Source organism: Nilaparvata lugens, chromosome 10, assembly GCF_014356525.2.
Source record: "Nilaparvata lugens isolate BPH chromosome 10, ASM1435652v1, whole genome shotgun sequence".
NCBI lineage: Eukaryota > Metazoa > Arthropoda > Insecta > Hemiptera > Delphacidae > Nilaparvata > Nilaparvata lugens.
The window spans coordinates 10,732,459-10,853,244 of record NC_052513.1 but is presented as its reverse complement, the minus strand read 5'-3'; the positions used below and the strand labels follow the sequence as shown (position 1 = coordinate 10,853,244).

General features: G+C 35.4%; 1 protein-coding gene and 1 long non-coding RNA gene across 2 annotated transcripts in view; both read left to right on the top strand.

The window, feature by feature from the left end:
- The first annotated feature begins 232 nt into the window (after positions 1–232).
- On the top strand, positions 233–103,326 carry LOC111055059 (nuclear hormone receptor E75). Its single transcript, XM_039436271.1, has 7 exons — positions 233–814; positions 60,869–60,957; positions 81,391–81,535; positions 95,429–95,670; positions 99,014–99,205; positions 99,653–99,854; positions 100,087–103,326. Exons 1-7 carry the CDS (start codon positions 703–705, stop codon positions 101,487–101,489), a joined length of 2,385 nt encoding a protein of 794 aa, XP_039292205.1. The 5' UTR covers positions 233–702; the 3' UTR covers positions 101,490–103,326.
- Positions 103,327–118,943: 15,617 nt separating this feature from the next.
- Positions 118,944–120,786, top strand: part of LOC120353266 — a 15,235-nt gene continuing 13,392 nt past the window's right edge. Inside the window, exon 1 of the long non-coding RNA XR_005572256.1 lies at positions 118,944–119,212. This is a non-coding gene — a long non-coding RNA (uncharacterized LOC120353266). The remainder of the gene's footprint in view (positions 119,213–120,786) is intronic.

Sequence of the window (120,786 nt, the reverse complement as noted above, 5' to 3'; positions counted from 1 at the left end):
TTATGTAGTCATTATTAAAATTTCAATTTATTTTAAAAATAATCGATGCTTTGTGACTTAGTTTGTTTAATTTCCAACTGTGAAAGGTGAACATCAAATTTGTTCTGTCGTTAGAACAAACCGCTTCGGGAAGGTCTGTTGGCGTTGCGAAGGTGGGGACTGAGCGCTCCAAGCGGCTGCTTTCCAAACTGCTAATCCCAATGCTACTTGTTCCCTGCCCGTCGCACTCTATAGTTACCCATACTTTTAGGTTACCAAATTTTATCGAAATCTGTGGTTTTGTTACCGGAAATCGGGCAAAAAGTCGATAATTCGCTCCCGGTTTACCTTGTAATCGATATTTGTTCAAGTGAACATCTCCAATTGATCTCCGACGACTGTGCTAGGGTTAACAACAACAGTGCTCAAAGTTTTGAGGTTATGTTGACTCGCTCGATAACTGGACTTTCGGCCTACCGTATCGGCTTGTGTTACCAAAATTGAACTCTCGATTTGAACTCTTATAACCTGTGCAAAATACAAAGACTATAGAATGTGTTTGTGAATAGTTGTTGTGTAGTTTCAACTAGAAATAAATTAGTTCTAATTTAGTCACTTGAAAGGCTTGAACTCTTCTCTTATCATGATAGTTTTATGAAGCTAGGGTGTTTAGAACATTAAATTATTCTTGTCATTGTAAACTACGTGCCACAAATCACCAAAATGACGGTCATGAACCTGAAACCTGAGTCCGAGGGCTGTGATAAGGGTATGGACCCTTTTGTCTCCAATCAACAGCAGGATAGTGAGAACCTTCTAGGCAGAGTTTTAGCAGGTAAACACTTCGATCCACTGATTTGAACTGATTTACTTATCATAGAATATTTTATTTTGTTCCTGTCTCAATTTCAACTGTCATATTTTCAATGGAGTTCCATGATAGTTTTGTTCTCCATCTATTTGCTAGTTATAGAAGATATCAGATGAGTCAAATTTTCATGATTCAGTCAAGTGAACAAGAGCAGAGAAAATATAATTCAACTCTACAGTTCCTTATCTAAAACTACTGTACTTTAATGTAACAATGTTTCTTTTGTTCTCTTTATAAAAACCATCAATTCACATTATTATTTTCTGTTGCCTTGATCAGATTATCTTAAGGGCTACTTTCGATCTTCATAATCTTTTCTTTTGAAATGTATCAATTTGAGTTTCTCCAAGAATACTATATTTTTTATACATTGAATCAATAACTTTATTTTTTTTTATAAAAAATGCTTCTAACGATTGAAAAGCATCTTATTCTGCATGATTAGTACTCTGTTATTCTTTTTCTTTTTATTAAAACATCTCGTTTCAATCATTCTTTTTACACTATAAAATACTATTTTCAATAGATAATCACTTCCAAAAACGGAATTTCAAATGGTTATTGTTTTCATATTTTGTTAATCGTCTTTCTTTGTTTCAATATTCACATTATGATCAAGTGGATATGTAATAATAATACTGTATGAGTACTCAGAGCATCCATTCTATTATGATAAAGATGAGGAAAAGAGGTCAACTGCTCATCTGTGTTGTATTTGAACAGCTCGTTGTTTTTTGCTCGTTGAATTAAAAGGAACCTTCCAGCCTTGAAAGCCTCACACCAGGCGCCGAAATACTGTTTTCACTTTCAGAAACACCGCATCTAGGTCAGGAGTCAATTTAGGGAGACCCGGTGCGAGGCTAGTTCATTGCACTCGACGTTCGGCCTTCTAAACTCTCCTTCTTTGTCTGGCGCTCTTCATCTCCGTTGCTCTACGAGGCTAGATTAATATAAGAGAGCGTATCTTTTGGAGGGGGACCGATGATGTCAATGGTGATAATGACAAGAGGCTAGAGCAGCGCTGTTACCATTACGTATCCAATGTGTGCAAAAGGAGGTCAGTGGGACCTTGTGCGAGGCTAGTTCGTTCACCTCTCTTGCTCGGAATATAGGGCAAGATAAAAGCTGTGAATAAACCCACTGCTCTTTACGGCCTGTGCAATACCACCTCCCAACTCCCATCCCTAGATGTTGGCTCAAGATGTGGACTGGGCTGTTGCAAATCTGCTAACAATGTTGCAAAAACCGATTTGCGAAAACGGCTTGGGATGAAGAGAAACAAAGACATAAAACTGAAGACTGAATCGATACCGAAATTATTGTTGACTCAAGTCTGTTTTCGCAAATAATTGTCAATATAACTATAAAACTTTGGTTGTCCATATTCCCTTTTTATTGTTTCAGTTTTTTATTGGAATTGGAAGGGTAAACACTTGGAGAGTACTGTAATGGAAGAATGGAAGGACCTTTCGTGGGATTCGCTACAAAGTGTCAGCATTCCTTCTACATAACATCAATGTTCCCTATTCAAATAATGCTGACAGTTTGAAGCAAATATTTCCAAAAAATTAAAGAATGGAATAGGTAGATCGATTTAATTTTTTCATAACTTTAAAGAGTGTTTTATTCAAAAGAGAACATCTCTTCCCAGTATTGTAATAGATGAAACAATGATATCACACTACCATGGTTGGAATATTACATGGCATTTTGGGATGAGATATGATGAAAATATAGGATTTTAAAATCATCAATAATAGAATTACAATGATTGTCAAAAAAAACCCGAGTAACGAACCCTCAAATTTTTCAATTGAGTATCTTGAAACTAAAGATGAATGATAATTGAAATGATTGGGCAGCGATTTGAAACTTAAGTTGAGTTGTTTCTCTCATAATGTGAAGATGAATTTTTTCATTTCTGGTGAAGTATTTCAACAGGGCTACTAGAACTGTTTAATTATTATAGAAATCACTGATACCATCTTTATACTTTTTAAAAAAAAAGATACCCTCTCTATACTTGAAAAAAAGTATAAAGAGAGTACTAATGATTTCTATAATATCATTACATTTTTCTATCACTTATTACATTTTTCATCACTTATTTGTCGCATTTATGGACGATATAATAAACATTCTATTCTGATCATCACCCATGTGTAAGTCATAAGCATCATTCTCAGCAGTGGAGAAGATCCTTGGAGAAGGAAATTGGATACGATCCAAATCACTTAAGAGTCTAAAAAGTGACAATTTTCTTGTCAGGATATGAAATGCATGGACCCAAATGTGGGTCAAACTGTAGTTGGGAGGAGTGGAGTGAAATTACGGTTCACTCTCACTTTCATCCTTCTTCCTCTCCTTTCTCTCTCTAACGCATCTTCCACTTTCTCCTCGTGTCTTTCTTTCCGTTCTCATCTCCTCCCACCTCCAGCTTCCTCGGTAACTGTTACTACTATCATCTGGTAACTGTTACTTGTATCATCTGGTAACTGTTACTAGTATCATCCGATATTCTCTCTCGTAACCGCCAGTTAACTTCACTTTCGTTTTCTTGTTTCCTCATTTTTGTTTCCTGATGGCGAGCAAGTGAGAGAGAAAGAGCACAGTAGCTTTCTCCTGAGGATAGGTTACTATCGGACAAATATGCACGGTTATAGACGGATTGGCCTACTGTGTTATACAATGCGGTGGATGAGGGTTATGAATTTGATCTACAAACACAATGCACTTCTCTCTTCCTACTAGTTATGCACTTGCATTTTTCAAATTAGCATTTTATGCAATTCAACTGATTTTTCTCCTGTCAACAGTCACTCAACCGTTTTATCAGGAGTTCGATGGTGGCAAGCATTCAAAAGACACAGCAGTCTGGTCGGGCTTACGCCAATAACTCACGTTCTGTCATAAATCTTTAAAACTCTCCATCATTATTCCTAACGCCTCTTTCAATTATTTATCAGATTTGAACAGATTATTTTAAATTGAATAATTTATTGTTGATATCATTATCGATGGTTGCTTTCTCAGTTCTACCTCCAATGTTTCATCAGCTAACAACAATTTATTGATCAATGCTATTTTTCAATAGATCATCCTCATATGGCGTTTTGAATTTACTCATTACAAGATTGATTATCAATATCAGCATATCGTTGATTCAAACTTCCCATGTTCATTGTTTCTATTATTCATCTCAATATCAAATTAACTTTATAGTTAAATTAACTTCTTTTGTTGTTGGAATATTAATGATTGATACACTCTACAAACAGAACAATTGTAGGCTACGTTGTCAAACGTTCTGATATAAAATTGCTAGAAACATCAACTAACAAAAAATAGTCGGAATGAAATTGGGCTGACAAGGAAACTGATAAAATATGTCTGATAAGAAAATGTAAATTGAGTGTCACATCACGAATAGAGAGCAAGAGAGAGGGGATGAGGCGGGACAGGACGTTTGAAATGGCAATCATTGGAAATTGGGTCCCCATGCATACAAAGGCACTGCTTATCTGTGCCTGGCTTTAACATTGTTTTTAGGTTGATTTGTACGTTGATCTAGAACTAGACGGCTGAATGGTTGAAAGTTGGTTAAGGTGATTCGGGTTCATAGACCTCTCACGTCACAAGTGGTTGCGTGTTTCGCCCTTGTGCTTTTCCATGCTTGTGTGAGAGTGTGATTACACGCACGCCAGCTCACTAACATACACGGATAAATTTACGTGTACACCAACTGATAGCAGATTTTGCAATCGTGTCCTTTCAAATGCACACATTTGATACATTTTTTAAGGATCTAGAATTCAAATACTCCGCATTTTAGATTTAGTTATTCAAGAGCTGAATTTTGACGTTTCAGTCTTTCCACGTCAATTCCTTTCGTCGTTTTCGTTAACTCAGAAAAAATGAAAATAACTGTCTCATTGTTTCTTTAATAGCTATTGATTATTCTTTGAATCATTCATTTCATTCCCCATATTTTGCATATTATTATATAGGCATTATCCTTGGGAGAAAAGCTCTTGATTTGTAAATTTTGAAACAATTTTTCTTCATAGATTATTATTAAAATTCAATACACAAAAAAAAGAATAATGGATGAAGGAATACAGTTGTTCATTACTTATAACAAGATCCAGTTACTATTACTTCAATGATTATTTGTATTCTTCCATATTTATTGTATATTTCTTCATTTTTCTATCTTCTTGTATTTCAAATTGTATAATGTGTTGAAATTATTGTATTGTGTGAAGGAGACAGAAATGGGTCTCATTCAGTTGTCTCCATTAATAAAATTATTATTATCAATTTTATTATTATTTTCAACCAAACAAAGAAAATAAACGAAAAACTGTCCCGTCTCCGAATCAATTTGAATATTTGTCAATAATATAACTGATGCTTTTCGTATTATTAACAAATTACTTCGTATTTTATATTCATAAAAGGTCAATAACAACATCCTCTGTGTGAAAAATTAGGGCTATTTCAATTCTTGTCATAACTGATTCTCATTGTACTATTTTCTTCCAGTTTTTTTTCACTAAAATAAAGACTTGCGAATTAATATGATAATTGTTGAGATAATGTCATATTCACTCACTGACTGGATTTAGAAGGTTTATTCGCCTCTGTTACATTAACATGCTTCCATTTTTGGATAGGTCTCAATAATGGCTCATTTCCTTTGCTAAAAAAAGCTTCATTGAAATTTCCAACCAGTTTTCGAGCACCTACCATCTTGTCATCTAAGTAGATTTTATTAAAACGTACGTAAACTACTGTCCAGATATTTCCATGATTGCTTGAAGCCATACTTGAGCAGATATAAAAAGCGACGATTTGATCGCCGCCTTCTACCTCTACCTAGATTGTTCTTATTTCAGTGGCCATTCTCGTCGATTACTTGGCCAACCTAGAGGAGCGAATGGGCAAGTCTGACCATGAGAGGCGCGTGTCGACGACCGAACTCATGGTCTTCCCAGTCTCTCTATAGTAATAGCAACCTATTAGTAGTCCTATCTATAGGACTACTGTCTATGTGGGCTGAGCACAGAACCCGAGGTAGGACAAGCAGTAGAACGTTGCCTCTGTACCAAGGTCTCTGGGCCCTGGAATACCTTCATCAGTCAGCTCTCCATGCTTCGCTGAACTCTGCTGACAAATTATTATTGTACAGACCTTCTTTCCCATTACCAGATCGTAACTTGGTCAGTTGCAAAATTAGATGTAGCAGCAGGAGATTATTGTTTTAGCACTCGATGTTACAAAATGTTAACGAGTGTAATCATCTTCCAACTGGGAATTTAGTCATTGAATTTGAAATTGAAAGTAGTAATTATGGTAATAAATTTGTAAAATTTTGGATATAATAGTGATAGGCAATAGGATGGAGACTCTTAAGATGAGCCTCATAAATTCTAGATGGGTTGATTCGACATCAAATCACCTCTTTTTGTTATTATTTATTTCATTCACTCACTTGAAAATTACATTAATGTTGAAACATTTTGTTAGTAAAAAATTTGAAAAATGGGTACTTGAATTTTTCATTTTTATTTCTTGATGATATTCTTGATGGTATCTATCCTCTAGAGTCTAGAGTTCAAAGCAGCTGTGCTCATCCTCAAGAGAAGTGTTCAAATTCCGAAAACAAATGAAAAATAATAGATTTTATTACTCATTTATTGGTCCAATCCGCCCAATCATTCAATAGATTTACAAATAATGACGATATTTGTAGGAGAAAAATACATAATTTTCAAGACGTTTTGATACAGTGATAACGTAATTAATAAGGATTTGCAGATTACGGATCAACCCCCAAATCAGCATATTACAGATAGAAAATAACTCAGTTACAAAATTCGTTGGACAATGTATAAAACAAACCATGTCATTGTTATTGAAATTACAGTCATTCGAATATTCTCAAGAGCCGACAGTTCATATAAGTTGAATGGAATGGATATTAGCCTCTCATCGATCAGAAATTTGAACTGATAAAACATAAATCTCTATTTATTTATTTATTTACATCAATAGAAAAATTGCAGCTCATAGAGCATTCAATTCCACCAGAAAGTACTGTTGTTCCTGAACACAATCAAACCTATATCTAAAGGTATAACAAACCAACATTTTAGACCTCATAAAAGACAATAATTATAGACCTTACAATGTTATCAATTATACTATATAAATTAAACTAAAGACCTTACACCTTACAATCCTATTACAATAAATTGACTTGTGAATATGAAATTTCAATTCCTCATAATGTTGAAAATATACATAATATACAAAACTGTCTCAGTAACAAACCTAACAATTCAACAGATTAGTTTTATTTGTAGACTCAGCAGGATGTGGGATGTACTCAATTTGTAGCCATACCACCTCCGGTATGCGAATTTGTTGCGTCACACATGTTGCACGAATACGATCTCTTGCTCACTCGCTCACTCACACACACACTCTCCTTCCCACATCGATTTTCTCTCTCGCTCTCCATCAACTCTCCAGTCCATGGCTTGCGTCACCAAACTTCGTCAACGTCATCGAAACTCTATCGTCAAGTTGAATTTGTATTGCAAATGTGTCTGATGCTTATTGCCAAAGTTTGAATGAGTTTATCGTATGAATATAACAGCCGCCATTTTGAAATTAAATGGTGAAATTTACTATGTTGGTTGGGTTATTATATTCTCAATCAAATTTATAATTGCAACGTTGACCAGATTTAACAAGGAACAAAGAAAATTATTTAGAATAACCTTGATTGATCAAAACATGAAGACGTTTTTGCAATAGGCTACTACCCACATTACCATATATCCATGAGGAATTGTTGTATGGAAGTCGAATGAATGAAAAATATAATTGAATGTTGAAAATTGAAGTGAAAGGAAAAATAGTTGTTGAAGAAGGAGCGACGAAAAAATAAATAGTGAGTGGGGAATAAGCAACGGTAAAGTTGAAAGCATAAAAGGGTAAAGAGAATATTCAGCAGGAGTCAAGTATGCAACTTGCAATACCTCCTCATTCTGGCTCTAAAATGGACGTGAACAAAAGTCAAGAAAAATTGTGAGCATAAGGTAATGCGTATGCAGAAATAAAGTATATAGCTTGCATCGACCTTCTAATGTTTGCTATCCAGATATAAAATGCAGAATAACCGATAAGATGTGATGAATATAAACAGTGAATAAAGCTAAAGAGCTATTATAATATTCATCACTATTAATGTATCAACTGCTGTGAAATTTGATTAAAGCTCTTGTTTGAAGAGTGATTAATGGGTTCCTTCATCTCGACTAGCAATCTCCTTCCCTTATAAATTGGTTGCACTCTTTAGGAGCTGAAAATTGCTTTCGTGATCTAATCTGAAGACGCAACCGACGGAACGTGTTGTGTGTGGAAGAAAGAGATGAAGAACCTGTGAGTTCAAGGTCGTGAATTTCGGCAGTTGGGGGCTCAGGGGCCCTCGGTGTGGGAAGGGGGACATGGGGAACCGACTGGCAACCTGTTGCCACCTTCCAACAAACCAATGTAATTTTATTGCTAAGCTTGCAATCTACATTGAAAAGAACTAATCTGTGATGAAATACCATGTTTTTAAGTAACAAAAATACGCAATTGTACTTATTCCCAGTTCAATGTCATTATCATTGTTCTCCCTCAAAATTATGAATACATTCTAGAAAGTCAACAGATGAATTTTACAATCATCATTATTTATTCTAATTATTTCGATACATTACATTATTAGGGTTTGCATAATATTGGTTTTCATTTACTATGAGAGTGTGATTTAATCCTGAATCATGTTTTACTGTCTTGATGTAGAATCCTAAAATCAGATTCATCAATATCTCCAATACAGATTTTTCAAAGTAGCAGTAAAATAATTGTATCCACTATTCATTTGAAATTGAAAACTTTTTATTTTTTATACTTTTCGGGCTCTTACATTTAAAAAATTATACCTCTTATATCCTAGCAAATTTGTAGATTTCAGATTTTTTAGCTGATTTTTGTAAGATTTCATATTCCAATGATCATGGATTGACCATAATATTGTGACTTGAATATATTATATTCTAGCTCTATTATTGATATTATGAAAACAATTGAAAAAAATCATTCTCCAAATTTTAACTTTGTATGTTCTGCTCATAAACTCCAGTGAGTGTCATCGTGGAAACAAAATTCTTTGTTTGAGAATAATAAATAGATAAGGATTGTGGGGTATTTAATAATTATTATTCAGATATAGTTTTGAAGCTGTTATAACCCTGGTTTAATGGAGGGCGTGCTTATCTTGGCAATGCTATTTCAGTGGTAGCAGCTGAAAGTGATTTGGCTCTTATCTTCGTTCAGAATGTGGATGGAGTTGAAAGAGTAGAACCGAGGAAGAGAGAGAGTGCCAAAGCGTGAGAAGTGAGAGTGGGAAAAATAAAGAGGGAAGTATGGTGGAAGTGTTGGAGTGACTGAGAGGGAGTGATTTGAATTTGGTGGGGATGTACTCTTATTTTCTCAATTGCAAACCTTTTGATAGCTTTAACCTCAAAAGTCTGGGCAGGAGCAATGAACTAGCCTCGCATCGGGTCCACCTGACCTCTATTCTGTTGCCATGGCAACCAGTCGGATCCCGTGTGAGGCTAGCTCGTTGGCTTGACCTCAAACTCGCGCGGTGCAATGAACTAGCCTCACACAGGGGTCTCGTGACCTCATTCGCTGCGGCGTTATCTCTCGGATTATTGTGTGCCCAGTACGAGGCTAGGCTGGCCTACTTCATGCAGCCAAGGTGAATAAACTGAAATGGGGCCGATAGCCCTATCTATCTGCCCTTCTACTACATGGACACATACACTCACACATGAACTCATTTTTACTGATTTTGCCCTTCTAAAACACCATTTCTCAATCTTGTTGAATATCAATTCTATGAAAGTGGAAAATTGTGATGAGGACAACATCACAATTTTCCACTTTCATAAAATTGAAATTCTCATCCCCTATTTATTTGAAATCACTCGCAATCACCATCTAACTACCTAACTTGCTTTTAGAAATTTAATAATAGCGTTCTCTTCTTACTATTCATTTTAATTTATCAAATGCAAACATTTACCCTTGAAGTTCTCATCAATATGGAAGGTTTGAAAAAGATAGAATTCAAACAATGTTTCAGACTTTATAAAAAGTCAGTCGTTGATAAAAATTAATGCAAGCTTTCTAGATCAGAGTTTCTCATTTAGAACTTTGAAAGTTATAGAAAATTCTGCGGAAGTGATATCTGAATACTCAAACAGAAATGTAACTAAGTATCTATCCCAATACTCATCTTCTCAATGAAGTTCCTTTTCATAATTTCTTCAAATTAATAAGTGAGTTGCCCCCTTTTCCATCCAATCAATGAATAAATAAATTTGATAGAGCTTTAGATATTTCTGTCACCATTATGTCTACAATAGATATAGTTAGATGGGAATAACATCCTTGAATTCTATAAGCCAATAATAAAAGTCAATTTCTCAGTCTTTTTCATTCAATAATAAAAGAACTGGGTAGATTCAATTATGTTTGAGATTGCAAGTGAAAATCAGGTAACAACCAAATCATTTCATAGATTATGTAACATAGTTTTCCTTCTCTAACTGTTTTATATTAATCTTGATTTCCACTTGCAATCTAATTCGCGAAATCTGGCCATCAATAACTTGTGTTTTATTCATAAGCGAGATTTGTATCGCGTGTAGACTATAAAAATCCTTTCCGGGGATAGCTCTTTCAACCTGTTGGCTTGCTGTTGTATTTTTAATAAGTTACCGACAACCTGTTAAGCATTCTATTCCAAGCCATTGTAGGTGCTCGGCACGCGAAAAACTTGGAAAATATCATCCTTCCGTTTTCCCAGAGGTCACGGCCTACAACCGCTCCGTGTTTATTTTCCGTTTTCATAGTTCAACTGGGAAATCAAAACCACGTGTTGCACTACTTCTTCCTGATTTATACTATTTCCCGTTCATACAACTAGAATTTTCACATGATGCCACCCGATACATTAGGATAGGATGGTTGTAGGCCTACTTTCAGTTCGTTACGGTCTCAGTAAGTTTTGTTCTATGTTTTGAAATAAACAGGCCACACTACAATATAATCCACCTCCCTCTCGTGCTACATAATCAAGTAGGAATAATATTCCAGTAGAATATAATATTAGTGCAGAAATAAATTGGCCAAGAATATACGTACTCAATGTTCGGACTTACAAAATAATGTTTGGGTTCAGCTACTATTGATTATTTATTAACATTTTCAAAATTGATAGTATTGATTTAAAAGGTTTTGACAACCTATTCTCTCTTGTCAACTGGTTATTTTCATAAACATTATGGATCTACTCAGGATATATGAAAATATGAAGGAATCAATTGAATCTGATGAGCTCAAAAGTTATAATTAAAATTAGATTTACTGTACTTCCAATTCAATAGCTCTACTGATCAAATCGATAACTATAAAAACATTCCCCTCTATACATGAGTCCATTATCCTCTGTCATGTTATTTTATTTTGATTGCATGATTGATGTAGCCTGCTGCAACAACAGAAGCGTAATACATGTGTGTCACAATCATATTTTCTATTTCATCAATGGGTCTACCGTTATGGAATTCAGCCGTTAATGTTATGTCGGCTGGAAATTGGTCCACGAAATGGCGAAAGATTACTTTCACTTACATCCGTTCAACGACCCTGGAACCTAATACAACTCGCTCTCCGTCTCTTTCCAACTAGTGTTCTCGCTCTAAAGAAAGCGACAATGGTCCGACTGACTTTGTTACTGGTAAAAAGGGAAAGTCGTACACGACTCTCCGGTCATAGGATGCTGTTCTAGTCGAGACTCGGTTACTTTTTCACTTTCATTGCTGAGAGGTTGTCGACCTTTCTAGAACTTTCGATTTCCTGCGATAGCGTCTACTTAACATCGCCAAATTTATCCGCTGGATATCGTTGTTGTGCATTCTACTGTTCCGTTCAGGAAATGGAATGTTTTTCCTTGATTCTGATTAGAGCTATTTGACCTGATTCCTGCAGCTTTCCCGCTGATGACTTATGTACAGTATATACAGTCTTGATTGAGAGGTTGAATAAGCGAGATTCTTTAATCAATTTAGTCATGTGTAATGTATTAATTCAGAATATTCATAATGTGTAATACATGAATTAAATCATCAAACACAGTATGGAATGATGTAGAAACCATAAGGAACTCCAAAATATATCTAAAGGAAAGCAAGAGGAAGGAGATTATGAAGACTTGTTGCATTTTCTTCGTAGATTTTTGGAAAACTGAACTTTCAATACATAAATATATAAGCCAAGAGATGAATTATGTCAATGTATGACAAGAGATATATTACAATAATACAAATAGGAGATAGTATACTAAATCTTTAGAATTATTATTTCAAGTTATAATGCTTAATGTGATGAATATAATGCAACTTATCTTCCATTAATTCAAAAACAAACTATCACAACCCATCTACCAATGTTCACGAACTAATACAGATCTGCTATGGCAGTGATCTTAGTAATTTATATTTGGTATTCTATACTATTAAAAATATAATCATATAGAATGATTGACAAATTGTTATTTTGTTTCATCTCTAGATTTAAATAAAAAATGGGGAAGTTGAACAAACATTCTTTAAACTGTATAACTTCTGCAAAGTAAGAAATATTTTTAAGATATTGCAATATTACTCAAGTGTAGAAACATAAGTACTATAGGACTGTACTCTGAGTATCTGTTAGATAAGTTACTCATTGTAGGAAATGTATTTCTTACAATCCCTGAACGTTATCCAATTCACAAAGTGTTTTCCTTGTATTCACTTTCTTCATTGATATATTGTATTGTTATGTCTTCACTTTTTCCCCAATCACTTGAAAATTAATTTTTCCTACAGTTACGTTGAAAAGTGGCCATTGCTGCACTGATTACAGAACGCAAAGAATCACTTTTCCGCTCTAGTGCGGGAAAAATTTTTCTGCACTCCAGATTTGCAACATGGCAACGCAAAGTACTTAGTAGGTTATATGTAGCAACAGTGCAGCAAAATCAAAATGAAGTTGGTAACAGTGACTGGGCTGCTATAGTGAGCAGAGGTGCAACGAAGCACAACGCGCTAATTATTAGTATTAGATATTATAACCAACGACAACGAGGACTTTAGGATTTTAGGATTAAGGTTTTTATCAATAATAAAATTACACAGAAAAACATTTGATGGATTTCAGGCAATTTTACCCATAATTACCCACTTTTCATATTCAATGGTAACTGTAGGAAAAACTTAATGTGAAATACGTGCGCAAAGTTCCTCTGCTGCACTCAAGAAACCATTCCGCCCTCGCCTACGGCTCGGGCGTAAACGTTTCTTTCGGTGTAGCAAACTGTCACTTTGCGCACTAGTTGCACAAATAACTATTTTTAAAACAGTAAGTCTATTTCACCGATTTTTACGCCTCTCAACTATTTTCCAGACCATTTTATAGCTGTGTAATTCTAAAGTTAATACTATTTTGTAATGTTATTTTATTTTTATCTCAGAGTTATATTACCAAAGAGAGAGTAACTGAGAGAAAGTTGTCAATATATTGTGACTAGCTTGGCTGACAGTTGTTGCATATTCCGCTCCCGTTGCGTTGTTCAGCATGTTATGTGGATTTCATCACTTTCACAAGTTGTGTGTGGCAGGTTGCCTGTCAACGCATATGAAGGGGCACCCTGCTAAAAGCCGTACAATAGTCAACATGTTTTCTATACTCAGTATTCTCATAATATTTCATATTTTTCAATCATATTTTTATACTCAATGATGTCACATTGTCGATCAATAATTATTACTTTCCAACTAGCATTGTTATTTGTTCTAGTTTAATTCAATTATGATAAATGATTTAAGAAATTGGAAAAAATCAGACTCGTTTTAGAAGTTTATTTTTGGAGAAAATTATAAAGTTTAATGAACTTGGTATCAAATTTGAACTTATTTAAAACAAATTTTTTTGGATATTATATTAATTCGATTACTCATAACAAGTAATGCAAGTAACACCAAGTGATTTTTCTATTAGGAGTTCTATTCAGAACCAAACTGACTAAAGTGGAATAATGTTTTTATGAAGGAAGAATTGTACCACTTTGATATCAATAGAAAACATTTAGAAACTTCACCATCTAGTGTCGAGAAATGAAAAAATGTGAAATTCATGCTCATTTTGTATTTTAAGATTTAGGAAATGAAGGAATGGGTGATTTCATTTCCTTGCTTTGTTGCAAGATTAACCTTTTTCAATTATTTATAGAATTCAGTCATTTTCAAAGGAGCTACACGAAATGGTTATCTGCTCAAAATATACATAGTCAATCCTTTTTGTACATTTCATTTTTTGAATGGAAACCATAGATTAATTGTGAACTGTTGTGGAACAAATTGATGATGAATATGCATGAGGAAGCTATTTTGCGTAGTTGCCCCTTCAATTTTCGGGGGTAACTGGAACTCAATGACCGGGAATAACCTGGCGGACATAACCTCGCAAGGTTGAACAACCCACAGCCCACGTGTGCAGGGTTGAGCCACTTTTTTGGCTTGTTGACGTTGGTGGGGGTTTTTGGAGGTAAACGTGAACACCGCTGAAGTTCAAACGGGGATTCTGGAGGGGAGACGACTCATCCCCGCGAAATAACCACTTTTTGTCATTTTCTCACCCCTGATTCCTCTCCAGGAGAGTTTGCGCAGTTGCCGGCTGTCTTGACCTAGCTGATGGTTCCTCCCCGAGCAATGACCTCTGCTGGGTTTCTAGGGCAAACTCACTCCCACGTAACCTCAAAAACCCCTCGGTACATTCAACTCGCCCCTGTAAAGCAGCGTGTGTGTGAGTGTGTACGTGTCGTTTCCATTTAAATTACACGCCCGGGTTTACATGTCTAATTTGCGGGCACAAGCATTCACATGCATGAACTGTGTTGGTTTTGTTTTGAACAACCAAGATAAAAATGAGAGATTGGATGATTCTATGTTCTCCTATCCAACTCCCTGGTGGTTTTTTGTCACATCCAGAAAGTTCGTTACATCCAACCATACAGAATATGCACTACTCTACTCCATGATTAAAGAAACTGTACTTCGATTAAGATTATAAATTGGATATAGATTATAAATTGAATAGATTGATTGATCTGATTATAATATATTGGATAGAGCCAACATTATGTTCGAATATTCTCTATAATATTCCTTGATAATGAACGATTTATATACAAATAAAGTGGATGTACAAATTCTTGGAATTATTAAATTAAGAATTCTCATTCAAAATGAGTATTCAATGAAAATAATTTTCATGATGAGACCAGTTATTCAATCAGTATAAGTTCTCTTGAATATATTATTTCCCATCCCATGAAATTTGTAATTATTGAGTCAATATTTCTTGTACTGGAATCTTCTTGAAGGAACAGTGTTCCTCAGTTATTTCTTAGATTTTCAGTCATCAATACAGATTTGAAAAACATAATTCAACAATCAACATCGTTACATCATCATATATTTTCATGTAGATTAAAATAGGATGGAATAGAGTTTTCCATATAATAATCTCTTGAATGGAGAATTATTCTCTACCTTTCGTAAACTGTGAATTCACTATTTTGAGAGAAATGTAGTATTCTCGATAAGTTGTACGATGATCAAGATATCTTTTTCAAATCAAATTATTGTCATTGTGACAAATAGTATTGTATGAAAGAGCAGTATAGAAATCGAGGTGAAGACAATGGTTTCTTGATTCATTTCAGTTTATCAACCTATTCAGATTGTCAATTTGGAATATTGAGCAACTTTTCAGTCTGATATCAATACTTATGTTTTTATGAATGATCTTGCCTGATAAATAACACAAGTCGTGAACTATGCATTGTTGAAGGTTCAACGAACGACCTACCACTACTGTTCACTCAAGTCAGCTAGTCGAGTTCGTTAATCTCAATTTTTGAACTAGCAGACCTATTCAGTATTGTCTGTTTTGATCTACTTATACTTCAACACTTCATCTTCGGCGGGTTAACGACCTCTCAAGTGCGTCATTACTTAGCACAACCAATTACGAGGTGTGTACGAAAAGTTTGTGAAGCAATTTGCACCTTTTGTTAGGGCAGTGACCTATCCCAACGCGAGGTTTTCGCCAATACATCTTTTCCGCTTTGGAATATCGTCTCGACTCGAAATCTGTATTCAAAGAGTTGTCTATTTATCGTCTGCTATTCATCTGAATGCATTTCGCGGTTCATTGACCCCCGTCTCCAGCCACACCTACGTCGATCGCTTGTTGTCAACTCACCCATTCATCACTCGTCTCTCTGTCGTGTTGTTAACCTCTGTTTTCTTCCATCAACTCTTTTGTTTTTCATTTTCTTCCTCCCCTTCCACCTCTCTGTCCCAAACTTCCATTACAGTCGTCGGTTTGTTCGCTTAATTAAATTTGCTCGCTTCATCAACTTCCGCATACTATACCACCTAATTACAATACCTCCAATTCATCAAAATATTGAACCTCCACTCCAAAGAGTGGAAATTTAATTAAGAGTTGAATGCGAAAAGTTGATCCATCCACTAGAGTACAATAGATGACTCTTGACGCGACCAGATGAGAATCGATCGTCAATTTCAATACAGGTCACTGAATATCTCTCTTATTAGAAAATTCAGGGTATTTATTCTCAACTATCCAATATCATACCAACTATCGATATTAATCATACGATGTATGGCGTATATGAGTGATATTGTCATGGTATCTTCTTTTCAAGTGAAGCGAATTAGCTCAATGTACCATTTTAAGTTATCACTCATTATGGAACAGTAGAAAGAGTTTGTAAACCTTTTTCCTCAACAATACCCTTTCTGGAATTTTAATCGAAAAATCCAAGTAATCATTCTCATTCAAATTATTTGTTCATCCAAGTAATCCATTTTTTTAGCATGTTTAGCTGTTGAACAAGGATTCTCGGAATTCCTATTTTTCCTGAAATTGAGTTTGAAATTTAAGATTCCCTCCCCTTTTATAGCAGTGATTGAACTCTAGATTTGCTAGCTCAGGGGGGTTGTGAGTGGGGGTAATTTTCCAGTGACCTATCTGTTGCATTTCTTAGCTAACCTCTAACGATTTAGGGGTGAATGTCTCCTGGACCCAGTGGTGTGGTGGGAAGATTTGCGCATGCGTATTTACACCCTTACTACTCTGGCAGAGGTTAACGACCTGACAGTAGGGTTGAAGCTTCCCTTATTTCTGGCAGTGTTGTTAAGCGAAATACGTACAAAGTTGTCAATAGAGGTTATACACCTTGCATTTATTTACATACACATCGTGATAGATTGCATTATTAGCTAACTTGATGGTTGTTGAACAGTTGCATTTGAAGTAGTGATATACAACAAACTTTAATACTCACGTAGTGGATATTGTAGATTCTAATAATAGTTCAATCATTGAAGAACATTTCAACTGGTTTCAAAAATCTCTAAATTGATAAACCAGGATTCAAGCATTTTACTCAGTGATAAATTCCACTCTCATCATATCGTCCTAATTGTGCTTCAATTATTTCATATCTCAAACTATATTATTACATTTTCTAAACGTGTATGAATTGAACATTTATCTTTTCGTGACTCAATTTTATTGACTGTTGATGTATAAAATTGTTTTAAACTGAATCGATAATTCTTCGAAACTTCGCAATATTGGTGTGTCTGTTCGTTGAACTTGAACTTGTGATCAGTATCTCCACGAGAAAAACCTGAATTTCATAGATCAAAATCGGCGATTCTCATATTCTTGAACTGATTTTTGAATCGTTGTTATGATAGACCTGGACAAATCACCTATAATAGAAGTGAAAGAAGGTGAGTTATTAAGATATCTCAGTCTGATTTCTAGTTCAATCCTCTACTATCATAATCTTGGTATTTTGTTTCCTGGAATCAAAAATCACATTCCTCTCACATTCGGAATCAGGTACTTCTCCTTCTAAGTAAAACTTACTATGCTTTTCCAAGGTCTTGGGAATAGAGTAGTCTTGTTTTTGCCCCTATTCTCACTCTTTCATGTGTTTTTCACTTCTATGATCTAATGTTAACTGTGTTTTATTATGTATTTCATTTTTGTATTTTCGTGTATATTATCCAGATAGATAATATTCTAATATTATGTATTATTAGATATTTTTTGCTTGTATCTGTTTTTCTTTGTTTGTTTTTTTGTAAAATTGGTGTCGTACCATTGGAAGTTGAATAAATAAATACTGTCTACACTTAGATCAATAATGATCTTTCGCACTCGTTACATGTTCTCATGAAACTGATAAATGCAAAGAACTGTGAAACATCATATTTAAAAAAAATAGTTTATCTCTTCCCCCATTTTCTCCCACTACTCTATCCTGATTCATGCAATAAGACGAAGTACACGACTTTTCTATAATAGATCAGTCATTAAAGTAAATAAGTGATGGGAATTCCATTTTATTTTTTCACTAAAATTCATTTTCAATTAGCACAATAGAAAGTATTCGTACATTAGGCGAGTATGCCAAGCTACTAATCAGTACCCATCGAATCAGGCTCTATATCCCTTGTAGTTTTTTTTTCTAGTCTGAACCATTTCATTGATAAAATAAGTAGATGCAGATTATAATAGAACTCATACCATTCCACGAGAAAAACATGAATCAGCAATTTGCTCGCCTGTTTTAATAGCTTCACTAAAACTGTTATTCATGCCAAAAACCTTCAATGATTCACAGCTTCATATTATCAAATACAGAAACAATGTCGTTGTGACGTCATATATTGAGAGGTTATTCAACAACTCAGTCAATGCATCCGTCTTTGTTCAATAACTTTGCAATTGTCCGCTTTCCGTGGTGTGAGAGAAAGATAGATTCGAAGAGTAAAAGTGAATTGATGATGTTGTTGATGATGATGTTCGAGTTGGACAAAACGGAGCGAATATTCGAATTTATTTACGTAACAGCAATCTTTACTGAAGAGAGACAAGGAGAATCGTAAAGGAAGAAGGCGAAGCGAGATGGAGCGATTAGTGCAAATGTTGAGAGGCCCTATGTCATGTAGTCATTGGCCTGTATTCTCCTATTTACTGTCCTCTTTCGCTGCCTTTTGTCCTTGTTGCTCGATCGTTTAAGTAACGATCACCATCTCTTTCTTTCGCTGTCCTAGATTCACTGCTCTTGGGTTGTTGAACGCTTTTTGTGTCAAGATTCTTTCTTGCCCAAGACAAGTTCATACAAAATCTAGGCTAAACCGACTAACAACTATTACATCTCTACATTAGTAACCTCTCCTCCTCATCCTCCTCCTGCTACAGCTCACATAATTCTACCATGTAACAATCATTATTAGTTGTTTTTCTGTTGTGATAATTCGTTTATTTGTCTCGCTCCTCTTGTTCTAATTACTGCGATGCCTCATGAAAAATAAATCTCTTGGATTAGGAAACAGTATATTGAAAGAACATTGAAAGATTAATGTTGATTTAATGTGTTTACATATCTGAGATGAGTTTATCGTTCTTTCTAGTAGAGAGATAATGTATGTAGTGGAATATAGTCATAATAAGAATGAATTGGAAAATCAATTTTGCTGCTACATTGTCCTCCAGTCCTGTTTCATAAATATCATTATTTTTATCATGCTTCATTCTATAAACATCTAATTTCGAAAATATGGTCTGATTAAATATTTTTGGATTTAAACATTTTGTTAAAGTGAAAACCTAAAATACCTTATGTCGGACATCTCCAATGTTATATAATTTTGATAGTACAAGTTATCCTAAATTTTTCTCTCCCAATCTGTGCTTTTTTGTGAAAAAAGGATAAATTAATCATCTCGTTAGTGTGGTATTTATTTTTGAGACATACAAAAAATTATTTCCAATTTTCTTTCTGTTTAATACTATACAAAGCACATCCTCATCCATAAGTTAGTATTAATTCTAATTAAATGAGAATAAGTACTCCAACTGAATTTTTGTACAAATCTTCTGTCCATGTAACAACATTCTAGTACTGCAATTGAAAATTACTTGATATTTGAAGGTATTTTAAGAAATTGAATAATGTAACAATAATTTTAGACTTTTCAGACAATTCAAGATATCTTTGAAGCTGATGAGGGATTATGATGAGAAATATACAAGAAACTGATTCTACGGAAGTGAACCAACTAAATCTAATAAATTATTACTTTTAGGGTTTACTAATAAATACAGTCCGTATATCAAATTTCGAAAAAAGTCTAGAAGAATCAACATCAATTATAATTTTGAATTATTTGTAAAATAGCATCATACCCTTTTTGATAACTTTTTTCTATAAACTAACAAATTAAAAAACATCATTTTCAAGTTCTAATAATTTTTTAATTCAACAAAAAAGTGTTACATAAGTTTCATTTGATATCCTTGATTAATCAATCTTAATCCACTTTCCACTTTCACCTTTCTATTATTATAACGTTAATTCGATCGATTCGTAACGTTATTACCTGTCACATGTGCTCTATATCTATGTACAGTTGTAGGTGTGACGTCACACAGCCCTGTGCCATATAGATCGAGCGCTTTGCTTTGTGTTGGTAGTAATGGTAGTAGTAGTAATTCGCCTGCTTTTGGAGGCCTAGGCGTCTGAAGGCAATGGCTGTGACCCAGTTAGCAGGCGCCGGGTCAAAGACCCCTGCTTCTCAGTATCAACTCTGTCACAGTTTCGTGCTCTGGGGTGGCTGTGTCATATTAGTTACGAGGCCAGTCCAATAGATGGCATAAGTGCTGCTCTAACCATTCGTTATAGAAGCTGCCAAATGGATCCTGTCTATAGATGGTGCAAATTTGTATTGAAAGAGGGATGAACCAGTGATTTGGATTTATATCTTACGATGTGGACAATGCACTATTTTACTTCAAATGGAATTCCTGTTATTTAACTGAACATGGAAATATATCATTTGACAGCTCCAGGAATGAAGACAGCTCCAGCTCCTTTTGAAGCATTGACCTGTTAAAGAAAGTTCAATTTGAGACTCCGATCCTATTTTATGAAAAATAAATTTGAGTATGATAGCATATTCAATTCAAGTAGAGCGATACAGTACTATTCTGTAATGGAACGAGAGCTAATATAGACAGATTCATGTATTGATTGATTGATAAGCATTGTATGAAGCCTTGATTAATTCTTCAAATTTGCTATCATTAAATTTTGTCATTCATTGTCTTATGATAGGTTTTCTCAAATTATAAGTCTCTCTCTTATTATAAGTTTCTCTCTTGCTATCCAATTGCAATTTCGCGCAGGAACCAAGAATGAAAAATCGCGAATTCTTCTTAAAAATCAGATTTATGGACGCGTTTTCCTATCAATCCCAGGTCTTTGTGATAATTATTATACAGTATTTACATTTTATGATTCAAAATGAATTTGTTGAACCAGAAGAAGAACTAATGTGAGCAATTTTATAAACTAATGATGTCTTGCTAAACAGTCAAAAAAACTATAAAAAATTGTTCTATAGTTTTGTTGTATTTTTAGCAAGAGATGTATCTTGAACTAGTTCGGTGTCCTTAAAAATCAAAAAAATTATGAAAAAATGTTCTATACTGTAGCTGTGTTGAATTTTAAGCAAGAGATCACTAGTTTTGGTGTCCCTCTCATTTTGTTCCGAAATTAGCTCCGAAATCTTCACCGTACTCAACAACGTTGTCGCCACAAATAGAATATCTTGTTCTAGTTAATCACGTGTGAGATACCTCAGCTCTCGTCCAGTTAGCAGGACATGTGATCAACGAGGAAAACAATCACATGTGATGACACTCAATCGATATTCGATGCTCGTTGAAAAAATCACGCGTGAGCTGTTGTTACAATGGATGAGCTTTTCCAATTGAGGAAAACCGTTGATTGGGAGGGATGGATGAGCTACAGGGTGGTTGTGAAGGGTACGACATGTACGCCTGACTTATCGAAATAGATCCCACGTGGGAAAACGGCTGAGTCGCCAGACCACGTGCTGAGTAGGATTGTGACGTCAGTCACGGATTTAAGAGGGTTGAGAAAAACGGGGAGGTGGCCGTCACGAGGAAACCCCTCCCCCCCGCTGTCGATCATCAACAAACCCCCTCTCACCTCACACCTTGTCATTGATCGAATAATTAATTCTCTTTTATTAGGGCTACATTGACGATTCAATACAAGAATACTTTCATTATCACGTTTTTCTCCCGTGTGATTCTTTTGAACGGTTTGTAAAGGGAGACATATCACGAGACTCATTCTTATTGATATTCATTATTATTTTCATCAGGGTTCTCTCATGTGAAGATGTAAAACGTTTCTCATTGTGATTATTTTCATCTTACTAAATGCTATTTATTTCTTCTGCGATTGGGAACCAATCCAACTTCCTTTCTATTTTGATATCTTTTTAACGTTTCCCGAAAAAATATGTAGTATTCGGAAGTTGATATGATATTTATAGAAGTACGATCCTTTTTTCCTGTATGAAATGTCTTTGCTTCTCAAAATATTAATTTTTGTTTTTATTTACAGGTAAGAAGATCAAACATTACGCGAGAATATAGCTGGTTGTTTGGTAAGCTGTGTCATAAAATTATAACATCAATCTTTTTTTAGAAATAATATTTTTAACGTTAGAAGAGCAGCCCAATAAAATGGGAATCAATCAATTTTCAACCATTCTACAAGTCAATACGTGAGACCATTTCCCAAACTTATTCACATTCTATCATTTTTCAACTCACATTTACACTACGTATTATTCTCATATACCAATAAATCAAATCAAATCGTTTTTTATTTTGACAAAAAAAACACAATTCAGTGAAATAAAGATAAAAACTTCTATACATTAGTTCCTGTCAAAATAAAAATACTACTTGCTAAATTATTTACAATTTGTATGCAAGTAGGAGGTCAGTGAAAAAAAGTTTTTAATGCTACATTCACTCACACACTCACACATCTTTCTCTTTCAAGTTGGTATGTGCAAAAAAGGTAAAAGAAGTATTATAATAGAATACAATATTATTCTTGTTGACCCTGGTCAATTATCCTTGACTTTTGGTAGGATTACTCACGTTTTATGTAGCTGCGATATTTAGGGTGAATTAAGTTACAGCACCCCTTCAAACATCACTGCTAGCACACTAGTCCTAATTTCTCTAATCTTTTACACTGTAAATAATCTTTTCAACCTTTCCCAACCCTCTCTTTTCTTTATCTACCTTCCTCTAGAGATCATCCCTCTTTCTCTCGGCTATCAGTCGTGCGGTCGGCTCCCATTGAGTTGAGTCGTGTGTTGAAACACGTGTTGTGAGTGTTCAACGTGAACAAAGCCCTCACTTTTCTGCCAAGTGATGAATGCCAACTCGTTTTCATCCCTCTCACCTCCTCACTTCCTTCTCCTCCTCACAATCATCCCTCATCCCCAACCGGTCTGACGCCCATGACAACCCTGCATCATTTCTTTATCGTTCGCTTATCAGTGAGGATAGCCTCAGTTCTGTGACTTCAACCCCCGGTTATCAGTGTTGTCTCCGACTATACTCCTACATCAATAGGATTATTCATATTATCAAAATTGTATACTAATATTAAAAAATACTGTCGGCTACACTTGTTCGGAACTAATTCTATTCAAAGCTTGAATCTCAGAAGTATAATTCCTCTTCTAGAAAAAACCTACTAAAATTTAACCTAGTTATAGTGAGTAGACGTCTAAAGTTGGAGTTAATATAATCACAATTGGATCCAGTAATGTATTCGATGATAAACTTTCGCTGGTCATTAAAGACTTGTTGATCAGGTTGAATTTATTATTCGGAGCTCGTGTGTTGTTAATTCGAATTCATCAAGTATGGCGATGCCTGGATACTATTACTTCCCCGTCTTCTTGAAGACTCATGAAGGTATTAATCAATCAATCTCTGTTTTTAATTGTTATGTAGCTCAAACTATTGTTCGCTACTGTGATCGAAATTAATTTCTGTGACTGATATTTTCAAGTGACTAATCATATTTGAAGGTTTATTCATATGCTGTATAACCACTTGTCTGTAAAGTGTTATTCTTGTAGTAATTCAAGGCAGAAGTTTTTAAAGAATTTCAAGATATACCATTATATTATTATTACACCAGTTGATGGGGATGGAATATATTCAGAGTTCACATTTATTTCAATTATTAGAAATGATTTGCAATGATCCGTTGGATTGTGAATATTTTGTTTCTTGCTAGAGTTATAATTCTATTTCATTCTTGTCTTCAATTTTTAATTGAATGCCTTCCACATTCTTTATATCTTCCTCTAAAATCATTAACTTACTGATTTTTATTAACTAATTGAATGGATAGAATAATTGCTAAACTTATTTCAAAAATAAAATCAACATATTCTATCTTTCAAATATTTTCAATATCTTCTGATAGTTGCGAATCAATAGTTTGCTTCTAGATTTACTTGTTTCTCCGTAACTTTTTCAATTTCGATCAACCTACCATATCACAAAATTCATTTTCACTCCTTTATTGCATTTGATAATTTTCAATCTCAAATCAAGATGGCTCTTTACACTCTTTTGTATTCCATTGATTGACACACCTCATTCTCATTGTTCCTCGATAGTAGTCAAGTCTTTATCGAATTCTTCAACTTCCAACTAGGAAAATTTTAACAATTCTAAAGAGGAAATACAAATAATGTGCTATGTGCAGTACCTCCAAACTTTTTGAATTGTATAACTAATATCTTTCATAACATCATAATACAATTCAATACTAATGGATCAAATTCAATCATCAATAAAATTGTACTAGGTTATCAAACTCAAGAATAAAAAGGTGGCATGCCAAATGACCGATTCCCATTTGGTCGAAATTATTATTTTGTCGCAAAAGATCGAAAATTGAAGAATCCCAAATGGTAGAATTGAAACTTATACTTTCCCAAATGATCGAAAAGTTTTGATAGTAATCTCATTTGGCCGAAAATCTCAACTGTTGCAAAAGGTCGAAGATTTGATTTTCCCATTTGACCGATTCTCAAACAGTCGAATCCCATTTGATAGAAAAATGTTGCAGTTCGTCGCAAATGGTCGAATCCTATTAGGTAGAAGAGTTTTGTAGTTTGTCGCAAATAGTCGAATCCCAAAAGGTCGAAAGTATACTTTCCCATATGGTCGAATCCCATCTAGCCGATGAGATTCGATCATTTGCGACAAACTAAAACACTTTTCTACCAAATAGGAATCGACCATTTGAGAATCGGTCAGATGGGAAAATCAAATCTTCGACCTTTTGCGACAGTTGAGATTTTCGGCCAAATGAGATTACTATCAAAACTTTTCGATCATTTGGGATTCGACCATTTGGGATTCGATCATTTGGGATTCGACCATTTGGGAAAGTCAGCTCTTTACTTTTTCAAACACTTTCAATAGCCGAATAATTTTGTGTTTGTGTGCTTGTGTGAGAGCGTGCGCCTCGTCGTGTGACGTAAGCTTGCGCGCTGTATGTATGTGTGTATTGCGCATGCGCGAGCAATGCAAAAGCGATCAAAGGTGATTGCCCTGGTTAGCGGGCATTAGCCCAGGCCTGAACCGAGAACAGGCCAAGGCCACAGACCAAAATGTGGGCAGCCTCAACTGTTTCGGTTCGCTGTCCACAGATCGCAGCACTGTTCACTCTTCAAGAATCCTCCATGAAGAAGGTGCACCAGGATGGCTAGAAGCAGTACAATTTCTCAGGAAAAATCATTTATTAGTCATTATTTTCTGAGGTGGTTCAGACTACTGGTTTTGGAAAAACTAGCATCTCTTAATAGTCCAAATAATTTTAGATTATTAATTTTAATTCAATTTTTTGGATTATTAAATTTAACTCTGGTAGTCTTGAACTACCCATATAGTCCAAGACCAAACTGAATCAGATCAGTTGATGGTTTAAACTCGAAATGTAAGACCACTGACAAGGGTTGGATCTGTGGTAAGACCTAAAGATATGCATCATCCTCAAGATGTCCAGATCAGTTTAAAATCACTTGAACAGTTCTTTAAGACCTGAGAATCATAACATTTCTCAAAAAGTGGGGGTTTTCTGCAGACTTTTGAATTTCAAAAGAGAAGAAGAATGTAAACGAAGTATGAATAGATCGAAGAAAAACATAGAAATGCTGTGGCTGTAGGCCAATGTCTCTCTAATCCAGTGAGAAATATTTGTTTTTGAAACCAAACTTGCAACATTCGTAAAAATGTAATATTTTGGCTAGAGTGCAATCGGTATTGTTATAGGTTCATTATACTAAGATGAAGGCTTCAAATGAGCACTATAAATAAAGCTGATATTGATCAACAAAACTATTGACAGACAATAATTGTTATTTCCTCATCAGTTCTTCGGATTAATTATCAATTATCATGAAAATCGTATTTTATGAATCTCATCTTATTGATTGAATTCTATTCCTTTTTCATATATTATGCCAATCGCCAACAAGTAATTTTTTATTTTTTTTTTTGTTTTCATGAATATTTTTCAAAATTACAGACGTGTGTACATGGAGTGCGTGAATAAGTTGAATATTGAAGTATCAGTTACAAGGGGAGATCGATTTCAGCCTTTTTTTCGTTCCACTTGCCAAAGGGTCAGCGTACTGCATTTAGGGCGCCCTGGCAGGTTATGCAACACGCACATTCTCGTTCAGATTTATTTCTCTTCACTGTCGACGGTCATTCGCATTCTCTCTCGCACTATATCTGTCTCTGTCTCTCTCTCCCTCTCCTAATCTCCTCCTTAAGTCATTTTTCTCATATCGTTCTTTATCATCTATTTGTATACCCACTCACAAGGAGGAATTTCTATAATCTGTCAATAAAGTCAAGTTGAAAGTAGTTCTTCGGATTGCAAATAGTCTGGTATCAATTTAGTTAAGTTTTATGAACAAAATACACTAGTTTTGAAAAATATGAAATACAATAACAAATAGAGTTACAAGAATCAATAAATGTTGAACTAATCAACACAGTTATTCGGGAATAAGTATTGAACTTTCTTCAATTCATTTGAAATATAGAGCGATTTTATTTACGATTCAAGTTAAATACTCATAGTTGAAGTTCTGAATGAAGCTAGTTCATAAGTATGAGCATAGAATAAAACAATCTCATAAGTTTTAGTTTAGTCTGAGGTCCGGTTGCACAAAAGCCGGTTAAATTTTAACCCTAATTAACTTTATAAGAACCAATCAGATAAGGCGTTTTTGTAAAGACGGCTTCTCTGATTGGCTCTCGTGGGATTGATCACGGTTAAAATTTAACTGGCTTTTGTGTAACTGACAATTAGACTCAAATTTTAAGTAGTATACGTTTTCTCTGTTATGATGTTTCACTAACCAAAATATTATATATGAGACCATTATTATTTGGAGATGACATTGTGTATAAAATCATGAAAAGTAGAAACATTGTTATCTTCAATAATAAACCATTTGGTGCTTCATTTTTATAGAAATTTAACTTTTCATGTTCAATACATTTTTTCCTTTCTAAGAAGCTACCTAAATACAGCACTTTTCCTTATCCAACTCAATTTCCTTTTGTTGTTAAATAATCCACTTTTCCTCATTCAACTTAGTCGATTTTAGGACAATTTATTCAATGTGTCTTGTAAAACTTGCAAGCAATCAGGGTCAGGTTATTGAACTGCACCTCCAAAAGAAGGTTATTGCATTACATGGCCTGCACTCACACACTCACACATGTACACGCACACACGCACACATTATAATGTTGATTGTGGATAAATGGGCCAATCTCTGTCCTTGGATATTCTTGCATCACACAACCATAAACTGAAGTCTTGTCAATATTATCTGTATTTGTCAATTCACATTCACTTTTCCTGATCTACTCTGTTTTATTAAATTTGTTGAGTCAGCTAAATAATAACCTAATATCATGAAATAGTTATTTGTGCAACTAGTGCGCAAAGTGTCAGTTTGCTGCACCGAAAGAAACGTTTACGCCCGAGCCGTAGGCGAGGGCGGAATGGTTTGTTGAGTGCAGCAGAGGAACTTTGCGCACGTATTTCACATTAAGTTTTTCCTACAGTTACCATTGAATATGAAAAGTGGGTAATTATGGGTAAAATTGCCTGAAATCCATCAAATGTTTTTCTGTGTAATTTTATTATTGATAAAAACCTTAATCCTAAAATCCTAAAGTCCTCGTTGACCTTGGTTATAATATATAATGAATAATAATTAGCGCGTTGTGCTTCGTTGCACCTCTGCTCACTATAGCAGCGTTATTCAAGATCCTTCAACTGAAGTAGTTGGCTGAATGTTCTTAGATGGACAACATACCTCTAAAATATATCGATTTATTATTATAGTGTGCAATTCAATCACAGAATTCTGGAGACATTATTATTTTTCCAATTTTCCATTGTTAATTTTATTGGAGACAATATACTTTTCGCCCCACTTGGATGTAATTAGCTGGTTTTCGTGCGTCATATGGAGGCCGAAAATGATTGTTTTCTGACCAGGCCGGTAAAAGTTTTACGGCCCTAGGGCTGTAAAATAACCTTGAAGTCAGCTGATTCTGATTTGATGTGAACGTGTTTACAAAATGGTTTATGAAAAGGAATCAGTTTATGCTTCTAGAATTGAATAAGTATTCTGCAATAAGATACTATTATTTTATTTGGATGAATAAAATACAGATAAGATATATATTATAAACTATTCAAATTCGATTTTCAGAGTAGGATAGAACTTCTAACCTGAACTTCCGAAGTCAACGACAACAATCATTGTTGACGTTGACATTCAGATTGGCCAAATTTCAAGTGTGCTAAAACAGCTGATCAAAAAACTTTTCATCATTTGTGTTTATTATTCAAGAATCAAAACATTAATAATAATATCATCTTATTGTCATTTGGAAGAATAAAAAGTATAAACTCAACCTCTTACCTAATTGAACATAATCTTTTAGGTTATTTAGACAAATCATAATAAAAAATAAAAGTACTTGGACAATTTCCTGATATTCAGATTACCTCAGATTTACTAGAGCTATGACCTTCCTGTTTTGCTTTCGGAAGTGCCCAATAAACAATTATTCTCATATTTATATTGTTTATTTTTCTGTGTGGCGAAAAATAACGTTCTCACCATGGGCAAAAATGTTTTTACGGCTCTCAATCTTTTCTAGTCCTCGACCTACGGCCTCGGACTTGAAAACCGATTTCGAGCCGGAAAAGTCTCATTTTCGGCCCTAGGTGCGAAATATACTATTAATCACAAGTATTATTGGTATTAATACTAGTATTAGTTTTATTAGTATTAGTGCAAGTATTGTTCACAAGTATTATCTATCAGTACTCCTAGTTGAATATAGTAGAATTAAAACAACCTCTCCTACCCTACTTTTCTCTGCTCCGCATATCCCTCCAAGTCGGAAGTAGTTTCAAATCGACTATATTGCTTAAAAACTTCCAATAAATGAACTACTCAATGAATTGTACAAAATATGAACTGAAGAATTATTGATGGATTTGAAAATGGAATGCAATTTGAAATACAGTACGATCAAATAAAGTATCTAGAGGCCCTTATAGGTTCGCCAAGAAATGTGTTCGGTGGATGAGGGAATTCAAATTCAAATTTATTGATTCTCAAAAAAAATATACAACACTTTCAAGACAAAAAAAAAATATATATATATAATTGTGTTGTTGGAATGTTGTGATAGCTGTTCGTTTTTTGTTCAGTGATGATAATCGGTTTGACGAATCTACGCCGCGGCAGCAGTGGCAATAGTGGAGCAGCCGTGTTTTTCGCGTGATCAATAGACCGCATCCGTGACCCCGTAGACTTGAAACCGGCGAGAAGTGGAAGAGTGGCCAGGAAAATCTTGTTTTCCTCGTGCGCCCGTCTCAAGTCACTTGCCATTTCGCGGTGAGATCCTCCCATCGACCTGCGCTGGCTGCGCGAATAGGGAAAGGACGAGTCGGAAAGTGATCGGTGTCGGAGAGAGGAGGAAGAAGTGCTTATGTTGTCTGGTGCAAGTGCAAAAGAAGAAGGACCAGTCACCTGGAACCTGTAATGACGGCATTTTTCATTCTCAGCTAGCAACGCAACAACAACTTCCTACGTTTTGTTGGAGCCGGTCACACAATTCTCAAAAACAAGTGGGGGTTTCAGAATTTTCCTGTTCGTTTGCCATCCATCGATGTGTCAGGATTGAAATTTAGGAATTATTGGAACCTAAATACAAATATTCTATGCATACTTATTGGAGTACAAATTTGAGAATTACTAAGATTATTCCCACTAATTCCTTTGACGTTTCGCATCATTTATGACATTCAAACAACGTACAATGATGAAACGTCCATACAAAAATTACATTAATTATGGAACATGTTGTGACTAAAACATTTTATAAAGGGTACTTGATTTTTTATATTTTTTGATAACGTACAATGATGTACTTATCTGATACTTATTTGTCATGTAGATAAATTTGATTTATCATTATTGATATCTTTATCGTATTAATATACTATTATATAGTACAATATCGGTATCCTCTTTTTTATAAACACTACAAAAAGCTTACAAAATAAGATAAGATAAGATATTTATTAAGCCATAAACAATACAAGAAAGTACTGGCCAAGTCAATATTTACAATAATTTAAAAAAGTCAAAAGACAATATTTACAATAAATTGTAAAACAATACACAAAATCTATAAAAATATATCACAAAAACTTAACATATATCATCAGAATAATTCAAAATAGCCTAAAGAATGTCATATGAATAAGCATGTCACAGCCAGCAATCCAACCACGTGTATTAAATACTACAGACATTATGAAATAAACAATATTTATCTATCAGTGAGGAACTCTTCCACACTATAATATGCTTTCTCCGCAAGAAAAGTATACAGATCTTTTTTAAAAGTTGCAGATGACATCGATGAATCGATCATCAGTTAGGATTTCAAGTAGGCCTACAGTGTATATCAAATTCGTTATCACAAAATCTATCAATTAATATATTATTTCAACTATGTTGATTGGGTATTCATTACAATCAACATAGTTGAAATAGTATTTTAGAAAAATAAAATCAATTTATTGATAAATTTTAGGATAACGAAGCTGTTTGATGTACACTTACGAGGTGGGCTGTACAGATCAATTTGCTGATAAGGTACTACATTGCAGTAAATAATTGGTTTAGGATTGTCGATATCACGTTTGATGCTAGAATGTTTGATCTAGGAGATAGGCTAGACAACGATAATTTACTTAGTTCGGATAGGATCTAATTTCATACATCAAACAGCGGTTGCATCCCTTTATCTTAAGCTCCCACACAGGGCCAGGATTGACACGGAAATAGATCACTAACTCATGTTGCATAATATGTTATGACATTATATTATCAAATAATTGAGGCAATTTGAAATGCTGTGACGTGGAACGTCCCATTATCAGGGAACCTATTATATGATATTCTATTCGGAATATGATTTTTCAAATTTTATCACTCTTCTAATCTGACATGAAATCGACAACACCAGATGTAACCTGTGCCCATCAGAGCTACAATCTCCTATCAACATGCTATATAGTTATGTTTTCACAGATACTACAATGTTGGTTACCTCTTTTCCAAATAGTAAGTTCTAATATTTCAGAGAGACATCATTACTGATATTGAACACATTTTTCATATTTGGAGGCTCAATGATCTTGAAATTTTCGTGTCTTAACAATAAGTTGCAGTGCTGCTTTGTTTAATGATGAAGAAAAGAGGGAATTTTTTCTTGAATACTGGAATGCGAAATCTATTGAAAAAATTGAAATTCCTTTGAAGGTAAATTTGGAGAATTTTAATTTTATTAAAATAAGGTATAATTATTGTGTAATCAGGAGACAAAAAGAAGAGAAAGAAGGAAAAGGAAAAGAAGTGAAAGAATAGTTGAGGTCGCGTTTGAAGATGTAAACAAAAACAAAACACGGTGGAGTTGGACCAGGAAACAGCGTTCACCTGTGACGTTTTATTTTGGAGGCGTAAAAAAGGAAGACAGAGAGAAATGGAGAACGAAAGAGACGGAAAAGCGGGCACGAGAGGTGAACAACGAAGAGAGTAGAATGTACCAGAAAGAGATGAGGAATGTGGAATATTGTTCTAGAAGATTATCCAGTTCGACTGGAGCCGAAGTAAACAAGAAATAAGAAGGAAAGCGTTGGAAGAGTGCAAGGCGGGTGAGGAGGAGGAGGAGGGGGAAGATGCAGGAGACGAAGGAAGGATCAGGACAGGAAAGGACATCTGAAGGAGGAACGGTCTATGAAGGTGACCTCCGATGACCAAACTACTCAACGAACTCATGAAGAAGAACATAGTAGGAAGAAGAAGATCAGGAAGAAGATGGCCTGCCAAGTCGTTGTTCGCACTGTCTACTTCAACAATGCTTCTCCTCTATTCCTTCCGCAATATATTTCTTGCTCCAGCAGCTACTACTGCTTTTATCGGTTTATCTTCACTTCTTTTATTTTATCTCATCTTCTCGGTGTTGCTAGTCGTTCATCTTCCATCTGTCTTATTTTGTTTGTGGGTATTTTTTTTCTGCACAAAAGATAAATAATATACCTGGAAGGCTCCAGAATGTGGAGATTGAACGTGGTTGAGGTGAAGAATGTCCTCAGTTTTATTGGATAAATGTTAGATAATAAAATTGTCTTGACTTAGTAGATGTCCTGATTTCAGTAGAAGAATGTCACGAATCTGTTTTTGTGCATGAGGAGCACAAAAGTTTTTTCTACATCGAAAAGGGTTAAAAATTTCTAGATTTTATGAATGCTCCCTTGTTGATTCTACAGTAGAACCTTTTTAGTTTCAGGAATACCTCCCGGTTTCAGCCGTGTATTATTCCAGTGAAGTGTTTGAGAGAATTATATAAATCATATAAGAAGGTGAGAGTGTATTGGAAAACTGTGAATTGATTCAGAAATTGTCATCATTATTCTCCCATTATTTTATAAGAATCTTGTGAACCAGACCTTTATTTTATGGTAGAAGATATATGTTACCATACTCCTGAGTCCTGAGTGAGTTGATATGATGTAACAACAAAGCTCTTCCAATGCAGAAAAGTTTTAAAAGCTGTGAAAAATCATGGGGATATTTGGGCACAAAGAAGTCTTGAGATATAATACATTATAGTTCATTTCATCTTCCAAGTGAAAGTACTGTATACTAAAAGTAGATAGTAGTCATTTCTATTTCCAGATTGAACAGGTTATGATAATCGTAATTCAGTCAAATACATAATTTTCCAATCTTGTTCAAAAGCAAATTACCTTAGTCATGTTATAATTATTCTCAAATATAGATTTCGGGGTCACTAGCCTAGTAAGCCTACCAGAGACTTTTTCAAGATTCACACAGTGTGTTCCCAACAATCACTTACGCTCATTTTTTCAGTTGCACTCTATTTTCGCTGAGTTTTTTTTCAAATATACTTGGGGCGAAAATTCTATATATTGAGCGTTCATGGTAGGTTAGATTGAGCAGAAGCGGAACGGGCCATGCGAATCGGTTAAGCGACGACAATGGTGACTAGTGACGGGTGCGGTGACCGGAAGGAAAGAGTCGTGTGCGGTGACACACCAAGAGAGAGAGAGGGTGATAAACTATCTTTGAAAAGAAGGAGAGGATGGATAGTTGAAGGGATGTATCGAAATGATGATGATCGGGATTGTGGTTGCGAGGAAGAGGGATATCGGAAGAGAATCGTGGAGAATGGTAGAAAAAGAGAATATAATAAGAGAAGAGTTGCGTTGCGAATCTCTCCTTGACCCAAGGGGGAACGTCCTGACGTGCACTCTTCCCCCTCTCCACCCCCTTCCGTCGAGGGCACTAAACCCAAAAGGGGGGAACAGCCTACCGTTATACGTTCGTTTGCCCCCTCCACACGCTTTTCTCGCTTCCTTTCGCCTACTCCACTCTTGCAAACGCTCTTCTCTCACTCGCACTGTGACCGCTGGAGCTGGAGTGTACCCCGGTACACTGACCGACGACTGGACCCCCCCACACCCTCACCCCTTGATCTGATTGCCCAATTCCCCACCAAAACACAAAGAAATAGTTTGCGCCGAGTTCAAGTTCATGCTCGAAAATTGGGCGGCTGGCCTATCTCGCTTGCTATTTAAGGATTACTGCCTGTTTCAAACCAGTTTGGTTTTCTGTTTCTAAAATAGTCGAATGCTACTGCCACTAATATTGTAGATACAGAGAGTTGTGGAGATGGAGATGGCTTTTATTTTGAGAGCACTGGTTTGAAATATACACATCAGATTAACTTTGTGGAAAGATAACGAAAAACAAACTATTTCAGACAGCATTCATTGCTAATGCAACGATCAATCATTGTTTGTGAGAAAAAGCTTTTCAGAATCTCATTCAAATTCATATCGATCAGTTCATGTGTTTTTTCTTCAGCCAATCACTAATATAAAATGCTATTCATACAAAATTCATTTCTAATGGACTTCTAATGGTGCATACATATGGAACAAACAATCCATAACATTAGTTAAGGGAACTTTTAAAACAATTGATAAAATAATGATACATACAAGTATACAACTTCTCTGACGTAGCACCTGGAATAATACAGAAAATTATTCAGCAGTATCAATATTATGTTTAATACTGATTTAATTTTAATTGAATGGAATTTGAAATGAAAGGGTTTATTACAGGATTCAAAAATAGTTGATTCAGGATTTTCTGCTCTCTCCCTTGTATTCAGAGTGTTTGATAGGGAAGATCATAGATTGATCTATAGATATATTATAAGGAATCTACAACAATTTTAAAGAATAATAATGGCATCTATAATCGTATATTTTTTCCAAATAGATGAACTCAACGCTTTATTCAAATCACTTCCAAACGATCAATTTAAGTTTAATATGGACGATTCAATTACCACTTAACATGTAAATCCCAAACTGTTGATGTTCAAAGTGGCTCATATCAGGCAAACAAGCCTACTAAACCTTTACAGAGTATTAATCTAATTAAAATGCATTCGGCTTCCGCTTTACATAGCTGCATAGCTACCATTGCATTCTAATCTAATAATGCATTTCCCGTATAACAGTATCGGATGCATGTTTGCTAGGCATGAAGTAAATACAACAAGCACATACACAGATATACAGGCTGCGTGTTATATATATTAGAGCAACCTTTTTGCCTGTCCGAACCCTTCAACTAAAGTACTAGCCTAGCATAACATAAACTGCTCTCGTCATTATAGAGCAATAAAACCGTGAACCTCGTAATTTTGCTGCATTGAATCATCGCGTTTAAAGGCAAAAACGCGACGGGACCAAACAGTAAATGTTGTAACAAGAACGGGATTATACTGCTCATTTCTTGGAAACACCTAGTGCATTTTTATGCATGCTCACTCCCCTCTTCACCCATCCAACATCACCTGTTACTCGTTACGCTACTAACCTCCCCCCTACCCCTAATGCATCCCAATGAAATTGAACCTGCATTGAAATGCATTTATTATCAACTGAAGACAATGGTGAATAGAGTAGGTCTGTGTACTTCGATAAAAAATGCATTCACACAGCAGTGGGCTTCGCATTGTATTGTTGGGTTCCCCTTCCTAACCATCACATGCTGGTAAAGTATCTACGGATGTGTTGTATCGAGCTATCAATTGTTTTACCTCTGATTTCCAAGAATAGGAGGAAACAATGTTGTTCAAACGGAAAATACTCGCTTATACGAGAATTGCCAAGTGGGACCTATTGAGAATGATTTGCTGAATTGTATGGTGACTATCAATGATAATGATCGTGATTCAACTGGTAGATTCGAGGTTGTTAACTGGGGTTAATTAATAATTATATGTCGAACGAAGACGATAATAGATGTTTGGAGTGCATTTCTTCTGAACTATGGTATTTAGTTAGTTAGATAGACAAAACTATAAAACTACAAATTTAAGATTGAATTAATCATTTAACTTGAAATGAAGAGTATCAAATTTATAGATTGTCAAAAAATGTTTGTGATTTTGAAAAAAAATGAATCAGTCCAGTTATTGATCATTTCGACGATATTTATTGCTTTCCCAAAAATGCTGAAGTGTTTGTTAGTTATTGGCTCATTTTGCTCATTCACTCCCAGCACAGTACAATTTCAAACTTCCAAAATGGTTATTACTGTGATTATAAATCCATGGAAGCAATTGGCTTGATCAGTTTTACGGGATCAAATAGTAATTTTTCAAGACGACCTCTCGTTTCCGTAGAGCTGGAGAATCGTGACCGCAAGCAGAGGGCAACAAAAGGAAGAATGTTAGGGAGACGAGAATATAATGAGAGGAGGCTGAAGTAATGATGAGAAAATATTGTGATTGATTCTTCAGGAATTCCTCCTAAAAGCCCACAGAGAATGGTCAACTTCCAATGCTATATTGATTTTCTGTACCGTACTTTATTGTCATTATAGCTGTGCTTTCTGAATCTCATCTCAAATTGGAAGAATTCTGAGAAAAATCTTTGATTATTGATTTTGGTAGGAATTTCTGCTGGGAAAGACAGAAAAAATTGAGGGGAATGACCCGCAGGCTGGCTGAAGGGAATTGCAAACATTCACCTTGTCTCATTATCAAAAATTGGTTAGCTGTTTTTCTCTTATTGAGAGGATGAAATCCATCAGGTGAATGATAGGATCTGGTTGTCCAAAAAAGTTCTTAAATGATAGTGTAATGATAGAATATTAGTTAGTACTGGACGTACTAAAAGAGTCTAAGAAATGAGTTTCAACTATACACTCCTTCATTATAGAATATTATCAGTAATATTTATATTACAGTATCAATTTATTTTACCCATACAATGGATTGACAATCACTTTTTTAATTATGGAAAAATATTAATTGAGAAAGTAGATTAATTTGCAGAATACCAAACTAATATCATCATTCTGCATCACGAAGAGGAATCCTGATTTGTGCCTAATTTCCTTTATACCCTCATGTTTCACTCTTTTAAAAAATAATTATATTTTCGGCATCCAAGTAGATTTGAGCACATAAAGCTTCTCTTATATACTTAACATTTTTATATCCCATAAAAATATGAGGATATTATTTTATTAAATAGAGTGATGATTTGAACTCGAACATTTGTCATAACTTATTCACAAAATATTAACATGATTATTATTTACAAATAATCACAAAATATTCGATAACATAATTGCAAGTGCAATTTTTAAGAGAATTCAATAGTCAATAAATGCTAAATTCACGTTGAAACATAACGTAGAAAGCATCATGTAGTGATAATTTTTATGACAAGACTTATCGAACTCTTTGATTTCCAATAAGAACTGGCAATCTGATTAGAAAAGAAACTAGCCGAGGGTTACATTTCAGCCGATCGATAAACATCCATTGCACATTGCATTCGATAACATTTCGTCACTGCAATTATTATCACAGGCGTGTGATGAGAAAGTTACAAGTGTTGTCTCACAGCTTGCATCGTTCGCCGACGAAAGTGCTAAGAAAGTAGCGGCGAGAAGGAAAGAAGAAAGTAAAAAGAAAGTAGAGAAATACTTTCTCTGGAGGCCGGTGTGGCTGGTGGACTTCTCTCTCACACACTCTCTCTTCCCCTTCAAGCTCTCTCTCTCTCAGAGTCAGTCTGCACCGCTCTGTTGCCCCAACAGACTGGGTCAACATTACAACACTGGCTGGTGATGGTAAAACTCCAACATAATAGCAATCTTGGCGGAGAGGTGTTGCTGCATCAAAACTGGTCTTTCTCTTTTTTACATCATACCAAACAACAACAATATCTACCTTGAATAATCTCGCCGATAATGTGCTGCTGCTTGCTGTTGTACAGTCAGGTTTTACAAAGTTGGTCCAAAGCGATTACTCTTCAGGTTTCACTAATCCGTGGATGAATTCGCTTACTTTCCAAGAAAGTGTTTGGGTCAAGAGATTCTCAGTCAGACAAATGAAATATTGGAGGTTTGATAAATTATAATTGTACACTTTCAAATGTTTCTTTAGAAAATTTCTGCGGGAACCAAAAAGGAAAAGAATTCTTCACTTAAATTACAAAATACCTCATCATCATTATAATCACGAAGCACGTGATTATGCAGGAGCTATGGCAAATATTTCATAAAAATAGGTAAATATTGGGAAGATTTATTTTTATGGACTACTTAGGAAAGAAAAACATCATGTTGTTTCACGTAGAAGTGATGTCAGCAATCTAAGTGTATTTTAATTTTATTTATGAAATCTCCCTCCTGTATTATCATTTCATATTTTGTAATGCAGATCTCTTCCAATGGGAATCTCTACTGAATGATTTTTAATGAATTATAAAACTAATAACAGATGAATTATTCGAAATACCCTTGAAGTCCGTTGTTTTAATAGATGCATCTTCAGTTGCATACAACTAGATGCATCTTCATTTTATAACTATATAAACATCAAGTCTTGTTTATTGTATGTTATAGAGTTTGATCTTGCTCGAAACGTTCAATCAGATGAGTCCTATAGATCCCTTCCAAGAAACTAAAACTGATTTATCGCCGGCTTTTATTGCGGGGTTTACCGCCATAACTTTTCTGAAAAGACGACTCTGAATCATCGCGATGTCTTTGATGGTGTTTTCAATCCAAATTTGGGCGTGACTAATGACATTGATGTCACGTTATGAGTCCTTTCTGTCTCTCTCTCTCTCTCTCACTCCCCCGAGAGCATCAGGAGGTTGACCTCTGTGTTCGGGTATTGAGGGTGAGGGAGAGTTCAACGCACTTCCTTTCTCTCATCCGATCAGAAGATAGAAAACTGTCGGAAAAGAGAGTTCGTGGAACTCGGTGCTGCACTGGGACAAACTTTGAGCATCCCAAGTTATTACAGATAAAAGTTTTTCAGTGGGAGGAGGGAATTATTACGGGGAAATTATGAGAACGGTTTTCCCCTGTTGGTGACCTGCACTGACGTGTACTTGCTCGGCCAACGACCTGACACTTGCAGGCTTGCAGGTCGATGACTCGCCATTCCAAGAGTAGGAGAAAGAGGGGGGCAACCCTGACTGACTGACTTTGGCGATACTTTTGCGCACTCCGCTGAGAAGCTGGTTGCTTAGCAACGCCTCCATTCTTTATAGTTGCTGGAGCCGATTAGTTGCAGACGTTCCAGTAGCTGGTTTATTAGGTGGAGGAATGCTTTCCTGTTCTCAATAAAGTGCAACTATGATGGATGTTTTATTTTCACTCAACATGACCACCTTCCTTGGTTACATCTAGTTTTACAGAAATCTCATTTTTGAAGTGACTCGATTATCTACGGGGAAGGCATGATGCATTGAGTGATTGAGATGCAACAATTATCATTGAGTGATTTGTGAGATTTTGCGAGATGAGAAATGAATAGTTTTCCCAGATTGAAGAATGCGAAAGTAATACATACATGTAGAGCATATGCATGAAAAATTGAACTTTGTATCATCTAAATGTTGTAGTTGAAAAGAAAAAATACATGAATAAATAGTTTTAATTGGAAAATTCCTCTCACATTACAATACCGGCATATATACTTGATTAACTCATTGTTTTTGTTCTTCAAATTTTGTTCAATAAATTAGGCAGGTCGTCCTCATAATATTTTATTTTTATCGGCTTTCCTTGAAATGTGTACAAATTTAATAACAAGATTTCTCTCTATTCTAGGTAAGGATACGACATGAACTCTTGAATAACTTGAAGTGGTGATGAGTGAGTTTTATAACAAAAATTATTTTTTAAATAATCATACTTACGATTAGTTTGTAATTATTTTATTGGGAGAACAAGATGAGGAATATTTTCATTCAATGTAACAAAATATTCATTTATCAGTCATAAGGGAAGTAACGAATATAAAAAAAATTAATTGAATTTCATGAATCTCAAAAAAGTCGGTCCACGACTGAAGAACGATACTCGGATTGCAAATCGATATATTTTTATGGATCCATTGTGGAACCGATCTAAATTGATGGCTCATTGTTTTCATAGTTCATTACATTTTTCAAGAGTGTCGGCAACCGTTAAATTACTTATATAATAGCTCGCTATAATTGAACCACCCAAATTTTGGATGGAGTTATTTTGCTCTGTTGCTGCGGCCTGCGGGCTGTCGAACCTAAACTGCCACTTTCAGAATCCTTGCAAATCTTCCATCAATAGCGGTTTCAGCCATAACGCCTCTGGCCAAGAAAGTGTATTAGTGATCTGTAAGATTCCGCGAGCATTGAGATAAGAAATGAACACCTTTTTAAAATGAAGAAGTTAATAACACGATTTGATAGTCACGAAACTCACGAACCAGTTGTGATCAATTCAAACCTTTTAAATTTCAAATTCTGATTAACTTATCTTGAATAACCGACTTTACTCGTTGAAAAGGTTGACTCAAGTTGAAAATTTATAAAAATACATCACGAGTTATCTAGTCTTGAGATGAATCTTTTACTTTCAGGTCGTAAAATGCATAGAATATTGTAGTTGAAAGAGTAGCTCCATGTTTTTTTCTCTTCTGATTATATTGAAATTGTCTTAGTATTTTATTTGTATAGAGATTGAGATTTAAATCAAAATTTTAATCAGATATTCGAACCAGCTTTCAACTTTATTCTGTCTTTTTGCAGCTTTATCATTTCGAAAGCATAGTTCCCGCTTACTTCTGAACAGTGATTGATTTGAACCCCTGAAGGGAATTATGTATATTACTTTGTACTTGTTCAATCCAACATATAAGCCATACATAAATCAAGCCACTATGCCCATGTGTGTGAAAAGACCTTGGATAAGGCACTACATGTTCCAGCTTTCATCCGTCCAGTATTAAGAAAACCCGTTATGGGTCTACAGTGCGTGGAGTTGAGACTACCAAAAAAATGTAAACAACACGAAAAGCATTACAAAGTAGTAAATGAAGAGGATGGAAAATAAATGGGAACAAAAAGACTTACATGATCTTGAAGGGTAGAGATAATACGGAGTGGACCGGTAAAAAGAGAAAAGGAATTATAGAAAATAATGCAGAGACACCTTTGGGCTCCAATTAATCTCCTTCGGAGGGAGACGGGTGAAGTGGGATGCTAGTAATGGACCCTTCTAATAAGAAACCGTTTATTTGTCTGCCGAAGAAAGATAAGAAAGGTTGACGGCCTTTCTTAAATGTGTCAATGTCCCACACCTCAAGAGGTACTTATGTTGTCGATGGAAGAAAAAACTTTATTGGTCGGTTTCAGATCTTGAAATTGTTGACCGTGTTGTATTGATGGGTTCATTATGATGATCGTCTAGAGTCGGGGTCAGTTGAGAGTTCGTTGATCTCCATGCAGTTAATGTAGGCCGATTACAATAAGTTCGATTGTAACTTTTGAGATCAGTATAAGCTGTCAGACTTTTACGATGTGTGTGGGTGGTGCTTCAGGTTACAGCAACACATGTAGCTTTGTTCCAACTCAAGTTTCCGACCATAAGCCCTACATTCTTGCAGCGAGATTGTAGTGCATAACGTATTCTGAAAATCAGGATCAATTTATATTTCTGATTTCATCGACCAAAGTTTTTTTCATATTTTATTTAAATTATCAAAATTTGTGAATAGTTTAGGGCCAAGCCTGTTATTCTTTCCCAATCATATTCATATGATTTGTAATTGTATCTACAAATAAATAAAATAAAATAGAATTAAAAAAAAGTTGAATTAGTATCCTCCGAGAATCTGTTTGTAATATTCCATCAATTTATCAACATTTATCGATAATTATTTCAATGCATTTAGGATTGTGAGATGTACGTTCCATTTTTGCTGGAGTAACTGTGAAAAAAGCAGTTTAGCGATGAGTAGTAACTCACAGACATCATGGGAAACCAATGTACGAGAAACCCTCGTAATTGAGAGAGTAGAAAACAATAGAGATAGAAATTTCTTGTATATACTTGCTAGGGTACAGATAGAGATGACTGATGAAGGGGTAAGGTAGGCACACCACTTTACACATACAGTGATTACATTACATATTCATATTCGGTTAGTTCTATTGAAGATCTTGAAATAACTATTGAATCCAAGTACTAAAGGTAGGAATAAATATTCCAGATTTCAGTTTATTAGTTTAGAAGTTTATTTCAGATCTTAATTTACGTATAACAATCGACCAAAATGAAATATAGTTCATGCTCTTGCTTATCCTTGATTGACAAATCATATTTCTCATGCAAATACTATTCAGCATTTTCCTATTACTTATCTTGTCGGTAAAATATTTTCTCTTTTCAAGGAAAATATGAAATTGTAAATAGATGAAAATGATTCATGATATTTTTCTAATTTTATAACAAATTATTTTCCTGTAATATTTTCAATTGTGGCTCATATGAATGCTATTAATATTGCTCAAAAATAACGAAATGGTGATAGTCACAAACAATGGTGAGTACAGAGAGCTGGATAGGGTCAATACACCCAGAAGTGTGAAGGGAATAACAAAATATAGCCCAGGTAATGAACTCAGTGACAGGCAAAGGAGAACCGATGACGTCAAAAGCGCGGGCGAGCGCGGGAGTAAGCACAAACAACACTGAATTCAAAGAGAAGGAAGCGAATGAAAGGTGCGAGTGAGAGGCAACCAAAGAGTATAGCAGGTCACCAACTGGAGGTAAAGTCAACGAACTGTTCTATTACCTTCCAGAACACATTCAAAGAAGCTCTGTGTGATAGATGCTACTCTCGTCTACTCAAATAATAATGTTTGTACGTGAAAAATAAGACAGAAAGAGAGAGAGAGAGAAGCCAGCGAAGGTGAATGTAAATCACCGTAGTATATCCCCTGGGTGCAATGACTTCAGTGTCAAAGCTTTCAAGATCAAACCCATCTACAGTCCCATTTATAAAGCTTATCTTCCAACATAAATATGATGTGAACTTGGAAATAATACCTTTTTTATCACTGTATGTCATTCAAAGTATTTCTACATCTTAAGTATTGAGTAATAGAAATAAGATGCTTTCCGAAATGCTTTTCCGAGGTTCATTGCTCTTTTAGGGTGATCGTTTCATAAGCGATTGATTCCAAATAAGAATTTGGTTGAAATCCATTGTACTGTATATAAAAGCTACTAGTACCCTAATAATATTGATAACAAATTTTTTTATCACGAATAGCTCATTGCATGAGTACAGTATATATTTTACTATTGCACTGTAGAATTTCTAGGTACAGAGTTGATTAGAAGTTAGAAGAGTTGATTGGAATTCAGTCAGTCATGTACAATTAGGTGGGAAGGCTTATGCAACAAAACTGAATTTCTAATTTACTTTTTTCTCCAAGCAGTAAATCAGCAAAAAATTATGATGTTTCTTCTCCTTGAATTGGATACTTATAACTCCACACGTTCCATAGCTACTCGATAATCATTCATTCAAAAACAAATACAGTAATGGAATATCATCAAAATTGCATTAAAGCCCCATGAATCGAAAAATTCACTCAATTATGTGTCATCGTGATATTTCCAATTGTATCCAATGTCACAAACCCACTACTATTGTCTCTGAAGAAAGTGAACCTTACTCTACGTGTTGCTTCATTCATTCATACATTGCATTATTACGTAGTTATCCTATCAAATAGAGATGTGTGGTACATAATCCGATCCCACACGTGCCAAGAATAACAATTGGGCATCAGTGATCATCCCGAATGGAAGTTGGAAGTTGTTGGGAGTCTGGTTTTCGTTTTCAATCGTCAAGCTCGTTTTCTAAAGGTGCGTTTTGGAGGTGCAGCCTGACTGCGCCTGAGACTGGTTCCTGTGAGGTGACCGAGACCCACTCCGCCGATTTTGACCGGCATTCCTCCCAGTACGAGGGTCATGTTCACCGGGGTACCGGCAATCTTCCCAGAACGACGTTCTTGTTCACCAGGGTGCGGTGCTTGCCAACTCGTTCCTACATTTTACACGCCTTCCTCTTCACTCGCCTTTCTCCTTCATTATCGCTTTTCCTCTTCTACCACAGTGTGGACACCCGATAATTATTATTGGCGGGCCAACCAAAACATGCCAAACTTCTGTCTCCTTTCCCCTTCATTTGGACGTCGGTCACTCTTGCTCGCTCCTTGTTTTGACGCTCCGCCAAATTACCAGCACTGATAATTACACACTTTTATCTAGTTGCTTCTTCATTGTAACAAGTCGTTTGTCCCTCTCCCTTACTATTCCAACTTCTCCCAAATTTTCTTGTTCTTCTCCACATTTTTCTTATCTGACCTTACGCTCCCCTATTCTCTTGTTACATTATGGTATTCTTCCTCTTGTTTCTCCTACATTTCCCTCATTTTTCTAAACTGAATCATCTGTACCTTTTTCGATATCTGTTTCGATTACTTAATTTTCCTCGCATTTTCTCCTCTTTTCCACATATTATCTCTTCTTCAATGAACACATCTCTATCATCTTTATTCCCACCTTGCTCTTTCTTCTTGATTTCACATCAAAGCTTCTCTTTTCTCCCCCTCCATCAATAGTTTTCTTTTCATTCTTAGTCCTCAGTTCCTTCTTTGCTCTCTTTCTATCTACTCTCACTTATTCTAGCACAGTATTCAATTCTAGCATTTACTCCACCACAATTGCTCATCTTTAATTGTTCTGTGTATGGGCGTTTATTATTTTGGTCAAGTTTCATGTTGCATCGCTCTTGTTACATTTTCAAAATTAGCCAAAAATTGATAAATTTATCAGCTTAAATCCAATTTATTCGGAAATTTATCAGCTCCTTCTTCATTTCCTTTTTCTGAGTAGCTAGGCTGAAAATTGAAATGTGATTATAGTCCCATTCCTCTCATCATTCTGCTATTTACATTGGAAAGAGTGTTTTTCGAAGGAAAACTACGTCGTAGTATGACAAATACAAGGGACAGTTAATACAACACGAATACAATATTGGATAATTAATATTTCTTAAAAATTGGAATTGAAATATTGGGTATTTAATATTTCTTAAAAATTGGAATTGAATACTGGCCAACCCAACCCTGTCCCTTGTATTCGTCATACTACGACGTAGTTTTCCTTCGAAAAACACTCTTTCCAGCTAAGCAAGAATAATTAACTTATTTACCTCGTAACTCTATTTCCTTGTTGCACTCCCTCTCATCATTGCATGTCTCAACTAACTTAGTTCCTTGTCCATAACTTGTCAATTATGTCCTCAACACTATTGGCACGCCATCCATGGTCGTGCTATTCACGACAGGTGTGGTTCACTCTCGCTGAAAAGCTCATGAATTATGTTAAAAAGCAAATATCCTACTTTGTTTATCATTCTACTTACCTGGCCCACATATTTATGAACCTCAGAAATACTGTAGTTGCGGTATCGGAATTTGCTAAACAATTTCTATCAGAAGCTCATAATTTTCAGTTAATTTATTTTGTTCTATCACAAATCATGAGAGATGAGAATCTCATTTTTAGTAGACTGATTCTTTGACCAGTTGTGAAGATAATTCATTCAGGAATCTATCCACTTATTTAAGGAAGGGGTAGAAGTTGAACAAATCAATTCCAGAGCGTACAAGTTTCTCTTTCGAATGTCTGTTTCTGTTCGTACGATTTCACAGTCCATTAACAAGGGTGTTGCTTTTAACCCTGTCTAATAGCATGGGGCATTCACTCTATTGAATAATAATAGGGGTTGAAATGGTACTTGCCCTCTGGCCGGGTCAACGTTCCCTTTACTGCCGAACTTTCAGGGTCGGTGTCATTGTCACTTTTGGGGCTTTGAATAAAGTGAAAGTATCGCGGAACAATGCCTCCTTTCATTACCCATTTGTGAGCACCAGATCTGGACAACAACCAACTTTGGACAGCTTCTTTGATTTCTTGAAGAGAAATAAGAATCTAGTGAGAGTGTTTTCGAGTTGCACATGTGCTTCATGACGACTTGAGAATGTTTTTCATGTATTCATTCGTTGTATTGAGCTTGAACAATTTCTCCTTCATGAAAGCTGTGGGATCGGTTCCAAGTTTCATACCATAATCCCTTTCGAAACTTAAGCTTTCAATCTCTTTTATGTTTTAGTAGATAACATCAATAAGTTGGGTTCTCCACAACTCATGATATTTCTCGATCTTCACACTTATCTACACTAGTTTCCACACAGAATATTCTGTCAAAGCACAAAGAAGATGTGTTCCCTACTTTATTATTTTCTACGATTAATCTTGGCATCCAAATACGAATAATTTTTTCAACTTATACACAAATTAATTTCTACAGAAGTGTAGAATGAATTCTTCACAATGAAGAGGCTTTGATTCTCCAGGGTCACTGAGTTGGGAGTTCATCGAACGTATTTTTTGCTCCCAGCACTGATAGCTCAGTCTCTTAAACCCCTCACAAATGCTCTACAAATTCTTTGTATTTGACAACAAACTTTTGTTTCCAATTACGCTCACTCGTGACTCTACAATGGACTGAACTGAACGAAAAAGCTAGAGCCTCTCCGAGAAAAAATTTGAAAAAGTCACCCCTCAACGATATACAAAGACAGGGTCTGAAGACCTTGAATAGTTACGCCATGGAGTCTTTGTTGATAATTCGGAAGGTAAAACAGCTAAGTTTCCATGATAAGCAAAAACTGTTAGTTTTTCACTTTCATTGTTTTTTTAGCCCAAAGTCCGTTTGTTCTTGGAAATGCACCCATACGACTTTTGAAAATGCTTCCTTGCCAAAACGGTAAACTTTTATTCTTGCCCAACAGTTACACAACCTATTCAGGGTGCTGTTTTCATTCGGGCTGAAACTTACGCCATCTAATTTGCTACGGTGCTTTGTGCTCCAAATAATGATCTGAGTGTTTGTGTTGTGTCCATCACCAATGTTTAACACAAGCTCTTTTTTCTGCTCGGAAAAAAACTGAATTATTTTTTCAAATGTGTTCGTGAAACACAAGTTCTGTTATTTTGCTCGAAAAACAAAAAAATATTCTCCCAAAAGTGTTCTTGAACATGTGTAGCAGTTGACTTTTTGTGATGGCATTTGGACTCTCAGTAGTTTTAGCACGTGTTCAGTTCCAGCTAAGCATCTATTTGCTTTTCTCTCGAGAACACTTTTATCGACTTCTACTATTTCTTAATTATATCAGTAGCTAGAATACATTCCATATTATACGAATTGAAGTTCTGCTAGATCTACTAACTACAGTATATTAATGATATAATACAGTAGACCTATTCATTTACTCATTCATTTATAAATATGTGAATCATGATTACGGTTGAGGGAGAAACCATAGGCTCGACTAAAACCGTGATACTACTCAATTTAGATAGATAGTAGTCCAAATTAACTTATCAATTCAGGGCATACTTTTATGTTCCAAAAATAAACTATTCATTAGTACGGTACTCTGTTATCATAATTTCAATCTACCAATAGTTCCATAATGCAATTGATTATGTCTATTTATTGCGATCAATAAGGCTACATTGGACATGAATTGAAACATCCTTTCACTTCTTATTGTCTACCATTCATGGTAGACAATAAGAATCAACATATCTCCAAACGTACAATTTGCAAAAGTAGGAATTATTCTATAATAAAACTTGATTTAAATTTATTGAACTGAAAGCTCTATGATACAAGTTGAGAATAAAACTATAAGCCTATAATCCAATTTGATTAAATTAATAATGAATAATTGGCGTAGCGTAGTGGTCTGGAGGGATGCAAGGTCAGGCTGCTGTCGCTTTGTGTGTTCGATTCCCATTCCGTCTGTCAATTTAGCATTCATTGCATTGATCTCCATCAATCGTTAACCATGTACCGTACAAATTGTAATCCTATGTGGCGAAAATATTCAATCTTGAAACAAAGATTCAATATACGGTCGGCAATTAGATGGCCGACATCAAAAATAAGATTGGGACGTATTCAGCAAAATCAAGAAAAAGGGTGAGGAATTATCAGTGCAACTTATTCATTATACAATGAGAAGAAATAGAATAGGCATTCCCACATTACTGAACATTCCGCAATGAAACTTGGATTAACCGAAGCTTCCAGGTCCAAAATTTATTAGACTAATAAATAATATTAATGTAACAGTTAACAAATTATCGAGTCTTGTAGTATGAGTAACATCAGATGAAGAGAATGAAATTGAAAAGTGAACAAATTTTGGGAACTACCAGTTGAAGAGATATGAATTGTGAAATCTCTACTATTTGCTTGACTGTATCGCAACATAAGTGCCAGTGTATCAAACGTTTGCAACGGAAGTGTATGTACTTGTACTTGATGACTGGTTGTATCCGGTGCTATTCTGCTGGCTTTGGCTGTACTTTGTCCATAGAAGAAGTTCAGTGCAGTCCATGGTATGCTGCATGGTGATTGGTGGGGGGGGGGGGAAATAGGGGGCAGTGACCGGACAATTTTCGGCCTAGGCTCTTGCACTACAACACCCCCCCTCGAGGCCCCCCCTGGCAAATCTCAGTCTCACAGAGGTCATTCCCAGTCACCCACCTCTGGTTTGCAGCTGGCTTACTCTGTCTCTCTCTCACGCACACACTCTCTCGCATCCCACGAAATTTATCCTCCCACCGCATCATCATTAGGTCTTTCACTGGATCATAACCAGCCAACGATGGATGAGCAATGTATTTGAAACAGGTCTCACACCTCCCCACGCCTCCACGGTGGAGACTTGTTGCTCGTATCTTTGCACACTAACTAGGGACGCAAAACGTCTTGAATTATTGGTGAGAACCCTACAACTATCTCTGCTGAACCCATAAAATGAATTTGTGAAGGAATTCCAAGTCAACAAACTAATTTATAGATGTTCCGATTTAATTGGTCTGATTTTCACATTGTCTGAAGAGATCAGTTGCTAAATAATGCTGATTGTAAGGAATTTCTGATGGGGAGTTTAAGGTAATGTTTCTGAGTGGAGCCTTTGGTAAAATCAAAAAAGTATGTCGAGAGATACTCAAGGAAATACAATAAAATTTTAGAAGATATTCAGTACCTTACAGAGAACCAAGAAATTTGTCATCCAATTTTTTTACTTATTCTTTCTACTTTCTCAAATATTCTTTAACTATATTCTTCTACTCTTCACTATGATGTCATAATAACAATAGTTTTCTTTATCACCGAACTCTCTGCCATCTGGTTACTGCACTCATGTTTGATATGGAAGTTAGATACGCGTGATAAAGGATTGACAATAACAAGAACAATCACATTTTCATTATTCATCTTCAGTGAGCTACAGAATACGCAAATTAATCAAATATATAGTCTTTGGGATTCGCCCAAATGAAAATCTTGAAATTCCACATCAAATTGTAGATTATCTCTTAACTGATTATTATTATGTGATTGGACAATGTATATAATCACTCCAGATTCAAAGACAGCTTTCTGAATATGGGAGAAAGTCTTCTTTTACAAACACGAGGTATTTTGTTGGTAAAATAGTTATTTGTGCAACTAGTGCGCAAAGTGTCAGTTTGCTGCACCGAAAGAAACGTTTAGCCCGAGCCGTAGGCGAGGGCGGAATGGTTTCTTGAGTGCAGCAGAGGAACTTTGCGCACGTATTTCACATTAAGTTTTTCCTACAGTTACCATTGAATATGAAAAGTGGGTAATTATGGGTAAAATTGCCTGAATAATGTAGTAGTTTTTGAATGGCGGGGGGCAGCTGTGTGGTGTGTGCTGTGGTGGCACTGTGCTGTCGCTTTCCTTGGTTATAATATAATATAATGAATAATTAGCGCGTTGTGCTTCGTTGCACCTCTGCTCACTATAGCAGCCACAGCAGTCACTGTTACCAACTTCATTTTGATTTTGCTGCACTGTTGCTCCATATAACCTACTAAGTATTTTGCGTTGCCATGTTGCAAATCTGGAGTGCAGAAAAATTTTTCCCGCACTAGAGCGGAAAAGTGATTCTTTGCGTTCTGTAATCAGTGCAGCAATGGCCACTTTTCAACGTAACTGTAGGAAAATGAAATAACAATGCACCAGAGACCTAGTACCCCTCTGAAAATTGAAGAATACACATTTTTGCTTCACGTTTTCTTCGGCCTTGTACCATTTCCAGCATTCAGAAATCAAATCAATACGTTGAAATTGAAAACATTTAATACGGCCTTCATTCATCCCTTGTTCTCGTTGTAAATCATAACATTATCGACCCAATACCCCTGGAAAAAGTCTACCATCATGTCCCATTTTGTACAAAGGGTCGTTCTCTTTGAAAAAGCCGCCTTCATTCTCATTTGAACACCATCACCCAAAAACAATAGACGGGCACTTTTGCTTTCTCTATATTTCTTTATCACTGTCCCAAATGTTTGGATCGTCTCCACTGTCCTCCTGTCATTCCTCAGACGAGGGTCGAACTCTCTTTGTTTCAGTTTGACATTATTTATTATTTTACAGCTCCAACCTTGAGCAGTGTTGTAGCTTTTTGACACGCAAGACCATTCTCTATAATATGAGCCCTATATAACTTTTCCTTTCCAAGGTCTTGTATAGATGGGTCAAACTTCTGAGTACTTTGGAAGGGCAGAGACAAAAGTATGTCTCCACATTGTTTATTTTGCCGACAAAGATTTTTGCCTGGACTTGAGTCTTGAAACTTTTATAATAGATGGTGCATTTCTTTGGAAACGTCACGTTCTGGCTGTATTCACATCGCTTTGTTGAAAATGGTTTTTGTTTTCACTTTTATATTCTGTTTGAAAGGCATAGCCATATCAAATTTGCTGCTGACCTAGAAGACGATTTTCTAGAAACACAGAAATTAAAAACAATCGAATCAAATCAAGTTTTATTTAATGTTTGCAGGATAGATAATATATCGTGGTGATGGTTTATACAGTACTCCATTGAGAACTAAGCTAAAATAAAGAATACATGTCGAAAACATGGAAATTAATCAATGGGGAAAACTCGTGAAAAATAAGTATACGTGTATTGTAGAACAACATAATTATTATTTCTGGTTTGACGTTGTTCATTCCCAATAGCCTGGACAACAATATAGTGATATCAAGAGATATGTAGTGATAAAGTCTAAAATTGTTCTGAATGTGTATGCCATCTCCCATTATTGTGCTTGGAAAATGATATTCTTGGTCAATTTTATGAGAATTGATACACTATACCAAAATGTTCATTCAGTATTCTAATGAAATAAGAAAATGTGTACTACTGTACTTTCTGTACTTACTAGATTATATTTCCAATTAATTTAGGTCAATCAATCTATCAATTTATAATCTACAAAAGATACATTTTTGTACCCGACTAAAACCGTTGGTGTCATTTTAAAACATTATTATTGTATAATGTACCATCAGAACTATAGTATATTACAAAAAATGAAGTAAATTCACAATTTACAAATCACATCTAAAAGTAAATTTACATCTAGCCTATTGAAAATAACTATTCCAATGTATGATGATAAAATACAATAAAATGAGAACGCCAAGGGAGCAAAAAACTGAATGAAAGTTTTTCCAATCATGTTAAGGTAGAGAACATGGCTTCATTATATCTCATGAACATTAATGCGTTTGATGATAATACAGTATTATCTTATTTAAAACGTTTTTTCTGTCAAATGTCTATGAAACTGCTATGACCTCAGTTGACTGCTGAGAGTTTGTCATGAACAATGATTGATGACAGATCGCTTTCCTTCCTCAATATGGTGTTATGCAAACCTGCATTATGTTGTGAAACTCGGCTGGAACCAATTCCAATAAATTCCGAACAACAAAGTCATTAGAGTAACTTATTTATTCCTAATATTTTGATGAATTGAATGTGGTGTTGACAACCGCATCGGTCATCAACCGACTATTTGTCTATTTAGGGAAGATTTTCAAATGAATTGGAAGAAATCCATAGGCTAATGAGTGCAATCACCTTTGTCCTTGATTTGGTAGCCTGACAACTCTCTAGGTCAGTGAGGAATGTTCTCCTGGACTCGGTGACAACCATAATGTTAATTAGAAACTTTTGAACCCAGCTGAATCATTATATTTTCCGCTTTCCTGTTATGATGGAATTTTACAATTGAACTGTATTTGCACTGTCTCACGTTTTGAAAGGTTTGAAGAAATTGCTCCTAAATGAGGAGCCTTCAGTGTATTTGATTCTATTCCAATTTATTTATTTCCCTTCATAAATATTCTTGAAGAACAAAAGCCTAATTGATAATAAATTGTAGTCGTAAGTTGATTATTCATAATGAGTAGACTTGTAATTTTTAGAACAGTAGTATATATATACCAAGATGCAGACTTGAAAAGTCTAAGTCGAGCTACCCTGTGATAGGCTACATATACCAAGATGCAGACTTGAAAAGTCTAAGTCGAGCTACCCTTTGATAGGCTACAAATTCCATAACTTGCTACCAACTCAAGTTAGATCCTTGCCGAATAAACGTTTTCTCCAAGTACTTAGATCCTGGTTGATTGTGAATCAATTTTACTCAGTAGATGAATTCATTGCTGCTGATCACAACACCCTAGTCAATTTAATATAATACTTTTTTTTTGTCTATTGATACCCAAGTACAGGCGACTAAATTATCTGATCTAATTGTAAATTTGCTTTAGCTGATCTGTTTTATTTATTATTGTGTATTGTATGTATTGTATCTGTGCAATTTATTGTATGTTTCTTTAATGTGAATTGTGACTTGGCTATATGTAACTTCTATGTTCAACTGGCCCAATAAAAACTTGAAACTTGAACATACAGTGATTGCACTCAAACTTATCAAATAAGTATCCTGGACATTCTTTGGTATGCAAGGAATCTACAAATTCCAGAAAAATATATTCAATTTTCCCATTTTCAACTTCCTCAGCACTCAATCCTCCTTTCAACGGCTACATTTTCCGAGAATTTCATTTGTTTCAAATGCTTAAATGAGACTCCAGAAAACAAATGCTTGTGATAAATCAAGCTGAAGCTCTTCTCCAATTCAAAGCCTTTCGAATGTGTTGCGAATATCGTTACAAAAACCGTAGCATGATGCCAAAAACAGAGTCGCGCTCTGATAGTTTTGTGTAACCTTTCCGTAACAAAAACAAATTTTCAAAAGATGGTCGTGAAAGAGTTTGACTGAAAGGGTGTTGTCAACTATCACTATTATTGAGCGTGGCCTTCCTTCGAACACTCTCCCGAAAAGGGGTTCGAGTTGTTTGTTCTTAGCCAACAATCGTCCTGTGACCCTTTCTTGAGTCAAGTTCATCGAACTGGGATAATAGAGCACTAGTTATTGTGCAGCAGACTACAAGGGCCATGTCACTCTGTCACAGAAAATAGTCGAAGCCCATGTGTATTGCCAAAAGGTTGCAGAACTCCTTGTAAAAGGGTGGCAGATTGTATAAGTCGAGAGAAATCGGGAGATTTATTCTCTTTTGTGAGCTTTGAGTTGTTTTCACTTCTCTCTTAAAATTTATTCTTTCAATGCACAGATTGAGTCTGTCTGTTTTCCTCATGGAAAATACAATGCATACAATACTATTATATACATAAATAGACTCACCTAACATAGTTATTCACTCAATACGTTTCAACGTTGAGTGTTTGAGGGAACTTGTGAGCTCTGACCCCGCCTATAAAGTAAACTCTTTTTTTATTTCAATATTATAGGATTCGAAAAATGAATCAATTAATTATTACTTCTGAAGACTGTAGGCTTCCTTAGGAGAATCTTCAAGACTTTTTCAAGGAAGAGGATGTTCGGCTTAACCAGAATATTGATCTCATTGGAACAAATAAAATTATCCTTAACAAATTCAGTAACTGAGTTGCTGATGTTCATCATTGAGGATTGAACAGGAAAATAAAGAAGATGTTCGCAGAGAACCAATGTGAATGAATAGAATAATGCTCCCGGATCAGTTATTAGATGAGGAAGAAGTCGAAAAATAGAAGAAGAGGAATGAACACGAGAAATCATTAGACTGAAGCATTGAGAGGAGAATAATAGAAAGCGTAAGGTGAGTGACCAATGCCGAATCACACGTTCTTGCAGTTCTTTTACCTCTAGCGATAGCAATGCCAATGGTGCACGAAAAATAACGTTAGTTTCAAAACAAAACATACAATTTTCTATCTTTGCTCCATGGAGACAATTCGGTTTATTGTGAGAAAGATGGAAAACAAGGGTCGATGTCCTTTCAACACAGGAATTCTGTTTTTTGAAAATTAATGTTAGCTCTATTTGATGGGAAAGAAATAATTCTCCTGACGTGAGTTGTAAGAAGTAATGACGGCATGTGAGTGGGAATGGAGTTTATTAGTAAAATGAGCATTGCTTTGAAGTTCGGTGTATAAGAGAACACAATAGTAATGCCAGTTTTTATTTGATTCAGTTTATTTACAGTAATTAATTGCATTATTTCCATTGTTTTTCTAGCTCTAGATTTTTTAAATTATGCAAACATTTTTCAATTAATGGTAATTCGAGTGTAACTTTTGTCTGTTTTATCCAGATTTCAACCGTCAAAATTCAAAATTTTTAGTTTTCGAGTAAAATGAACTAAATTTTAGATGAGTGAAATCATAACCCTATTTAAAATGTTATCTCAATTTGGGAGAGAAATAGTACAAGGAGCATTCTTAGTTTTTCTCTCCCATTCAGTGCTTTCTTGTGAAAATAATAAATAAATGTCTGAATATTATCTAATATATAGCTCATATTTTATTATTAATTATCATTATAAATGATTATTTAATTATTCTAAATAATTAAAATATTATAATTAATATAATGGGAATCACTTCACTGACTAGTGAAATTTGTATAGTTCAGCAACACTAATAAATTGTGACATCCTAAAAACAGTCAATGATGATGAAATAGCAGAGGAAAAATTATTGGAAACTTGATGTCGTACAAAACAATATTTCAATAAATAATAGAGTATGATGTATATTTCGATAAATTGGATAGACTTTTGTAAAATGGAATAGTTATTTGTGCAACTAGTGCACAAAGTGACAGTTTGCTGCACCGAAAGAAACGTTTACGCCCGAGCCGTAGGCGAGGGCGGAATGGTTTCTTGAGTGCAGCAGAGGAACTTTGCGCACGTATTTCACATTAAGTTTTTCCTACAGTTACCATTGAATATGAAAAGTGGGTAATTATGGGTAAAATTGCCTGAAATGCATCAAATGTTTTTCTGTGTAATTTTATTATTGATAAAAACCTTAATCCTAAAATCCTAAAGTCCTCGTTGTCCTTGGTTATAATATATAATGAATAATAATTAGCGCGTTGTGCTTGGTTGCACCTCTGCTCACTATAGCAGCCACAGCAGTCACTGTTACCAACTTCATTTTGATTTTGCTGCACTGTTGCTCCATATAACCTACTAAGTATTTTGCGTTGCCATGTTGCAAATCTGGAGTGCAGAAAAATTTTTCCCGCACTAGAGCGGAAAAGTGATTCTTTGCGTTCTGTAATCAGTGCAGCAATGGCCACTTTTCAACGTAACTGTAGGAAAACACATGAATACCCCATTAGAATCCAGGTAGGATTCACTGACATAGAAACCCTTACAGGAACTCAACCCGTTATAATGTCATAATATTTTGGAGTTTTACATACCGAATAAAGAAGCATTATTCATAAGTGATTTCGTTTTTGCAATAATTCTGTTAGTACACTTTGTGAACATGATTCGGAGTGTTGCTTTCAGTTCAGTGAACTTATTGGTGTGAAAACGTTTCCTTTGTATTCAAATCGATTTTTGAAAGACCTTGACTAAAACAAGGCTAGAACAGCGCGATCCATTAAAATGGCAATAATCACTTGAAAGCTTATTCTGATAAAACACTCTTAACAGCTTTCAAGCCAAATATTGGTTGACATTTGACAAAGTGATTTCATGTGTACTTGTCTGATCAAGAATAACTTTATTGAATTTTCATTATTTTTGAGCTTCTCGTTGTTGTATACAGAGATCTACACTGTATATTCTTCAATGTTCCCTACTTGTTATCTTTCTCATATTTTGTTCTCCTTCATATATAATCTAATAAAACTTATTGGATAAATGAAGGAATTCTCTGTTACTCTGGGAGGTTTCCCACAAGTTTTCAAAAAAATGTCACACATTTTCAAGCCTAAAATCGTCCTCTCTCTTAATTCTTCCTTTGCTTTCATAAGGAAAATATTATAAATATAATTATGTTCTTCATGAAATTCTATTTTTCACACATTCATAATCGCCACACTTCAACGCGCTTGCACAATAGTGCCACTTCTATAATCGTACTTCGAACTTTTGAAAGAAGTATGTTAATATTTCTGATAAGAAAACTAAAGTAAGGTCATAAGAAGCCAACGAACTCTCTATTGTTGAAGGCTTTTACTTGAAAATAACTGAATAGATAGATTGCCGCCGCAAGGTCATAATCGGTAAACAAAGATATTTCTTTTCAACTTCATTTTATTACAAGTAGAACAAATTATTCAAATGTCTTTCATCATATTTCCACACGATAATATTGTCACAGCCCGCTTGAAACGACGATAAATTTTTATTTATTTTCTCTCCCGTTACAATTTTATTTAGCTGATATGTTTTTTTTTATTGAATTGAACAATTTTTATTGCAAGACGTGAAAGTTTGTTGGGAGGAAAAAGATAATTTTTTGTACAGTAAAAAACAGAGTAAAAAACAGGAATTCGTGGAGCTTTTCCAAAAAGATATGATTTATCACTTTCACTTGTTTTTTCGACATTATTCATCTCGTGATGTCTCAACTTTCCGCTAACTAAAAATCTACTGTGATAATATTCAATTCATGCGATGAACTTTTCAGTTGAGGGAAATAAAAAAAGGGGAACTCCGAAAAGCGAAGGATAATATTGATGGAGGATTGATAAAATTAATGTGAAAATTTACAGTGTGATGGAAGTTGATCTATAATAAGAGAATATTTATTACATTTTGATATTCAAATGGAATGAAATAATGAAAATATCAAAGTATCCACTATTAATTTGTTCCCGTTTGAATTCCAGGTATTATTTTGATATGTGGAATCAACATTACTGAAAATTTATGAGATTTTCTCCAGTTAGAATTCCACTGCATTTTCAGTGTTGCAAATTCTGAATTCTTCCAATTGATCACTGATAAACTCCCGTTTTTCTTCCGTGATCGAATGAGAATAGAATTAATTTCCAAAAATTCTACTCATAAGCAAAATGCATTCATTTGAAATACAGCAATCACAGCAGGAAATTGAGTTGCATTTTGTTGCACTCGTACAAGCTGCTCTGATAAACAACACAACAATATCTGTGTCAACTTCCTTTGTATGAAAACTTTTGAAATATTTAGAAAGAACTGGCAAATTTGAAGCAATTTGGGAATTATAGTGTCTATGATAAGAACAAATGGAAACATTTTCCTCCTACACAATAGAAAGCATCAATGCGCTCATAAAGTGTCAGTGACTTTTTTCAAGAGGTCAATACTTCTTTGATGGTTATTTATTATTGACTCCACTCGCGGTTTTTACAGATGAATGATACTGAATGAGTTTTTTCTTGAGTTTGGAATTTGTTTGAAAATATGTGGGATTAATAACTTTTCTTGGAAAATCATTCTCCAATATCCCAACTGAATTACTTTTTCCTACTTAGAAAGAAACTTCCATATTAAATTAACAACATTATTTCAACTTTTCATATATTTCAGTAAAATCCTCCAGTTCAACCAAAGTCCATTTACTTTGATAAATCACTTCATTGACGAATTCACTTTATTGGCGTCAAGAATATGATTATGTTAGTGACGAATCAATCTGATTAATAACTTTGGCGAGTTGATGTTTATCATAGACCCACGCCGAGAACGAATCATAAATTGATGAAATGGAAAATAACAATCGAGAAGAGAAACGTGAAAATAACTTTTACTGGCAGAGTGTTTGGGAGGCTGTACGTTGCTGGAGTGAGATGGGTGATTGGGAAGAGAGAAGAAGAGTGTTTTGTTGTAGTCGTCGTCGGCAGCGGCGAAAAGAATTTTGACTATTTTCGGCAGGGTGGTGGGTGGTTGGAAGGTTGGTGTGCGTGCGTGTAACAGGTAGGCGAGAGTGTAGACGTTTGTCCTTGACCGCCCGCCTAGTCTGGGTATATCGTTCAAGGGCATTGAACCTCCTTGCAGCGAGCAGGGCGCATGCGCGAGCCGAGCCAATGGCAGCGCGAGCTGGTCGTTTGGGATTGGTCGGCCGGCGATGTGACCTTCTCGATTCGAAACGAAAAAAGCGTTCTTCCCCGCGGCCTGCGGCCTGGCTTGGCGCTTGGCGCTGTTCCCCCACCATTCAACAGTAGTTGCGTTGCGCTGCCCCCACCGGGCTCTGTTCTGCTCAGCGTTGTTAGTACAGGTGCCCGTGAAACCTTATCGTATCATTGAACTTGATGTCAGCCTCCACGCTCGGTGGACTTTCAGTTTCACTCTGTTGGAAGACTCAGCCGCGCCCGGTTACATTAGATCACCTCTCGTTGTATCTGCTTGCCAAAAGTGTAGTGCTTCGTCCTGGCCCGTTCCAGAGGCCACCCTCACTCTCACCATGATCCCTCAGACCAGTCCGCTGGGATACCAGTATCACGTCGAGGAGGACGACTGTCACATTATCTGCGACGCCGACATGTCGCCCAGGGAGCCCGATCTCAAAATAGGTGTGTGTTGGTGATAGTGTTCTGTGCATACATGTTTCTGTGCCAAAATTGTTGGATACCTTCTCCAGTGATGTTTTTGTTGATAGCAGGTTATATTTGTTGATGTTTATGTTGTGTTTGGGGAATTGTAAGTTCTCATAGGGCTGTCAACAGCCTTGAATTTTCAAGACCATATCAAGACTACAATGTTCTTGTACAGGACTGTCAGTGGCATTGAAGCTCCAAGACCGCAAGACAATAATTATTATTGATATTGAGTACTGGCATTATGTTTGGACATGTGTAATCTTTATTGGGTTGTCAACAGCCCCAATTTGCTGAAATTTATTGTTCATTCTCAAGTTCTGGGTACTCCTTAAATCTGAATTCAATCTAGATTCACTGACAACAATCAATAACTTTAACTCTAACCAAATAACAACTTTTTTGTCTGGATATCAAGTGGCTATTTTATAAAATAGGTTTTTGGGAATAATGAATTGGGGAATATACCGAGAAATCTTTTGCTTACACATTGAGAACATGTCATGCATGTGATTTTGCAAACTCATTGATATCTATTAAAAAAACGTTCAAAAGTCTCCTGCATTATGTCAGCAAATAATGATAATCTTATTTCATTTAAATATTATATTTGATTGTATTTTGATTGACAGTAGAACCGTGTTGATAAACCTGACCTTGACTCCATGAACTCTCTGAGCTTCTCATACATCCCTTTTCATGAGTCTTGATAGATTGCTAATAAGAGAACAATTATTATAAACAAACTATAATTTTTATCATAATTGGGTTTTGAAATTCCTTTTAGAAAATGTGTTGGTATTTATTAATTCCCCAACTTAACAAGCTCCCCTGCTCGAATATTTATCATCTATCAGATATATCGACTATGATCTTACCTCCTTATCTATTTTCTCATAGGAATATCGTAATATTTTGTAGAAAAGTTTTGAAAATATGAATCGTATTGGATTTGTCCGACATTTATTTCACCAGTGGGTAAACCAGTGATTTGTAAATTGATGAATAAGAGTTAAATTAATTTCACAGACTCATTATTGCTGAGAAAAGCTATTACATTTAAATCCCAGTTCTCTCAGTGATTTTATTACAAGTCTCCAAGATCAACAATTAAACTTCATTATAAAATGTAAAGTACAAAAAGCCTCCAGTATCACAAGTTTAGGCTTTAATTTTTGGCAAAGTGATGTCTAATTTCTAATAGAACTCGTGTGTTTTTTGTATTTAATAGATACTCTCAAATCCTCACAATTCCATTGTTATATCAGTTTCTTTTGAATGAAACTAGAATATAATCAATTAAATTTCTCATGTTCAACCCAATTGATAGCAATTTGATTCTCGTATCGAACAGTTATTGATATGCGGTCGTGACTTTTCCATATTAAATAGCAGAGGTCATTGCACTCTGGTATTATCTCCCATTGTTACCCGAATGAGAAATCAATTATGTTAGGGAATTGCTCGATTTTACAACAAGTAAATATTGACAATCATGAAAACTAAGCACCAACAGATGGGAGTTCTTGCTTTACTAGTACAGTACAGTACTTGAAAGTTCAATGATGTTAACCTAGGTCAGTTACATGCGCTGTGGAGAAGGGCGGAGCTATGAATTCAGTTGACAGGACATTAACCCCTAACCCTTTGGTTGCCATGGTAACTTGATATCGTTTATACTTCCGCGCATATCAAGCGAGCATCTTTGGAAGTTCGAAAGCACCTCAAACCCCTCCCACTAATAACATTCATTCATACTGAGGAACATGGTCATGGGACTTCATGGTTAGTTCAATCCACTTAATCTTCATCTCATTGAATCAAGTATAGTGTTGATTAAGACATGCTAACATTGTATGGTGATTGATAGTTGAACATCACTTGATATGAATCTAATGATAATTTTATCTTTTTTGCAGAATTTGATGGGACAACAGTATTATGTCGAGTATGTGGAGACAAGGCGTCTGGATTCCATTACGGTGTTCATTCCTGTGAAGGATGCAAGGTAAGAAATCTTTCATTTTCTACAAATCATTTCAGCATTTGTTTTGGGAAAAGTAAAATTCAGCTGCTTCTCAGCTCTTTAGTCTTGCATGTCAATAAATCAACCATTGAATTGTTCACAATATTAGAATGTGTGTACCATTAAAAACTTTACTGTAAGTAGTCTTTATTAAATGCGATAGAAGAGTAAAGGAGAAAGCTACATAGCTCCTCTGATTCAGTAAAAAAATTATAAATAGTATAATCAGTTATAAGTTGGTATGAAGATTGTGTATCGTAGATTTGAAAATGCATATAACTCTTCAGTGGAATATAAATGTGTGAAAGTTATAAGTATGAAGATTGTGTAGGCTACCGTAGATTTGAAAATGCATATAACTCTTCAGTGGAATATAAATGTGTGAAAGTTATAAGTATGAAGATTGTGTAGGCTACCGTAGATTTGAAAATGCATATAACTCTTCAGTAGGATATAAATGTGTGGAGAATAATTTTATATAGATTTCTATGGTAAATTCCTCCAGGAATCTCGCCCTTATAATAGATTCTCTTAATAATGTTTAATACATTTTGATGTTCGATTAATCTTATTATTAGCCTAATTATCCTTGATAATGTTCATATTGATCTATTCTCAATTCTAACATAACTTGTTAATGAATTAGCTATGAAGAAGTACTATATATAGAAGCTTCTCACGAAGTAAACCGTATTTTTGGTTCATATCAAAATATCGTATCTTCAATTAATAATCTATGTTCATCGTCCTCTCTATCTGAACAAAACTTGTCATCCTCTTTTCAATTCATGAATGCTGTGATAACGATAACAAGTGTTAGATGATCGTTTAGGTGTATGTTATTGGTGATGTAGTAGTTGGCGGCGTTACGTTGGGCAGTTATGTCAGGTCATGGTAAGCGGCGTGACGTCAGGAGAAGCGAGTTGCTGGCTGCTTCTTTCACTTTACTTTCTTTCACGGCAGCGTCACTGGAGAAAGTCCCCCCTCTCCGTCAGATCCCCTCTCGTCCAGCCGGAGAAAGGACTTTCTTCTTTCTCCAGCAGGCGTCTCACGTTTAGTTCCAGCTCCAGTGGACCGGCTCCTCTTCTTCTTATTCATCTTTTTCTCCAGCTATGGAATCACTCCAAGCGAATCATAATAGTTAGGCTAACCTTGCATAACCTGTTTTCTTTCTGTCATAATTTCTTCGGCTCTTTCTCTCGTCATCGGTAGTTGAAAAATATTTATAGATAACCAGATTGCCGCCGTTTCTCCTCTTGACTTCAGCGTTTATGTGTCTTAACTAAAAACAAGACAACTCAATTGGTTTTTTCAAATTTCAATTTATTTTTGAACCTTTGAAATTGTTTTTCGATATCGATGAAATTAGAGGACTAAGAAGTTCCACTAAACCCGATTTTGACAGAATATACCTTTTTTCGTTACCCTATTCATAAAAAAATCATATTATTTCCACCTTCAGTGATTGAAATGAACTGTATCATTCTACATTTACTAATTTACTTCTCAACTGTAACAATATTCCATAATGGGTCTAGTTCCAAATATATGTGTGTTTTTATTTCATTATTCCAAATAATTTTCAAATCAAATTCAATGTCGCTTCATCAATAATCATTTACATAGGCCTACTATGCTCTCAATTCATTTCAATACAATTTATAGTGGATAATAATATTTTCATTTCGTTTTGATTGAAAAATGTAGTACGCATTTTGTGTGGTTGATTTCATTGCTTCTCTGTTCCACATTTGATTCTCATTATCATTATTCTCAAGAAATAAAATTTGTGTTGTTGGTTGTTGCGTAGTTACATTCCATTAATTCGATATCAAAACCTACATTTTGAGACGAGTAATGACTTTTAGTAGGTATTTAAAGATGACGCTGACACACCAGCCTTGGCTGAATAGAGGCGACGACGCAGATGTGAGTTTATTTTCATGTGAGTAGTCAAGTTGTGCTTCTTTGTTAGAGCACTAGCTCCGAACTCAGTGAAGGGTTCAAGGTTAGCCGTGGGGCCACTGCCCCTACTTCAAGGTCGTTCAAGTGCTGGGCCAACAACCCGTTTCTCTCCACCCTCTCACTCACTCTCTCGCACTCTGCCATTCGTTCTCTCCTACTTCTCTCAACTATGTTAGATCACCACACAAAGACACAAAAACAGTTTAACCTCCAAAATTTATTTCTTACTTTATTTTTCTCCACTCTCTCACCCACTTATTTACTTCTTTTTCCTACTCACACTCATCGAACTTATCTCAAGAGTGATGTTCATCTTTCTCACTCTCCTCCGCTATTCAATTCTTTATCTTTTTTCAAGCCAACTCCAACCTCATCACGGGCTAGTTATGACTTTTTCTTTTTTCGCAAATCGTTTTTGCTAAATTATTGAGCCCGCCTTTTTCTGTTTATTTATTACTGACGTGTTCTATGCCCGTGCTTCGCTTCCAAAACCGGTCTCACTTGCAATAATAATTCCTCCTCTTGGTTATTTTTCACTTTGTACTTGCGTTTTTTTAGGGCGTTGTTTGTCATGATTTGCGCACTATTATTATTTATTGTTTCGATTTTCGCTGTATCCAGCCAGCAAGGTCAAAGTAATTGTTCGAAATGGACCCGGATAATTATAGGAGCAAAACTTCTGCTAACAATTCTCATCAGTCATTTTTCGTTGTTGAATGAAGTGATTCACTAATCAATTTCTCAATGTGCTTGATACTTTCAACAATATTTTGAAAATTACTCCACTTCTGAAACTTCCATTCTCTTGAAATTTTCCACTGAGTTCGACTTGACACTCAAGTAAGATCAGCATCTGCAATCTCAGATTTTACTTATATAATGTAGCCTATAAAATAAATATGAACGCATCATTTTACTGAACATTTATGGCCTTATAAACATTATCTCAAGTTCACAGTAATCATTTACTAGAACGCTGGGCTTTTTTCTTTGTTTTTTGTTGTATGCGAACTTTATTTAATCGGCTATGAGGAATTCAAGTCATTCGCTTAGATCAGGGCTACCTTTGAACTTGAGATTAGAGCAGTGAGAGCTGTTGAAGTGTGATGAACCCAGGAGGCCCACCTAGGCTTCAAATATTGCCAGTGCGCCTTTCACAAGCTTCTCTAATCTTTTAGAGAGTTTTCACAGGCCAATTAACAGTTTATTCACCTTGCCGTCACTTCGCTCTTGTCTGATAACCTTCAGGATATATTCACCCAACTGTTACCTCTCACTATTTATTTTTAGACTTGAGGTGACTTTAAATTGATGATAAACTTTTCAAGTTCATTTCTTGTTAGATGATGAAGTCTTCTTAGTACCCATCAACTTTTCTGATGATAAGTGAACTATTGTTCCTCTGTTGGCATTTAAATGTTCCTTGGAGTTTTATCACTAAAAAATAGCCTGAATTGAATAACAGAGCTACATATAAATTCAAAATGGGGTTCCAAATGAATTTATTACTCCTCTCTCACATTCTATAAGAGAGAGCTACAACATGAAGTAGGATATTTATAGATGAAACTTTTCATTCCATCAGGTATTATGTTTTGTGAATTTTACTCATTACGCTGTTTATTTCACCAGGGTAATGAAAAGATTTGAAGCACGGAGCAACCTTTCTATACATTTATTGATTTATTGGCGCTAAACCCCGTCTTTCACAATTATATTTTTGTAGTACATAGGCTACTTCTTGGTGATCCAAATCTCGCTGTAGACCTCACATGGTGTCTTTTAATTATCTGCTTTAGGTCTTCACAAAAGTACCGTTGTTTGTTGCAATACATTCATTATCGTCATAAATCAGTTACCCATTAATAACTGTTAAAATTTATTTTAATCAACCAACCTTAATTACGTCGGCAAAAATTTACTTCTATTCCAATATTACTTTGGAATGTAATTATTTTTAGATTAGCTCGTGAAATACCTCTAGTTGCCTTTTATATGATCTGTAGTTGAATATCAATCGAAAGTACTAAAACTTCATTTTTGTAATCTACCATATACAGTTCCAGTTTGATGTCTCATGTCTGAGAAACAATGCTAAGGCCTTTCTATAATGTTCTAAAATAGGTTACAATCATAGAATTCTCTGGAAAACAGCTATTTCTGTTGAAAGTGTCGTTGATTATTGTGATAAGCCGAGAAAATCAGGGGCACCTGATGTCATTGACGCCGCGAGCCATCTGGCGGGAGAATTGTGAACTAAATGCCGAAGCTGGGCATTGACCCTACTTGGCTAGTTCGTTGTTCGAGCCTCTCTACCATCACTTTCTCACTCGCTCACATGCTTGTTTCATAACTCTCTCTCCCCCTTTCTCGTGATTCCTCCCTTCAATTTCCTACTCGCTTTCTCCCTATTATTCATTGATATATTGATTGATAATTTGTACATTGTCACAATTAGCAAAATGAATGGGTATTTTTCCATACGATTTCTATATTATTTATCATGTGTCACATAAAAATAAATCACCTAGAGAATTACATGGGGTGACCTGATTAACAGTAGTTTTAGAAACGTTGACTGAAAATGGGAATAGTAAGAATGTATGGATAAATCACAAAATTAGGACAATTGATTCTTTTAATATACCAGTTTTTCACTGTCTTTTGTAATTTGAACAGTTATTTATTTATTTATTTATTGTATAAAAAAATTGTATAATTATTATTCATTTGATGACGAGAATACGTAATGGAAGATGAAACAGGCATAGCACCTACTATGTCTAACACAATAATTTCGATGTAAGTTATTAAATAATAATAAAAAACAATATATATTTTTCTTCAATGTTGATAGGTTTTTCAATTTACATTAATTCTCAATTTTGTTTCGATGTGAGTTTAAATTTTTAATTTCTCTACTGATCTTGTTTCCATAATATCATGGTATTCCAATGCTTATTATGAAAACCATATATTCGTATTTTATTTATTTACTCATTCAGAATTACACACTTACAGAAAAGTACCACAGGCTTATAAGCCTAAAACGGTTCCAATTCTAATTTATACAACAGTCCAAATGTAGTTATGTGTCACTTAACATTCATCAATTACACACTCAATTTACAATTCAAAACACACAAAAATCATTTTTAAATTAAAAAATACTTCTAAATTAAATTAAATCAATCACAATTAATAGAAAATTCCAAACTTTGAAAAAACTATAAAATTTTGAGACCGAAAAGACAAATATTTTCACACTATTCCCTCACAGAACATCTCCATTCTTGCAAAAGCAAGAAAGTAAAATATAAACATGATCGAAGTTGGCCAAAACTGGAGTTTAAAAACTAAAACTAGAAACTAATGATCAAAATGCTAAAATTCTGAAGTTTAGTGGAGTCTTGCTAAGTTGTGAGTCCCTGCCTCTCAATATAGTACGAGATTCATCGTTGGTTTCACAAGCTCTTAACAAGAGTTTAGAGCAATCAATCTCTTATGATTAACCACACCCAAGGGGTTAGATATTTGTAGTATGGGATTAATGGATTTGGAAAATGAGGTCTATGAAGTGGGAAAGAGCTGAGCTGTAAGATAACGAGAATGACTAAGTTATTGAGTAAGAGAGCGGATTTTTAGGTTAGAGTACTTAGTCGGGTGGCCAGGGTTGATAGACTGACGGAGCAGGGTGATTGACTCATTTTCAGGTCAGGAGCTACGGCCTTTCCCGCCTCCCGCTGACGTCATAGCTCTGTATGGCGGGTAGCATCTCGCTTTTCTGAAGGGGCTAACTGGTCTCTCTCCAGCTCCCCATGCGTCATACCAATTACTATTACAGTACGTTTTTTCCTATTCGACTCATCGTATTCCAATATTACTCCCATGATCTCATTTCCTCCTTTTTCTGCTCCTGGGAACCTGGGCTAAAATTCGAAATTACATGTTGATCCCACAAATCAATTTCTCAGTATTTTATTTTTTATTGATTCCTTTTTCTTATACTTCGTCATTTGAAGCTCATAACACTTTGGTTAGAACATTCATTATTTCCATTCTGTTCACAAGTCTCAAGTTATACTGAAGCATCAAATTTCTATATATTAATATTGTACCTCGTTTTGGAGTTTCTTATTATGATTAAAAAATGAATTATCTTATAACAAGGTCGAGGTCAAACTGTCCTCTTGTGGAAAGAGGGCACAATGTGGAGGCATAGAGAACAACGTATTGGAAGATGAAGGAAAACATAATCCGAAAAGGGGAAAATGTGGAGGACACAACCACGGACTATTGAGAAGGAGCGAACGATGCAGCTGGTTGTGATTAATGTAACAAATTTAAATGAAAACGTTGAAAATTGAGGTGAATAATAAGTGGATGATGTGTCACAGAAGAAGGAAAAGTAAAAGGCAGGAATTCTCATTAGTTGTCACGATAATGAAATATGAATCCAAAGAAGTTTCCAGTTATAAAATCTGTCCAGTTTCCATTAAATCTGAATTCATTTTTTAATCATAATAAGAAACTCCAAAACGAGGTACAATATTAATATATTTAATGGAAACTGGACAGATTTTATAACTGGAAACTTCTTTGGATTCATATTTCATTATCGTGACAACTAATGAGAATTCTTGCCTTGTACTTTTCCTTCTTCTGTGACACATCATCCACTTATTATTCACCTCAATTTTCAACGTTTTCATTTTAATTTGTTACATTAATCACAACCAGCTGCATCGTTCGCTCCTTCTCTTTAGTCCGTGGTTGTGTCCTCCACATTTTCCCCTTTTCGGATTATGTTTCCTTCATCTTCCAATACGTTGTTCTCTATGCCTCCACATTATGCCCTCTTTCCACAAGAGAACAGTTTGACCTCGACCTTGTTAATAGATGATTCTCCTTTATTAGAAACTGCCGTTGAGATCAGAAACGAAGAATACGGTGGAGATAATGCTCGCGATGATCATGACTCCACTGGCGATATAAACAACAAAAGATTCGCCGTCAATATACGGCTGGTCTGATATAAAATAATAGCAAGACCCCCTGAGAGGTTATTTGGTGGGGGGGGGGGGGGTTCCAGGGTGTCAGTCAACTTATCTAGTAGCTTCTTCTGATTAGTAACGGGGCTTATTGTCTGGATAAACCATCTCAGCCTCTTCATGTACCATCATGTATGTGTATATACATGCTCCACTAGTTATAGCCTATATATTATCTAGTGCTACGTTATAATCATGCCGTTTCTTCCGCATTGCAAGGAATAATAGGCAGCAAAATTACGCTGTAGCCACCTATGCTATTCGATGTTATTGTGTGTCAAACTGTCGGATGTTTTGTAAAGTGATATTATCCTGAAAAATTGCGGTTACCAGTGTAATAGGTGACATAGTTGATGATGACATAGAGGCGTCGAATATATAATTTTTGAATATAGGCTACTATTTTACCGTTAATGATTTCAACTTGTAACCTTCTCAACTAGTACCTCAATCAGGACTATCATAAGTTTCAATTTTAGTACAGGAAACATGGAAGCATGTAATTAAAAGTAACTAATTCAAGTGAGTATGCATATTTCCTCTTGAAATCTCCTGACATCCAAAGTGAGTCTACAAAATAATGCGCGACTAATTACCCAATGTAGATGATAACCACACGGCATTCATTAATTGATTGAGATTTTGACAGCTTCAATATTTCTGACATTAATATGCCATCTGCTAGTATCTCTGAGAGGTTCCTGAAGATGAGATATGGTACCTACTCTTTCATATATATACATGTATGTTGTGTGTCCACCACGGAATACCTCTTATTTTTTCTATCCCTTGTCGAATCAGGATGACTGTGATAAAGTTCGAGCTTTTAAAAAATCATTGTATAGTTTCTATGAGCGGCTAAATGTGAGGTTTTTCTGTTCATGAGTAATAGAGGGATTATAACGGGTGTCAGTTGTAAATGCTAGTTATTACAATCACAACAGTTACAGTCACTAATCTCTCTAAGGTTTACAACCTAGTTCCAGGTGTGATATTTGAAGTCTTCCTATATTGTTGGTGATTGTAATCCTATTTTCCGTTTTCTCTGTTTTATTCATATATTTTTTAGATCTAGAATAGGTTTTGGAATATCATACAGTTTTGTAAATCTTTCCTTCGAATATTGTGTTCTGTTGAGCAAGTTATTTATTCAATTGTGTTTCATTCTCATCTATCAATATTTTCAAAAATATTTCCAATGTTTGCATCCTGATTCTAGTAACTTTCCATTATTTTTTATATAATCTTGAAGGATCTTGAAGACTTCCTTATCGATGTAAGCTTGTCGTTGTGGACGAATTCTAATCAGTGTTCCAGTAAATTATAGCAATTTGTGACTAAAGTGGGTAAATGAAATCTACTCTAACGGTCCATAATGGAAATAGTACATCCCGAAATAACTGTGAGATTTGGAGATAAGTAACTGGGTTCAACTACAAATTAGAGGAGTAGTTTTGCCATTATGTTTGTTGATCTTGTAATGGCGTTATGCGTTTTATATCTAGCACCTTCTTTGTGGAGCATGTTTTTAAAAGGCTATTAAATGGTCGCTGGACGTCAGAACTGGGATCACGTTTTTCAAAAGGCGTAGTTTCGGTTCATTGCTCCCTTGTTTTTATTTTATTCATTCCATTTAATGTGTTTCTCATTTTTTAGGTTATATTTTAAATAAATATCATGTTTTTGAACAGAGTGTATTGCCTGTCAATCTTCTTATCAGCTATTCAAATTTGATGAATGAAGAATAAAGATTCCTGAAATTTATAATCTTTTTAACAAAAGACAAAACACATTCCTGAAAAGATTTTGAAATTATACAGCTCTTTGTTCCACGTTGTTTACAAGAGAATTCCCATAAACAGAATACGTCATAGAACACCAGGTTGGTGCACTGGGGTTCAATGACCTCTGGCTTTCTTGGCTTAGGCCTACTAGAAACAGTACAGCGCTCACCCAGGTGACTACGTCGTATATATGGATGCATGCAAGCATGAATACTGCATGCATTACATACATATGGGCATACACGTGACTACATGCGCGTGCGCAGGTCGGTAGTTAGGTCCATGACACACACACCAGTTTCAACGTATTTTTACATAGTTGCTGATTGAGTGGGGTTTCCTGATGAAATGGTGGGAGGGAACTTACCAGAAATACAATTCATTATGTAAAATTGTACGTTTATTTTTGTTGTCTCATCCTCCACACACGCACACTAGCACACACCCACACACACACAATGTAAATACCTACTAACGGTATGCCATTCTTTCATCGATTAGACAATAGCTTTTGATTTGTATGTTTTTTCCTCTACCGCTGCCTGACTAACAACATACAGTTATGTAGACACAATAGTATTAGTGTCTTCTTTTATTTGGTTTGCACTTTTTTCTATCAGTTCATCACTCCCTCCTTGCTCGTGATAAGCAAATAATTTAATAATTCGAAGTTCGTTGACTCGGGCCGCAAATTGCTGTTTACTAAACAATGTTGTCTGGTCTCGCACGATGACTGCGCCATCTTGTTATCTCTTATTATTTGTTGGCGAAAAATTGTTGTCACTGTGTTGTAGCGGTGTGAAAATTTACAGTTCTATGTTGGTAATCGTTGTCGCCTCCGCCTCCGCTGCACGCTGCCCAAATTGTGTCATTTAGTGAATTGCTCACTGTGAATGAAAATTATTAATGGCAACAGAATTGATGTAAATTATTTTCAAGCCACTTCAATCTTTGCTGTGTTTGTTCGACTGACAACAGTATGAATAGGATAACTGTTGAAACTCAATGTAAAAATTAGTGATGAAAAATCATTCATCGAAGAATATTAATTTTCCAAGCAATAATACATCATTAATTAGATTTTTCTTTTGATGCCAAAATTTTCAATTTCGTTGATACTGTATAGTGAGATTAAGTATTAGAGATTTGTTAGTTTTTTGGTTGGTGAATAGATTAAAGTGATCCCTTCAAACTTGCTAATAATTATTTAAGTTGAGCGTTTGGAGACATGAATTGGAAAATGGAAATCTATTTTCAATATATGCATGAGGTGTTTCAAATACATTTTTTCTGGAGTTGAAACTTCAAATTAATAATGTTAAATAAGAGAAGTCAATCAAATAGATTATTATAACTGGAGATCAAATTCATAACGTTTAATTTGATTAAAAACTTCGTAAATCCTCTCTATTTAATCAAAACATGATTCATATCCACTCTACTAACCTCTCTATTTATTTATATTTTTCATATTTTCCTTCTACTCATTTTCTTGTGAATCTCTCTTCTATATCCATCATGGGTAACCTTCCTTTTCCATTTTTCTCACTTCCTTATGTTCTTGAAAATGTGGAGACCAAAATTAGAATCCTATTACCAAAATGGTCGGTAATAGTCCCCCAGTATTAGTCATAGCCATACCTCCCCAGTTTCCTGGGATAAGGACCTCTCACTAGAAAGGCATTTAGAAGGTGCATTACTAACGAAGATAAAGACCAAGGAATAAATCAGAGAGGATGAAAACACCGGATAACGAAAAACGTGAAGAGCATTATTTGGGCCTCTCTCGTATTCTGGGAAGTCGAGTTCATTGGCCCTTACGTCATCATCAACATCATCTCTACCACTACTATCACATAGTTGTGAGTTGGAGTTGGAGTGGTTGAGGTTATGAATCAACAACTCTCTTCAGAAAGCTGTTTGTTATTTAACCCAATTACGGCGCCCGGCGCTGGGTGAGTGACTGACTCAGGAAGGAAGTAGTCCTACTTTGACGCTACAGTCAAACTGTCAGCATTCCTTTTCAACACTATCAATTGCTTCCCGTTCAAACAATGCTGACAGTCCACAGTGAATCCACCAGTCATCAACCGTTTGCAGCACGCTCCGCTTTGCTTTGATAATACGATTCGTCACCAAATATTCGTTTCCGTGAACTGTGGTTCAATAATATCTGCGTATATTGGTCGCAACCAACCTATAAACCGGACTAAACATAATTAAAACTACACGGAACAATCGTAATTAATGCTGCAGAACTGTTATCAGCCCCAAGAGATCTGGAAATCAGAGTTTCTTGCAAAATCAACAGGATGGTCTTTGATATTATCGTAAATGAAAATGGAAATGAGAAAATCATCAATTATTGAAAAGTGATTTTGAAGAATACTACTCTTTCTTATAGAAAAATTTTCAATTAATTAGCAATTCCATTCATACTTTGAAGCATTATTATTAGCATTATTTTACTGATGAATTTCCGTGATTTATTGTTCTATTTCTGTCTTTAACTAACTTCAATTGATTGAGACTGGAATAAAATATTTAAAAAAAAGTAAAAAGATAAATATTTGAAAATAATGTGAGAAATCCTTTTTATTTAAAAAAGAGAAATCAGAGTTTCTTGGGAATTCAACAGGATGGTCTTTGATATTATCGTAAATGAAAATGAAGATAAGAAAAATCATTAATCATTGAAAAGTTATTTTGAAGAATACTACTCTTCCTTATAGAACAATTTTCAATTAATTAGCAATTCCATTCATACTTTGAAGCATTATTATTAGCATTATTTTACTGATGAATTTCCGTGATTTATTGTTTTATTTCTGTCTTTAACTAACTTCAATTGATTGAGACTGGAATAAAATATTTAAAAAAAAGTAAAAAAGAGAAATATTTGAAATTAAGTGAGAAATCCTTTTTATTTAAAAAAGAGAAATCAGAGTTTCTTGGAAAATCAACAGGATTGTCTTTGATATTATCGTAAATGAAAATGGAGATAAGAAAAATCATTAATCATTGAAAAGTTATTTTGAATAATACTACTCTTTCTTATAGAACAATTTTCAATTAATTAGCAATTCCATTCATACTTTGGAGCTCCTTTATTAGCATTATTTTACTGATGATTTTTTGTTTTATTTCTGTCTTCGACTAACTCAATTGATTGAGATGGAAATAAAATATTATTAACAATGTAAAATATTTCAATTCCCGTAATAATAATTCCTATACTGACAATCTTCCCTTGTTCTTCAACTCGTGTTATTTCTGCCATATCAGTAAGATAGTGTTCCTTTTTTCCTTGAATTTCAAAACATCAGCTTCTCTTATCGTTTGATCTAGCTCCAGTCCCACCAAATTCATATTATCTTCCAATATTAGCATATATTGAACATTTTTCACATTATTGCCTGTCTGTGTTATATGACTCGTGACGTGTGTCGAGTTGACGTGCCTTGAATCACGTTAGACATCTCGAGTTTGTTGTTGACAGAATTTGGGAAAATCAACAACTTACCGATTAACCTAAAAACTTCTAACAGAAAGCTTGAAACATCTGGATTGTTCTGATTTAGTTTGTTTACCAGAAACCACTTAATAGGTGATCAATCCCAAGTCAATAACAATAAAAGATGATGGATGGGTCCTAAATCTATCCAGAATTTGAAACAAAGAACAAAAATATTATCTAGTGACTAGGGAAGATAAAAGTTAGGAAATAATGGAATATTTTTTCAACATCCAGTATTTCAGAGCGTCAGTTCTGGGTTTTATTATTTTGACAAGAATCTCCGTAGCTGAATATTATTCCCATATAAATTTATTGTTCTATTTCTATTCTTCGTTCTCATTGATGGGAGGGAGTTTATTTATCCATGGCAGGACAAGATGTAGTTTTTCACGTTTCTGCTACCTTTTTACGTTTTTTACCTTTCTCATCATCTATACTCGTATTCTCTATCTCATTCTTCTTCTTTTTCTTCTCTTTCCACATGCACATCTACATTAGCACGTGCTTCTACATAATGCAGTCTATCGTTTAAGCAGAGCACAGACTCCATTGTAGTGATTAATTGGAAAACGATGCACCAATAATATGAGTTCAATAGGTACAGTTATCTAGCCATTAGAGCACCTGGATTGAATAGAAGTTCAACTATCAACTTGCAGTTTGACAATCAGGATTGTTCCAAAAATCGATTGACTGACTTTTGAGATTGGTAGAGAACAGTGTCAGAAGGCCACTGTACTTTGAGAGAGACTATTTTTACGAGTCGGGCTATTACGCTCGGAGCACGGGGCGAGTTCCACTTAACTTGTGATTGTTTTGCTGTGTATAGATCATCCCGAAATAGTTTCTGGCTTCGATAAAAATTTAAGTTTAGATCAAGGCAGCTTAGAGACTACACTAATGAGGATCGCCTCTCCCACCGAAAAATAAAAATAATCCACTTGTTTTAGGATTGGTAGTAAATCAAAGGGATCGATTCTTTAATGTTTCAGATCCATTACTAATAGGTTTCTGTAATATTCTCACCCTTCTGAGTGTATCATTCAAGTTTCGTGGTAAATATATTGTCTGCTCGGTTTGAAATCTTTGAGACAACTGGACAAATAGAAAATTTTATTTCCTAATCTTCCTCTATGAGAATCTCTTTCAAATTATATCGTCTTTGTCTTAGACTTAGATTTGTCCAAGTCTTAGTGTTTACTAGCCTTAAACCATGTTGAAATCAGTCCCAAGTTCTCCCTTATTGATATTTTAGTTAAAATTTCATAAACCAACAAAAGATTCCATATTTGCAATCTCTGCATGGAAGTCAATCACTAAAATAAATTTTGTATCATAATAAAAACGTTTTATACTGTCAATTTAAATGACACATATATTTCCGTCATTTTCTATTACACAATACTATTTTTATTGTGTTTATATAATACAGTATTGATATCCTCTGAATGTGTTACGACACAGGATTATCTCCACATATGAAAATACTCAACACAATCTAGTCAATAAAAATAATTATGTGCACTTTTATCCAGGCTCTTCATGCGTATTCAGTTGCGCAGGCTGCGTCTCTTCCCAATTATAGGCGACTCTATTGCCTCAATTACCAATTATCAGTATCTGTATATTGCGTATTTAAATATAGATGGATTGATATGGTGGTGGTTCGCAAATGGCAGCTGATATTGGGATTTCAGTGCGCGCACGCGTATGTGTGCGTGTGTGCGCGCGTTCAAGGAATTGTTCATTGCAAGAGTTCATCGTCCAGGTGACCCCAATCTCTTCTCGATCAATAGCTGCCCCCTCTCTCTCACTCCAAGATCCCCCACCCCACCGCCACAGCTGTCACAAGTAGTTGGCCTCACCAGCCTTTCTCTCACTCTCTCTCAGCCCGATCTCGTCACTGCTTCTCACTCTGGAATCATTTCCACACCAGGGCATGGACAGCAGCGGTCGTTAGCCCCGTTGCACTAGTTTGACATTGCTCTCCCTCGGCTCTGTTTACCAACTATTGTAAAACTTCACAAATCTGCCTTCCAGTTGAGAATCCAGTTGGAAAACTAGGAAAAATAATTCTTGGGGATGTACAAATAACATTTCTTGCTCCTCAACTCTATCATCTGATACTGATAGTAAAACTAATTATCGATGATTTAAATACATAATACTCTCCTCTCCTACCCCAAACTATTATCATTCCACTTTTTTAACTAAACTTTTTATTGAGATTTCATTGAAAGCTCTTCATTTTCACTCTTTATTCAAAAGTTTCCCATTATATCTCCTTCAATAATATTAAAATTGTAAGATTTCTCATGATTTTTTTATAAGTATTATGAAAAACAAAATTTAAAAATCAAGTAATCAGTGTTACTTTATAAAATTCTCGTAGAATACTCTTTCAAATTAGAACGGCAAGTTATCAATAATAGATTTACAAATAATAAATCCCTTAATCATTTTTCACCCATTCATATAATTCCACTTCCATTTCATTGCTACTTTGAGTGTAGTAGGTAGCCTATTGCTATTTTTAAAAACAATTTTCTTAATTAGCATTCGTATTGGAGTCTACGTGCCTGATTCGCTGAATGTTGTTACAGCACAGATCATTCACCCCTTCTTATAAATTATGCAGTTTGTTGAAGACAATCCATTGACAGACGTTTGGTTGAACGAAGGGGTGTGGGGGTGTCCTGTGACTGTGACGACAACCCTGATTGGCTGGCTTCCTTCACTTATACAAAGCTGGGAAATTTATTTTCAAAGGAAATATTTATGCAGAATACTAGTGCTCTGGGAGCGTTGACCCTTTATGATTATAAAAACACATCAGTCGTAGAGATAGTTCGTTGTCAAGATTGAGATCTGTGGCTCACGTGTTATTGACTTGTCACCATTTTTTGTGTCCAATTGTTAATTTAAAATGACTTGGTTGCGTAAACACTGAGAAGCCAATTTGTTGTTGACTATTTATGAGGTTACACGCTTACAAATTATTTCAAATACAAAATGGGAACACTTGTTTAGAGGCAATAAATTCATATAATTTAATTCACATACAATAGTGGTAATTCTCCAACTTTATTATAGATATTTGTATTTTCATCTCTTTGTGAAGCTAAATTGTTTTCGACTGAATATCACTAGATTCATTGTAAGCATCAATATGTTCAATCAATAATTTTGTAATTAGATCACGATTGTAAATTTAATAACGAATAAATTTAAATTAGATCACGAATTATTAAAATTTAATAACGAAACATGACAATCATAGTGTCATGATCAGTTGAAATATAGACTATTCCACTATGATCGATTATTTCTCCTATCAAATTATAAAACCAACTAGGTGAATTAATGGACTTGATACTCAGTTATTTCGAATTGAATGTCATTAAATCCACTCTCAATTACTCCACAGACAGCTCCTATCAAACATTGTGTCTAAATTATTGAAATAAACATGATCTGTAGGACTAATTATAATAATAACAACGAAATGAAATAGAAAGGGGAGAGAATTTATGAAATAGATAAGGGGAGAGAATACTTTAGAAAGGGGAGAGAATTTGTTCTGTAATTGAAGACGAACGCAATGAGATCTTGAAATTGAAAGCTGCAGTATTGCATTCCAGACTGCAACCAGCTTGCATTGCGTGGCCTAATTAGTGAAAAATTCTCCAGTGAATCGAACTTGTGCCCAATTTTGCCTCTTCCCACACAGTCGGGGTCTATGAACTGTATGGTTTCCCAACCACTGCTGAATGCTGAAGAGTGAGCCCAGACAACCAGCATCTGGTTGCTATATCTCTCTCGTTTCCATAGTTTCTCTCTCATTCTGATTCTCACCTTGTGCTCTTTGCTTGTTTTACCTAACCGTCAGGCCATGTGTAGTAACCGCGCTGCAATACGCCGCGTTTACTTTCACTGAGGCTGACTGCTTTGCCGCGGGTCAAACTAGACGCTTTGCCAACTGCTCGACAAACTTTGCAGTTTCGCTTCCAAATACCCTCAGGATATTCCAGTTCATTTATTTATCCTTAAACAATAATTATTACAATGTATTTGCTGTGTATAGATCGTTTATCTCATTCTCAATACAGCCACCACTGGAATAATGGCCCATTCAATATCGGTTGTATAATATCTGGAAGTCTATTGTCGATAGCAACAATGTAGTAAATGTTGCTGATCGATTTTGTTGTCTCAATGAATCAATATATTTTTCCGGATTTCAAATAGTTGTTATTTATTTTTTGTAATTAAAGGAAATTGAGGTAGCCCAGAGAATATCAATAGGATAATGTAGAAAACTATGATAATCTTGGCTACCCTAGCTAAGAGATTCGCTGGGAAAGGATATGAAAGCTAATAAAATCATTAGCCTACTGAGTTGCATTGATTTAAAATTATTTTCATTTGGAAAATGTTAGATTCTGTTTCTGAAAAATTAGGTTCAGTTTGAAGTAGAGCCGAGACTCTTGTTACTGTATTTGGTTCCAAATACACTGTACTACTTTGAATCTGGACTATGGCATTACGGCTTATTAATAAGAAGTTTAATAGTGGCAACCACAAATTCCGCATTATACTTTAAAATGTGCTAACTGTTCGTTTCCGAATGAATTCAATCATGACATCGAATTTAAAACCGATCAAATCTAGTCTATATTAATCACCGTATTTTCATAGGCGATTAACGTATGACAAAGAAACAACTTATGATTATGCAAAACGTCTATCGTCATGTTTTTCGTAGTGTGTATTTCAGAGGCCTATTTGTTGTATCTGTTGATTCGACATTATTTTAAGCGTTTAAGTCAACGACACTAAATTGGGTCAAAACGCTTTTTTACAAAATCCGAAACGCGAGATAAGGACAAATGTATAAAAACACGCCGCCTAATCTCGCCACCATTACTCTAATAAAATTTTCCTAATCTTCAACTGATATAGCATAATAATTACTGTTGGTTTTGATTAGTTCAATATTGTGACTCTGTCCCACTTGATAGCAGATAACTATAGGCGCTTTTTCATAACACTTCCACTGATAATAATTGTATCACATTTGAGGCCTAACGCTAAATTTTATCATCATGTCTGAAAAAACTTTGATGAGTGTTGTAATGTATTTTGTCATGATTTAGCAATCCCATCTATGTTTATACACTCCAATGTTCAATACATTGTTCAAGTATATTTCTCTCCATTTTATTCTTAATTCCAAAAATCAATTTCTATGAATAGCAATCTCAATCCACCGGCTAAGATTTACAGAATTTGTAGAATAATATACTTTGTCTTGTTCAAGTAATGTTTACTTTGTCACTTCATCAACATATAATGTAGTATATAGTAAAAAATGTATATTCAATTGAATGCAACTTGAAATGAGAATATTTATTTTTCTATCGATCACTCAATCGACTTCTTCCTTTTCCTTTCAATTATTTATGGATTTGTAGTCTCTGTGAGCAAGAGTTTTGTGGAAGAGTGTAAATCAAGTATATTTGAAATTTGTGATTATGAATGCATTCTTCATGAAACTCAATAAAGACAAGCAGTCAGTCTCTCATTGATATTTTTTTCTTAATAAAATAAGGCTAATAAATAAATGAATATAGAGAAAAAAATCCTCAGATCAGTCTCATATTTTCTGAGGGGTTGTGATGAAATTCATTGATGACTGAAGCCAAGGCATGATAGTTCGGCGTGAGGGACATTTTGAAAGTGCACTTCTAGCCGAAATAGGGACAGAGTTCATTGAACTCTGGGGCTGACCTGAATTCGGAGCGCCTCTGACTGTTACGGTGTCCATAGGTTTTTCCATTAGCTACTATTTCCATAAGCTGGCTAGTACTAACTTGGGCCGATATAAATATACAAACCCAGTTATTGGAGGCCATTGAACTGGTTTTGTGGCGTGTACGTATGGCAATATCACGTGGTTTCATTCACTCAATTACATTTATGATTCATAATTAATCATGCTCCTTGCAAATGTGATAGTTACACACACATTTCATGAGAATATCGTACTTTCAATATTGTATGACAAGTTGATTGACTCATGTCAATTTTGTGATATTTAGGAAATACTTTTGTAACATGAAGGGGAATATTCCGGAGTATCTGGAAAAACACTTGATCGAAAAACTTTACTCATGCTCGCGAACAGACGAAAGTCTTGCGAGCTACACATTCTTTTGTACACTTTATTTATTTTGTATTTTTGTGTATTTAAACTATGTAAAATGTGCAAAGAATGAATAAATTGAAATTGAAAAAAATGTAATAAAAAATAAAATTGGATCATAATTAATAAAATGCGATTTTGCGTTTTGTGTATCCCACTTCCTACTGGAATGCGAATTCGATAAATAATTGGTTTCGGCTATTCCCTTATTCCGTAATGCTAGTTGCATTACGCATAACTATACAAGTCTACTTCTAGACAGTTCATTATTCTCAAAAAAATGCTGGATTCACAGTTTTCCCCCGGAATGAGGCGAAAGGCAATTGACTGGTTCCATTTGAACACAAAAACAATAATTGCATGTAGTTCTGAATGGATTCACAATTATTATTATTATGATGTATCTACGAAATATCAGTTAGCTTTAAAGTGGCACTACTGGAAATGATCAAGGGAACTTAATACCTCTAGATGTGTGCCCATTTAAATATTTCATATACAGGAGTTATATTGATTAATATATACCTCGAGATATGTGGTCATTGAAATATTTCATAAATACAGAAGTTATATTAATCAGATAATCACATATATTAAGCTATCAATGGTTAACATAATTAAAAACTGAGAAATAATTCACGACCTAGATCTAGGGTGATTCCTCAGTAGCTATTTGCATTCATTGCTTTACTCCGCTTAATGCCTGTTGATCGTATTAATCACTACTGTATTAATATTGAAATTCGAAAGTAGTTCTCCTACACCTATTCGAAATTCTTCGAAACTTGAAGGAAAGTCGGGTCAATGTACCACACCACATCACATTTTCAAAATCATTAATATTAAATCTGTTTTGCAATTACTTTACTACCAGAAAGTAAATTTTTAGTGGACTTGTTGTTGAGCAAGCCTAGGCGCCTGCCTTCACTATTCAAGTACATGCAGTACTAGTCTGGCTACCAGCCATATTAGTAAGGTTATTTCACTTTATTATAATCACCAAGAGAAAAGTTCGTTCAACTCAGTGGTCTGTTTTTCTTTTCTTTCTATCATCGGTCGGTCTGTAATCATAGTAGCTGGCGTAACGATTTAGTGAGTGTGTGTGTGTGTGTGCGTTATATCTGGACTTATTCGCTGTCGTTGATCTATCCGGTGGTGGGATATTTAGGTGGCAGCGACCCGGATTGCGGGGTACGGGTGTGGGGGAGGCTTTTCGTTTGTTGAACTGTCGGTCGGTTTAGGCAAGAATTGTTGGAAGGGGTTGAGGGGCGCGAGGGAGAGGGGGTACTCTCGCTTTCGGGTCGAGCGAGAGGGTCTTCGACCTGAAATGAGGTCAGCAGCGGCGCGGCCTCACTGTGCAGCCCAGGCCCAGGTCTCACATCACTCCAGTCTTGAACTCGGTCCCAGATAGTTCTGTGCGTCTCCTACAAACCAAACGCTTTGTATCTCCATTTAATGTCTTCAACTTACAAGTTTGTGGAACTACTGCTCAAGGGTAGTGAGTGATTATCTCTGCTCCAAGACATTTGGATATTAACTCATTGTTTGTGTGATTGTTCTCGGGAAAAATTATCGTTGTTATCATAGTGTCGTTCTACTGAGCCCCAAACAATTTCAGTTGAGTTGTGGGCTATGGGATGTGTTTCGACAGCGAATAGCTCGGAAACCGACTGCAGTATGGCTCCGACTTGCCTGACCAACTCGGCTGCGGCCAATGTGGTCATCAGCGAGGCCCTTCTCAAAGTACACAACGACAAAGACTCCATCATAGAATCTTGTTTGCACTCAGACGATGAGAGCTATGTTAGTGGTGATGAAAACTCTGAAAACGTTGAGATGTGTGAAGGTGGTGGATTGGACTCGTGCACCAATGGTGTTTCGTCTTGTTGCCAGGGCTTCTTCAGACGCAGCATCCAGCAGAAGATCCAGTACCGACCGTGCACCAAGAACCAGCAGTGCTCCATCCTGAGGATCAACCGCAACCGGTGCCAGTACTGTAGGCTCAAGAAGTGCATCGCTGTCGGCATGAGTCGAGATGGTGAGTCACCAACTATTTAACCACTTTTCCAATATCAATTCACAACCACTTTCAGGAAGCCCTACCACAGTATTGTTTATTTTTCTAATTTTAGCAAATAATTTTATTAAAAAAGGTTTCTCTCAGATTCCAGAATAAAAAAAATCTATTGAAAACTCCAGACTAATAAATTTTATCTCCAGGTGTGTATTTAATATCTCCATATAACAGTGAACTTGAAGAATTATTCCAGATATTCTAAATTCTACTTAATGATCTTAATAAATTTTATCTCCAGGTGTGTATTTAATATCTCAATAGAAATTAATCAGTAGCAATTTCTCAAAAAAATTTGGCTATACGCTATTAATTCTTTAGAAGGTTTCACGATTCTATTCTTTTGTGTTGAGTCTTTTGTTGTAGTAGTGTCGAGCATAGTTTCTATAGCGATCTAATTTCCATTAGTTAAACTGTGTGTTGGTGACATACTTCTAGGATATATTTCTCAACCAGTGTCCCTTGAACATACCGTGGGCGAGTACGCGTATGAGAGAGAGAGCGACAAAGTCGATACGAGAAGAGAGAGAGACAAAATTAAGTTACTTGAAAGTTACCGAATTGCACTACGTAAGGTTACCTCTGTGTTACGAGATCTCTGTGTTGTACAGTTGGTTTAGTGCAGTTTTCGCTAGGGAGGGGGTTGGTGGGGTAATGTTATGGAGAATCTCGGTCAATGAACTCTGGCTGGGTCGCTCTCTCGGGGATCCCCCTCCATCTACTCCAAACTGCATAACTCGGTCTCCTTTCCACTACGTCACTCATCTAACGTCATTATGCAACTCAACCAGTCCTGTTTCGAGTAACTTCGTCACAATTTTTCTTTCAACTCCATTTTTATCTCTCTCTTCATATTATTTTTCCAAAATAGGCACACAATTAGTATTGGGAAAACTGAATAAATCCAATTTCTCAAACAAGATATAAGCATAGCGATAGATAACAGATTATAAGCATAGAGAAAAGATCGAATATTATGCTATCTTTTATCTATGATATCAGTTGGTAACCTTTTCCATTGGTATCTCTTCTATTGACAGGTTTTCCCGGTGTAATTCCCCGTTTAGTTAAAACAGTTTTTATTCATTAAAAAATATAATTTGTATCTTCGTTTGTACTTTACCAACTGCTCGGTAAAAGCTAATTGTGACAGAGCATAAATCTATGGTAATCCTCCGAGATTTGCAGTCGAATAAGAATACTTCATAAATATTTCTTCAATTTATTACCATTAGTACATAATGATTACGTAATATCTGAGCTCCAGCACTCTTACAAATCTTTAAGCTGCTTAAAGTATAATGTATTCAAATTATACTGAATATTCCATCCCTTGAAACTCCACTGCTCCAGTCCCATCCCATATCTTGATCTCAGTCAACAATGAACAAAGTATTCCTAATTTGAATTTGAAATTAGTCCCAATACCATGTTGGTTTTATTTGCATTGCAAATTGCTTAAATGATTATACCATTGGTGTTTACCATTAGAATGATGATGGAACAGTATTCAAGTGATGACATTCATACATTTAAAACCCCAAGTTGATTGAGGAAAATTTATTTTGAGCTATTGATAGATTCTTGAGCTCCCTCCTAAGTATCGTCTCAATAGTATATTTGAAATACCATCAACACTTCTATTAATCAAGAAAGTTTCTAAAATAAAATCCCGACAAGTTCATAGTTGTGAACATAATTTTAAGCTCCAATAGAATTCATTCAATCAATTCCCTTCCCAAATAGAACTATTCCATTTTCCTTTGTGTTGTGTTCACTTGTTCAGTAGCTCAGCCCAGCGTTGCAACGCGAAGCAACGCAAGGACGTTTTGTATCAAACGATTGCTCTCCGACGAGAGCTGCCATCTAGCGACAGAGTGTGGAACTACAACGGCGGGAAAAATATGGCGCGCTGTAGTAGTTCCTGGCTCTGCCGCTAGGTGTCGCAGGCTGTTATATTTCTCAGTGAAGCTTGGTTCAATGAACTTTCCTGGGTCGGTCATTCACCCTTTCTATTCTCGCTGGCTGTTGTGAAGTTGTGGTGAAGTAATCTCATTCCGGCCAGTTTATTTTCACTGTTCGAAACTTGATAGTTGTTCGAGCTTCGGTTTGGTGGTGAAACCATTATTCGAGCTATGGACAATTATTACTCAACTTGGTCTAGATTTTGAAAAATCTCTGATATTACCAATAGAGTAGAAATTGCTTTGAAAACTATTATTACTTCACTGCTACTCTTAATACTGGAATGAATACTGGGTACTGGAATTGTCCAATAAATACAATAGTTTCATGAAGTAAAGTATATCAATTTGGATTAATATAGTAACAATACCATTTTTTACATTGGGAAATGCTTATTAATTATGTCAATTACAACAGCAACAGTTATATCAATTGAAACAATAAAAAACATTTCCCTTCTGCTTTCTTTAAAAACTTTTCTTAATTTGAATCAATATACTTAATTGAGATGAACGACTATTGAAATGTTCATGGTACGTTTTCGTAAGTAAACCCTTACGATAAAGTATTAGATTACCAAATAATAGTCTAGTGAACATCATGTAAGAAGCACTTCTAAAGTATGTTGTTGCAAATCGATTACAATACAAGAGATGAAAATCAACTGAATTCATTGGATAGGATCTGAAAAGCTTTTTTTACGAAAGTGTCTAAATCCGTAACCCGAGAATATTAACTCCTGATGTGATTTTTTTATTGTAACCTACCATTATAACATTAAAAACTACAGAAAAAACGTTTTGAGTTGCAGTAGGACTTTACAGTTAGTTAAGAGGATGAGATTCGTGCTGTTAATGATGATTACTGGTGGCTAACTATAGGCTACAGACCGATATAAGTCCTTATTTAGTGAAAGTGTTACCAGCATAGGCCAATCCGCTCTAATCACTCTCTTCACTTCCTGTTGTGAAAGTGTTCGAGAATGTTCTGCTGTTCTTTCTCTGCAGTTACAAAACGGTCTCTCTCATTCTCCTTCTATTTCTTCTCTATTTTTCTATTTAAAACATCTGAAACAAATATTTGGGAAAAATCACATCTTATCCCTGATATTTATTTGTTGATTTAAGACTTGTTACTGTTAATGTATGATTTCCTAACACTATGCTTCAATCAGGATATCAGGGGTCATTCACCTCCAACATTGGATTGACCTATTTTGAGACGATATCCACAACTGAATGCCTACATAGAAGGATACCTATAGACCCAATATATTAATATTTATAAATTATTAATAATTAATATCTACTTTCCAAATAATGTTGTGGGAGTAGCTTTAATAATTACAATCGGTTGTAATAATTAACTCTCATTCTCAATTTGATTAGATAATTTTCAACTCTGATTGGGCAAGATTTATTGGTAGAAATTAGTATGATTCGATTCAAAATAAATTACCTCAAGTCACTGGATGTATTGTTCACCATTGGAGATTAATAATATGAATTACCTCTCATATAAATCATCTCTTCAAATTCCTTGTGTAAAAGAGCTGCAGTTACAATTTGAAACATTTCTCCAATTCCCATTTCAGATCTTAGTTCTAAGGTTTTGGGTTCTTACTTTATCCCCAACACAAAACAAAAGTTTGGTTCACTTATCTATCATGAAATCCACATCTAACAGAATTGCATCCAATTTTAATTACAAGTTTCATTTGGCTGCACATGGAGTCGTGTTTTTCTCAACATTGTCAAAGAAGGTGAAAGTGAAATCGACGCCATCTTGTTTCGAGAGGCAGTTACAATTTCATAGCTGGTAATCACGACAGTCCAACTGACCTTCTCAGCCATGGAATGAGAAAATGTTTACCTGGTGGTAGGTACATCTTAACCTACTTTCGGGGCACAGCGTACAACGAACTCTAGACCGCGTTTCACTTTCACTAGTTTCACTATCGTTTGGTTTGTTTCTCTCTCTTTCTAGCTCCATCTTCTGTCTCACTCATTTGCCTTTCGTTTTCACCTCATACGAGAATGAAAGTGGAATTGCACACTGTTGTAGTAGAAATTTTCCTGTCTGTCGATTTAAGAGATTTGCTTCAATGATCGTTTCACTTTCCAAGTCGCGCGATGATTCGAGATTTCTTCAGATTTCAAATCATTCTTCATTAAAGAAAGTTCTAGACTTCATATCAACCACCACTCATAAATAGTCTGCTAAACGAGACTTCAAATGTCTCTGGGAAATACTATTCTTTTCAAATAATTATTCAAATGAGTAGCATTATCTGCTCAATATAGAACTATTCAACTATATAACAGATAATAAAATCGCAATTATATAATGTACCAATATTGATTGAATCCATAGTTATCATTATCCAAATAATCATTTCCGTTATAAATGTGATTCATCTCCCAACAATGCCTTTGATTTTGATCATGAATATCCTACTTACATTCTTATAAATATTTTATTCAATTATCAACTATAACGGTTCTCCATTATCAAATTAATCACATTGTAACTGTAATTTCTTATCAAGGACCTTGAGTTTTCTGAAATTTAAATCGATAAATTTTGTTGTACGTGTATTTAAAGAGGTACCATGAAGGCTATCATGACTTGGTTACATAGAAAAAATCCTTGCTAGTTGATTCAGTCGTGATTGAAACATCAACGGGAAATTTCTCGGGAGGACACCGTTGTAGAACTGGTGAAATATGGGAAAATCGTTTAGGTTAAATTATAAATGTTTCGTAGCCGGAAAAGGAAGTTAACATGAAATTAATGGAAGAGAGGTCGTGGCTTTTTTCGTAGGATGTATTTGAGTTGGCCACTCGGAGCAAGGACGATATTAGAATGCAACCTTTCAGTTCGCGCCAAAACCAAGAGCAACCTGAAGGTCTTCAATTGATCAAATGCTGTTTCGAGGTGAGGATTTGAACTTCCACTGTGGTGATCATTGTCCAGAACACGGCAGGCTATTTTTCATTGAGGTAGTAATGGCTGCACACAAGAACGGAAGTGGTCTTAGAAGGTCGTTGAACTTCCTTGAGGTGTGTAGTAGTAGTAGTAGTACTCTTGTCACACGGCCATTCATGAAGGCGTGATCTTGAAGTCACTTATCCAGTTCCAACAAGAGTAAAACGTACTCTAATCAAACTTCCTCTCGATGTATTATGCTTTTGGAAATATATCTTCAATTTCTCAAGTAATTCGGTCTCAATGAAGATCTTTACTGCCATTTGTATACAGTATTTGTGAATAGAAGTTTATGACTCAATTCACAATATCTTATTCTATCTCATTACTATCTTTCTCAAAAGTTTTCCTCCAATAATAAACCACTGAAGTCAAATTTGACTAACAAGAATGTTACTGCACTGACACTGAATTTCCAGAAATGTGTATTTGAAAAGCTCTGATAAACCTTGTTCATGAAATTAATAATTCCAGTATACTTTTATGCCTGATAAAATTTTGGTGAGGACTTGTTCAAGAGAATAATCACCATAAAGTACGTAACTTGTGTGGAATTATCTCATAATCGTGGATAAATCAATGAAATGCTCTACGTTCCTATTGTTCCTAACAAAGACTGTGATCAATAAAGTTGTGTGGAATAATGTGTCAGATTCACCTGTTCAACATAACTGATCACTCTTCAAGATTTATTAATAGGGTATTAGCATGAATAAATGATAAAGCATTGAAGCAAACCCACGTGAAGTTGACGTAGCTTCGTCAAAAAGCAACGTGTGGAAACGGGCTCAGTAGCATAGCATAGCACTTGCCTTGACGTGCAATGAGACTGTTTTAGCTCGATGAGAAGGAGGGAGTGATGATGACTAGAAAGAGGAAGGGCGCAATGTAGGTCGTCTTCTTCGAAGGCAAGTTCAAGGTTGTGGTGGTGGGGGTACCTACTGTTCTGAGCTCGCGCCGAGAGTCAGTCTCTCACGGGCAAGTGAACAGTGCGGTTGAGTGTATGTCGCTCGCAACCGGCTTCAGTCTTTAGTCGTTCTGTTCTCCGATTTTCCAACTCTTGTGATTACGTGTGACATACTATGAGTGGTTCTTTATTAATTCACCAACAGTTACTAGTAATGTGCTTACAAAATGGGACGTTTTGACAGTGAGAATTGTGTTGAAACAATGTGTTGTTGTTCAGTGCCCTCTTGGAAAATATCTCGAGTGTAATATTTTCTTGTGATCTAGTGTGTTTCTGGTGTCTCAGTTACCATAACTTGAACCACTACCTCCAAGTGTTGTGTTACCAAAGTTAGCCAACAAGCTAACTCAGTTATCATAAACTGCGTTCATAAGGATACTACGAACTTCTATTGTTTCCTAGTCTTGGATAACTGCAGTCATGGGAGAAGAGTTACCAATTTTGAAAGGAATTCTTAACGGAGTTGTCAACTACCATAATGCACGTTAGTATCTTTACTATTTTCTCACAATAATTTCATTGTTGATTGATACTATTTGATCCACGTGTCTAGTGGACATGCCACGATATCACAATGTTAAAACTTATAGTACATGTTGGGTATTGATTCAAAGATAAGCCATTGATAAGCTTACTCCATGAAAATATCAGTACACTCACTATCAGATTCAGCAAAATTTTTTAAAAATATTTGAAATCAATTCTCGATAGATGTTCACGAATAGTTTTAATAAGACTTGTGGAAAATTATTCATGCATAAGTTTGATATATTGAATTATTACGCGTAGGATTAGAGGAATTTTTCAATCATTCAACTACACTAAAACGGGTTGATGTTGAAAATTTAATATGATAAAAAACAATCCAATTCGTTTCTCGTATTTAGTTCCTTCGAAGTATTTCAAGGATCCAGTAATTAGTGTCTTAAATCTCCTTAAGTCATTTACGAATTAAACTTTTATCATTTGATACATCTTGATCTAGTCATGAAGTGCATCTGACCTCACGAACTTACAAGTACCCAGTGCAAAAATGGCAGCTCTCATTTCACTTTCACAATTAGAAATCACTTTCAATTGTAGCGCCAGCACTAGTGAAAGTGCATCATGGGAGAATTTCTCCGCTCCAGTTCTCTCTGCAGGATAGAGTGATGAATGAAAGCGTACACTCTTTGTTTTTTCGTGTAAAATATTCCGTTTTTCAAGTAGCTTACCTAGTTGCTCATTATGTTCAGGATTTTTAATCTCTGCACTCAGTGCAAATAGAATGAATCGTTCAAACTAGTTTCTCATGGAAGCTAGAAATTTACATCCGTGATATTTTAGTGTCAACCTTGAGGTTTTCTCGCCTTCAGCTAGAGATCCACTTTGAAATTAGATCTATATGTGGATATAGGATTTTAGTCAGTATGGAGTAATAACATTTACAAGAATAGACTTGCAATACATTCTAGTATGAAAATAAGTAATATAAACCACTTTAACTACTGAATGAAGAAATGTTTCAATTTGATCTTGCAGATGGATTATTTTTCAGAACTCATGCTTTGTTCAAGCAATACGTGTACTCCAATATATCACTAATTTTTAATGAAAAATTGACAATGATTTAATATATACAATAACGTTAGTTATTGAACAAAAGAAAAACATTTCTAGACCACATTTTGTACAAAATTGATACTACTATACTTCACCTACAGGCGACGGGCTAAAAATATTTGAAATTTTTGTTTTTATTAGATAATAATTTTTTTTATTGGATCTCGTGTTGATAGCACATATGCCAAAGTAAGATCACACTCACATCTAGTGAAAGTGAATGTATTGGCAGCCTTATTTATAGGACAATAACCTCTGGGCTATTGACCGTCGACCGATTGCTATTTTGAAGATTCCAACATTAGTTGACTGCTTTTAAAATTTGAAAGTCGACTGTTGAAATAATGATATCACATCTCAACTCTGCGTCTATTTCTAGAGTTTAAATATTTGTTCCCTCTTCATTTATGAATGTGCTTTCTAACTATTGTACATCCAAGGAAAAGTGGAGAGGTTTATCTATAGTACAGTTTCCGGACAAATGAGTTGTCATAAGTTATACGTTTGGACAATACCATTTTTCCGAAATTCTTCCTCATGATATACAATTTTCTGTTATCCCCTTTGCTCTCGCTGGTAGCAAAATAATGATTTCTTTTTTGTTGCTTTGTAGTGAGAGAAGCAAAGAACAATTTCTTTGATTTCATTTGTAGTATAGTTTAATATTTTCCAGGAGAGGTCAAGACTCCGAAATTGACCTTTCTGTCTCTTTTTCTCTCGCACTCACTCTTGGCCCGGACATACCTTTCACTCTCAATTGCGTGCTCTCTTTAGTCGACTAGAACCTCCAGCTTTCACTTGCTGTGAAATAGTAGTGCTTTCATTATGATGATTATGCCGATGATCCAGCAGCCAGCCGATCATGATCATGCTTTTACTTTCTTCTCAGTTGCCCCTCCTCACTCACTCCTTCCTTCCTTCCTTCCTTTTACCGCCCGCGCACTGTCTAGAGGTGGAAGTGGAAGAGGCATCGCGTGGTCCCGGGTTCGAGTCCTACTTACACTTTCATCTTTCTCCCACGAGAAAACGAAAGTGAAAACGACGACATTTGATGTTTGTGCATGCTGGACGGTTGATCGGAGTGCGGGTCTACGATACTGTTTTTAGTGTTTAGTTGAACTGGCTACGATACTCTATTTAGTTGAACTGTGTTTAGGGCGGTGATGAGTTGTTCTATCGGGATATTGGTGTTTTATAGATAGAATGAATTTTTACATCCCCAATAAATTCCTTCTTTTTGTGTAGCCTTACCAATCCAATTATTAATTTGTAACTATTAGAAACTCTTCCCCAGAACATCCAAGGGTTAGAATTAATACGTGAAGCTGTACACCCTAAAATTCAATATTAATCTCCTATTGGTTCTTGTATTCTATGTTAACGTATGTTACCAATCATGTTACTCATTAGAAAACTCCATACAACAATTTAATAGTATTCAATTCTTATCAATTTACAGTATTTCAAGATCCTAAACCATATTTTGGCTTGTTCATAAGAGCTATTATAATCCAATAAACATGTAAGTTCTATATCAATTACCATTATTCATCAGTAGAGAGTTTAGAACATTTTGAATAATCAACTTCAGTTACCAATTGAAAGTTACCCCGATTTTTCTTTCATCCCTGCGTTGAAATGTGAGCGTTGAAAGTTTTGATCGGTACCAGTGATAGTGTAATTATATCTGAAAAGTGAGTTTCATGTGACGAGGATTTTGACATCAGACAAATATGAGAATTCAAAGTATGTTTGCTATTTCAATTGTCTTCTCTTTTTTTTTATTCAATCCTTGAAAATCTTGTATGTTTCCTTAATTTCTGTTCATCCTGAAATGAATCTATTAATGTTGAATATTCAATTGTGATTCACGTTTTTCAAAGCAACTCAGTGACCTTCAATGCTTTGTGTGTTTCTTTATCGTAGGATTAATCGGGTGAAGGTAAAAGTTGATTATCTGGTTTTAATTCCAGTGAAAGCAGGGAGAGTGAAAGTACCTACCTGAAGTCCAAGTACCTACATGTACTCTTGTACAATATGGGAATCCAATCATCTTCACATTTTTTTATACAGTGCAATGAATACTAGTTTCTATAAAATTAATCCTATAGAACTTGAAAATATTTAATATTCATCAGGTGCATAACAATCATCCAGTTTTTGAATTATTTCCATTCCTGGTACATATGCAAAGAAACATATCTTGTTCTAAACATTCATTAATATGCTGCCGTAATGACCCTGAAAAGAAATTCACTATTGAAGTGATCACGAACTTAAAGATGAGCCCCAATGGTTTCAGATACGTGTTCTATCAATATTTTCCAAATTGTTATAACAATGTCCTTCACTCAGACAATCGACTGTATTTGTCATGTTTGTTTTCAATTATTTTGAAGTTAAGGTCATTAGAGATATGTTCCAACCATGAATTTGTCAAGCTGAAATATTATCGGAAACTCTTTTGAATTGAGGTGTTAGAAAGATATTCCAATATTAGCAAATTTGCTCAGCTGGCTTGAATGTTAAATGCAATTTCACGACTCAAGAATTAAAGTAGAGGGAGAGAGTATAATAGAAAGAGGTGATGAATACATAGGGAAGATTCAATGCCGTTATTTGCAAATATATGACACATCTCCCTGGTTTTACTATCTCAGTATTTGCTAATGTAAACCTGAGCTGAAAAAGCTCCCAGTGCTCCATTTTATTCACTGTGTATTGACAGAATCTAGTTCAAGGCCATTGCACGAGTGCATGGAATTATAACTTTATTATATACAGTGAAGCTGTATTTAATTGGGTCAGATCGATGCTCTATCACACTTTTTACACTACTTACATCGCTGCGTACAGATTCAGTTTTTGTTGATCACAATTTGATAAATGACAACGATTATTGATAAGAGTGTTACGATTTGTTTTATTGTTTGCTAGTAATCTCATCAATCTAATAAAACTCGTAACGGTACTTGATGATTAATGGTAATTATATGAGTAAGACCAACTATTTTATTTATTGAGCACGTTATTTTTTTCTAATTTTGATAATAAATGCAAGTAGAATACTGTTGTTGCTTTCCTATAAACAATACTACATACTGTCGAGCAAACATTGTCTGCTGTAGACACTGAAAAATATTTCAGTTTTCTCCTCAATTGTGTAGACTAGAGAACCTTGAAAACGATCGATTTATAAAATTCAAGGCAGGTTCAAGGTTGTGGTATCGAGATAGCCGCTTTCTCTTTCTCCAATTAGTTGCTTATTTTTCGGTTCAATTCTAGTAGGCGATTTCTATTGTTTTCAGAGTTCAATCGATTTCGCCTAATGTTTAAATTTGGAATTTTGTTGACTGCCATAATTATAATAGGTAGTTGTTATTTTTGGCTGAAGATAGCATAATTTGAAATGAATAATTAAAATTCAATTTGAAGAGATCAGACAATGTAGCTCCCTATGTGACGTGACAGCAGTGTCAATATTTTAAAAAAATGAAATCTCCCTCCCCTCAAACAACAAAAATCAATTTTCATTAAATGTAGATGATTATCGATTACTTTCAACAAAAGTTCATTCTCTTTCCGGCTCAAAAGTCATCACAATTAAATAGTTACTATTTATATACCTATTATTTAATTATAATATTCAACAAATTGACTAATTTCGAGAATAATTGGTGATCATAACCATAATTGAACATTACCTGAAAATAGTTATTTGTGCAACTAGTGCGCAAAGTGACAGTTTGCTGCACCGAAAGAAACGTTTACGCCCGAGCCGTAGGCGAGGGCGGAATGGTTTCTTGAGTGCAGCAGAGGAACTTTGCGCACGTATTTCACATTAAGTTTTTCCTACAGTTACCATTGAATATGAAAAGTGGGTAATTATGGGTAAAATTGCCTGAAATCTATCAAATGTTTTTCTGTGTAATTTTATTATTGATAAAAACCTTAATCCTAAAATCCTAAAGTCCTCGTTGTCCTTGGTTATAATATATAATGAATAATAATTAGCGCGTTGTGCTTGGTTGCACCTCTGCTCACTATAGCAGCCACAGCAGTCACTGTTACCAACTTCATTTTGATTTTGCTGCACTGTTGCTCCATATAACCTACTAAGTATTTTGCGTTGCCATGTTGCAAATCTGGAGTGCAGAAAAATTTTTCCCGCACTAGAGCGGAAAAGTGATTCTTTGCGTTCTGTAATCAGTGCAGCAATGGCCACTTTTCAACGTAACTGTAGGAAAAATATATAGTAAAACGGAGTTATGTTCTATTGTAATCTAACAAATAATGTCCTTTAATAGTTTGTTAGTTATGAGAAAGGGAAACAAGAATGGTGATTACGACTCATTAGTGTTGTTGCATCGCGACCCTTTTCACCAGTACCTTTTGAGGTACTTTATTATACATATTGTTATCCTTTGTTCATTGACCGTCTCAATATTGATTGTTGTTGATAACTATATTCAAGTTTTATGGTCGAGTTAGCGTTAACGGCCCTTTTTTCTTTGGGGCAAGGACACGTCGGCAGTTGGAGGGTTGAACGTGTGCCCTTGAAATGAGGGAGAGAGGATGGAATAGAGGATTTAGGAGGAAGCGAGAGAGAGACTAATTGATTGAGCCAGGTGCGAATCGCGTGCCTCGGCAGCTGCTGCTTCTCTCTCACTCACTCTCTCTCTCTCTCTCTTGCGTTCTTGACCCAACATTCAGCTGCTCGTCTGTCTGGCTTCACCCCAATTTAGGCCTACTAGGTGTCACTATGCTCATGGTCTTTATGTCTCAAAAGCTGGTTAGGATCTCACTTACCTTGCTTCCTTGATGTGATAGCTGAGCCAGGAATCGGCTAGATCAAGATTGATCCATGATTAACTATTATTGATAGATGATTCACCTATGTTTGAAATATCAGTCAAAAGAGAATTCAACATGTTATGGAATATCTTCTGCTGTCTAATCATAACGTTCATTATATATTTAAAAACCCATTAATTTGCTTGAATTAATTCACAAAGAATATTAATTATTATTATTGGTCATCCAATAGGCAAGATAAAAAATCTTCTTTTCAAAAAAAATAATCTCTTGAAAAATTATTGTCGTAATTGATGAACTGTTTAGAACACTGTTTATTTCATGATGAATTTATTGGATTTTCGGATACACGATCAATCTGTAGATTGAAAATGAAATTTTCTTTGTGACCCATGTTTGTTCTACAGCTATTGTTTGTCTCGACTGGCTCCATTTTTCAAGCTCAATGTTCTAAATTGACTTCCGTTGTGAGTACGTTTAGGACGGTTACAAGGCTTCACCTCGACACAACACCACCCAACCGACAAAATCCAGGGTCAATGCTGAAGGGTCTTCTCTCATAACACTCTCTCTCTTTTTGAGATGTCTCTCTCGTTGTACCCCGCGCCACTGCTGAAAAATAATCTATAATCCTATGCGACTGTCTACGCCTATGGGTGTCCTTCAAATCCCCCTTGCACCCCTCCCGTAACGCTCTTCACACTTGGCGGGAGATCCAAAAAACAACAACGTGAAAAAACCACACCGTCTCTGTCTATTAGTCTGGAAATGATGCGATCTTTTTTGTCTCCCTTGTTCCGATTCTTCCTTCTCTCTCTCTTGAGAGCCCTTTAACCGACAGACGCATTTTTTGAAGAGCCGTTAACCTTGAGAGGGGTTTCTCTCTGCACTAGGCTTACTACTAAACCCTCATCTCTTGTTTTTGTCTCTCTCCAACTTGAATTCCTGTCTCTTTTATTTTATCCCCTACATTTTTTCTCTTTCTACAAAGTCGAGATCTCCCCTGAGATAAAAACGTAACGGACAAGCTGCCACACTCGTCTCAAGGTCGTTTTTGTGACATTTTTTTTCTGCCGTCCTTACCGTATGTGTTCTTGCTTCCTGTTTCTATTTCGACCTGGTCTTGAATATTGTTCGTATGCTGAATATTCATAATCGCGGCGCAACTTGGCACATTCGGCACGTGGTCTTTCACGACAATAGATTCAATAATGCATAATATATGAGCTCGTGTTCTCGTCAATATTGCTTGAAATATGAAAATAGTAAATGTAGGCTATAATAAATTAATTTCATATTTTTTTCTGTACAAGATAGACTGAATTTCCTAGCATTAATCAAGTTTCCTAGGACAATTATTGATTTTATAGTTTTATCTGTACTAGATAGACTGCATTCCTACCCTTGTATCATTAATTAAGATTCTCATCGCATCTTCTGATTTATTCCCTAATTTCTGTATTTTTGCAATGCTTTCGACAACTTTGTCTAATCAGTGTATTTTTTTGTGTGTGTTGCAGCTGTGCGATTCGGCCGCGTGCCCAAGCGTGAGAAGGCGCGCATCCTGGCTGCCATGCAGCAGAGCACCAACTCACGATCGCAGGAGAAGGCGTTGTCCGCCGAACTGGAGGACGAGCAGCGTTTGCTTGCGACGGTGGTACGCGCGCACATCGACACGTGCGACTTCACACGCGAAAAGGTCGAGCCCATGCTGCTCAGGGCACGACAGCAGCCCTCATACACCGCCTGTCCGCCCACTCTGGTGAGTAAACTACCTGCTTCTTCTTGTAGTTTAATAGGTGCAGGAGTCCATGAGAAACAAGGGAAAGCCATTACTGAGCCCTGTAGAACTCCAGGGTTCATTGGAAACAATGGAGGGTCTAATACTGAGCCCTGTGTAACTCCAAAAAATGAAAGTTCAGTGTAAACAAGAGGAGGTCCAATTTAGGATATCAAATACAGAATTTACTAGCAGTACTGTTCAACTAAAAGTTTTGTATATCATGAGTTATCTAACATCTAACTTGTATAAGGTCAGTGTAAACGTCCCATTCATTCTCGTCTCCTTTGTCGTTGCACGTTTTTTGCACAGCCAGGTGCACAAGTAGAAAAAACAGAAACGGCTCCAGCTTGCTTCAGTTAGAGATGTTGCGTCAAAATTATTATTCCGGCAGCCAAAAACTGTTTCATGGTCAAACTTTTTAACGGCTCTTTGTTTGGTCTGAACTCGACTGTGCCAATAATCACCTGGCTTCTTTGTTTTCTCATGGACGTATGTAGCCTTCCATTAATGCAATATGAAACTTTGTTTTCGAAAAACCTTTATTGAATTTGTACTTTTTTACTAATAATTTCCAAGCTCTCATTTCTATTAAACATGTTGTTGGAGTAACAATCAAACGTTTATTTCGTGACCAGTGATCACATTTGTAATATAAATTACCCAGAACTAGTTTAGTGAATTCGAAACACGAATTTGATTGCTAATTTTTCTGACCTCAAGCGAGGTGAGTCAGTCTGGCTATTATATTGGTCTAGCAGATGCTCATATAATATAACTATTCTATTCCCATCGAACCTTCTTGTAATTTTTCCGCCTTTTTAAACGAAGATAGAATGCATGTTAGACAAGGATCTTCCGGTTTTGACAGCTTGGCGGCATTCATTCGGCGGCCAAGGCAACTAGCATATTCAATGTCGAAAATCGGCCACGTCTAGAAGACTAGACTTGATTAAATAGTGCATTCTCGAAAAAAATGATAGTTATAGTTTTTTCTAATAGTATCAACTCTCATAAATTTATTGATGAAATTGTGATGGATTAAAAACAATTTTCTATGACCTCGACCCTGGAAAAGAGATAATTGATAATAATGTTTCCTACCACAGTAATAAATCTCAAATTGTAATTATTTATTCTTTCAATATTATAGCTCTGATAAAACTTAATGAAAATATTATTGCTCAGCTCAAGAGTAATTAATTCAGATTTTTTTGTTGGAACTATTAAACGTCCCTTCTATCTTGAACACATTTTGCCTTCAACTGGGTTTGAAAAAATGTCAAGCTGCAATCTCTGATGAAAAAATTTTGAAATCTATTTTTGCGAACGAGTCTTAACGCTAGACACGAGGCCGATTTGTTTTAACAGCGGAGGTTGCGTAACGGGCTATTTTTACGAATAGCCTTCCGAATTCAAGTTCATTTCGCGATAAGTTTCTACAAACGATGTTGCTAGCTTTTTAATAGAGGCCAGAGATGAAACCATGAACTAAATAACTGTAACTAGGAAGTGAAAATTTCTTTCTCGGTTGTGTTTTAAATAGCTAGACGTTTTAAATAGGGCTTACATCATTGCTGAGACCGATTCAAAATGTTTTGTTTCAAAAAATGTTTTTTTTTATTTTGTTCTAAAGATGAAGTGTTCTAAAAGATTTCAAGTAAAATAATGTGGTAATACGCGAATATTATTTTGCTATCAACTAGAGTACAATACAGAAAAAAAGCAACGAAAATTTCAGGATTTCCACAATTTTCTCTAGTTTTTGCAAGAAACAACCAAAAATTTTCCTAGCGCAGTTGAGGTCGTTACTCTCCACTGATCGGTAGCATAGGGTCAAAGCTCTCTCTTCTATCTCTGTTGCACATTTTCATTCTCCCGCCATCCCAGAATAGCCTAGCTGTCCAGCTTGCTCCACAGGTCTTTGAATTCCTACACGTTTTCTTCGTTTTCTTTCTACGACGTTCACTTGGATTCTCACACTATTACGTCTCCTCCTGGCTTATGTTCGTGCAATTCATTCCCTCAACAATAATTTATTATGTATCGATTTCCAACTATAGAAAGGTGATAGAACTTTTAACCTTCAACAATCGCAGTCAGTTAGAATAGCAAACTGGGAAATATCAGATAATGTATAGTAGGCCTACTTGGAATCTTGGGGATTATGTTAGTTTATGATAATGTGCGTTTTGAGTCAAATTACTGTTCACTTTTTATAGAAAAGTATTGGTCATCAGTTTTGCTGCGTGCTTGGTGCAGTGTATAAATAACACTAGACATGACATAATTCCAATTCAAGTCTAGACTCCGTTCTCAGTTTTCAAAAACCATATTGCAAATTATAATTGGAATAAGTTAATAATTTCAATTCTAGACAAGAAGTCTGATTGCAAACAGGAGCTATAATATTGCGATATCATGTCTGATAGAGAGACAATAATATGAGATAATAATTGAATTTTTAAACTTATGAGTGAGCTGAGAAATAATGAATACTACTCCATCGACATCAATTTGTCAGCTTTATTTTCAAGGTTAATGATGTAAACGGATGACAGATTTTTATTGCAAATACAGACATGAGCTTGCAATTTGTGTTCAATTTCTGGGAACATAACATCGTATTTTCAATAGAAATTATCAATAATTCGCAGTGACACTAATCTAGATTTGCGTCGTAGATTTTTGCATTGATTTTAATTTGATCTCACATCGGGTAGGACTCATCAAATAATTGAATTTTGATTAAGAAAAAAGTACTTAAGATAGAGTTTTGGAAGTCCCTTTGCTAGCTTAAAATCTAAATGTTTTTAAATCTTAACTCAAATTCAACGTCCGTGAAATTAGAAATTTACAGCCTGATTAAATCCACACGCTCTTGAGATATAATGCTAATGATTCGTACGATGAAAATTATAATCTTCAATCAATGTACTTGACCTTAAATATGTACAATGCTCGAAATACGGTTTCCGGTGTCTGTGAATCGAATTCAAGACATCATAATCACAGAGAATGGACCTTGACCAACAAACAATGTGTGCGTTTCCTCTAGTCGATTCGTGTGCTATTCTCCCATTTGACCCGCTTACAAAATCAGTGCAATTGTTCAATTCGATCAATCGGTTTGATTTATTCTATTCTAGTCTAAACTGAAAGTCTTGATAATCTAATCCTACTGAAACTTCCTATAGTATTCTATATAGCTAGTTTTCCTCATCTATAAAAATAAACTATGAGATCGCACCTCGTGTGAATAGCACTCTGAAAGTTTTTTCCGAGTACAGTAGTATTAATTTTGTATTTTGTGCTTTTGTTGCAGGCTTGTCCACTGAACCCCAACCCACAGCCATTGACTGGCCAACAAGAACTGCTGCAGGACTTCTCGAAGAGGTTCTCGCCTGCCATCCGCGGAGTGGTTGAGTTTGCCAAGCGCATCCCTGGCTTCTCCTTCCTCGCACAAGATGACCAGGTCACACTTCTCAAAGCCGGTGTCGTTGAATTTCATTCTTTCATTTTTCTAAAGAATGATGAATACTATCTCTAATAATTTATAATTAAATGATAATAATGCATTTTTCTATTTCATACTTATAAGAGTAATGAAATCAAATGAAAAGTCTTCCATTCAATATGCTTTCTAACTGGAAAATATGAAGGTTTCCATGTTTGTATGAACTTACAGTTTGCAATTCTGTGAGATAGATATTGTGTTATGATGGGGAGAAAAATATTGAAGATGAGATTATGTACAAATGATAACTTCAACTCTCAAATTTATTTACTTAGCAATGATACTCATACTCATAAAATGATTGGGGATAGAAAAGCAGGCTTATAGATTACATAAATTAATTAGAGTTTGATTAAAATAATCAATACTTATAAGAAAACAGCATTTTTGTCATTTATCGTTAACTAACTTTATTCAAATTTATATTATCTCCCATATTTGTCTGACCTCGTTTGTTCTGCTTGTTTGTTACAGAACAACAGCATGATTTGCCTGAACGGCCAAATCCTGAAAAGGGAGTCGATCCACAACAGTTCGAACGCCAGGTTCCTGATGGACTCCATGTTTGACTTCGCTGAAAGACTGAACGCTTTGAGACTGTCCGACGCCGAGATTGGTCTCTTCTGCTCCATTGTCGTTATTGCTGCCGGTGAGTTCAATTATCAATTACTCCTTATATATGATAATTCCAACACTTTTTCAAAAAAGAAGGAAAAAATACAAATAATAATAACAATAATAATACATTTCCATTGATCGTTCTGAAAGAAACTATATAAATAATACAAACAATTCTGAATCTTGTTTCTGACTATTACAGCAAATTGTTATCATTACTTGAACAGGTTCTAATGTGTTTGTTCTTTTTTGTGTGTTAACAGATCGGCCTGGCCTTAGAAATACCGACCTCATAGAGAGAATGCACAACAAACTGAAGGCAGTGCTGCAGTTAGTGCTGAACCAAAACCATCCCGGGCAGCCGAACCTCTGCCACGAGCTCATGAAGAAGATCCCCGACCTGCGCACCCTGAACACGCTGCACTCGGAGAAGCTGCTTGCCTTCAAGATGACCGAACAACAGCAGCTGGCCCAGCAGCAACAGCAGATGTGGGGATCCATGATGGTCGAGGACGAGTGCAACAGCAAGAGCCCTGGCGGCGCGTCCTGCTGGTCCTCATCCTCCGATGTCACCATGGAAGAAGTCAAGAGTCCGTTGGGATCCGTGTCGAGCACCGAGTCCATGTGCTCAGGCGAAGTGGCTTCGTTGAACGACTACCATCAGAGCCATCATGCCAGCAGTACACCCCTGCTAGCAGCCACCCTGGCCGGCGGAGTCTGTCCTCACAGACACAGAGCCAACTCAGGATCTGCTTCTGGTGATGACATCAAATCCCACCACAGATCCTTCAGAAAGCTCGACTCACCCAGTGACTCTGGTATCGAATCAGGCACTGAGAAGCTGGACAAACCAATCGGATCTGCTCCAACGTCAGTGTGCTCCAGTCCCCGTTCCTCACTGGAGGACAAAGATGAACATCATCACAACCACCACCATGTCCAGAATGGCCACCACTCGATGCCATTCCAGAGCTCACAGCCAGCACAGCAGAATGGCACGACTCACTCGGTGGAGGACATGCCTGTGCTGAAGCGTGTCCTGCAGGCCCCGCCTCTCTACGACACCAACTCTCTTATGGATGAAGCTTACAAGCCGCACAAGAAGTTCAGGGCGCTGAGAAACAAGGACTCGGCCGAAGCTGAACCGATGGTGCAAAACTCACCTCAGCTGCACCACCACCTCACGTCGTCGCTGTCCAGCACTCACTCCACTCTGGCCAAGTCGCTGATGGAGAGTCCTCGCATGACTCCCGAACAGCTCAAGCGTACCGAAATGATCAATGACTTCTTAATGCGTGACAACGGTGCCTCTGCCTCGTCCTACCAGTACCCACCCCAGAGGTGGCAAAGTGGCACCAGTGTCATCACCACCACCAGTGCAGTGGCGGCACCCCCTCCACCCTCCGCTTACATCCTGGTCTCCACCCCTCCCCCACCCGCCCAATCGCGAATGTACCTCTCGCCATCACCCTCCTCCTCCACCTCCCCTCACTCACCCTCTGTCATGGAGCTGCAGGTCGGCATTGCCAACTCGTCCCCTTCCTCATCTTCCTCGTCTCCCACCTCAGCGGCTCAGCCTCTCAACCTGTCCAAAAAGACGCCGCCTCCCTCACCCACCCCCCTCTCGCACCCGCCCGCCAACAAGGTGGTGAAACTCGAGGCCTGAGGCCCGCACCGCCCCCGTGTCATTGTCTATAGTACAAACAAGCCGTGCCGTGATGAACCAACCAACTGGTACAAATCAAAGACTCCTCGGACGCCTTGCTCCTACTGATCTCTCTGAGTTGTTGTTCGTGCACGGCACCCCCACACCCCCACTATGTTTAGTCTTTCAGCTGTCCGCCTCTGGACTCTGATACTCATTGTCAGTCATTCTTTTCAACACACTCATTCACTCAACAAGGTCTCTGGAGACGTTGCAGTTGATTGTTTGTGCATGCTAAGAAAGAGGGAGAGATTAAATTCTGATGGTGCCCACCTTATGAGCAGCCCCCTTCACCCCTATCGACCAACATTTGGTCAGTTGTAAATGCACTGTTATTCTCCTTCTTGACTTTAATGATAATCTATTTGTATGTGTATAATGTATGTATTCGTTTAGATGTGTGATTCGATATTTTTAAAAACAAATTAATAAAAGTGTTGTAGTTGAAATAGTTTCGAGTGCGTGCAAATGTTGTATTTTCAATGTGAAATTGAAGTCATTAGACATATTCATTGTCATTCATTCACAATCATTTATCTCTTACTATTGATTCCATTCGATAGCAATCATTTTCTCGTTCTCTTTGGACCAAAATGTCTGTTTTTAATTTACAATTCCACTTGTAAAATTATTCTTCATTCTCATATCATGTGTAAATTTCCACCTCATTTGTAGAATATATCATTACTCATTTGTATATCTTGAAGCATATCTCATCATTCATCTCACCCTCAATCAGTCGTGTTATCATTAAATGAATCAGGCTGGGGAATGACAAAATGTGAATTTTAGGCTCAAAGGTTAAAGTTGAAAGCACCAGTCCTAATATAAATACATGTTATTATTAAAATATATATATTGTAACGAAAAGTGAAGAAATATATTATACTTTGATTAAATAAATGTGATATAATTGTGTATGTAGGGCTTGCATTTCACCTCTATGTGTATAAATATTAAGAAAATCAGAAACGATTACGTTTTAGTCTTATCTTGTGTAACATAAATAATATCTGAAAGAATAATTAATTTGTTAAGATGTTTACTTACAAAAAGTTAAAAAAATTGATGGAAATGATAGGTTAAAACGTTTGCATTCTCAACTAGGGCACAAATTCGCCCTTGTGTAAATATTATATATATAAAACTATTATTATCTTAATAATAATAATTTAAGAAAAAATATGAGACTGAAGGGAAGGCCGCCTGCCATGCCACCCTCTCCCCCTCCCCTAAATATTCCGTTGTTTATTTTTATTCTTGTTGTTTCTTTAAGTTATATTACTAAGTTAATGGAGGTAGGCCAGTACCGCAGCGTTTTTATTATTCTAATTTAATTGAACGAATCAAGCCCACCCTTTTTATTATTATTATAACGGTAATTGATAATTGACCTGTTGATCGGTATAGTAAATATGTTGTGTTGTGCGTTTTCTCGTGTTAATTATGGTATTGGTAGATTCTCATGCTTGGTAATTTTTTTATCAGTCCAAAGCCATGTAATTTGTATGAACAGTTTGTAGATAACACATTGCAATTTTCTGGATTAAGACTGTAAAACAAATATGAATTCGTCTCGATCGCTCTGATATCATAAAATCATGTTTCGTTGTAATTATATAATATTTAATTGCTGTAGATTAATGTGAAATAGAACAGAACGGCGTTAGGAATGGCAGAGGCTTCCTACAAATAATTCAATAATATATATATTGTCATATATATTATATAATCTTCTATTGTATTTGTCTTTGTTTTTTATATATCTAGACTTCTTGATGTTTGGACATCCTCAAAAGTACATGTTTTTTATGCTGCTCTGTTCAATTGTAATCTGTTTGAAGTTATTTACCACTTATGCACTATCAATAACAGTTTTCTTTGTAATGGCTTTGAACTATTCAAAATACTCTTTTCTTTAGAAATGATCGAATTGTCAAAAGATTGATTAGGCTCAAAATGATTTCTGTGGTGTAGTTAATAATTCATTTGGAAAAGGATACAATACTTTTGAATGTATAAATGAGCCTAAGTATGTTGTGAATTGTAATCTGGGCAATGTTTTAATAGTTCATTTATATAAAATATAATATAGATCGATGTTCTCCATATACATATTTTTATGATACTTTTAAAAAACAAAGAATATAGATTTGTATAAATCAAAGAACCTACAATATATTTTTATTTCCCTAAAATGAATGGAATCAGATTAACAATATAATATCACATATGTTTCTACTACATTTTAGCTATTGTTACTTAAACAAACGGTTCAACAGATATATTTGTCAGCCCAGTGAAGCAGTGATGTTTAGAAGTGTATGTTTCCCTTTCAAAAATGGTGTGTGCTTGTATTGTATGTATCATTTTTTTGTAAAGCTTGGGACTTTTTTGAGGTCGTCAGATTAAACCATTGTCTGGTGAAAATTAAAACCTGTGTTTTTATTCCATTACATTTACTATCCAATAGTCTCCGACTGTTTTCCTGTGGAAAACATAAGTGTCGAAAAATACTCGATTATGATTATCTTCCAACATGCTGCTGAATAATCATCAGTGAAATGACCAATGAGAATGTTGTTGTATGTTCTAAAACCTGCTGTTCATGGGTCAGTTGATAAAAATCTTCTCATTCATGAACAGAGACAAGAAACAAACAACAAGAATTTTCACTTACCGAGAAAAGTAACTCTAGTTTGTAAGAGAAACTTTGGACTCAAATTAAAGCTGTTAAAATAATATTGCTCATCAGATTCTGTAGAAATTTTATGAAGTTTGTTCACCATGGAAACCGATAACGATATTGAATTTTAAAATATCTGATGAGTTATATTCTACGATGATTATGAGTAATAATCTAACGAGCATTGTTCCAAAAAGGAATGCAAGCAAACGCTTTTTTCCTAGCAAAATACATTTCATACTGATATTATTGTCATGTAGTCTTGACAGTGACATTGAAAAATTAAGATTATGAAACTTAATTTTAATTATATGATACCATCACAATGAATAATCAAATATGCAAATGGTCGGTGCATGGTATCATTCTTCAATTTTGAGGAAAACTAGAAAATTCGTGAGAATAGTAAATTTGAAGAACCAAGTCGGTATCAACAATTTTAAACCATCATGATTTTGCTTTACATTCATCAGTCATTGAAGCGGCAATCTATGTATTTCAAAAACGATTTGGTTTAAAATTGTGTTGATTATCGACTAGAGATTGTATATAGATCCTGTTCACCGATAATTTAATTTATATAGCCTACAGTGTATGTTCTCAGAACATTGTATGCTGAAAATGTTTACTTTTTAAAAAGCAGACTATTAAAACTTTAAATTCAAATTTATGGAATTATAATCAGAATCATAGAGCGACGCTGAAGAGATTGACAGAAGCAGGAGCAGTGTAAGCAATATTTCAATTAAGATCAAATTAATAGAAAATCGCAATTTAATTAGGTAGCTGTTTCTAAGTTTCTCTCTAATCGTGTATCTCTGTCAACCATCAAGCGTGTAGAGTAGAGAGTATAGAATGTAATTTACATTTTACGATTCATATTAAATGGTTTACTCTCTGATCAAGCCAGATTAACATTTATCCAGGATTAGCACTATCATATCATATCATATCATAATTTCTTTATTCATAAATTTGTACAGTGTATACAATGAATAGTGTCATTAATATATATCTTTGATTAGATACAATTAAAAATAAAATGCATAACAAATTAAACATACAATCATAAGAACAAGACAAAAATACAAACATACAATACAATTCAACTCATAGGAGCTGATCTCATTCATTCAAATATTCATTTATATTATAAAGAGCTCTTCTAGTTAAATATCTCTTTAATTCCAATTTGAATTTATTGGGATAAGTGGTTTGATCAGTTCTCAGCTGATTAAAGGTAACTGTTTGATCTAATATCAAGATAAACCAATATACCAAATGGTATACAATTGGCATCCTACCAAGTACAAGCTCATCGATAGTTTGTTCCACCAGTTTAAAACGCTCGCTGTTCCGTACATCGCAGTATCCTCTGCTTCAAGAATTAAGAACAATTACAGCTGGATTCCCACATTATGAGTGACAGTGAAAGTGAGAACATAATTCCCATGTGTTCTAATTGGACAATTCCCACATTGCCCGGCCGAGCGGGTGTGAATAGAACTTATGGGAATAATATCCTTAGTGTACTGTTTCGGGCACGTTCACTGTCAGTGATAATATGTAGAAATCAAGCTTAATTCTCTTGAATACATTAAAATTGAACAAACGCACTGAATGAGCCAAGAAAATGCATAGATGCGATACATTTATTAGTAATTAGTTATTTGTGCAACTAGTGCGCAAAGTGACAGTTTGCTGCACCGAAAGAAACGTTTACGCCCGAGCCGTAGGCGAGGGCGGAATGGTTTCTTGAGTGCAGCAGAGGAACTTTGCGCACGTATTTCACATTAAGTTTTTCCTACAGTTACCATTGAATATGAAAAGTGGGTAATTATAGGTAAAATTGCCTGAAATGCATCAAATGTTTTTCTGTGTAATTTTTTTATTGATAAAAACCTTAATCCTAAAATCCTAAAGTCCTCGTTGTCCTTGGTTATAATATATAATGAATAATAATTAGCGCGTTGTGCTTGGTTGCACCTCTGCTCACTATAGCAGCCCAGTCACTGTTACCAACTTCATTTTGATTTTGCTGCACTGTTGCTCCATATAACCTACTAAGTATTTTTCGTTGCCATGTTGCAAATCTGGAGTGCAGAGAAATTTTTCCCGCACTAGAGCGGAAAAGTGATTCTTTGCGTTCTGTAATCAGTGCAGCAATGGCCACTTTTCAACGTAACTGTAGGAAAAGTTATTTTTTGATAGAATTCTGATGCTGCCCGATTCTACAGATTCTCTCGACGTCATTCATGTGTAGAGGCGTAGAAACCTTGAAAGTTTGAAACAAAACAAAAAGTTGGATCTTGTATAAAAGGACGAAACTATAATGTATAGTGTCTCGCCTGGCCGTTGGAGAGATCTGCTTTGTTGGTCGGCTATTCGTTTTTTGTAATGGGCCAGACAGATCAGTCCCAAATCGTCCTCGGAATATCATGTTTATGTAATGAGGTAAAAACATTTCATAACACACAAGAATAACCGATCCTGTATGGAAGCAGAGGAAGATCAAAGAAGTATCGAGACAAAATAATTTAGATGCCTGTTCGTTGACGGGTGTGGTCATATAAATGTGAATATGGCCTTGTCCTCAGTAGCCTATTATGAATCTCCACATTGGGATGAACTTATTTTCGAGCATAAGATTTGTATTCTCAAGAACATTTCAAGGAAATGCTATTTCAAAAATAGAAAAGGAATCATTGTTTCAAAAATGATCAATTATTATACTATCAAGTAAGAATTGTATTGGGGCCTTGAACATAACCTAAACATTTCAAAAATATAATTATTATTATCGGATCTTTCTTGATGTTGAAAGTTTGATTCTGAGCTCATGCTATACGACCAAATTCACTGATAAACATAAAGAGGAAATTTCTATTGAATATACTGTCCTCAGATACTGTATTTTTGAAATATGCACCTAATACAGATAATCTACAATCTGGATCAAGTATACAGAGTGATTCTTAATATTATGGTAAAATAATTTAATACGTGATAGTAGAGGTAAAAATAAGAAAAAAGTTCACATAAACATACATCCATTAACGCTTCATTAGCGAGCTATACAGAGTGAAAGATTTCGCCCGGAATTCAGTTCCTCTGGTGAAATATACCAATGCTGAATTGTTTGGGGACTAGTTTTTGAAAAACTTATGCTGGATTCATATGGAAAAATATCCGAAAAATTGAATAAAAAAAAGTTTGGAAGCTGAAGTGTGAGTAGTTTTTGAGAAAAAAGTTGAAATATGGAAAAAATCTAAGTAGAAAAACACAGACTTCTACGTGATGCCCAATAACTTTCTTCAATGACCAGTAAACAAATAATTCTTCGCAATAAAAATTGTAGAGAATTCAATTCTGAAAAGACTTATGTAAGCTGTGTAAACTAAATTTAGATAAAAGTTAAATAAAATGTATTCTTATGTAGTACATTACACCACAAAAATTTGCTGTTTTATGAAGAGAAGAGAACTAACAACTCACTCATAGCTTTAGCTGTGCAAATAAAATATTCGGTTTTTTATGAAAAGTTTTATTTTTTATGAAAGTAACATATCTAAATGACATTAAAATTATACCAAAAGACTAGAGATGATGTCCTTAATGCATATATTCAGACGATTCTGTGCATTATAAAAATTCACAAAAGTATCAAATTCTTCCACAATCATGGTTAGAATCCACAAACTACATTTACAGTATCTACATAGAGTTCAATAGATCTATATATTGATTTATTAGATTATAAATAGATTACAAACTGGAAACTGTAAACTTGACTTGAATCTTGAACTGGACTTATTTGAACATTCATGATGAAAATGTGTTTGCATTCAAAAAGTAACATTTTTAAGTAATTTGATAATTATTACATCATCTACATCGTATGACTAAGGTAAATGGTTTTCAATGTATGTGAGAGTTTCAAGTCAGCTAATGCACAAAATCTCGAACTGTCGGTCGGTCGGTGGGTCGACATTGAAAACGATCTATTTTCGTGACATATCGCGAGTTGGCATCGTCCATATGACTCCCTCTTGCACCTCCCCCCTTAAACCAAGCCCCCCCCCCAACACTTACCTCTTCGTTGTAGTGTTGCGCTGAGTAACGACTAAACCCCTTCCCCTACCCACTAGACCTACCACTCATCCATCAAATTCTTGCCGACTCTTATTGATGCCTACAGCTTACGCCCCCCCATCCTTTCCTCCACAATTGACGTGGGAGTCATGATGCTTAACGTCCAAGTAGTTGTGGGGGGGGGGGGGTGGTTGGTGGTGTCTGGTGGTTGTGGGGGGAGGTGGTTAAAAAGCAAACCTTGGCCTTGTCCGCTGCCTGTCACTGCCTGTAACTGAGTACCCGGCTCAAACCAAACCCCTTGCAAGGGGCTCGAGCCAAGGCCGGTCAAATATAGGAAAACCTTTGACCTTTGACGCCACCACTGATAACGACCCCCGGACCAGATTGGTTGGCGCTTCAATTCTATGTTATGCCACCACCAACTCAAATACCCATTTTTAATGGGCACAAATGCTAACAGTTCATGAATATGCAATTTGCCCCTGTCAATCATGGATCATCTACTCGAAACTGGTACATCTTTGTGGACACTGAATCGAAATTCATTTTACTCAACGCCTTATTGATTGAATGTAGACTAGATATTCTTTTCATCTAAAACAATGAATATACTTATATTTTTTTCCTACAGTTACGTTGAAAAGTGGCCATTGCTGCACTGATTACAGAACGCAAAGAATCACTTTTCCGCTCTAGTGCGGGAAAAATTTTTCTGCACTCCAGATTTGCAACATGGCAACGCAAAATACTTAGTAGGTTATATGGAGCAACAGTGCAGCAAAATCAAAATGAAGTTGGTAACAGTGACTGCTGTGGCTGCTATAGTGAGCAGAGGTGCAACGAAGCACAACGCGCTAATTATTATTCATTATTATATATTATAACCAAGGACAACGAGGACTTTAGGATTTTAGGATTAAGGTTTTTATCAATAATAAAATTACACAGAAAAACATTTGATGGATTTCAGGCAATTTTACCCATAATTACCCACTTTTCATATTCAATGGTAACTGTAGGAAAAACTTAATGTGAAATACGTGCGCAAAGTTCCTCTGCTGCACTCAAGAAACCATTCCGCCCTCGCCTACGGCTCGGGCGTAAACGTTTCTTTCGGTGCAGCAAACTGTCACTTTGCGCACTAGTTGCACAAATAACTAATTCCCGTTTGTCTTATCTTACGTTGTACTTTTCTGTAAGGTGTCTAAGTGTGTGATTCTGAATGATTGAATGAATAATGAATACCGTACTCTCTTCATTGGAATGAGTAATAGTTATTTTAATATCTTTATGTTAATATCTCTGATGTTTGAAAATAAATTCCATGATAAATTAATATAATAAAAATGATGGGTAACTATCACGGTCAAAGTTATTTTTCCTATCGATAATAATTCTATCTATAATTCTATTAAACATTCTCTTCTATTACTTTTCTAGTATTTATATATATTTTTTGTAATAATTTTTAATAATGTATTTCCTGTATTCATGAGTGCGTTTGGGCTATTATGCCTGTTGCACTCCTAGATTCTTGTAAGAATAAATAAATAATAAATAATTATTTTATTACTTTTGTAATATACTATTAATATTTCTATACTATTTCTATTATAATTGCATTATTTATTTCATTTATCAATACAATCACATATAGCAATTAACAACAATATTGTTCAAATTCTTATAATAATTTATTTGAGTTGGGAATAATTGTATGATGTGAAATATTCAAATTAATTATTGAGACTTCTTTGAGATTAGAGTGACTTTTTTTGTTTATGGTGAGTTAGTTATTCATGCAAATTTTCGAAGAAATTTCATGTTGAATGAGTAATGAGTTATCTCACGGCTAATCCACACTTCTAGTTATGGATTTAGTCATCTTCAAGGGTGTGTATCAACAATCCTCGATTGTAGAATAAACAAACGAGATTCAAATAAACGAGCATTTTCCTCGTTCACTCAGATTCTGCCCAGCCCTAATGATCCATCTTAAATAGTTTCTTGATAACATGAGACTCCAGAAATAGCCAGCTGCTTTGAATACATAGTTGATTCGCTGTTTGCAACTGAAAACTAGCTGAAAGATTAACGTTATCTCGACACTAGTTTGCCAATGCCAAGGTAGGACAATAGAGCCAGTCACGCAAACTGTTTTCAGCGAATAAAATCTCGAAGGTGCGGGACTCTCGAAATAGCATTGTGATCGGAACACGCACATCCGACATTTCAACTACCAAGGTTAATTTTGAATCAAGGTTTTATTCGGCGTAAATCAGTCCCAACAGACGGCATTAATGTTTCAAATTCTTCATAATTTCAAAGGGCAGGTGAGATGAATTTGTTACAATGGAAACCTAGGTCTCTAACTCTAAGAATAGAATAATGCAAAATTAACACGACTTGAAATGTCAATTTGATACTTTCCTCATTATTTATTTTCAGACCCAAATTAATTGCAGTATATAACGTTCAGAGACCAAAATACCATCAATAAAACTTGATTGTATCATAGTGAAAGCATAGAGATGCATTGTGTCACTCTGGCTGTATTTTTGGTCTGAAGTAAACCTGCTAAAAGTGCTCTTCAATACTGTACTGTGATTTCATAATACAGTAAAATAATAGCCTACATTTGCAGATCAGTAAGTTATGAAATCATTTCTCAATTGCAATAGAGCATTTTCAACTGTGATCCTACAAATTAGAGAAACATCAGGTTCAGTCAATAGAAGGGATATTAAATGATCTCTGAAAAATTATGAAAAAATATAAGACTCTTGATACAATGATACCAATAGAATAGGAGTGGCTATAGTCCTGTGGATTAAATCCCGACTTTAAATGTGGATTTAAACCGGTAGAAGAAAATTAGTACCTGCATGGAATGGGAGAACGTAATATTCAAGTTATCATTAATTCAGATATATAATGATACATTGGATCTAACTATTTCAAAAAATGAGATTCTGAACATCTAGTATGCAAGGTGTCACTCTCCACGAATACATACTATCAAAGAGAATACAAGTTATTGAAATTTAAATTTAATAATTATAATTTATGTATTTTAATTGAAACATTAAATTAAATTTCCTTTATCAAGTATTTGCCAAGTTCATGAGAATAGAGTAGCCACCAAATTACTCAATAATCAGGAAGTTCATAGTGTCAAGTGTAGGTTTTCTTTCATTGATATCCTGACAGATCATACTAGCACCCTGATATTTTCTGTTTTTGTTCAATCGAATAGCCAGTTGCGTTTTATCGGTCTGTCTTTCTCTAGCGGCTGTCTATTAGAAGAAGGCGACTCTGAGGTCAACTGCCAGCAGTTCAAGTTCAAAATCCTCTTACTCCCACTCTCTCCTCCACTCACTCTCTCTTACTCTCTTTTTCTAGCCATCTTATCCGACCTCGCCGATTAGAACTCGGGAAGTGGACTGCAAACTGAAGCTGAATGTCAGAAGCTGCATTCATTTCCTCCTCCTGCAACAATCACACTGTACAGTAGTAGTTCTCAGGCTAGGTCACACAACATGCTAGGTTCACAACTTGAAATCGGGAAGTAAAACATGCAATAATTTCCGATTATCTGTATTCAGAAAATGTTAGTAAGAAAAATCGAGCGAGCGAACAGAGTAATCCTATAACCGTTGAGGGTTGAGGCTACACTGACCCTCTGACCAAAAGAAGTTTGCTAATAAGGTTTGCCTTTATCATAATGTTTAATCATCATAATATTAGTCTATCTGTGGGATATCAGATCAAATCAAATTAATTTTTTGACATTTTTATTAGTTTACAAATTTAATGTGTGTTTCATATTATGTGTAAGATATCGAATCAAATGATTTTCTTTGCATTTTTATTCATATACAAATCGTAAGAGCATGTAGAGGATTTCCGCATCTTCAATATAAAAAACGTAATAGTTATTTGTGCAACTAGTGCGCAAAGTGACAGTTTGCTGCACCGAAAGAAACGTTTACGCCCGAGCCGTAGGCGAGGGCGGAATGGTTTCTTGAGTGCAGCAGAGGAACTTTGCGCACGTATTTCACATTAGGTTTTTCCTACAGTTACCATTGAATATGAAAAGTGGGTTATTATGGGTAAAATTGTCTGAAATCCATCAAATGTTTTTCTGTGTAATTTTATTATTGATAAAAACCTTAATTTATTGTCAAATTAAATAAAAATGTTGTCCTTGGTTATAATAATAATACTAATAATTTGCGCGTTGTGCTTCGTTGCACCTCTGCTCACTATAGCAGCCCAGTCACTGTTACCAACTTCATTTTGATTTTGCTGCACTCTTGCTCCATATAACCTACTAAGTATTTTGCGTTGCCATGTTGCAAATCTGGAGTGCAGAAAAATTTTTCCCGCACTAGACCGGAAAAGTGATTCTTTGCGTTCTGTAATCAGTGCAGCAATGGCCACTTTTCAACGTAACTGTAGGAAATAGTTATTTGTGCAACTAGTGCGCAAAGTGACAGTTTGCTGCACCGAAAGAAACGTTTACGGAATGGTTTCTTGAGTGCAGCAGAGGAACTTTGCGCACGTATTTCACATTAAGTTTTTCCTACAGTTACCATTGAATATGGAAAGTGGGTAATTATGGGTAAAATTGCCTGAAATGCATCAAATGTTTTTCTGTGTAATTTTATTATTGATAAAAACCTTAATTTATTGTCAAATTGAATAAAAATGTTGTCCTTGGTTATATCTAATACTAATAATTTGCGCGTTGTGCTTCGTTGCACCTCTGCTCACTATAGCAGCCACAGCAGTCACTGTTACCAACTTCATTTTGATTTTGCTGCACTGTTGCTCCATATAACCTACTAAGTATTTTGCGTTGCCATGTTGCAAATCTGGAGTGCAGAAAAATTTTTCCCGCACTAGAGCGGAAAAGTGATTCTTTGCGTTCTGTAATCAGTGCAGCAATGGCCACTTTTCAACGTAACTGTAGGAAAAATATATTCTGTTATACACAGTCCCGAACATAATAAATAATCAGATGAAGTAGTAGATCAATCATAACCTCTTTTGGACTAATTTGCAATCAAAATTCGGGAATGGAGTATAGTATGGGCTGTAAGTATGTTTTCCATTTCCAATCATTCTATGATTATGTGTCTTATCATAGTTGAATAAATAAATATAAATTTGATAAGTGGTATGTGTTAAGCATTTTTTATTCGACCTACAAAAGGAATAAGTATAATTTCTTCCAATTTAAATTCTCAAATAATTATTTATGGTAGAACATGAGAGTTTCTATGAATTTATTTCCTTGATCAAAATATAGTTGAGTTATCATTCACTTCAATATTCTAAACTTGATTTCTTTATAATTCTGGTGAGTATTGAGAGTCCGGTTTTCCCTGGATCTCTGTTGCCTCTAAAGATATATTGTAATTGCGAATTGAATGAATATCTCTTAAGAGATATTGAAATTGCGAAAGTGCGAATTGATGAATTGATGGATAGAGCAATAAAGTTCAAATCTGAATATACATATTCAAAAATATGAAAATGCAAATATGGTGCATTGTGCTGCTTGTAATCCATCACAATATAATTGTTCAATCCAATAATAGATTATTGTTCAAATTTTAAGCATGATTAGATCGAAGTTAATCTTATTCTATCCAATTGTAAAATTTGAGTTGTAAAATCGCTTCCCCGGTGGTTCGGAGCACACCTAAAATATTGAAGCTCCATTCATCTCACATTGTCATTCGCCATTGTCATCTCATTACCGACGCATAAGCCTAGAGCTCATGTGGGCATCACCCTTGGCAAAAACAATTTTTTTCAACCAAGTTAATGTACTATAATTTATTGCAAGGTATCTCCAACCTGAAAAATTGGAATTGGAATTACAAATTTTAGTTTATCAAGCATGAATGCAACCAATACGGAATACATGTATTCATATCAATCAACTTATACTCATAGTTGATTATAAGTACTATTCGTACGTTCAAGGACCACCAATGTATGAGAGAATTTTTTTTTGTCTTGATGTTATTAGTAGTTTATATCAGTAACATTCTAGATAGGGTATCATAACGGGAACGAATGAGGTTCATAATTCAATTCAATTTTATTTTTCATTAAACTTTAATTTTAAAAAACACTTTTGAAGTGAAAATACACTTACTTTTGTAGTGACGATCGTTTCGACCTGTTGTTGGTCATCATCAGACTGTTGACAGTCTCAAGATGATGACCAACAACAGGTCGAAACGATCGTCACTACAAAAGTAAGTGTATTTTCACTTCAAAAGTGTATTTTAAAATTAAAGTTTAATTTTAACAGTGAAAAAGTATGGATATACAACAGAGTTATTTTTCATGTTATGCATCGTTTATAATACAATATTAACACAGGTCATAAACATTTCATAAAACAATACACATCATAAATACATTACAAATGTCACCTCGATATACATGTGATATAGTCTATATAATTAAAAAACAAAGTTAATATCACAGATGGAATATTATTGTAGTTGAATAAACTAAAAACAGTGGAATCAAAAGTCTCCATTACCTGAAAAGCAAAGATCATACAGTTAATTTAAATTTCACTATAATATAATCACTGGGAGAGACGTTTTTGAAATTCCAGGATAGGTGACAGCATGTATTTCACAGTGGAAATTATTTGAATTCAATCCAAAAATGTAATTACTCACAATTTAAAAATAGTTATTTGTGCAACTAGTGCGCAAAGTGACAGTTTGCTGCACCGAAAGAAACGTTTACGCCCGAGCCGTAGGCGAGGGCGGAATGGTTTCTTGAGTGCAGCAGAGGAACTTTGCGCACGTATTTCACATTAAGTTTTTCCTACAGTTACCATTGAATATGAAAAGTGGGTAATTATGGGTAAAATTGCATGAAATGCATCAAATGTTTTTCTGTTTAATTTTATTATTGATAAAAACCTTAATCCTAAAATCCTAAAGTCCTCGTTGTCGTTGGTTATAATATATAATGAATAATAATTAGCGCGTTGTGCTTCGTTGCACCTCTGCTCACTATAGCAGCCCAGTCACTGTTACCAACTTCATTTTGATTTTGCTGCACTGTTGCTCCATATAACCTACTAAGTATTTTGCGTTGCCATGTTGCAAATCTGGAGTGCAGAAAAATTTTTCCCGCACTAGAGCGGAAAAGTGATTCTTTGCGTTCTGTAATCAGTGCAGCAATGGCCACTTTTCAACGTAACTGTAGGAAAAAATAATATCAATAAGATTTGATAGTTAACTATTAGAAGATACTGGGAATAAATGTATTTATTATTAGTTACTTAGATTTAAATGATCAAACTGTAGAGTATACAGTTGAAGAATCAACAATCATATTGTCCTCAACCATAAGGATTTAAACAGAGAATGCCAATTGGAAGAAACCAATTTTGCTTTGAGTTTAGCATTTAATGATAGAGCACAGCTCATCCATTTAAATTTTGCAACACGTCGCGATCGCGATGACATTTGTTATTCAGATTCAGATTTCATGGCCTCTCAACAGCCAGTTGTTCTGAGCTCTTCTCAGTCAGTGTGTGACCTCGCTATTGAAAGTGTGGTTAACTTTGAACGTGACATTGGCGGCGCAAATTACCGCTAGTTTAGCTCGCCTGGACACACAATTGCCGCGAGACCTTGGCAATGCTATAGCTGTAGATATTTCAGCTACAGATATAGAATTTTAACATTTTAAATAGCCAATAATGTCTTGAGTACGTGCTCAGGCCAGTCATTGATAGCACGGAATTGTTTTTGTTCAATGATTTTGCTACCTAATTTCACGGCCAATCCTGTTATTTATTCTAATTTTTCAACCAGAACAGTTTTGGGTTCAGATTTCAAATATATTTCAAGGTTTCAACCAAATTATCAGTTTTATTGCTAGAAGTGGTATTTGTATAACATACTATGTAGTTATTTCATCTGTATTCAATTTATCTGTTTTCTACTCAGTGTAACTCAGAATCACAATAAATTTTGTCTTATTCTATTATCTTCTTTTTCTTATTTTTTTTTCTTATTCTCCCCCTGTTTTTATTCTCATTCTTTTCTCTCTCAGTTCTCCTACTCCTCGTCTTACACCTTCTGAAAACACAATATTCATCAAAAACACAAAACTACCCTATGATGAGTATCTATGTTAGTGTGATGATTATCTATCAATATGATGATCAATTGATTTGATTGGATTCAATTCAATTCAATTTATTTCCATCAAAAAATACATCAATAAAACATTTACATCTCAATTCAATAACAAATATTTTCAGGAAATAAATATTCCCCCACATAGACTATTGGTGTGTGTGTGGGGGAAGAATTCCTATCTATAATAATAACTGTATCTGTAATCTAATAACTGTAATCTAAATAACTGTAAAATAAAAAAATCTGCAGAATTCTACCTTAATATTATTCTCACTTAACTTTTACGATATTGGAAATATGTTATATAAAGAAAAGTAAATATAAATTATTAATAGTTTTTTTTTTAATAAACAGAGCATGATGTCGCGGGTTTCTTTTATTAGAGACTTAGTATTATGTTGGAGTACCTATCTCCTAAAGTTTTCAAATTACTTATTATAATGTTCAGAGTGCTGCATCACAGTACCAGAGTTAACAGAGTTTGAATCAGAATCTACATATAGGGCGAGTTTATGAGGGCTTCTGATGCCTCCCGACCAATACCAAGCAATCATGTGACTATCTTCTTTTTGTAGTTAGCAACACTGCATCCCTCAGCCTCTTTTATTGTGATTGGAAGATTGCGATGAAGTAGGTGAGCAATACGAAATGGGTTGTTATCGACCGATGTAAAGGTAACTCTAGGTGTATTAAACCCAAAATTCAGTATATGTCTAGTGGGGTAGTTATGGTTTAGCTGTGTAAAAATTTCTGTTCTGTACGATTTGATAAAAATAAGAAGAGTTTTAATGTAGATTTGTCTTATGTCAAGAACAGGAAATTCGGTGTAGAGTTGTTCAGTAGGAAATCGGATATTTTTATTTAGAATTATTTTTATGAGTGATCTCTGTGTGACAGCTAGTGGATGCAGCGCGGCGGCCGAGACTCCCCCCCACACCAGGACACCATACTGGAGCAACGACTGCACGTAGGCAAAGTAAACCGTCCTACACTGACCCACAGTCAGCACCCCTCCAAGCTGCAAAAAGGCGTAAATGAGTTTTCTAAGCCTGTTTTTAACTCCCTGAATGTGTGGAACCCAGGATAATTTATGATCAATTATTACACCTAAATATTTGTATTGTTCCACACGCTCTATGACATTGCAACCGCAGTCCACCGACTGCAGGTCACCACAGGAGTGGAGGGCCTGCCGTCTCGGAGCAGGGTCACTGTCACTTCTGAAAAATATTGGCAGATGCTTGGTTTTTTCTACATTTAATGTTAAGGTATTCTGCTCCAACCAGCGTTTGATTTTGACCAAGTCTGCCCCCGCCTGTTCGTAAGCTTCGTGCCACGTGCAGCCAGACGACACCACCGAAGAAATGAAACGATTGAAGATTGAAAATTGAACTATAATATAAAGAATCGGATAAACACGTACGGGATAGAAAATTCACGAATGGCATTATCACTTGATGGCATTATCGCTTCTGAACTACTGGACTGATTTACTTTGCATATAGATTCTTAATTTACCGAGGATGGTTAAAGGCGTTTTTTAATTTCTTCAAGTTTCTAGTATGTTAAGTTTTTGATTAGAGTGATTAGACCCTTGCGGAGCACGGGTTTCCTGCTAGTATGGAATAAAATAAAATTTAAAAGAGAAAGACAAACCTCTCTGTCTGAAATGGAAACATGGAGCATTCATCATAAAATTGATTCTACAATTTCTACAGTCTCTTTGAAATAGGTCACTCTTCATTAAGGCTGATGGATTTAATAGATAAATGACTTCGTGGGATTAAAAAGCTATGAATAATTGACGCTTATCGTTTTTCACGGTGAAGTGTTAGTGAAAAATGATCCAGTCTGCTTGATGGCATTTGATCAAGCTGATCTCATTATTCACAAACGAGAGTGAAACTAGTGAAATATCACAAGCAGTGAGAGTGATGTGAGTGAACAAGAGATGAGAAATGAAATGAGAGAGGAAAATAAATGTAAAATGGACTTTCTCCAGCGAAAAGAAAGTGAATCCAAGGCGTTTATGAAACTGTGGTCTGATCCAACGCATAATTTCAACTTCAACCGGTTCCATTATCGTTTCACACATACGTTTTCTCACTTCAACTTATATTAGCTGCTGCTATATGCTTTGGAATAATTTGCATAATTTTTATATTTACCCTTTGGGTCGACGCCCTGGCAGATTATAGTAACCTAATTTCGCGCCTGTTGCATTTACTTACTGAACTTTATCTTCGTTTTCACTTTTTGCCAGCTGGCTCCGTTTTGAATTACATTTGGAGAGAGAAAGAGGGAAGAGAGACAGAGAGAAAGATTGAAGGAGACACCAGAAGTTGTTGTACGGCCTTGATCCGCCGCCAGAGCCAGACCACTTTCTCTCCTTTCTGATCCAGTTCTTTAAATATTTACCAATAAACGTAAACAATTCGTCAACTGATTAGTATCTTTTCAATGACGTTACTTGTTTTTCTGTCTGTGATATCAAATTGATTCAAGTTGCAACATTGGGTCGACGAAATAAATTTGATTAATGTTTGACTCTGACGTCTTGATTAATCAGAGTTTGAAAGGGAATGAAACAGACAAATGAAAAGCCGATACGGATATCATTTCAACCATCCACCATTTCTGAAGTGCTTGTGAAGATGTACTTATTTCCAAAGCTGCTTGAAGATGCTTTCACAACAACGTTGGTGGTGATGGTGAGGAGATGATATTGGAGGAGAGAATCAATAATGATCGAACAATATAATAATATTAAGGAACTTTTTTCCAATCAAGTTTGTCTTTTAACGCATATAAAATGGATTCAGGCCGCTAAATAAATTAACCACTATTATTATTAGCGTATGGCTTTCAATGGTGGGGAGACCCAAGGGTAGTTCCAACTCACCGTATATAGTGCAAAGTTCCCTAATGGGAAACATTTGGAAACCGGACACCATTAAACCACCATTATTAATCTGCATGAATCTAATTTAATCCAACCCTTTGGCAGTACTCACACTAGCGCGACTCAAATCGTACGACTCCAGTCGTGGATACAGTTGGTACAGACTTCCCGACCTTTCAACTTGACTTATTTGAAATTGAATAATTGACGGCTTGTTTTGATCAAACTTCTTCCAATGGTATAGAATGAGAAATTTTATTACTTTTTCAACAAATTTGCACGTGTTCTCGTTTATATTGGCGCTATTTCACTTCAAATCCTAATCTCACTTTATTGAACATTAGGATATCCAAGTCTCACGTCTCTTGGAGACCAGAATGTCGAGTCACCTTGAAACTCAGTCTCGAGTATTCAATGAATGGATCTGCAGTGCAAGAACGATTAAAAACCCAAACAGGGTTCATCTCATCATTTGAGGTTAGGATTATGATTGAGGAGAAATCAATAAAAGGTTAAAGTAAGTTTGGAGGACGGTTTGGGGTTGGGTTTCCATCATCATCATCATCATCATCATCATCATCCATCATGGACTAGGCTTGTAAAGCCTGTTCCGGTGTCCACCGCTTCCTCGGTCTTCCGACGTCTCTTTTCCCATCCAACTGCAACTTCCAAGCTTGTAGTGGAAGACGCGTTGGTCACATACGACGCAGGTGATTTGTCCACTTCAATCTGTATTATTTTATGATTTCTGTTAGTGAGTTGGGTTTTAGTTTTAAAATTGCAATATGCTCGTATTATTCAGAATTTTTTAATAATTTTTGGATTTTGAATTATAAACTTTGTCATCGTAATTGACAGAACACTCACTTGAAGCGTCGATGTGTATGATGTAGAGTCACTCCGCGATTTGAGTCGCGCTAGTGTGAGTAGTGTCTTTGGAAAGGATAAGCACACCTGGAAAGATGGATATAAAAAATATCATGCTAACTTTCTAAGTATGCATCCAACCTCCAACTTAAATAGCCAAAAAATACTAAACCAAGCATGCAAGCCAAATCTATTATTTGGAATAGATGTAACCCATATTATTTTAATGGAAAATTATCCTGCAACAACTCACATTTTTATTTTTATATCCTCTTGCTCTAAAACTGCATGAAGAATATTGTTGGTATCATACTAAAAATACGCTGTTTTTTATTCAATCGCCTTCTTCAAAAAATACCATTTAAAATTATCAAATTTTGAATGTGTGATTTTTCATTCAGGTTGCAATTTTCATGATTCTAAGCTACTTTAAATACAAATTCTGTTCTCATATCACTAAAGTGAGCTAATCCAATAAACTTAGAAAATAATCGATGAAAAGTTCTCTCCTCAAAT

Coding starts and splice junctions, on each gene's coding strand:
- LOC111055059 (XM_039436271.1), top strand. CDS start 703: ATGACGGTCATGAACCTGAAACCTGAGTCCGAGGGCTGTGATAAGGGT. Junction 60,958..81,390: donor ATTCCTGTGAAGGATGCAAG/GTAAGAAATCTT, acceptor TCTTGTTGCCAG/GGCTTCTTCAGACGCAGCAT. Junction 95,671..99,013: donor CCGCCTGTCCGCCCACTCTG/GTGAGTAAACTA, acceptor CTTTTGTTGCAG/GCTTGTCCACTGAACCCCAA.